Consider the following 121896-nt stretch of genomic DNA (forward strand, 5'->3'; position numbering starts at 1 on the left):
ATTTGCTGGTTTGATTGAGAGAATAAGCAACTGTCACAGTTATCATTCACTCTATGCCTCGAATGTAAATGTTTTCAGAAACAGGTAAATTGATGGGTTTAGTTCCACTTTAAAGCTGAATTCCAGGAAAACTAAAGCTGGTCATAGATGGATTAAATATAGAAGGAAAATTCTAGAAACATTCAAATATTGTTCTAAAGATTTTGTTTGCTTTTATCATTTAATTTCCGAATACAGGCAGTGCCCAAGTTACACTTTATTACCAAAAGTATTGGGACGCCTCTCTATATACACTATATTACCAAAAGTATTGGGACGCCGGCCTTTACACACACATGAACTTTAATGTCATCCCAGTCTTAGTCCGTAGGGTTCAATATTGAGGATTTATTGGGATTTTATTTTACCAAAGACATGTAGTAGAATACATATTATGATGAAATAAGATTTTTGAAATGTTGTTATTAGATATATTTTATAGCGGAAAGTAGAAAAATATTGTTTTGCTTTTTTTTTTAATTTTTGGTCTTTTTTTATTTATATAATAAAAAATAAAAACCCCAGTGGTGATCGAATAGCACCAAAAGAAAACGCTACTTGAGGTAAAAAAAAATGATATAAATTTTGTTTTGGTACAGTGCTACATGACCTCGCAATTACCAGTTAAAGTAACACAGTGCTGAACAGCAAAAAATGGCCTGGTCCTGGTCAGGAAGAGGAGAAAAACCTTCTGGAGCTCAATTGGTTGAAATCAGATGGCAGCAGTTTGAACCGAGCCTAAGGCCCCGCCCACACTTGGGCAAATCGCAGCAAAACGCGTAATGTGCGTCAAGAATAATGCCAATTTTGCTGCAATTTTCATGCAAGAATTGCGACAAAATGCACGTGTAATAATGCGCCTGGCTCAGGACCAAAATTTGGTCCATTAGCTTCTTTTCTATGACAAATGCACATAGGGCAGCCCATTTATGCAGAATTGCATGAAAATCGCTCTGACAAAATCGTGAGCGGGAATGCTCCTTCCTGCCATGCGATATGTAAATGGGGCATAAACGCCAGTTCACATATGTGCAATGACAGACATTGCATGTGATTCGGAGCACACTGCTCTGCAAATCACATGCCATGTCTGTGCCAATTTGCATCACATTTAGACACAGCTCGCACCGGACCCTTTTTTGGGTCAGCACCAGAATCAGATCGCATGGGTGGTTCACACCTATGCGATCCGATTCATGTCCGAACTGACAGTTTGCACTGCGATATGCAAACTGATCTGGGTGTGTCGTTAACTTTGTATTGACACTCCCAGCTGTAACGAATCAACTGGCACCCCGACCGGGCACCTCCGTTGACAGATGCTCCTAGTGCTTCCCGAGGGCTCCAAGCACTCCACCAGACACCATAACCACCTCAGACCCCACGAACTGCCGCAGCTTGGTTGGGGTCTCGCCGTCCCCAACCCACCCTGGACCTACGACAAGGCTCCAGGGTCCGGTGGGTGAACTTCTCTTTCCCCAGAGAAGGCAGCAGGAACAGGTACAAGCTCCTACACGTATCCAAGGGAGTATGAAGGACATAGCAATCCCTTGTAGCAGATTCCCCCAATGAGAGACAGGACTCTAGATTGAGGGTGAAGTATAACTCAAACTTTATTGAACAAGAAACATACTTTTATACAGTTTTCCCCCACAAGGTTACTGCCCAGGTGGCCCTGACATTCACAATCCAATGAAAACACAGTTTTACTCTCCCATACAGTGTACACAAAGATATACACTGTGGGACAACCCCCCCTCCCCCTTAGCAGCCAATCCACATATACATCCCATAATAAGCTTATCTTAAGGCAGACAGAACAATGTGAGGTCATTAACATTTAACAATGGGACAGGCACAATCCACATTCCCTCCCAATACACAAACAATAGGGAAGTCTGTCAATGACAGTCTGTGTGTCTCTCTCACAGACCAGCACATGGAATACACTGTGTAAAGTGGGATTAAATCTTCATATTTCTATATGAAGATATTGCTGACAAATATTGCTGTCCCATCTGAAGCAATTCAAACCATTAAGTATCTGCTCCTCACCTCCAGTGACGGTGAATACCATCACACCAGCGATTCGCATATGGCAGTGTGAACTGCCTGCGAGTTGAATGTGATGTTGGAACCCGCAGTTGATTCGCAGGGTTCCCGCATCGCATATGTGTGAACCGGGACTAAAGGTGGGAATAAAAAATTCAGAAGTGATTTATCTCGGTCTGATTTCTTACATAGTAACCATTTGTGGGCACTCATACACACCAATATACAACAAAGTAACAATGTAACAACAGGAACAATCTGATCAGGAAGTCTATATACTCCGAGAGGAAATCTGGAAGTGCCGGTTCACATTGGTGCGATGCGGGAACCCTGCAAATCCACTGTGGGTTCCGGCATTGCACTCAACTCGCAGACAGTTCACATTGCCATATGCAAATCGCTGGGGGTGTCAATACAAAGTTAACGACACCCCCAGATTGCAGTGCGAACTGTCAGTTCGGACATGAATTGGATCGCATAGATGCTGACCAAAAAAAGGGTCCTGTGCGACTTTGGTACAAATCCAATGCAAATTCAGCCATACAATCTGTACAATCTGTATGGCTGAATTTGCATCGCACAGACATCGCATGCGATTTGCAGAGCAGTGCGCTGCGAATCACATGCAATGTCTGACATCGCTGAAGTGTGAACCGGGAGTAACAGATACAAAATCATTGAATAGTGAATACATATTACAAAAATAGGTGCAAATCAAAGTCACAGTTTAACCCTTTAGATGACAATGGGGGAGATTTACTAAAACTGGAGCACTCAGAATCTGGTGCAGCTCTGCATGGCGGCCAATCAGCTTCTAATGTCAGCTGGTTCAATTAACCACTTCAGCTCCGGTTTACCCCCCTTCATGACCACACCATTTTTTGTGATACAGCATTGTGTTACTTTAACTAATTGCGCGGTCGTGCGACGCTGTAGCCAAATAAATGTGATGTCCTTTTTTCCCATGAATAGAGCTCTCTGCTCTAGACCGACAATTTTGAAAAAAAAAAAAAAAAACACTATTTTTTGCTTTCTGCTTTAAAACAACCAATAAAAAAAATGTAAAAAAAATCAAATTTATTCATTAATTTATTCCAATTTGTATTCTGCTAAAAGTTTTTAGTAAAAAAAAAAAATCCCAATAAGCGTGTATTGATTGGTTTGTGCAAAATTTGTCACGTCTACAAACTAGGGGATATTTTTATGGAATTTTTTTTTTTTTGAGACATTGCGGCGGACAAAGTGGAAACTAACTGACACGTTTTTGGGGACCAGTGACACTAATAGAGTGATTAGTGCTAAAAAACTATACTATCACTATACTAATGACACTGGCTGGGAAGGGAGTTAACAACAGGGGCGACCAAAGGGCTAAATGTGCTCCTAGGGAGTGCTTACTAACTGTGTGGGGGAGGGGCCTAACTGTGGGAAGACAGGTACGTGCTCCTGCTTAGGAGAAACACAGGATCTCCATCTTCCTCTCTGGCAGACCGCCCTTCTGCCTCGCCTGTAAACGTTCTGCAGGTCCTGGTGGACGTCCCGTCCGCCGGACCCGCTGATTGGCTCCCGCTGTGTCCAATCACAGTGGGAGCTGGTTGCCAGCGGCGCGCGCCCCAGACCCTGTGCACAAAATCACGTATAGGTACATGATTTCCCGCAGGAGGGCCGCCCTGCTGCAGTATATCTGCGTGGGACGGTCCATAAGTGGTTAAGCTTTGACAAGAAAAGCTGGAAGCTGATTGGTTTTTATGCAGAGCCGACACCAGATTTTGCACCTGCCAGTTTTAGTAAATCTCCTGCAATGTGTTTAATTCAAAAATCCAGAAAACGCCCTTCTGTCTGAGAGTAGCAGTACAATCTCCCCCTTGCTTTAATAGGGGGCGCCTCATCTATCATCATTAACAATGCCTTCATCTGCTATTCTCCCCAGAAGTAGGGCACCATCTTTGCTCAGCCATCATCCTGGGTCACCATCTTCTCACATGTGCTGCTGGGTACTACTACAACCTCTTGTCACATGATCCTTTTCTGTGCAGTTTGCAGGGTAGGCAAGGCCACAGTGTCACCAAACCTTTCCTAAAAGCTTTTGATACCTTTGGGACGATGTGCAGAAATTGATGGTTGCTGGGAATGAGCCGAATACTGCCCACATTTTAAAGCAATTTCATAGAGCCCGCAGGAAACCTGCAAGTAACAAATCCTATTGACTGGCAATCAGTTTTACAGGATGAAATATCGGTAATCGAGTAAATATACAATTGTGCTGAAATAAAAATACATAAAAAAAGGAAACCCACAGAGCTGTCTGAGAGATCAAATCCCAACACATACCATCCAACTCTTTTCAATGATTGCCCAGGACGTGATCAAGAAAAGTAAATTATTAATTTGATTATTTTTTGATTTACTGGAAAATCAATTTTCCAGTATAGGAACTGGAATGATCTGGAACCTTGCAGTAATATCAAGATAAAATGCTGGACACGGAGCCGGTAGGCCGCTCTCCCCATGGAAGTAGATTGTTCTCCCTGTGGAGTCAGTAGGCCACTCCCACATGTGAAGCCACTAGGCCGATTTTCCCTGGGAAGCTGGTAGGCTGCTCCCCCCCCCCCCATGTGAAGCCAGTAAGCTGCTCTCCCTGTCGAAGGCCGCTCCCCCATGTGAAGCCAGTAGGCCACAATCTCCCTGTGGAGCCGGAGGCCACTTCTGTCTGTGGAGCTGGAAAGCCACTCCACCTGTGGAGCCGGAAGGCTGCTCCCCATATGAAGCCGGTAGGCCACTCCCCCCATGTAAAGCCAATGGGTTGCTCCTGTCTGTGGAGCCCGTAGGCAGCTTCTCCTGTGGTGCTGGTAAGCCGCTCTCCCTGTGGTGATGGTAACCCGCTCTCCCTGTGGAACCGGTAACCCGCTCTCCCTGTGGAACCGGTAGGACGCTCTCCCTGTGGTGCCGGTAAGCCACTCTCCCTGTAGAACCGGTAGGACGCTCTCCCTGTAGAGCCGGTAGGTGGATCCCCTTGTGGAAATGGTAGGCCGCTCTCCCTGTGAAGCCAGTAGTATGCTCTCCCTGTGGTGCCAGTAAGCCGCTTTCCCTGTGGAACCAATAGGACACTCTCCCTGTGGAACCGGTAGGACGCTATCCCTGTGGTCCCGGTAAGCCGCTCTCCCTGTGGAACCGGTAGGATGCTCTGCCTATGGTGTCGGTAAGCCACTCTCCCTGTAGAACCGATAGGACGCTCTCCCTGTGGAGCCAGAAGAATGCTCCCCCTGTGGAACCAGTAGGCCGCTCTCTCTGTGGTGCCGGTAAGCTGCTCTCCCTGTGGAACCGGTAGGACACTCTCCCTGTGGAGCCAGAAGGACGCTCTCCCTGTGGACCCGGTAGGTCGCTCTCTTTGTATCACATGGCTTCTTTTACAATTCGTGATAAGGAACATTCTGAGGGCCAAAAAAATAAAAAAAAACACAAAACCAGAAACAATGTAACAATAGATGAAAAGTAGATATGATGTATCATGAACTTCGTTAGATTTGATGGATCCATCCTGCCACATGTATGTCCATGAAGCCCCGTCACCTGTGTATGGAATCCTCAGATTATTACAGATCAATAATTGGGAAACATTTGGATCTGATGAACATTCAGCACAAAGCAACACCTGAGCCAACAGTGCCACCTGCTGGTCATTGTTAAGCATACCATCCAGATACACTGCTGTGCTACAGCCATTGTAAGCCTCCCTCTTTCTCTGTGAGATCTGTGGACACCACATACTGAAGATGATATGAAAAGCCTGATTGTGAACAGACAGAGGAAATAAAAGTAATTAGCACCTTATCTCTTCACCGACTGTGGAAAATTTTACATTTCTTTGGAAATTAAGATTCCAGAGTCTGGAGGAGGAGCGGAGAGGCACAGAATCCAAGTTGCATGAGGTCCAGTGTGAAGTTTCCACAGTCAGTGGTGATTTGGGGAGTCGTGTCATCTGCTGGTGTTGGTCCGCTGTGTTTTATCAAGTCCGAAGTCAGTGCAGTCCTCTAGAAGGAAATTCCAGAGCACTTCAGGCTTTCCTCTGCTGACCAGCTTTATGGAGATGCTGATTTCATTTTCCAGCAGGACTTGGCAACGCCAAAAATCGCATGCATTCCCACAATGCATAAAAAGTGTGCATTCTCCATTGCACACCAACCCATCTTCCTAATCCATGTGTGTGAAAACATGGACTACACATGACAAAGTGCCGTGCATTTGGTGCAGAGCAGTAAAAAAAAGGGTAACAAACTTTTTTTGTGTCATTTATGTGGGTAAGGCAGCCCATTGAAATGAATGCCCCCTCACCATTACCCCACCACCAACCTGAACCATTACCCCCCCCCCCCCCTCATCCACACCATTACACCACCACCAGCCTGAACCATTACCCCCCCCCCCCTCATCCACACCATTACACCACCACCAGCCTGAACCATTACCCCCCCCTCATCCACACCATTACCCCACCACCAGCCTGAACCATTACCCCCCCCCCTCATCCACACCATTACCCCCCCCCCCCTCCACCAGCCTGAAGCCTGAACCATTACCCCCCCTCATCCACACCATTACTCCTCCCCCTCATCCACAACATTACCCCCCCCCCCATCCACCACCAGCCTGAACCATTACCCCCCCCCCCCCCTCATCCACACCATTACCCCACCACCAGCCTGGACCATTACCCCCCCCCCTTATCCACACCATTACGACCCCCCCCATCCACACCATTACACCACCACCAGCCTGGACCATTACCCCCCCCCTCATCCACACCATTACCCCCCCCCCCCATCCACACCATTACACCACCACCAGCCGGAACCATTACAAGCCCCTCCCCCCTCATCCACACCACCCCCCCCCCTCATCCACACCATTACCCCACCACCAGCCTGGACCATTACCCCCCCCCCCTCATCCACACCATTACCCCCCCCCCCATCCACACCATTACACCACCACCAGCCTGAACCATTACAAGCCCCTCCCCCCTCATCCACACCACCCCCCCCCCTCATCCACACCATTACCCCACCACCAGCCTGAACCATTACCCCTCCCCCTCTCATCCACACCATTACTCCCCCCCCCCTCATCCACACCATTACACCACCACTGGCCTGAACCATTACCCCCCCCCCTCCTCTCCCACACCATTACACCACCACTGGCCTGAACCATTACCCCCCCCCCCACTCTCCCACACCATTACACCACCATCACCAGCCTGAACCATTACTCCCCCCCCCCCACTCTCCCACACCATTACACCACCATCACCAGCCTGAACCATTACTTCCCCCCCCCACTCTCCCACACCATTACACCACCACTGGCCTGAACCATTACCCCCCCCCCACTCTCCCACACCATTACACCACCACCACCAGCCTGAACCATTACCCCCCCCCCCCCCACTCTCCCACACCATTACACCACCACCACCAGCCTGAACCATTACCCCCCCCCCCCCCACTCTCCCACACCATTACACCACCACCACCAGCCTGAACCATTACCCCCCGCCCATCCACACCATTACACGACCACCACCAGCTTGAACCGGTGATATAAGGCAGGATGGATCCATGTGCCAAATTCTGACCCTCCCATCTGAATGTCACAGCTGAAATCCAGACTCATCAGACCAGGTAACGTTTTTCCAATCTTCCATTGTCCAATGTTGGTGATCTGTGCCAATTGTAGCCTCAGTTTCCTCTTCTTAGCTGACAGGAGGGGCCCCCGGTGTGGTCTTCTGCTGCTGTAGCCCATCTGCTTCAAGGTTGGCTGTGATGTACGTTCGGAGATGGTATTCTGCATACCTTGGGTGTAAGGAGAGGTAATTTGAGTTACTGTTGCCTTTCTATCATCTAACCAGTCTGCCCATTCTCCTCTGACCTCAACAAGGCATTTTCCTCCACACAACTGCCGCTCACTGGATATTTTCTCTTTTTCCCACCATTCTCTGTAATCCTGAGAGATCCCAGAAATACTCAGACCAGTCCGTCTGCCACCAACAACCATGCCATGTTCAAGGTCACCGAAATCCCCTTTCTTCCCCATTCTGATGCTCTGTTTGAACTTCAGCAAGTCGTCTTCACCACGTCTAGATGCCTAAATGAATTGAGTTGCTGCCATGTGATTGGCTGATTAGAAATTTGTGTTACCAAGCAATTGGACAGGTGTACCTAATAAAGTGGCCAGAGAATGTAGGTACATAGTTATATATAGTTACATGATTACATAGTTACGTATAGTTACATAGAGTTATATAGTTAGTCTGGTTGACAAAAGACACAAGTTCATCGAGTTCATCCATTTGGCCTTCATGCGTCCACCTTGCCAGGGGGGGTAAGGGTGGGGGGGGGGGGTTGTTGAAGGCCAAAGAGCTATTTAACCCCCATCCATCTCAGCCCTCGTTATCAGCGGCCGACAAACGTTATTTAAGACAAACACAGGCGCTCTGGGGGGGGATTAAGATCTCCCCGATCACACGGCAGATATGAAAAGCCAATTTGAATTGATCGGTTTGGGCACGTGCGCTCTGGCCCTTGACCTCGTCAATACGGCTCGGGAGAGGTGAAAGGTTATTGTCAAGCTGGAGGGCGGGGGCGGGGATGGGGGGGGCGAGGAAGTGTCCCCTTTGTTCCAGGCAGATGTAATGAAGTCTGTTGGAGTTGCATTACTCCTCAATTCTCCTGAACAGAGCGGGGGGGCGGCGGGGGGGAACACAATCTGCAGCCCAAACAGATCCATATACTTTGCATTAGTAGGCCAGAGAGCGCGGTGTTGGGTTTCCTGCCGGCTCGGCCCTGGCTGTTATGGTACCTGTTATGCGGCACCCAGGTGCGGATCTATAGAAATCGCATTTGGAGGTCAGCAGATACCGCGCCCGGGGGAGGCTGCGATGTGGCGCCATTATCACCAGTTTACAAACATTTCTGGAGACGGATCGATGGTGCTGGGCCGCTCGTCCCTTGTCCTCGCGATTTCTTCATTACATTTTCTGTCTGTTCCACGGGTAATTCACACCTCGCCGGGCGCGCTCAGGACTGCTGATTCAGTTAGTGGGGATGAGTCTGTGTGGTGGGGGGGAACCTGAGCCGCATCTTCCTCTCTATCCCCCTACAAACATTTCCTGCATGGTGGGGACGAGCGGACAAAGCGTCCGGTGTGGCGACAGCGAATGTACAGAAGGTGCGAAGTGCGGCCGCGCTGTAGAGCCAAATTAAGTTATCTTCCAATATAATAAATGATCCGACATTAACAATCCATTACACAAAAAAGGGAAAGAAACACAAATACAAATCCATAACCCCAAACACACTATAACACTGAATGTGACATTCACCACATATTCGCTGCAGGTAAATTTTCCTGCTCCCACTAGGGGGCAGACTGGCAAACCAGTAGTTTAATATGGCGGCTCTTGACATCTCATGTACGGGTGTAAGGGGGCGTGGGGTGCTCTGGCCATCTAATCTTACAGATATAACGGGCTCTTTGAGGGCAACCATAATGCTGATGCGGCCCGCGATGAAATTGAGTTTGACACCCCTGCCGTACAGCAATGCTGAGAGCCCCTGGAAGGGCTGAGGTGCTTTGTCTTCACCAGAGCTCCTCAGGGTGGGGATGGGATTTGCTGTGGGCGACTCCCAGTTTATGTCCCCCTGACTCCCATGTTTGCAGCCCTGTGACCCCCAACCTTCTTTTTATGTAGTGGGGTCCAAAGCTGCTACCTTCCCTACGGCCCCATTCTTTTAAAAATATTTTCTGCTCCTGCTGTGCCCATTATGAGGAGTTCCCACCATCCCTATACTGAGTTCCCGGGTCTGTACACCCATTGTGCCCATTATGAGGGGTTCCCATCATCCCTGTGCTGAGTTCCCGGGTCTGTACACCCGCTGTGCCCATTATGAGGGGTTCCCACCATCCCTGTGCTGAGTTCCCAGGTCTGTACACCCGCTGTGCCCATTATGAGGGGTTCCCATCATCCCTGTGCTGAGTTCCCGGGTCTGTACACCCGTTGTGCCCATTATGAGGGGTTCCCATCATCCCTGTGCTGAGTTCCCGGGTCTGTACACCCGCTGTGCCCATTATGAGGGGTTCCCACCATCCCTGTGCTGAGTTCCCAGGTCTGTACACCCGCTGTGCCCATTATGAGGGGTTCCCACCATCCCTGTGCTGAGTTCCCGGGTCTGTACACCCGTTGTGCCCATTATGAGGGGTTCCCACCATCCCTGTGCTGAGTTCCCGGGTCTGTACACCCGCTGTGCCCATTATGAGGGGTTCCCACCATCCCTGTGCTGAATTCCCGGGTCTGTACACTCGTTGTGACCATTATGAGGGATTCCCACCGTCCCTGTGCTGAGTTCCCGGGTCTGTACACCCCCTGTGCCCATTATGAGGGGTTCCTACCATCCCTGTGCTGAGTTCTAGGGACTGTACACTCACTGTGCCCATTATGAGGGGTTCCCACCATCCCTGTGCGGAGTTCCCAGGTCTGTACACCCGCTGTGCCCATTATGAGGGGTTCCCACCATCCCTGTGCTGAGTTCCCGGGTCTGTACACCCGCTGTGCCCATTATGAGGGGTTCCCACCATCCCTGTGCTGAGTTCCCAGGTCTGTACACCCGCTGTGCCCATTATGAGGGGTTCCCACCATCCCTGTGCGGAGTTCCTGGGTCTGTACACCCGCTGTGCCCATTATGAGGGGTTAATTTTGTTTATTGAAAAATCTTACAAACAACAACTTATATACAATAAAACCATAATAAATAAATTAATAAATAACATATTTACAAAATAATTAAATATAACTATACAAAACCAAAAAACAAACAAGAACATAATAAATAAACCAAATTGCGCACAGCATAAACCCTACGAGAGAGCCGGACTAAGGAACATCACCGTCACCATGCATGTAGCCTTTTATCAAAAATATATTTTATCTGAAAATCTAGGGGAGTGAAGCAAGGACAGAAAGAAAAGCCGCACACCCCGAGATCAACAGGCAGCAGCTACAGAGTCCTGATATTCCTCCACGCCTTTATCCAGGCCTCCTGCTGCCACCTGTCTTTCTCAAGACCCCGAATCTTCCCAACCTCACCCAGAATGTTCTGCACCACCACCTCAACAGGGAGGATTTTACTCCGTAAGGATACCTGGCACCGTGCACTCCACGTGAAATAACGGACTACTACACTAACTAAAAAAAGTGTTTCCAAATCATAATCCCGGCGAGTCTGGAATGCCCCATACACCCACTCTGCATAACTCATATGGGGGAGGAAGGGTACACTCAGAGCCCTCCCTACCCTCTTGTACACCTCTATATTAAAAGGGCACTGAAGCAAAAAATGATCCATGGACTCCACCGCACCTCCACACTCTACTCTCGGGCAGCCACGATCACTCACAGAGAGAAACTTCAGGTTGCCCTTCACATATAGTTTTCCATGGAAAGCGAGCCAAGCCTGATCCCTAAACTTCATTGGGATTCTCTCCAAATTAATCAAACGCAAACCCTCCCCCAAAACTAGGCTTGGGCAATCCCTTAAGGCCAGTGGTTCGCAAAAAACAGAGCTCATGATCCGCTTCTCAAGAAGTTTCCTTGGAAGAGATCTGATCTCCCCTGCCGTTACTTGTCCTGGTTGACCTTTGAACCTGATGCTTCCGCATACTGCCTTGTCACTGAGACCACCTCCTGCGCTTCCCCAGTCCCAGAGACAAAAACAGAAACGTCATCAGCATAAGCCACAACCTTCAAAGGAGGCTCACCAGCGATGCCTAAATGTACCCCACACAATGGTCCACTCTCTAGCCTTCTAATGAAGGGGTCGATTGCAAACGCATATAGCAGAGGACTCAAAGGACACCCCTGACGCACACCTGAGCCAACCACAAAGGGCTGCCCAACCCAACCATTAACCAGAGGAAAGCTTTCAGCCCCTTTGTACAAAATCTTGAGCCAATCAATGAAACCCCCCTCCAGGCCATACTTGCCAAGAAGGAGCCATAGGTACTCATGATTAACCCTATCAAAGGCCTTAGCCTGATCCAATGTCAGCAGATATTTACCCCAACCAGCAGCCCTACAACGTTCCAAGGCCTCCCGGACAGCTAACACAGCTGAGAAAGTGCTTCTACCCTGGATTGCGCAGTGCTGGTGATGGGATAACAAATCGCCTGCCACTGATGATAATCGCCAGAAAAAAATCTTTGCCAGTATCTTTCTATCGACATTAAGAAGGCTAATGGGGCGCCAATTCTCAATCATCGAAGGATCTTTGCCCTTTGACAGAAGAACCACTGCAGATTGCCTCATGGAAGGAGGGAGAGAACCCTCATGCAAACAGCCATTAAAAACCTCCGCAAGGTGTGAAGCCAGGATCTTCTTAAAACATTTATAAAATTCGGCTGTCAAACCATCTGGCCCTGGCGTTTTCCTGATGGCTAGTTTATCAATAGCCTGGATCACCTCATCTGCAGTGATTTCATCTGTCAAATTCATCAAAGGAACAATATTTTCCAGACCTGGCGTAGAGTCCAAAAAACTCAACATCCCTGTCCGATCAAGGTTCTTTCCTCCCAGGAGATCAGCATAGTATGACCCGACGACCTCCAGGATCCCTGACCTAGACTTCGTCAGAGAGCCCGTACTGTCCTTCAGGCCATTGACCGTCTTAACTGCTACGCTCTGTTTACAATTCTGGTAAGGGTCAGGCGAATGGTATTTCCCATAGTCCCTTTCCTGAACCAAAGAGGCGTGCCGGTCATATTGATGGGTCCTCAGGAGGAGCTTCACCTCAGAGATCGCCCCAGAATCTCCTCCATTCGATACAAGGCGGTCAAGTTTCCTCCGCAAACGCTGGTAGGTGATATACTTATCTTGCTGTCTCTTTCTCCCTATGGCCTTGAAAAGCCTAACAGTCCGCTGTTTTATAAGCTCCCACCATTCTGACTTACTGTTGCAAAAGTCTAGGATAGTTACCTGTGCCTGAAAAAATTCCTCAAAGGATTGTCTTACTTCCTCGTCATCCAGGAGGGCCGAATTCAATCTCCAGATACCCCTCCCCCTAGGTGGCACGCCTGAGGCATTCAGAGTCAAATATAGAATACAGTGATCAGAAAACTCCACTGCCCGACAAACAGGTGCCGAAAAAGCAGAGTCCTCCTTTAAAAAAAACCTATCTATCCTACTCTGACTATTACCTCGCTGAAAAGTGAACCCCGTGCTGTCTGGGCAGCGCTTAATGTGCACATCTACCAGACCTGCTTCCCTAACCATTGCATTTAGGAAAAGGCTGTCATAGCCCAGCTTATCTCTGAAACCTCTCCTGTCTTTAGGCCTAGTAATGGTGTTGAAGTCACCTCCAAAGATAACCTGCTGAGCCGTAAAAAGAAAAGGCTTAATCTTTGTAAAGAGGCATTTCCTGTCCCATTTTGTCTGGGGACCATAGATGTTAATCAGGCGCAGGTCCTGCCCCCTCACAGAGACATCCAAAATCATGCATCTCCCAATCTCTACCTCAATTACCCGTCGGCATGTTACCATACCGGAAAAAAGGACCGCAACCCCGCTGTAAGGCTCGGCCGCAAGAGACCAAAAGGAGGGACCACGCTTCCACTCCTTCTTTGCCAGATGTATATCAGCCAGATTACTGAGATGGGTCTCTTGCAAAAACAAAATGTCAGCATCAAACTCGCTGAGCAAAAATAAGGCCATATGACGAGCACTCACTGATTTTAAGCTGGCAACATTAATGGTTGCCACTTTTAACGGAGTGGGAACTGCCATTAGGATAATTGAGGCAGCCGTTTCTTAGCCTGACTACTCTCTCTCCCTGGAGAACCAGTGCGCTTCAATGCACCCTGGGACTCATCATCCATAGAAGACGCTGTACTCAACGAGTCCCATTCATCGTCATCATCTGACAGGACCCCAAACTTATTTTTCAAGGGCAAAACCTTAGGACTTTGGGCAACTGAACACCTTTTTTTTTTTCTTTTGCCCTTCTTCCTTTTCTCCTCCAACCATTCCACATCATCCTTGGACAAACTGCAAATTACAGTCTCCCCACTCTTAGCCTCCCCTTCACCCCCACTCTCCCTTACCTTATCTGCCACCAGGCCAGCCTCTTCACCATTTTCCCCACTCCTCTGCATCCCCTGGTCCCCAATAGAAGCCCTGAAATGTCGAGGGGGTGGGACTGGCACTGCACTTGATGCCCCTGCATCAGCACCTCTTGCGGCCTCTGCAATTTTGGAGGACATAGACACAGAAGGATTGGACACATTCTCGGTAACTGATACATGCAAACGCACAGACTGGGGCGCCACAGATTTGGAAGACACTGACACACTGGGAATTGGCACAGACTGGGAAATCACAGACTGGGAAGACACAGGCACACTAGGCAAACGCACAGACTGGGAAGACACAGGCACACTGGGCAAACGCACAGACTGGGAAGACACAGGCACACTGGGCAAACGCACAGACTGGGAAGACACAGGCACACTGGGCAAACGCACAGACTGGGAAGACACAGGCACACTGGGCAAACGCACAGACTGGGAAGACACAGGCACACTAGGCAAACGCACAGACTGGGAAGACACAGGCACACTGGGCATTGGCACAGACTCAGAGGGAATCGCAGGCACCCTAGCTGCTGAGCTCTGAGCATCCTCCATGTCCAGGCGGAAGAACTCTCTCATGAGCTCAGGCTGGTTATGCATTGCCTCGGGACACTGGCTATAAGGATGCCCAACCGAATTGCACAAGTTGCACCTTATAATGTTGCAATCCTTTGCCAAATGCCCTAAATCCTGACACAGAGAGCATTTCATCACTGGACAGGAGGATGCAAAGTGCCCTTTATCCCCACATTTATTACACAGTTTTGGCTGGCCTGGATAAAAGATGGTCAGCCTGTCCCTTCCCAGGAAAGCTGAGGATGGCAGATGCTGGATGACATTATCAATAACCCTCAGTTTTAGCTGCACAGACCATCCCCCCGTCCATATTCCTCGGTCATCCATAATTTTGTGTAAGGGGCTCAGGATGTCTCCATATCTCCTCAGCCATACAGATAAATCCCCTTGTGGTATGGACTCATTGCGCACAAGAATCGTCACCATTTTAATAAGTGGCTGACGTGACACAACTTTGGGGATGAGCCCTCTCCAGTCCGGCAGGCTCCTACACACATGCTCATATTTCTCCCAAAATATGTCCAAAGACTCGGGACGGATAAAGGACAAATCATACTCATAGGAGCCGGTCGGACTGATCAGGGCGAAGATATCTTCGGGTCTAAACCCCATCTGCAGAATCTTATCAACCACAGCTCTCCTATATGGGGGAATACCTTCGCCTTCCCATCTGAGCTGAACCACATTCCTCCTTTTAAATAGTGAGGAAGATAAACCATTTCCATGCTCCCCCCTACCAGATCCTGTAGCAGCACCAGCATAGGTTTTCCTCCCAGACATACCAGTAATTACAGCATTGTCCTTAGACACAGCCACACCTGCTGACAAGGAGCCTGAAACATCCCTTGCAGTCTTTGGAGCAGCAGAGACAAGACCCACCCCCTCCCCCTTCTCTAAGCACTCAGCTGCTTTCCTGGGTTCAATCACAGTTTTTTTTACTGCAGAATCCCCAACAGTTGTAGCACTACTGCTCCCAGCATCTCCTGCACCATTTTCAGGAACAACAGCTTTATTTGGGTCAGGAAAAGCCTTTGCAATGTCCATGGTGCTCCTCTCTGCAGACACTTCAACCAAAAGCTCAAAGTTATTTTCAGTTTTCCCACCAATCGCATTTAAAGTTTTTTTAGCAGGTGCATCAGGTTGCACTGCATGCTGCACATTGTCTATGGGTGTGGGCTGACAGCCCATAGCACTACAACCCTCAGCAAGCACATTGTCATTAAAGTTCACATCACCACCTTGCACACACACTGTACCTGCTTGCTGTGTTGTTACCTCTGCAGTGTCATGGCTGATGGCGGGATCAAACTCCCTCCTGGATGTTGCAGGCTTCATGGTGAATTTTACTCTCTCCACAGGTCTCTCTTTCATAGGGCGAGGAACGGTATCCATCTCCTCATCTGAGGAATCCGCAGAAAAATGTAACTTTCTTCCATCCAGAGGGGTTTCCAGCTCAGCGATGAACTCCAACATGCCAGTACCCCCCTCAACCTCCTGCTCAGATGTTCCACATTGCTGCTGCAGAGGGAGGGAGACAGAGGCCTCCGCCATTGGGGGCTCAGCAGATGTCTGAGGTGTTGAAGAGCTGGGCTCATCCTCCGGGCCCACTTTCTCACTCTCTGCTGACTCTGTCGGTACCTGCATCTCTTCACTGGCTGGGTCACTCTCCATGCTGGAAACGGCTCCTCTCCTCATACGGCTGAAACGTTCCTCATTACTGTATTTCTCCTTAAAAGCTCCGCTACTTTCCTTCAGAGAGCTCACCAACTCTTTCTGCTTCCTCAAAGCTTGCTCCAAGTCCTTTAATTCAGGCCTCAGAGCCGGTCTCTTCTTACTGTACAGTTTGGCACAATACAACTTTTTCTTTTTAAATTCAGTTTTTAAAGCTGCCAATTTCTCCTCCTCTTTCTCAATCCTTGTCAGCTTGTCCACAATCCTCCGTCTAAAGGTAGATAGGGATTCACCCCTCCTTGGGCCGAGCTCCATGTCTTCCATAGGCTGAGGCCTAGTCTCAGGCCTATCCAGGGGGCCCCCGCCGGGGTCCTCCCCAGGATCCAGCATCCCTCCTGGGGCAGAGAAACAACTCTAGCCCCTGGCTTCTGGAAGCACACGAGCTAAGGAACCAGCAACCTCACACCTCGCTGTCAGGGAGTGGAATGGCAGTTTCCCACCATCCCTGTGCTGAGTTCCCAGGTCTGTACACCTGCTGCGCCATTTATGAGGGGTTCCCACCATCCCTTTGCTGAGTTCCCAGGTCTGTACACCTGCTGTGCCCACCATGAGGGGTTTCCACCATCCCTGTGCTGAGTTCCCAGGACTGTACACCCGCTGTGCCCATTAGGAGGGGTTACCACCATCCCTGTACTGAATTCCCAGGTCTGTACACCTGCTGTGCCCATTATGAGGGGTTCCCACCATCCCTGTGCTGAATTCCCGGGTCTGTATACCCACTGTGTCCATTATGAGGGGTTCCCACCCTCCCTGTCCTGAGTTCCCGGGTCTGTACACCCGCTGTACCCATTATGAGGGGTTAATTTTGTTTATTGGAAATTCTTACAATCAATCAACTTATATACAATAAAACCATAATAAATAAATTATAAATAACATATTTACAAAATAATTGAATATAACTATACAAAACAAGAACATAATAAATAAACCAAATTGCACACAGCATAAACCCTACGAGAGAGCCGGACTAAGAAACTTCACCATGCATGGAGCCTTTAATGAAAAATTATATTTTAGGACTGATTTTCAGCTGATAACATTATTGGTTGCCACTTTTAACAGATAATTGAGGCAGCCGTTTCTTAGCCTGACTACTCTCTCCCCCTGGAGAACCAGTGCGCTTCAATGCACCCTGCGACTCATCATCCATGGAAGATTCTGTACTCAACAAGTCCCATTCATCATCTGACAGGACCCCAAACTTATTTGTCAAAGGCAAAACCTCAGGACTGTGGGTAGCTGAACACTTTTTTTTCCTTCTTTTGCCCTTCTTTCTTTTCTCCTCCAACCATTCCGTATCATCCTTGGACAAATTGGAAATAACAGTTTCCCCACTCTCACCCTCCCCTTCACCCCCACTCTCCCTTACCTTATCTACCACCAGGCCAGCCTCTTCACCATTCTCCCCACTCCTCTGCACCCCATGGTCCCTAATGGAAGCCCTGCAATGTCTAGGGGAGGGGACTGGCACTGTACTTGATGCCCCTGCCTCAGCACCTCTTGCCGCCTCTGCAATTTTGGAAGACATAGACACAGAAGGATTGGACACATTCTTAGTAACCGATACCTTACATACAGACTGGGAAGACACTGACCCACTGGGAATCGGCACAGACTGGGGCACCACAGACTGGGAAGACACTGACACACTGGGTATTGGCACAGACTGGGGCACCACAGACTGGGAAGACACTGACACACTGGGTATTGGTACAGTCTCGGAGGGAATCGCAGGCACCCTAGCTGCTGAGCTCTGAGCATCCTCCATGTCCAGACGGAAAAACTCTCTCATGAGCTCAGGCTGGTTGTGTACTGCCTCAGGACACTGGCTATAAGGATGCCCAACTGCATTGCACAAGTTGCACCTTATAATATTGCAATCCTTTGCCAAATGCCCTAAATCCTGACACAGAGAGCACTTCATTACTGGACAGGAGGATGCAAAGTGCCCTTTATCCCCACACTTATTGCACAGCTTTGGCTGGCCTGGATAGAAGATGGTCAGTCTGTCCCTCCCTAGGAAAGCTGAGGATGGCAGATGCTGGATGACATTATCAATAACCCTCAGTTTTAGCTGCACAGACCATCCCCCCGTCCATATTCCTCGATCATCCATAATTTTGTGTAAGGGGCTCAGGATGTCTCCATATCTCCTCAGCCATACAGATAAATCCCCTTGCGGTATGGATTCATTGCGCACAAGAATCGTCACCATTTTAATAAGTGGCTGACGTGACACAACTTTGGGGATGAGCCCTTTCCAGTCCGGCAGGCTCCTATACACATGTTCATATTTCTCCCAAAATATGTCCAAAGACTCCGGACGGACAAAGGACAAATCGTACTCATAGGAGCCGGTCGGACTGATCAGGGCAAAGATATCTGCAGGTTTAAAGCCCATCTGCAGAATCTTATCAACCACAGCTCTCCTATATGGCGGAATACCTTCGCCTTCCCATCTGAGCTGTACCACATTCCTCCTTTTAAATAATGAGGAAGATGAAACATTTCCATGCTCCTTCCCTGCTTGCACCCCCCTCCCAAACCCTTCAGCAGCACCAGCATAGGTTTTCCTCCCAGAAACATCAGCAATTACAGCATTGTCTTTAGACACAACCACACCTGATGACAAGGAGCCTGAATCAACCCTTGCAGTCTTTGGAGCAGCAGAGACAAGACCCACCCCCTCCCCCTTCTCTGAGCACTCAGCTGCTTTCCTGGGTTCAATCACAGCCTTGTCTACTGCAGACTCCAAAAAAGTTATAGTACTACTGCTCCCAGCATCTCCTCCACCATGCTCAGGAACAGCCACTGTATTTGGTCCAGGCAAAGCCTCTGCAATGTCCGTGGTGCTCCTCTCTGCAGACTCTTCAACCAGAAACACACAGTTTTTTCCAATTTTCTCACCACTTGCATTTAAAAGTGGAATTTTTTCAGCAGGTGTATCAGGTTGCACTGCATGCTGCACATTGTCTATGGGTGTGGGCTGACAGCCCATAGCACTACAACCCTCAGCAAGCACATTGTCATTAAAGTTTACATCACCACCTTGCACACACACTGTACCTGCTTTCTGTGTTACCTCTGCAGTGTCATGGTTAATGGCGGGATCAAACTCCCTCCTGGATGTTGCAGGCTTAATGGTGAATTTTCCTCTCTCCACAGGTCTCTCTCTCATAGGGCGAGGAACGGTATCCATCTCCTCATCTGGGGAATCTGCAGAAAAATGGAACTTTCTTCCATCCAGAGGGGATTCCAGCTCAGCGACGAACTCCAACATGCCAGTACCCCCCTCAACCTCCTGCTCAGATGTTCCACATTGCTGCTGCAGAGGGAGGGAGACAGAGGCCTCCGCCATTGGGGGCTCAGCAGATGTTTGAGGTGTTGAAGAGCTGGGCTCATCCTCCGGGCCCACTTTCTCACTCTCTGCTGACTCTGTCGGTACCTGAATCCCCTCACTGACTGGGTCACTCTCCATGCTGGAAACGGCTCCTCTCCTCATACGGCTGAAACGCTCCTCATTCCTGTACTTCTCCTGAAGTGCTTCACAGCTTTCCTTCAGAGAGCTCACCAACTCTTTCTGCTTCCTCAAAGCTTGCTCCAAGTCCTTCAATTCAGGCCTCAGAGCCGGTCTCTTCTTACTGTACAGTTTGGCACAATACAACTTTTTCTTTTTAAATTCTACTTTCAAAGTTGCCAATTTCTCCTCCTCTTTCTCAATCCGCCTCAGCTTTTCAACAGTCCTCCGTCTAAAGGTAGGCAGGGATTCACCCCTCCTTCGGCCGAGCTCCATGTCTTCCATAGTCTCAGGCCTATCCAGGGGGCCCCCGCCAGGGTCCTCCCCAGGATCCAGCATCCTTCCTGGGGCAGAGAAGCAACTCTAGCCCCTGGCTTCTGGAAGCACACGAGCTAAGGAACCAGCAACCTCACACCTCGCTGTCAGGGAGTGGAATGGCAGTTTCCCACCATCCCTGTGCTGAGTTCCCGGATCTGTACACCCGCTGTGCCCATTATGAGGGGTTCCCACCATCCCTGTGCTGAGTTCCCGGGTCTGTACACCTGTGGTGCCCATTATGAGGGGTTCCCACCATCCCTGCTAACTGTTTAATCTGTACTATGGAAGATTGATCAGAAGTAGGAGGAACACCCAAGGATCGGTGGACAGAATCAGAGGTAGGTACTATAGCAGGACATCTCACTGCTGGAGTCCTCTAGAGCTATGAGAATCTCCACCTACATAACAAATAGAATTTATAGGTGGATTGACCCACTAAGGACCACTAAATGTTTGACCCACGAAGACAGTAACAGATATTTCTTTAAAGTATTTGTAGGACCAGGACAATAATAATAGTTGTTAGTGTATAAGATCCTCTCCTCTGGGGTTAGCCCAGCCCAGCTCCACCCCAGAGGAGTCAGTTGGATGAATAGGACCCCTTAGGAAGAAACCTGGAAGGCTCAGTGCAGTTGAATGAACTTTGTTTCCCGTCCGCTGTTATAGTGGTTCTCATACTTGCACTGAATTGCGCTCAATGCTGCGCCTCATTAGCGCTTGCACTCCCCTCCTGCAAATAAGCACTAAAACCCGCTCTGACTGTAAATAATTCGACATTTGCGTGGCGCAGAGGGCGTCCCGGGGCTTTTGAACACATCTAAATCACCACAATGGACGAGAAATATTCAAATTAAAATATCTTCTCTCCCGCCCCCACCCCCGCCAGAAAAAAGAAGAGGATCGCGGCCTGTGATTTATCTGATACATTGGAAACATGCTAATCGCGTGACAGCGAGCGCCTGGGGGGCAATTTATCAAAAAGGACGATGTTGTTGGGGATCTATATCTAATTACCAGTAATGAATGAGGTGCGTCGCATTAAGACAGACTCTCCAGTTTGTTATGGAAATAAGACGATCCCAGCAGGCGAGGCACTTAATTAAACCGCCGCGCGGTGCGGCACTACGGAGAAACACGACCAAAATGAGCTGATTGTTATTATGAGTTTTGATTAAGATTATTTTTTCTTCCTCCTCATCACTCGGATTACAAAGTGGAGGAAAGTCGACGAGAACGCGAGACACTTAATCATCCGGCCGGGCGGTTATCGCCTGCGGATGGCTCGGTGTCACGTCCCGCTAAATCTTCGCGCCCAATCATTGCCCACGGTGCTACTTTGGGTCATTAAAAGGAGGAGAAAAACATTTGCTGTGATCACATGACCACTGTGCCATCTCATAGGATCGTTGAACATGGCGTCCATGGGGGGGCACAGGGAGTTAACATGTATCTAGACCCCCTGCCTTTTTTTTTTTTTTGGATGGAGTGTGGAAAGCTTTGGAACCTCTGTCAGGTTTTTATTACTGTCTGATTCACCTTTCTCTTAGTGTATCTGGTACAGGAAGTTAAATCCAAAATGTTACAGTTGTCCTCAGAACAGAAAATGAGAGGAAGTCGTTCAATGGAGACACTTGTTCTGGTGATAACGGTCTCAGAGGAGCTTTCCTTTAATTTGGGGAGATTTTCTCTCACTTCCTGTTGTGTCTTCAGAGCAGGAAGTGAGAGGAAATCTCTCCAACAGGACACAGACATACACCCTCTTACCTCATTTTGTCTATTTAACTTCATTTGTTTTATACCCAGATAAATAAAGCCATTTATTGTGACCCCTCTCAGTTATATCATGTTTCTTTAACCAATTCATCTGGGAATTACTTGTCACAGTTGTACCTAACCCCAGCCTCTCCTAAACACTCTACGCGTGGTCTCTTGTAAGCCAAGCAGCTGGGCCCAGCTATGTGGACAACTGGAACATCTTAACCACTTTACGACCGCTCACTGTGCCTCTGCTGCGGCACAGTGGCTCGTTATCGTCCAGCGACGTAGACCTACGTCGCTGGACTCCTCCCCCTGTAGGCGGCGCTCGCGCGCCGCCAGAGGCGCGCTCCCGCTGTTTTCATTCACAGCGGGAGTCGGGCCAGGGGAGGAGCGGCGGCGATCGCCGCCGCTCTTCCCCGATCGCCGGGGAATCTAGTTTGGAGATCCGCCCGCTTGTGTAAACAGAGCGGGCGGATCTCCTAAGTGACAGGGAGTGACAGATCGGAGTGTTCAGCATAGCTGAACATCCGATCTGTCCCTAACTCACTCAGTCACCTCCCCCCCCACACGTCAGTAAGCACCAGGCATACGTTAACCCCTCCCTCTCCAATAAAATTAACCCCTTCCCTGCCAGTGTCATTTTTACAGTAACAGTGCATATATATAGCACTGATTACTGCAGTAATGTCACTGGTACCCCCAAAAGTGTCAAAAATGTCAGTCAAGGGTCCGATCTGTCCGCCGCAATGTCTCAGTCCCGCAAAAAAAAATCGCAGATCGCCGCCATTACTAGTTAAAAAAAACCCACCAAAAATGACAGAAATCTTTCCCTTAGTTAGTAAACGCAATAACTTTTGCGCAAACCAATCAAAATACGCTTATTGTGATTTTTTTTACCAAACATAGGTAGCAGAAAACAAATTGGCCAAAAATTTAAAAAAAATTAGATTTTTACATATTTTTGGGGGGGAATTTCATATAAAAAATGTGAAAAACGCTCTTTTTTTGTTTATAGTGCAAAAAGTAAAAATCGCACAGGTGATCAAATACCACCAAAAGAAAGCTCTGTTTGTGGGAAAAAAAGGACGTAAATTTAGTTTGGGTACGGCGTCGCTCGACCGCGCAATTGTCAGTTAAAGTCGCACAGCGCCGAATCGCAAAAAGTGGCCTGGACGTAAGACAGCAAAATCCTGGTAAAGTGGTTAAGAAAGATCATGTTTGCTACTATTAAATACTCTGGTTCCAAACTCTGTCATCCACAGTCCCAATGAAGAAGACCACAACTCCTTTGGTTTCGACCAAAGGAGTCTTGGTCTTCTTCAGGGGGACTGTGTTGTCTCCAACAAATGGGTGACAGAGTTTGGAACCAGAGTATTCAATAGTAGCAAACAAGATCAATCCATCTGGGGATTATTTGTTGCAGGTGTGCCTAACCCTGGCCTCTCCTAAACACGCATGGTCCCTTGTAAGCCAATCAAGCTGTCAGGACCCAAACTTGAACCTGGGACCTCTGCTGTGTCTAGCATTGACTCTACTTGCTGAGCCACCTGGAATGCTGGACAGTTCTCTGGACAAATCCTTGAATGATCCTGCCGTGAATCTTAATTGCCTTGAACCTTGAACCCTTTGCTCCTCATATAAGTTTCCTGATTTAAGCCATGTCTCTGCACTTCCTAGTTGCCAGAATATTGTGCCTTCAGAATGTCTTGCCTGTCTCTCCTGCTGCTGTGCGTATCTTTGTTATCATACGTTATTGACATTTGGCTTGTTCCTCGACTACGCTTCTGCTTAATCCCAACCTGCAACTACTCGTTACCGACCTTTGGCTACTCCTTGTCTACGCTTCTGCTTGATCCCTACCTGCTATATCTGCTATTGGACCCTGGCTTTCTCACCTCCTGGTGGGGCGATACTGAAGACCATGACCTGGTGCTCACACGCAGAAAAATCCATCTCCACCATCAGGAGCTCTGGTGAACACCAGTTAGTACTTAGATTCCGCACCTCAGGTGAGCCTGCATCATCTGCCAGGGTTCCCATGTGAGCCTCCTCTGCTATACCTACTGGTCTCCGAGCCTGACTTCAGACCGTGACACAAGCTGGGCCCAGCCATGTGGACAACTGGAACATCTTAAGAAAGATCTTATTTGCTACTATTGAATACTCTGGTTCCAAACTCTGTCACTCATTTGTTGGAGACAACACAGTCCCCCTGAAGAAGACCATGACTCCTTTGGTCAAAACACGTTTGAGCAGCCTCTAGGGCAGGATTAATACTATAACAAAAATTGTTTGTATGAGCATACCGGCTTATACCATTGTTGTCACGGCTCATGGGCCAAGTAGGAGTGTGTATAACCAGAGCTTGTTTTAAAATCCTACCTTGATTTTAATGTATGTGCAATAAAATTGTATTTCTTATATCAATCATTTTCTGATATCTCGCTGCTAAAATACCCCTGGGGACATCTCAAACTTCATTTGTAACAGTTATTCAGGGTGTGCAGCATTCTTAGTATCCCATGTGTACCCTAACTTTTCTTAATTTGGAGAGATTTCCTCTCATTTCTTGTTGTGTCTTTAGGGCAGAAAGTGAAAAGAAATTTCTCCAACAGGACACAGACAGTAAAACAAATACCTGACAGGAGCTCTAACTAGGGATTGGCCGATTATTGGCAAAGCCGATATATCAAGGGCCGATATGCACTTTTCCCGATTTATCAGAGTCGGCCCCTGAGGTTACCTATATTTCGGGAAAGTGCTTGTGCAGCTAGAGGCATCACCCCGGTACCGGCGTCCATAGCTGTTGGCTGTCTTGTAATGACAAACGATGCGGCTGAGAAGGCACTCAGCTGTCATTACAAGGAGCGGGAGGGGATGTCCCCCCCCTCCCGCCGCCTTCCGTGGCTCACCCGGATCACTCGTCCCACCAGGAGACTCAGGCAACTAGCCTGCATGGCCGCCGAAGAGAAGACCCCAATCAAAGCCGCATTCGGCTCTGATCGGGTCTCCATGTAAAAAACCCGGAAGTGCTGTCATGACCTCACTTCCGGGTACTCTGTGCCAAATTAAAAAAAAGGACAGCATTCAACACAGCCAAACTTGGCGTTTTAAATGCTTTTAAGTGCAGAGGAGGGGTTTGGAGTCTTTTAGACCCCCAGATCCCTCCACAAAAGTACCTGTCAAAAAAAAAAAAAAAATATATATATATATATATATATATATTTTTCAATGTACGAAAATATCAGCCAATATCGGCCGATACCAATATGCGATGACCAAAATATCGGTATCGGCAATAAAAAAAACGATATCGGTCAATCACTAGCTCTAACCATTACCTAATCCATCCCAAACTTTAAATACATTTAGGTCAGTGATCGTCATCCTATGAGGTAGGGAGCCTCAAATGGGGCCCCTGACATCACCAAAGGGCCACTCATACGGTTCAATGTATGTAATGCTAGAAAAGACTGTCAGAGACTGTAGACATAATAGAGGAAATGATGGTCAGAGACTGGGGACATGCTGCACGGTTAGTTAGGGACTGCAGACATGCAGATTGATTGGAGACTGCGGACATACTTTATTTATTAATCCCAAAGGGAAATTGTTGTGACACAAAAACACTCAACAAAGACAACACAAAATCACAACAATGAACAGAACAAGATACAAAGACACAACAAATTTACCAATAGCAGCCATTAGCACCAAATATAACAAATAAAACAACACTAATAAACCATCCAAACCGAAACATAGATTGTCTGACAGACAAGTTTTGTTTCTATTGATTGAAGTTGCTGGTAATGCCTGCCATTGATATATTTATATCACCCACCTGCACTGTGGGACTTCATTTTTTGTCTATTTTGATAGCATTGTTGGTGTAAGTGTTGTATACTCTCCCTTTTTACATACAACCTTAATAAAAACATTGAAGTAGAAAATACAACATAGAATAAATATCACAGTCACAGATTCAAATAACAGAAAATCAAACTGCCAAATGCAAATAATACACCACATTACACCAACATAATACCAACATACTATAAAAACAACATAAAATCCGCATCATAAACCAGAATAAAATCAATAAAATCAGAATTAAATATTACATGGTTGGTTGGAGACTGAGGACATGCTGCAAGGTTGGTTGGAGACTGTGGACATGCTGTATGGTTGGCTGGAGAATGCCGACCTCCTGTAAGGTTGGTTGGAAACTTCAGACATTGTTGGTTGGATAGTATTGACATGCTGCATGGTTTGATGGATACTGTGGACATGCTGCATGGTTGGTTGGAGACTGTGGGTATGCTGCATGGTTGGTTGGAGACTGTGGGTATGCTGCATGGTTGGTTGGAGACTGTGGGTATTGCTGCATGGTTGGTTGGAGACTGAAGACATGCTGCATGGTTTATTGGAGACTGGGGACGTGCTGCATGGTTGATTGGAGACTGGGGAAATGCTGTATGGCTGGTTGGAGATTGGCGACATGCTGCATACTTGGTTCGCGATTGTGGACATGCTGCATGGTTGGTTTGAGACTGTGGACATGCTTCATGGTTGATTGGAGACTAGGGACATGCTGCATGGTTGGTTGGAGACTGTGGACATGCTGCATGGTTGGTTGGAGACTGTGGACATGCTGCATGGTTGGTTGGAGACTGTGGACATGCTTCATGGCTGATTGGAGACTAGGGACATGCTGCATGGTTGGTTGGAGACTGTGGACATGCTGAATGGTTGGTTGGAGACTGTGGACATGCTGCATGGTTGGTTGGAGACTGAGGACATGCTGCATGGCTAGTTGGAGACTGAGGACATACTGCATGGTTGGTTGGAGACTGAGGACATGCTGCATGGTTGGTTGGAGACTGTGGACATGCTGAATGGTTGGTTGGAGACTGAGGACATGCTGCATGGTTAGTTGGAGACTGAGGACATACTGCATGGTTGGTTGGAGACTGAGGACATACTGCATTGTTGGTTGGAGACTGTGGACATGCTGCATGTTTGGTTGGAGACTGAGGACATGCTGCATGGTTGGTTGGAGACTGTGGACATAGTGCATGGTTGGTTGGAGACTGTGGACATGCTGCATGATTGGTTGGAGACTGTGGACATGCTGCATGGTTTGTTGGAGACTGTGGACATGCTGCATGGTTGGTTGGAGACTGTGGACATGTTGCATGGTTGGTTGGAGACTGAGGACATGCTGCATGGTTGGTTGGAGACTGAGGAGATGCTGCATGGTTGGTTGGAGACTGTGGACATGCTGCATGGTTGGTTGGAGACTGGGGACATGCTGCATAGTTGGAGACTGTGGACATGCTGCATGGTTGGTTGGAGACTGAGGACATGCTGCATGGTTGGTTGGAGACTGAGGAGATGCTGCATGGTTGGTTGGAGACTGTGGACATGCTGCATGGTTGGTTGGAGACTGGGGACATGCTACAGAGGGTAGTGAAGGACTGGGAACATATGACATAAGGATAGTGGAGGTCACTGCTGTTACCACCTCACAGATGAATGCTCCTGTAACGCCGAGTGCTCCGGTTCCCGCGGCTTCCCCGGAGCACTCGAGGCGTCCTCTGGGCAGCAGCGCTCCGGTCTTCCTCCCCGACCGTGAGCGCTGCTCCCCGGCATCTCCTCCAACTTACCCGCCGGGTCCCGCCACCTCTTCCTCCCGGCGCACGCCGAGCTCCTTCCTGTTCTCCTCCCGGCGCGCGCGGCCCCACTGCCTAGGGCCACATAAAAACCCACTTCCCCTTCCTGTCCTCGCCGGATCTTGTTGCCATTGTGCCATGAGAAAGCGTTTGGTGTGTTTCCCTGCCTGTGTATTGACCTTCTGCCGTTGCCCCTGACTACGAACCATTGCCGCCTGCCTTGACCTTCTGCTTCGTCTGACCCTGCCTTTGCCTTATCCTTCTGTACCACGCCTGAATCAGCTGTCCGTGAGGTTGAGCCGTTACCGGAGGATACGACCTGGTTGCTACCGCCGCAGCAAGTCCATCCCGCCTTGCGGCGGGCTCTGGTGAAAACCGGTAGTAACTTAGAACCGGTCCTCTGGTACGGTCCACGCCATTCCCTCACTGACACAGAGGATCCACTCCTAGTGTCTTCTTTGACCGCCAGTCCGGACCCTGACAGTAGATCTGGCCATGGATCCCGCTGATGTGCCCCTGCCTAGTCTCGCTGACATCACTACCGTGGTTGCCCAGCAGTCCCAACGGATTGCTCAGCAAGGTCAACAGTTGGCACAGTTGACCGCCATGCTGCAGCAGCTTCTCCCAGCATGGCAGCAGCCGCCTCCTCCGCCTGCCTCTGCTCCTCCTCCGCAGCCGGTGGCCACCGCCACTGCTAGAATCCGTTTTTCTCTTCCGGACAAGTTTGATGGGGATTCTAAGATGTGTCGGGGATTCTTGTCCCAATGTTCCCTGTACTTGGAGATGTTGGCCGACCAATTTCCTACGGAACGGTCTAAGGTGGCCTTCATGGTCAGCTTACTGTCTAGGAAGGCCTTGGCCTGGGCCACGCCGCTCTGGGACCGCAACGATCCTGCCACTGCCTCCGTCCAGTCTTTCGTTTCTGAAGTTTGCAGTGTCTTCGTGGAACCTGCCCGTGCCTCGTCAGCGGAAACAGCCTTACTAAACCTCGTCCAAGGAGACGCTACAGTAGGCGAATATGCTATACAGTTTCGCACTCTGGCCTCCGAACTATCCTGGAACAACGACGCCCTCTGCGCGACCTTTAAAAAAGGTTTATCCAGCCATATCAAGGATTCTCTGGCCGCACGTGAGATACCTGCCTCCCTGACGGAACTCATCCAGTTGGCTGCTCGCATAGATATGCGCTTCATTGAAAGACGTCAGGAACTTCGCCAGGAAAAGAATCCTGTTCGCAACAGGCGATATCCATGCCTGGCACCTCTCTTCCAACAACCTTTGCAGCCGGTTACTGCATCGTGGATCGGGCTCGCCTGACCCAGCAAGAAAGATCTCACCGGAGGAACGAGAATTTATGCTTATACTGTGCGAGCTCCGAACACTTCTTAAAGGACTGTCCAGTTAGTCCTCAGCGTCAGGGAAACGCTCGTACCTAGTGAACGTGGGAGAGGCGTTGCTGGGTGTAAATTCTTCCTCTCCATGCTTGATTGTTCCAGTACGGATTTCTTCTGCCGCTAAAGTCTCCTTCCCTGCGGAGGCCTTCTTGGGCTCTGGTTCTGCAGGAAACTTCATTAAAGCCTCCTTCATCAACCGCTTTAGCATTCCTGTGATCCGTCTCGTTAAACCCTTCTTCATTACTACAGTTAACGGAGAAAATCTGAACTGTACCGTGCGTTATCGCACAGAACCCGTGCTCATGACCATAGGGGTCCTCCACCAAGAGACGATTGAATTTTTTGTTCTACCGAACTGCACTTCTGACGTCCTTCTTGGCTTGCCCTGGCTCCAGCGCCACTCTCCTACCCTCGACTGGTCATCTGGGGACATTAAATCATGGGGGCCTACCTGCCACACTCGTTGCCTCAAGTCGGTACCTACTAGACAAGTCTCCGTCTCCTCTCCATTGCTCAGCCTTCCTAAGGCCTATCAAGATTTTACTGACGTCTTTTGCAAAAAAACAGGTGGAGGTCTTACCACCACATAGACCCTATGATTGTCCCATTGATTTGCTTCCCGGTACCACACCACCTCGTGGCAGGATTTACCCTCTCTCCATTCCTGAAACCAAGGCCATGTCGGAGTACGTTCAGGAGAACCTCAAGAAAGGTTTCATCAGGAAGTCTTCTTCTCCGGCCGGAGCAGGTTTTTTCTTTGTTGCCAAGAAGGATGGGTCACTACGCCCATGTATTGACTACCGCTGTCTTAACAAAATCACGGTAAAGAATCGCTACCCTTTGCCTCTCATCTCGGAGCTCTTTGACCGTCTGCGCGGAGCAAAGGTCTTCACTAAGCTTGACCTCAGGGGCGCTTATAATCTCATCAGAATCCGTGAAGGAGATGAGTGGAAAACCGCCTTTAATACCAGGGTTGGCCACTTTGAATATCTCGTCATGCCCTTTGGGCTGTGCAACGCTCCTGCAGTCTTTCAAGACTTTGTCAACGAGATCTTCCGGGACATGTTGTATACCTGCGTAGTGGTCTATCTTGACGACATTCTAATCTTCTCCTCCACTCTGGAGGAACACCGTCGCCATGTTCGTCAAGTGCTCCAGCGTCTCCGCATTAACCATCTCTACGCCAAAATGGAAAAGTGTCTTTTTGAACGTAGCTGTCTTCCGTTTCTGGGATACCTAGTTTCTGGACAGGGTCTACAAATGGACCCCGACAAACTCTCAGCAGTCTTGGATTGGCCACGCCCCTCGGGACTTCGCTCTATTCAGCGCTTCCTTGGATTCGCCAATTACTACCGCCAGTTTATTCCCCACTTCTCCACTATCGTGGCGCCTATCATGGCACTAACCAAGAAAGAAGCGAATCCGAAATCATGGCCTCCCCAAGCTGAAGAAGCCTTTACTCGCCTTAAGGCCGCCTTCGCCTCCGCTCCAGTCTTGAATAGGCCCGATCCTCTGAAGCCATTCTTCCTGGAGGTAGATGCCTCCTCTGTTGGAGCCGGAGCGGTCCTTCTTCAAAAGTCTGCTAAAGGAAAAAACGTCACCTGCGGCTTCTTCTCAAAAACTTTTTCCCCTCCTGAAAAGAACTATGCCATTGGAGACCGTGAACTACTAGCCATTAAGTTGGCACTAGAAGAATGGAGACATCTCCTGGAAGGATCCCTTCATCCTATCACCATCTACACTGACCACAAAAATCTCTCATACCTTCAGTCTGCCCAGCGCCTTAATCCGCGACAGGCCAGGTGGTCATTATTCTTTGCCCGATTCACTTTCCAAATCCATTTTCGTCCTGCTGATAAGAACATTAGGGCAGATGCCCTATCACGCTCCACCGATGCCTCCGAAGATTAAACCGTTCCTCAACACATCATTCCTCCTGAATGTCTAATTTCAACTGCCCCAGCTTCACTGGCACCAGTTCCTCCAGGGAAAACATTTGTTCCTCCACGTCTTCGCCTCCGGACTCTCAAATGGGGTCACTCCTCTCACCTGGCGGGTCACGCTGGAATTAAAAAGACGACTCAGCTAATTGCCAGACACTATTGGTGGCCTTCCTTTGAGAAAGATGTAACGGAGTTCGTTCGGGCCTGTACTGTCTGCGCACGTGACAAGACTCCCCGCCAGAAGCCTGCTGGTCTTCTCCTCCCTCTGCCAGTGCCCGAACAGCCTTGGTCCCACATAGCAATGGACTTCCTCACTGACCTTCCCGTATCCCATGGCAACACAGTCATATGGGTGGTAGTTGACAGGTTTTCCAAAATGGCACATTTTGTCCCGCTTCCTGGTCTCCCTTCTGCGCCACAGCTGGCGAAGCAATTCTTTTTGCACATTTTTCGTCTCCATGGTCTTCCAACACATCGTCTCCGATAGAGGTGTTCAGTTTATCTCAAAATTTTGGAGAGCACTCTGCACCCAATTAAAAATCAAATTGAACTTTTCTTCCGCCTACCACCCTCAGTCCAATGGACAAGTGGAGAGGGTTAACCAGATCCTTGGTGACTATCTGCGACACTTCGTCTCCTCCCGTCAGGATGATTGGGTCGACCTGTTGCCCTGGGCCGAATTTTCTTATAACTTTAGAGACTCCGAGTCATCCGCCAAATCTCCGTTTTTTGTGGTGTACGGCCGTCACCCGCTGCCCCCCCTCCCCATTCCCACTTCTTCTGGAGTTCCTGCCGTTGATGATCTGACCCTGGACTTCTCCTCCATCTGGAAAGAGACTCAAAAGTCGCTCACCCTGGCCTCTTCTCGCATGAAGAGACATGCGGATAGGAAAAGAAGAACTCCTCCTGTCTTTGGCCCTGGTGACAGAGTGTGGCTCTCTGCCAAATACATCCGGTTTCGGGTCCCCAGTTACAAACTGGGTCCGCGTTATCTCGGGCCTTTTAAAATCAAAAGTCAAATTAATGCTGTCTCTTACAAACTCCATCTTCCTCCCTCTCTCCGTATTCCTAACTCCTTTCATGTATCCCTTCTCAAACCCCTCATTCTTAACCGATTTTCCCCCAAGGTCACCGTTCCTGCTCCTGTCTCTGGGTCCTCTGACATTTTCTCAGTGAAAGAGATCCTCGCTTCCAAGGTCGTCAGAGGTAAAAAAAAAATTCTTGTGGACTGGGAGAATTGTGGTCCTGAAGAGAGGTCATGGGAGCCCGAGTCCAATATTCTCGACAAGGAGCTCATCCACAGGTATTTGGGCTCCAAAAAGAGGGGGAGACCTAAGGGGGGGGGGATACTGTAACGCCGAGTGCTCCGGTTCCCGCGGCTTCCCCGGAGCACTCGAGGCGTCCTCTGGGCAGCAGCGCTCCGGTCTTCCTCCCCGACCGTGAGCGCTGCTCCCCGGCATCTCCTCCAACTTACCCGCCGGGTCCCACCACCTCTTCCTCCCGGCGCACGTCAGGCTCCTTCCTGTTCTCCTCCCGGCGCCTGGCCCCGCTCCCTAGGGCGCGCGCGCGCCGCTGCATTGAAATTTAAAGGGCCAGTGCACTACTAATTGGTGCCTGGTCCAATCAGTCCAAACCACATAAAAACCCACTTCCCCTTCCTGTCCTCACCGGATCTTGTTGCCATTGTGCCTTGAGAAAGCGTTTGGTGTGTTTCCCTGCTTGTGTATTGACCTTCTGCCGTTGCCCCTGACTACGAACCATTGCCGCCTGCCTTGACCTTCTGCTTCGTCTGACCCTGCCTTTGCCTTATCCTTCTGTACCATGCCTGAATCAGCTGTCCGTGAGGTTGAGCCGTTACCGGAGGATACGACCTGGTTGCTACCGCCGCAGCAAGTCCATCCCACCTTGCGGCGGGCTCTGGTGAAAACCGGTAGTAACTTAGAACCGGTCCTCTGGTACGGTTCACGCCATTCCCTCACTGACACAGAGGATCCACTCCTAGTGTCTTCTTTGACCGCCAGTCCGGACCCTGACAGCTCCCACCCTCATTACAGACTGTTGGGGTCTGAGGGCCACATGTGGCCCTTAGGCTGCAGGTAGGACACCAGGGCTTTAGGTCATTTAGCTGATTGGTTGCTCATAGTACCTTATACCACCCTTTGGGGAGAGCCGGCCGGATAATCACTGTGACCTCATGTGTCCTGAAACCATGAAGTCGTCCCCTCGCTGCCCCCTGCTGAGTAATGGTGGAATAATGAGGTGACGCACCCAGTGACTTGTGTGCTGATTGCTGCTCTTTATTGCCGGCGGCATCACAGATCACCAACCAACCAGGCCAACGTGAGATAAAAGTCCCATTATAATGATTGATGGTTATATCACCAATAAATCACTGAGCGCTCTACAAATGTGAGAGATAACAGGAGAGCCGGACCGATATCGACAGAATTCCAACAATATATGTCATGTGATCAACCCCAATCTGTCCATAACAGGGAGCAGATACCGAGAATATCACCTGGCATACAGGACAGGGGAAGTGGTACTGTGCAGAGTCCATATATACAGAATAAGAACAGATACTGAGAATTACACCGGCACACAGGACAAGAGAAGTGGTACTGTGCAGAGTCCATACATACAGAATAAGAACAGATACCGAGAATTACACCCGGCATACAGGACAGGAGAAGTTGTACTGTGCAGAGTCCATACATACAGAATAAGAACAGATACTGAGAATTACACCGGCACACAGGACAGGAGAAGTGGTACTGTGCAGAGTCCATACATACAGAATAAGAACAGATACCGAGAATTACACCTGGCATACAGGACAAGAGAAGTGGTACTGTGCAGAGTCCACACATACAGAATTAGAACAGATACTGAGAATTACACCCAGCATACAGGACAAGAGAAGTGGTACTGTGCAGAGTCCATACATACAGAATAAGAACAGATATTGAGAATTACACCCGGCATACAGGAGAAGAGAAGTAGTACTGTGCAGAGTCCATACATACAGAATTAGAACAGATACTGAGAATTACACCCAGCATACAGGACAAGAGAAGTAGTACTGTGCAGAGTCCATACATACAGAATAAGAACAGATACTGAGAATTACACCCGGCATACAGGAGAAGAGAAGTAGTACTGTGCAGAGTCCATACATACAGAATAAGAACAGATACTGAGAATTACACCTGGCATACAGGACAGGGGAAGTGCTACTGTGCTGAGTCCAGGTAATTGTCTTCCAGGTATTTGGAATCTGCACTCTGTTGTTTGTTCTGTATATGAATAGTATGGATGAAGATGCCAGGATTGGACTGTGGTGCCCTCTGGTGGTCAGATTAGCCAATAACACGCAGAGGATCTCACCATTACTGATAAGGATTGTTCTTATTGCTGACGCTCCACCATGTTCAGTGTTCAGACACTTTGTGGGGTCGGTACATCGATTATTTCCTGTCGGTGTAGATATACGGCATATTTCCTCTCCCAGCATTTACTGAGTCCTGTTTGAAAAACATCTGAATTACAGCAAATGTTACATCCTCCGACTGCGATCTCATATTGAACGATCGCCGGCTGCAGATGGCGAGACGATAAACTCCTCCATGATCATTCCTTTCACATAGAGAATTCCTGGAAACATTCGCAGCACTGCATATGAGAACGTTGGGCAAACATGGTGTGTCCCACTATATATATACGCCCCTCAGTGCTGGGGTGAGCCTGCGTGGTGGCATCCCCCCTTCAGTCTTATATCTTCCCTCCATCCCCCCTTCAGTCTTATATTCTCCCTCCATCCCCCCCTTCAGTCTTATATCCTCCCTCCATCCCCCCTTCAGTCTTATATCCTCCCTCCATCCCCCCTTCAGTCTTATATTCTCCCTCCATCCCCCCTTCAGTCTTATATTCTCCCTCCATCCCCCCCTTCAGTCTTATATCATCCCTCCATCCCCCCCTTCAGTCTTATATCATCCCTCCATCCCCCCCTTCAGTCTTATATTCTCCCTCCATCCCCCCTTCAGTCTTATATCTTGCCTCCATCCCCCCTTCAGTCTTATATTCTCCCTCCATCCCCCCCTTCAGTCTTATATTCTCCCTCCATCCCCCCCTTCAGTCTTATATCTTCCCTCCATCCCCCCTTCAGTCTTATATTCTCCCTCCATCCCCCCCTTCAGTCTTATATTCTCCCTCCATCCCCCCCTTCAGTCTTATATCTTCCCTCCATCCCCCCTTCAGTCTTATATTCTCCCTCCATCCCCCCCTTCAGTCTTATATTCTCCCTCCATCCCCCCTTCAGTCTTATATCTTCCCTCCATCCCCCCTTCAGTCTTATATTCTCCCTCCATCCCCCCCTTCAGTCTTATATTCTCCCTCCACCCCCCCCTTCAGTCTTATATTCTCCCTCCACCCCCCCCTTCAGTCTTATATCATCCCTCCATCCCCCCCTTCAGTCTTATATCCTCCCTCCATCCCCCCCTTCAGTCTTATATTCTCCCTCCATCCCCCCCTTCAGTCTTATATCATCCCTCCATCCCCCCTTCAGTCTTATATCATCCCTCCATCCCCCCCTTCAGTCTTATATTCTCCCTCCATCCCCCCCTTCAGTCTTATATCATCCCTCCATCCCCCCCTTCAGTCTTATATCCTCCCTCCATCCCCCCTTCAGTCTTATATCCTCCCTCTATCCCCCTTCAGTCTTAAATCCTCCCTCCATCCCCCCTTCAGTCTTATATCCTCCCTCTATCCCCCTTCAGTCTTAAATCCTCCCTCCATCCCCCCTTCAGTCTTATATCCTCCCTCCATCCCCCTTCAGTCTCATATGCTCCCCCCTCCCCTTCGGTCTTACACTATCTTGCAAAAGTAAGTACACCCTTCACAGTTCTGTAAATATTTTATTCTATCTTTTCATGTGACAACACTGAAGAAATGACACGTTGCTACAATGTAAAGTAGTGAGTGTACAGCTTGTATAACAGTGTAAATTTGCTGTCCCCTCAAAATAACTCAACACACAGCCATTAATGTCTAAACCGCTGGCAACAAAAGTCAGTACACCCCTAAGTGACAATGTCCAAATTGGGCCCAAAGTGTCAATATTTTGTGTGGCCGCCATTATTTTCCAGCACTGCCTTAACCCTCTTGGGCATGGAGTTCACCAGAGCTTCACAGGTTGCCACTGGAGTCCTCTTCCCCTCCTCCATGGCCAGGGCTGGCCCAAGACATTGTGCTGCCCCCCCCCCAAAAAAAAATTCACACCCTCCAAGAGGCCCCCACATTCTATAGGACTATGAAAACAGTCAGAGGAGTGTGAGTGTGTACGGAGTGACAGCAGGAGCAGGACAGAGCAGTAGACACTGGGCAGATGAGCGCACCAGGCTTTCTACTGTCTATAGTGCCACAGTGCCCTGCAGGGCTGCGGGCATGGTACAGGAGAATGCAGTGCTGCAGGCATGGTACAGGAGAATGCAGTGCTGCGGGCATGGTACAGGAGAATGCAGGGCTGCAGACATGGTACAGGAGAATGCAGTGCTGTGGGCATGGTACAGGAGAATGCAGTGCTGCGGGCATGGTACAGGAGAATGCAGGGCTGCGGGCATAGTACAGGAGAATGCAGTGCTGCGGGCATGGTACAGGAGAATGCAGTGCTGCGGACATGGTACAGGAGAATGCAGGGCTGCAGACATGGTACAGGAGAATGCAGTGCTGCGGGCATGGTACAGGAGAATGCAGAGCTGCGGGCATGGTACAGGAGAATGCAGGGCTGCGGGCATGGTACAGGAGAATGCAGGGCTGCGGACATGGTACAGGAGAATGCAGTGCTGCGGGCATGGTAAAGGAGAATGCAGGGCTGCGGGCATGGTACAGGAGAATGCAGTGCTGCGGACATGGTACAGGAGAATGCAGTGCTGCGGGCATAATACAGACAAATGCAGGGCTGTAGGCATGGTACAGGAGAAAACAGGGCTGTGGGCATGGTACAGGAGAATGCAGGGCTGTGGGCATGGTACAGGAGAATGCAGGGCTGCGGACATGGTATAGGAGAATGCAGGGCTGCGGACATGGTACAGGAGAATGCAGGGATGCGGACATGGTATAGGAGAATGCGGGGCTGCGGACATGGTACAGAAGAATGCGGGGCTGCGGGCATGGTACAGGAGAATACGGGGCTGCGGGCATGGTACAGGAGAATGCGGGGCTGCGGGCATGGTGCATGAGAATACGGGGCTGCAGGCATGGTGCAGGAGAATGCAGGGCTGCGGGCATGGTGCAGGAGAATGCGTGGCTGCGGGCATGGTACAGGAGAATGCAGGGTGCAGGCATGGTACAGGAGAATGCAGTTTATCTTGGTCTCATCAGAGCACAGGAGATGGTTCCAGTAATCCATGTCCTTAGTCTGCTTGTCTTCAGCAAACTGTTTGTGGGCTTTCTTGTCCATCATCTTTAGAAGAGGCTTCCTTCTGGGATGACAGCCATGCAGACCAATTTGATGCAGTGTGCGGCGTATGGTCTGAGCACTGACAGGCTGACCCCCCACCCCTTCAACCTCTGCAGCAATGCTGGCAGCACTCATACGTCTATTTCCCAAAGACAACCTTTGGATATGACGCTGAGCACGTGCACTCAACTTCTTTGGTGGACCATGATGAGGCCTGTTCTGAGTGGAACCTGTCCTGTTATACCGCTGTATGGTCTTGGCCACCATGCTGCAGCTCAGTTTCAGTGTCTTGGCAATCTTCTTATAGCCTAGGCCAACCTCCATTCCCCCCTTCAGTCTTATATCCTCCTTCCATCCCTCCCTTCAGTCTTATATCCTCCCTCCATCCTCCTGTTCAGGCTTATATCTTCCCTTTAGTCTTTTATCCCCCCTCCATCCCCCCTTCAGTCTTATATCCTCCCCCCCATCTCCTCCTTCACTTTTATATCCTCCCTCCATCCACCCCTTCAGTCTTGTATCCTCCCTCCATCCACCCCTTTAGTCTTATATCCTCCTTCCATCCTCCTCTTCAGTCTTCTATCCTCCCTCCATTCTCCCCTTCAGTCTTATATCCTCCCGCCGCCACCCCCTCCCCCTTCAGTCTTATATCCTCCCTCCATCCTCCCCTTCAGTCTTATATCCTCCCACCATCCCCCTTCAGTCTTATATCCTCCCTCCATCTTCCTCTTTTGTCTTCTATCCTCCCCACGCCACCCCCCCCCCCTTCAGTCTTATGTCATCCCTCCATCCTCCCCTTCAGTCTTATATCCTCCCTCCATCCCTCTTCAGTCTTCTACCCTCCCTCCATCCTCCTCTTCAGTCCAATATACTCCCTTCATCCCCCCCTTCAGTCTTATATCCTCCCTCCATCCTCCCCTTCAGTCTTATATCTTCCCTCCATCCCCCCTTCAGTCTTATATTATATCCTCCCTCTATCCTCCCCTTCAGTCTTATATCCTCCCTCCATCCCTCTTCAGTCTTCTACCCTCCCTCCATCCTCCCCTTCAGTCTTATATCCTCCCTCCATCCCTCTTCAGTCTTCTACCCTCCCTCCATCCCCCCCTTCAGTCTTATATCCTCCCTCCATCCCTCTTCAGTCTTCTACCCTCCCTCCATCCTCCCCTTCAGTCTTATATCCTCCCGCCGCCACCCCCCCCCCATCAGTCTTATATCCTCCCTCCATCCTCATCTTCAGTCTTCTATCCTCCCTCCATCCTACCCTTCAAGTGGAGTTCCACCCTAATTTTATACTTACCTCCATCTTCTCGCTCCGGGTCACCTGAAAAATAAATGCATAATCGCATTTTTTTTTTACTTACCTCGTAGCGAAGAAAATATACTTACCTTACTTCCTTCTTCCTCCTTCCTCGGCCCGTCGTCACTTCCTGGCTCTGCAATGATTCCTGGGAGCTGAACGTCATCGCTCCCAGGAATCATTGCGCCTGCACCGGCCCCGACGTCAGTTCCGGGGCGCGCGCGTCATCCCCTTCTAAACAGCTTCTGGGCATGCCCAGAAGCTGTGGAGGGATGACGCACGCGACCCGGAAGTGACGTCGGGGCCGGCGCAGGGCATCGTGGGACCGAAGAAGGCGAAAGAGGACCCCGAAGAGGATCTCGCTGGCTTCAAGCTGCCCACATCTGAGATGGCAGCGCTGGACAAGACGTTTTCGAGGTAAGTATTTGTCCTAACAGGTAAGTGCAACCCGGGACAGATCAGGGGCTAGCCATTGTGGAATGCACTAGCCCTGACTGTCCCGGGGGTATTTAAAAAAAAAAAAAAAAATTCCAGGGTGGAACTCCGCTTTCAGTCTTATATCATCCCTATGTCCTCCCTTCAGTCTTATATCCTCCCTCCACAGCCCCGCGCTCCAGTGAGCAATGGAGGGGAAGAGCAGAGAGCGGGGACTGACAGTCACCACTCGCTGAAGAGTGAAAACTGAGTGCGCATCAGTCATGTGATCAGCGGCCTTTCATCGGTCAATTCTCAGACTTAGAAGATGCGGGAGACAGATGCAGCATCCACTGAAGTGAATACAGATGTTTATTTTTTGTAAAGCCTGCATTTCTCTTCTTTCCCAATTTTTTTCTCCTTGCACCCCAGTTGTGGACGTTGTTTTTAATTATACTTCAAATTTAAATCAGAATTTGCGGAATTTTCACAGTATGCAGTGCAGCACAACACACTCACCTTACTCCATGCTGTGCGGAGGACGGGGATGCAATATTCATAGGGGTGGTGCCAGCTACTAGGCCCCTCCTCCTGTGTCCCCCATCCAATCAGCATGAAGGCACTAGGATAATAGAGTTTGGAGCCAAGGGGTATAAACATGGTATGGACCTTAGTGATATGGACCCCTTAGGGGTATGAACATTGTATGGACCATAGGGATATGGACCCCTTAGGGGTATGAACATTGTATGGACCATAGGGATATGGACCCCTTAGGAGTATGGACATGGTATGAACCTTAAGGATATGGACCCCTTAGTGCTATGAGCATGGTGTAGACCTTAGGGATATGGACCCCTAGGGGTATGGACATGATATAGACCTTAAGGATTTTGACTCCTTAGGGGTATGAACATGGTATGGACCCCTTAGGCGTATAGATATGGAATGGACATTAGGTATAAGGAACCCCTTAGGGATATAGACATGGACTTTAGGGATATGGACTCCTCAGGGGTATAGATATGGACATTAGGGACATGGACCCCTTAGGGGTATAGATATGGAAGAAGGCGGGGGTGGGCTCCATGGTGTGGTGTCAATGCTCTGTGAACACGAATGTGAAATCATCGCACACCAATAACACGAGGGCGCTTTGGCAAATTGCCGATGGGGAAGGGCCTCATTCCCTGAACCCCCTGCCCCCCACCCCCCACCTCCGGCTTCAAGGCTTCTGCCAGGCTCTGGTCTATCTGGTCTCTCTTCAGTCCTTGGAGGACTGGCTTTGGTTGGTCCCTATGGAGTTGGGTCCACCCAGGTTCACCATAAGTAGACCATGGTGTACCTTATCCCTGTCAGGAGCCTAACACCCTGGGAGGAATCCAGGGATAAGGGCCTCCTCTCTGAAATTTTTTGAAGAATGGATACCGATTAGAACCGTCCCAGATTCGTATTTCCTTCTGTGTCCACAATGTAGAGGTTTCTCCCCGCTTCCTCTCTAGGTGACCACACATAATTCTCCTCACTTCCTGTCTAGGTGACCCCACAGAATTATCCCCACTTCCTGTATAGGTGACCACACAGAATTATCCCCACTTACTGTCTTGGTGACCACACAGAATTATCCCCACTTACTGTCTTGGTGACCACACAGAATTATCCTCACTTACTGTCTTGGTGACCACACAGAATTCTCCTCACTTCCTGTCTAGGTGACCGCACAGATTTCTCCCCACTTCCTTGTGTAGGTGACCACACAGAATTCTCCCTGCTTCCTGTCTAGGTGACTATACAGAATTCTCCCCACTTACTATCTAGGTGACCACACAGAATTCTCCCCACTTCCTGTCTAGGTGACCACACAGAATTTTCCTCACTTCCTGTCTAGGTGACCACACAGAATTCTCCTCACTTATGGTCCATACCTACCTTCCTTAGTTTGTACAGTAAGCGTTTGTGGGGAACGGTGTCAAAGGCCTTTGCAAAGTCCAGATACACCACATCCACAGGCTTTCCCTTATCTAGGTGGCAGCTCACTTCATCGTAGAAGGTTAATAGATTGGTTTGGCAAGAACGATTTTTCATGAATCCATGCCGATTACTACTAATAATACCATTTTCATTACTAAAGTCTTGTATGTGGTCCCTTAACATCCCCTCCATAATCTTGCAGACTACTGATGTTAGGCTGACCGGCCTATAGTTACCCAGGATATATCTCGGCCCTTTTTTAAATATTGGTACCACGTTGGCTTTTTTCCAATCAGCTGGCACCATACCCGTCTGTAGACTAACCCTAAAGATCAAGAATAATGGTCTGGCAATCACCTGGCTGAGCTCTTTAAGAAACCTCGGGTGCAAGCCATCCGGTCCCGGTGATTTATTTATGTTAAGGTTCTCTAGTTTAGTTCTAAATCTATCTTCTGTTAGCCATGGCGGTATTTCCTGAGGTGTTATTTAGTTTGGCCTTACAAGCTGGGTTAGTGTAGCCCCCCGATTCTTTTGTGAAGACTGAAGAGAAGAAATTTTTTAACACTTCCGCCTTTTCTCTATCCTCAGTGGCCAAATTTCCTTTGTCATCTTTTATGGGGCCAATGTGTTCTGGCCTCGCTTTCTTACTGTTTATATACTTAACCGCTTGCCGACCGCCGCACGACTATTTACTGCGGTGGTCAGCCCCTCACAGGCAGAGCGACGTAGTACTACGTCGCTAGCCTGTGAGGGTCTCAGGAGCGAGTGCGAGCCGCCGGAGGCGCGCTCCCGTGCGGTCACGGACCCCCCCGCGCGTGTGACCGGCGGACCCGATCGTCCGCCGGTCACTCATAATCGTCGGTGGAGAGGGAGAAAGGCAGGCGGCTAATGTAAACAAGCCGCCTGTCATTCTCCCCTGTGTATGAATGGTGATCATACGGTTCTACTATGTAGAACCGTTGATCACTGTTCATACAGCTCAAGCCACAGCCAATCACAGTTAGAAGCACGCCCCTAGGGACACACATAACCCCTCCCTCTAAAAAAAAGTTAACCCCTTCACTGCCAGTGTAATTTTACAGTAACAGTGCATATGTATAGCACTGATTACTGTAGAAATGTCACTGGTAACCCCAAAAGTGTCAAAAATGTCAGTCAAGGGTCCGATCTGTCCGCCGCAATGTCGCAGTACCGCAAAAAAAAAAAATTGCAGATTGCCGCCATTACGCGTTAAAAAAAAAAAAAACAACAAAAATGACAAAAATCTTTCCCTTTGTTAGTAAACGTGATAACTTTTGCGCAAACCAATCAAAATACGCTTTTTGTGATTTTTTTTACCAAACATATGTAGCATAAAACATATTGGCTGAAAATGTTAAAAAATTTTGATTTTTACATTTTTTTGGGGGGGAATTTCATATAAAAAAAAATGTGAAAAATATTGTTATTTTTGCAAAATTAAGGCTCTTTTTTTGTTTATAGTGCAAAAAGTAAAAATCGCACAGGTGATCAAATACCACCAAAAGTAAGCTCTGTTTGTGGGAAAAAAAGGACGTCAAATTTGTTTAGGTACAGCGTCGCACGACCGCGCAATTGTCCGTTAAAGTCACGCAGTGCCGAATCGCAAATAAACCCCCTGGTCAGGAAGGGGGTAAAATCTTCCGGGGCTTAAGTGGTTAAAGAATTTTTTGGCGTTCTTTTTACTCTCTTCCGCTTTATGCCTCTCATGTTCTATTTTAGCCGCCTTGATTTCGCCTTTACATTTCTTATTACACTCTTTGTAATGTTTGAATGCTGCTAATGACCCCTCAGCCTTGTATTTTTTGAAGGCCTTTTCTTTAGCATTAATATGCATTTTTATGTTGGAGTTTACCCACCCAGGGTTTAGTTTTGCTCTTTTAAATGTATTTCCCTTTGGAATGCACTGGCCAATCCCTTTGTTTAGTATGCTCTTGAAGCACTCCCATTTTTCCTCCGTATTCTTTGTTCCCAGGGTTCTATCCCATTTGATATTTTCTAGCAGCGAGCGCAGTTTTGGGAAATTGGCTCTTTTGAAATTCAGTGTCCTTATATTACCCTTGTGTTTCCTATTACTATGATTAATACTGAAACTAATTGACCTATGGTCACTGTTTCCTAAGTTGCCCCGTATTTCTATATCCGTAAGCAGGTCTGTATTGTTGGTGATCAGTAGGTCAAGTACCCAGAGGCGTAACTAGAACCTTCAGGGCCCTGATGCAAGAAACCATGAAGGGCCCCCCAGACCCCTGGCCGGGGCCCTTACCTTCAAGCCCAGGGCTCTTCCCACTAATCCTGGGGCTCTTTACACTCGTTGCATGGCCTTTTATTACGGTCCCACAGCAGGATTCTTTCACAAGTTCTGCAGTGGGCCCCCTTCCTGCAATCTTGGGGCCTCCCCACAGTGGTGCAATGCCAGGGTCTGGTTGCAAGTGTGACCTTTGCGATCCTGGAAGTTCACCCACTGGTTTGCTACCGGGCCCCCTGGAGCATGGGGCCCGGTAGCGATTGCAACCCCTGCAACCCCTGTAGTTACGCCCCTGCAAGTACCGCATTGTTTCTTGTCGGTGCTTTCACCATCTGACCCATGAAATTGTCCTGCAAAACATTTAGGAACTGCCGAGCCTTGGCTGAATGCGCGGTTCCTTCTGCCCAATCTATATCTATATAATTAAAGTCTCCCATTATAATGACATTTCCCATCCTTGCTGCCAATCCTATTTGTAACATGAGGTCCGCCTCACCCTCCTCCCTCTGGTTGGGGGGCCTATAGCATACGCCCAATATTACCTTCCCCATAGTGCCTTCCCTTTTAACCACTTAAGCCCCGGAAGATTTTACCCCCATTCCGACCAGGGGGTATTTTGCGATTCGGCACTGCGTGACTTTAACGGAGAATTGCGCGGTCGTGCGACGCTGTACCTAAACGAATTTGGCGTCCTTTTTTTCCCACAAACAGAGCTTTCTTTTGGCGGTATTTGATCACCTGTGCGATTTTTTGATCACGCGCTATAAACAAAAAAAGAGCGTCCATTTTGCAAAAATAGCAATATTTTTCCCTTTTTTTTATATGAAATTCCCCCCAAAAAAAATGTAAAAATCAAAATTTTTTAAAATTTTCGGCCAATTTGTTTTATGCTACCTATGTTTGGTAAAAAAAATCGCAAAAAGCGTATTTTGATTGGTTTGCGCAAAAGTTATTGCGTTTACTAACTAAGGGAAAGATTTTTGTCATTTTTGTTGTTTTTTTTTTTAACGCGTAATGGCGGCGATCTGCGATTTTTTTTGCGGTACTGCGACATTGCGGCGGACAGATCGGACCCTTGACTGACATTTTTGACACTTTTGGGGTTACCAGTGACATTTCTACAGTAATCAGTGCTATACATATGCACTGTTACTGTAAAAATACACTGGTAGTGAAGGGGTTAACTTTATTTGAGAGGGAGGGGCTGTGTGTGTCCCTAGGGGCGTGATTCTAACTGTGATTGGCTGGGGCTTCAGCTGTATGCAGAGTGATCAACGGATCTACATAGTAGATCCATGTGATCAGCTCTCATACAGCGAGGAGAATGACAGGCAGCTTGTTTACACAAGCTGCCTGACTTTCTCCCTCTCCCCCGCCGATCGCAGAGTGGCCGGCGGACATCGGGTCCGCCGGTCACACGCGCGGGGGGGTCCGTGACCACTCGGGAGCGGGAGCGCGCCTCCGGGGCGCGCGCTCGCTCCCTAGACCCTCACAAGCTAGTGACGTAGCCCTACGTCACTTTGCCTGTGAGGGGCTGACCACCGACGTAGATAGTCGTGCGGCGGTCGGCAAGTGGTTAAGTTCTACCCATAGGGATTCTGCTTCGTCCATAGCTCCATTATTAATATCATCCCTCATATTTACCTGTATACTGTTCTTAATATACAGACATACCCCTCCCCCTTTTGTACCTTCTCTATCTCTGCGATAAAGGGACTACCCCTGAATGGTCACCATCCAATCATGAGAGCTGTCGAACCAAGTCTCAGTTATCCCCACAAAATCTAAGTCCTCCTCAAACATCAGCAGCTCCAGCTCTCCCATCTTGTTGGCCAGGCTTCTGGCATTGGTATGCAAACCTCGTAATTTTGACCGGTTGGATATATCCTCGTTTGATGTTTTTAGGCTGCTCTCCTGATTTTTCCCCATACCCACCTTGGATTTAGGAGCTCTGAACACCCTACCGCTAATGTCCCCATTCTGTACCCTCATAACATATTACCAATCATTAGATGTGGCGTCTGCATTAATTTTCCGTTATTAGTCTTCTTTTCCCTCCGTTTTCACCTGGTGATCTGGCCAGTAACAAATTTCCTGTATTAGAGTGCCCCCACTCTGGATGAAGGAGCACAGGGGGCACCTTTAGACTGCAGCATTGTCAGTTTGGGGGAAGGGGAGTGTTAGATGGACTAGCAGATTTAAATACACTGACAAATTGAAGCCAATCTCCAGATCACACTTCATAATCAGTTACAGTAGCAGTTTTGTTTAATTTGGGATAAAGGTTTTACATCAATAAATAAAAGCTGGTCATTGTAAGCACCCCTGTCAGTGGTAAATGGTTTGTCTCATACATGTAAACTGATACATTCTGCTAAGGGGGTGGTGCTATGAAAAACAACTTGTGACAGACCACCAGTATGCTGCTTGCTAACCTCCATCCCCCCTGTCAACACCTCATTAGTCTCTTGCCTACTGACTATGGGCCCTTGGAATAATGTTACTTTGAATTCAAGTCCATGTCTCCCCAGGACACACAGACTCTGAGACTCTGGGCCCCATGGCCATGTTGGAGGCCTGGATGGCACGTTGTCAATAAGGACTACTTTACACAGTCAGACTCATGGCAGATGCTAATGTCATCAGCTCAACCACCTGTCTCCCACACATTGGTAATTGTGCTGATTAACTCACCTATTGTCTACTGTGGGGGTGGGTTTACACTCATAATAATGTGTATTGTAGTTCATGAGCTTGATGCCGGCAGTCTGCCCTGGAGTGGGATCCTGATTAGCCTCTTGTCTACTGACTATGAGGCCTTGGAGTAATGTTACTTTGAATTCAAGTTCATGTCTACCCAGGAAACACAGACTCTGGGACTCTGGGCCCGGTGGCCATGTTGGAGGCCTGGATGGCACGTTGTCAATAAGGACTGCTCCACACAATCAGACTCATGCCAGATGCTAACGTCATCAGCCCAACCACCTGTCTCCCACACATTGGTAATTGTTCTAATTTACTCACCTATTGTCTACTGTAGTGATGTGTTTACACTCATAATAATGTGTATTGTACTTCATGAGCTTGATGCCAGCAGTCTGCCCTAGAGTGGGATCCTGATTGGTCAGTGCATTGTCTGGGTGTGGATTCCCATTACCTATTGTTTCTGTCTGGTGGCTAATTTGATTAACTCTTGGAGGATCCTTTACGATGGGATTAGCCATGAGTCAGCTGTACCTCGTTATCTAACCATTGTGTGATGTTTTGGGTAAATATTTGGGTCATTGTTCATGTAGTGACTGAAATACTTCTCAAATGTAAAACGCCGGTATTCTTGTCCAATGAAGAGTTCACCCCCAGCATTCAGTCTGTGGGGGAAAGCTATACCTGCTATATCACTACTATACCTGCTTTGGATTATCGCTATTGGGAAAGTCTACTTGTTATTGCTACTGAGACCAGAGTTACTACATCATAACTCGCAAATAGGGGGGAAAAGCACATCTCTGGCAGCGAGACCCGTGTTCCTACCCGGATGGCCGCCACATCTGGTTGGCAGCGGTGGGATGTTTTTTTTCCCTAAAGAAGATGCTGAAGCTGGAGATAATAGCAGAGTAATGGATGGAGAATCGATACGAACAGCTGAGAAGATCTACATTGAAAGATTTACTGGAGAGCCATGGCCGAACGGCCCAAATAGGAATTAATTGCTGAACTTACAGAGATGGACCGAACCACCACTATGCCCGAAACGGTTGTCACGAATGTGGAGGAAGACGAACAGATGCAAACCGCTTGGTTACGACTAGCACTGTTCGGGCCAAATCCCCCAGCCGACATTGTAATGCGAGTGCTGGCCACCGCCGATGCTGAAGCCCGGGACAAGTGGGAGTACCAATTATGCATGGCGGAGATCCAGTGCTCCGGGAGTCCAGCAGCTGAGAGTCCAGCGGCCCAACCGAAGCGGAAAAAGGTATCATTCGCAGCATTTAAAAACTTTCAAGAGGCAGAGGGTGAAATAGATGGATACCTTGATGACTTTGAGAGGCAGTGTGCTTTACATAAGGTACCAGCAGACGAATGGGTACCGATTTTGGCAGGAAGGTTTTGGGGTAGAGCTGCAGAGGCATTTAGAGCTATACCCAATGATGAGATTCATCATTACCACACCCTTTAAAGAAGCCTGGCTCGCCCGGTACGCAGTCACCCCAGAGGCATACCGCTGACGGTTCAGAGAGTCCAGGAAACAAGGAAAAGACTCCTAGACAGAATGGGCCTGCCGCCTCCACAGAATGGCATCCCACTGGGTAACCAAGCCAAGCCGTGTCGGGAGGGAATGTATTACAATTGTTTCTCCTGGAGCATTTCTTTAATTCACTCAATCCTGACCTTCGGGAATTGATCCGTGACCGGAGACCCCTTACCTTGGCTGACGCTGCTCGTCTGGCTGATAAGTAAACTGATTCCAGAAAAACTGAGCAACCCCAGTTAAGACCCCCCCTCTACGCCCAGAATTTTCCGGCTCCGGTGCCCCCTAACCCAACTTCCTACCGGGGACCACACATGCATCAGCTCGCTCCGCCTAAGACATGGCCCTGATGCTTCAGATGATAACTGATAGGGCGTGTTCAAAGCAATTGTTCACAGCAATTGTTCCCTAGTGTCATGTACCTGGGTGTCCTTGAACCGGGAGCTTCCCTGTTCCATAGCTTGCAGATCTGTTGTGCCACAAAGAAGCTCTGGAGTTTGTGCAGTGATTTTCCAGCCTGATGCTTTACTTTTGGACTCACTAGCTCCACCTGCTGCCAGCTGCAAACAATGTACAATTTAACCAGCTGTGATCAATGTACAATTTACTCCGCTTTCAAAAAGCAGCACTTCCTGTTCCTCAATGCCCGTTTGTTTGGAATATCTTCCTGTGTGTGCTGCTTGCTCTTTGATAGACTTTCGTGTATGAACTTTTGCCTGTATTCTTGACACCTCTTCAGCCTGCCGAATCTGTACTTCACCGCCAGCTTGTGTATGACTTCTGCCTGACCATTCTTTGGATTATGTTTGGATACCGATTTGCCCGATCTGTTGCCGGCCTGATAGCTGACTACGTTTTAGCCTGAATCCTCAGCACTCAAACTCCAATTCGGACTTTACCTAACAGGTACCTAACATAATAAACGGGCCATAATGTCAGTGGACCCTGCTGAGATTGTTAAGGCGCTTACGCATCAGGGACAATTGATTAGAGCTCATGAACAGCATATTTCTTCTTTGGACGCTAAGATAGATCAACTTTGTGCTATGCTAAAATCCTGTTTGCCTGGCTCCTCTGTATCTGTCCAGACTCCTGCTCCAATCCAACCCACCTCTTCTGTGCCCCTCAAACTTCCCTTACCTGAAAAGTTTGGTGGTGACACCGAGGACTGCAGAGGTTTTTTAAACGTTTGTCGTTTGCACTTCCGCAACAACCCTGGGGCTTTCAGTACTTCTGCCAAAGTGACTTTTGTAATTTCATTGTTAAAAGGGAAAGCCCTGGCATGGGTCTCTCCTTACCTGGAACGCAATGATCCTGTGCTGCAAGATACTGATAGATTTCTGGCTTCTCTTCAGACTGTATGTTTTCAGTATGAAATTATTTCCAGGGCTGGTTTTTATTCCCAGTCCGGCCCTGCACACTACCCAGAAGCAGTCGTCCTCACGAATATCCATGCAGAGACAGTTGCAGATGCCCTGATTCGGATATTCGCCAGGGTAGGTTTTCCCAAGGAAATCCTCTGGGACCAGGGAATCCAATTCACGGCTGAGCTAACCCATCAGCTGTGCAAAGTATGTGGCATCAAACCCATACTAAGCTCCCCCTATCACCCCCAGACTAATGGTCTATGAGATCGGTTTAAGGTACCCTCAAGCAGATGTTAAGAACCTTTACCGCCGCTTGCAGAGACTGGGAGCAATTCCTGCCCCATCTTTTGTTTGCGTATCGAGAAGTGCCGCAGTAATCTACTGGGTTTTCCCCTTTCGAGTTACTCTATGGGGAAAGGGTACGAGGTCCCCTTGATCTCATTAGGGAACACTGGGAAGGGGAAACGGAGCATGAGGGAACCCCCATCGTGCCGTATGTGCTGGAACTCCGAGACCGCAAGCAGCAGTTGGCCAGAATAGTGAAGGAAAACCTCCAGGCGGCCCAGGGGCAGCAGAAGTTCTGGTACGATAGGGGTGCCCGTGAATGTACGTTCTTGGGTAGGACAAAAGGTCCTTGTATTAAAACCTGTCAGACAGGACAAGTTGCAGGCAGCATGGCAAGTCCCTTACAAGGTGGTAAAGCAACACTATGACACCCCCTATGTAGTCGCCAGCTGTGCTGATGAGAGGATACAGAGGTCCTTTCATGTTAATATGTTGAAGGGGTACAAGGAAAGGCAGAAAGATATAGCTGCATTTTGTGCACCAGCTGCGGATGATCTAGACAACCTTCCTCTACCCGATCTATTGGGGAGGGGTCCCCAAACCAATCTCGAGGGTCAGGTGAAACCAGGAAACGGGTTAATGACTGTAAGGATGGACCAAGCCCATCAGTTGTTGGAAGATAAACAACTGATGTTTTCACAAGAACCAGGGTACACCACTTAAATGATCCATAGAGACCCCAGGTCAAGCCCCACTCAGAAAGCCCCCCTACCGTATACCTGAAGCAGTCCGAGAGGGAATGAGAGATGTTGAGCCTAGGGATTATTTAGCCATCTGACAGCCAGTGGCTTCACCTGTAGTCCTCGTACCAAAAAGGATGGAACTACCCGATTTTAGACTACAGGCAACTGAACGACTGGACCATTACCAATGCTTACCCGATGCCCAGGGTAGATGAACTTTTAGATTGCATAGTCAGGGGACGTTATTGACCACCATAGACCTGTGCAGAGGCTGTTGGCAGATTCCACTGGCCGGGAAGGCTATCCCCAAGTCGGCCTTCGTTACCCCATTTGGCTTGTACCAGTTTAGGGTCATGCCATTCGGGATGAAGAACGCTCCGGCCACCTTCCAGCGCTTGGTGGATTGACTTCTTGATGGCTTCCAGGATTTCGCCTGTGCGTACCTATATGACATTGCGATCTACTGTGAGTCCTGGGAGGAACACTTGGTTCATGTAGGGACAGTGCTGGATAAGATTCGGGCCACGGGCCTGACCCTAAAACCAGAAAAGTGCCATCTTGGCATGGCAGAGGTCCAATACTTAGGACACCGGGTGGGGTGTGGAAAGCAGTGATTAGAACTTGCTTAGATTGAGGCAGCCGCTAACTGGCCAACACCATGTACCAAGACTCAGGTACTGGCCTTTCTAGGGACAGCTGAGTACTACAGGCGCTTTGTACTAGACTATAGTACTGTCGCCAAGCCTCTGACTGACCTGACGAAGAAAAGCTTACCTAGGCAGGTCCTGTGGTCTCCAACATGTGAAGCCGCTTTTCAGTCCCTAAAACAAGCATTAATTAATTAATGCCCCTGTCTTGGCTGCCCCAGTCCCCAATAAATGTTTTATTGTACACACAGATGCTTCCATGTTTGGACTGGGGGTAGTTTTAAGTCAAGTCGGGGAAGATGGAGAAGAGCACCCTGTCGCGTATCTCAGCAGGGAATTGTTACCCCGGGAGGTGAGCTACACGGCAGTAGAAAAGGAATGCTTGGGGTTGGTGTGGGCATTGAAGAAGCTGACTCCTTACTGGTACGGACAAGAATTTATTTTGATTACTGACCACAACCCGTTGGTATGGCTCAACCGGGTCGCGGGAGACAATGGCCGATTGCTGCGGTGGAGTTTGGCACTACAGCCCTACAACTTTACCATCCACTACCGGCCCGGTAAGCAGAATGGCAACGCGGAAGGGTTGTCCCAACAAACAGAGCTCACCAGCTAAGCTAAATCTGGACATCCCCAAGTTGTCCTCAAAAAGGTCAAGCCAGGTCTGCCGGAGTGTCCCACAAGGGGGGAGCAATGTGACAGACCACCCGTATGCTGCTTGTTAACCTCCATCACCCCTGTCAACACCTCATTAGCCTCTTGCCTACTGACTATGGGCCCTTGGAGTAATGTTACTTTGAACTCAAGTCCATGTCTCCCCAGGACACACAGACTCTGGGCCCGGTGGCCATGTTGGAGGCCTGGATGGCACATTGTCAATAAGGACTGCTCTACACAGACTCATGGCAGATGCTAATGTCATCAGCCCAACCACCTGTCTTCCACACACTGGTAATTGTGCTGATTAACTCACCTATTGTCTACTGTGGGGATGTGTTTACACTCATAATAACGTGTATTGTACTTCATGAGCTTGATGCCGGCAGTCTGCCCTGGAGTGAGATCCTGATTGGTCAGGGCATTGTCTGGGTGTGGATTCCCATTCACCTATTGTTTCTGTCTGGTGGCTAATTTGATTGACTCTTGGAGGATCCTTTATGATGGGATTTGCCTTGTGTCAGCTGTACCTCGTTATCTAACCATTGGGTGATGTTTTGGGTAAATATTTGGGTCATTGTTCATGTAGTGACTGAAATACTTCTCAAATGTATAAATCGCCGGTGTTCTTGTCCCATAAAGAGTTCACCCCCAGCATTCAGTCTCGACTAATGTTTGTGGGGGAAAGCTATACCTGCTATATCACTACTATACCTGCTTTGGATTATCGCTATTGGGAAAGTCTATTTGTTATTGCTACCGAGACCAGAGTTACTACAGCATAACTCGCAAATAGGGGGAAAAGCACATCTCTGGCAGCGAGACCCGTGTTCCTACCCGGGTGGCCACCACACAATAGACTTGCTGGCCGGACCACCAGGAAAGAATGCCTAAAAAAGAAAATGAATGCAGCGGTCGCATCTAAGAATTGGTAATCTGCAATATAATTGAATGTTTGCTTTTGCCCCCCCCCCCCCAATCCCCTCCCAGGCTGGGGGTCTAAATCAAGATCTAAAAAGTAGCTTAATTTTGGCTTCTGGCCACACCCCCAGGGCCCCCGCACTCTGGTCAGAATTCTTTAGCATTTTTCTACTTCAGTTTCTGTAGATTTACAATCGGTTGAAGGTTTATCTAAATCCATAAAGAATTAAATGATGAGAGGCCCTGGTGGGTCGTTCTGCTGTGTCCCCTCTGGGGAGATTTCTTCTCATTTCCTGTCCTGTAGACACCAAAAGGAAGTGGTGGGCAATCTCCCTACAGTGAGACAATCCTCCTCTTAGACAGTCGGTCACCCCCAGAGGCACATGGCCATGTCACTCTTTTTCTGCACCGCGCCTCTGTGGCCTCAGGCCCAGCCTGTGCAGCGGGACTTATTTATTCAATGTATTTTTTTTCTCTCACATTTCGTCTCTTTGCACTTTTTTCCTGTTTCTTGTTTCTTTTGCGTGTGTGATTGAAAAGAAAACATCTTTGGATTTCTCGTCACTTCCTGTCTCGGTGACACCAGGACAAAGAGAATGTGTAAATCTCCCCAGTGGGGACACAGACAGACAGGGGTTCTAACCCTTCCATCATCCATCCAAAAACAGTCATTGCAGAACAAAAAACAAATACAAACTTTCACTCAAACAGTTTTTAATAAAATAAAACATCTGAACAGTGCAAACTTCTCAATCCCGTCTGATGGACACGCCCTCTCAGAGATCTCTATATACACTTCCCGTATACCATGAAGAGACCCTGTCACTGACCATTTAGTATTTTTAACCCCCCCCCCCAAATCCGCTTATATCCACCTTCCCCGCACTACCCCGCCACTTTGACAGGTACCCGGCCCAGAGGGAGTAAATATCCTTCTCCTAGGAGCGGCCAATCACCAGCCCTGAACGCTGTCACATGACTGGGAAAAACCAACCAATAGGGTTTGACTCCTGGCTTTGGAGCAGTGGGTGAGTATAGGTGAACTGTCAGCAAGAGAACCTGTCACTTTACCCTGAATAAGCACGCCAGGGTTCAGAACGCTGGCACTGGGACCGCATACAGCCAATGGCTGATCCTTAGAATGAGGCCCCACGCTTCATAACAAGAAAAGGGCTCCACCAACCAAATTCCATCTTTGTTTGTTCTAGAGAAAAAATATATATATTTATATAAAATTACAAACAGCCTTGTATACAACAATCCTACTGGATACAATTCTAGATATTATACAGCTACATGTAGATTGGAGATATTTGTTACACATAGGAAACCATCAGTGCAGAAAATAGACTGAGCAACCAATAGAGGGCGCTTGTGTACCACTGGGAATATTGCAGGGACCTGTAATACCAACTTGCAACCAATAGAAGGTGCCCCTATAGCACTGGAAATACTGCAGGAACCTGTAATACCAACATGCAACCAATAGAGGGCGCTTGTGTAGTACTGGAAATAATGCAGGGACCTGTAAAACCAACATGCAACCAATAGAGGGCGCTTGTGTAGTACTGGAAATAATGCAGGGACCTGTAATACCAACGTGCAACCAATAGAGGGCGCTTGTGTAGTACTGGAAATAATGCAGGGACCTCTAATACTAACTTGCAACCAATAGAGGGCGCTCATTTAGTACTGGAAATAATGCAAAGACCTGCAATACTAACTTGCAACTGGTAGAGTGCGCTCCGTAGCACTGGAAATACTGCAGGGACCTGTAATACCAACTTGCAACCAATAGAGGGTGGTCATGTAGTACTGGAAATAATGCAGGAACCTGGAAAATAATTTGCAACCAAAAGAGGGTGCTCACGTAGTACTGGAAATAATGCAGGGACCTGCAATACTAATTTGCAACCGATAGAGGGCACTTGTGTAGTACTGGAAATAATGCAGGGACCTGTAATACCAACTTGCAACCAATAGAGGGTGCTCATGTAGTACTGGAAATAATGCAAAGACCTGCAATACTAACTTGCAACTGATAGAGTGCACTCCGTAACACTGGAAATACTGCAGAGACCTGAAATAGCATCTTGAAACCGATAGAGGGCGCTTGTGTAGCACTGGAAATACGGCAGGGACCTGTAATATTAATTTTCAACCAATAGAGGGCGCTCCTGTAGCACTGAGAACACTGTAAGAAGCTGCATTAGAGACTTAAAACCAATAGATGGCGCCCACATGACATTAAAGAAAAATGCTGACTTGCACAGACACAACCAATAGATGGCACTCGTACATCACTGCTTATTATGGCTTCAACCAATAGAGGGAGCCCATGAGTCACTGATTATGACACCTACAGCCAACAGATGGCGCTGTGCACATAGCTCTACTATGGAATGAATAAGAAGGCTGTGAACAACATGAAAACTCCTGCAGAAGTACTACAAGTATCAGCATTCTTTCCTAGCTGCAGATACCCCCCCACAGGTACATGTCAGAATCCCAGCTTCCTGCTACTCATTGTACAGGGTGCAAAGGGACCGGGGGAGGATCCCAGCCAGGAGGGACCCCATACACACTCCATGCAGACATCACACAGACACTAACCCTGAACACACCTATTTGTTATCAGTTTCTATTACAGATCATAAATTATAACCAATGAGCTTCTTGCGCTGCAGACTCCCTCCAGCTACCCCGCAGTCTCACTCCTTCTGATGCATCCTGTGTGTCTGCAGCCTCCATGCAGATCTACACTCCACCCCTAAGAAAAGAACAAGCTCCACACACAATTCCCTCCCTGGAAACCTGGTGGGGGCATTTTTTATTTCCTAGGGGGGGGGGGGGAGGGGGTGACACTGTGGAAGGTGGGTGTAGATTTGCCCCCCCCAGGCTCTGACCTATAGAAGTGGCTGTTTTAATCGGCAATGTTGGGATCGTTCAATAAAGGAATATCGATCCTTTTATTGTATTATTTTTTTTTTTTTTATATATGAAAAACATTTTGGATATTTATCTGCAGGTTGGGGGTGCGGATCTTTACCCTATATTCAGTAAACCCCTCCCCCGCGGGGTAAATGTACAATAAGGCACTTCATATTGTAAACTAAACCCAAATCTGTAATGAAGGATAATAAATCTGATCTATAACCGAAATAACACACGGGGGGGGAGGGGTCTATGTATGGATAAAACATTCACCCTGTCTTATGTCTCAGTAAATGTATCGCCCCCCCCCCCCCCCCCCCCGGGAACATTTTGGGGTCCATTTATAAAACATTCACCCTTCAGGTCATTACTGATCACTGTATTCTCTGTAATATGATAATTATCATCAGTGCCATCTAGTGGCCACAATGGGGATTTATTTTTATTTATTGCTTGACAGTTTTCTGGCCAGTAGATGGAGCCGGCGGTCACAGGAGAATACCGCCATCATTTGTGAATCCTGAAGATGGCCACACAGCACATTTTCATACATAGACCCCAAAAAGCCCCCTGGGGCCCCCCGGTACATACAATGAGATACAATATGAATGAAGATAACAATCCTCACAGTCCCCATACCTGGGACTCCGCCTCCACATGGGTAATGAGACAGTCAGAGATCGATGATACACGTCTCTTCCCGCCTCATATATATATATATATATATATATATATACACACACTGTATCTGACAGAAGTAAGTACACCCCTCACATTTCTGTAAATATTTTATTCTATCTTTTCATGTGACAACACTGAAGAAATGAGACTTTGCTACAATGTAAAGTAGTGAGTGTACAGCTTGTATAACAGTGTAAATTTGCTGTCCCCTCAAAATAACTCAACACACAGCCATTAATGTCTAAACCGCTGGCAACAAAAGTCAGTACACCCCTAAGTGACAATGTCCAATTTGGGATTAATCAGCCATTTTCCCTCCCCCGGTGTCATGTGACTCGTTAGTGTTACAAGGTCTCAGGTGTGAATGGGGGGCAGGTGTGGTAAATTTGGTGTTATCGCTCTCACTCTCTCATACTGGTCACTGGAAGTTCAACATGGCACCTCATGGCAAAGAACTCTCTGAGGATCTGAAAAATAGAATTGTTGCTCTGCATAAAGATGGCCTAGACTATAAGAAGATTGCCAAGACCCTGAAACTGATCTGCAGCACGGTGGCCAAGACCATACAGCGGTTTAACAGGACAGGTTCCACTCAGAACAGGTCTCACCATGGTCCACCAAAGAAGTTGAGTGCTGTGCTCAGCGTCATATCCAGAGGTTGTCTTTGGGAAATAGAGGTATGAGTGCTGCCAGCATTGCTGCAGAGGTTGAAGGGGTGGGGGGGGGGGTCAGCCTGTCAGTGCTCAGACCATACGCCGCACACTGCATCAAATTGGTCTGCATGGCTGTCGTCCCAGAAGGAAGCCTCTTCTAAAGATGATGGACAAGAAAGCCTGCAAACAGTTTGCTGAAGACAAGCAGACTAAGGACATGGATTACTGGAACCATCTCCTGTGCTCTGATGAGACCAAGATAAACTTATTTGGTGTCAGATGGTGTCAGGCGTGTGTGGGGGCAACCAGGTGAGGAGTACAAAGACAAGTGTGTCTTCCCTACAGTCAGGCATGGTGGTGGGAGTGTCATGGTCTGGGGCTGCATGAGTGCTGCCGGCACTGAGGAGCTACAGATCATTGAGGGAACCATGAATGCCAACATGTACTGTGACATACTGAAGCAGAGCATGATCCCCTCCCTTCAGAGACTGGGGGGCAGGGCAGTATTCCAACATAACGACCCCAAACACCTCCAAGATGACCACTGCCTTGCTAAAGAAGCTGAGGGTAAAGGTGATGGACTGGCCAAGCGTCTCCAGACCTAAACCCTATTGAGCGTCTGTGGGGATCCTCAAACAGAAGGTGGAGGATCGCAAGATCTCTAACATCCACCAGCTCTGTGATGTCATCATGGAGGAGGGGAAGAGGACTTCAGTGACAACCTGTGAAGCTCTGGTGAACTCCATGCCCAAGAGGGTTAAGGCAGTGCTGGAAAATAATGGCGGCCACACAAAATATTCACACTTTGGGCCCAATTTGGACATTGTCACTTAGGGGTGTACTGACTTTTGTTGCCAGCGGTTTAGACATTAATGGCTGTGTGTTGAGTTATTTTGAGGGGACAGTAAATTTACACTGTTATACAAGCTGTACACTCACTACTTTACATTGTAGCAAAGTCTCATTTCTTCAGTGTTGTCACATGAAAAGATAGAATGGGAGGGGTGTACTTACTTTTGTCAGATCCTGTATATATATATGTATATAGAATATCGGTATACGGGGGCAGCAGGCCTGATAATGGTAATGGCCTGATCTCGTGTCCCCCGCCGTGTATGACACACATTGTATATACTGCATTGTGTCCCCTATATACACACGATGGAAGACCCCAGATCCGATTATTACTGACAATTCAGCCTGCCATTGGCTTTCTCTGCCAACATTCATTTTAATTTTTTTGAGCATTACATGAAAGAACACATCCTCGGCATCCCTTTACCTGTGCATGCTGCCCCCCGCTGGTCACTGCAGGCTTTAGCTGTGCAATCTGCTGATCACTCTATTCCATTGTAATCAAGCAAATGATCCTCAGATTGCACAGAAAAAGTCTGCAGCACCCCCAGTGGCCAGTAGAGGGGACGCATGCCTGTCTAAAGGGATGTCGGGGATGTGTTCTTTTAAATAACATGTGAGGCAAGGTGCTGTGATATCTATAGGAGTCTGCTGGCCCCTCCCACCAAAGAGCAGCAGATGACATCACTGGGACTTTTATGTGCTATTCCAGTTATTGGTCGACAAAGTTATGTAATATTTCTCACATCCCATAATGGGGGAGGAGGAAGGGGAGGGAGGGGCGGAGTTCTTTGGCATAGAAATAAACTAAAAAACATGGAGCGGAATCAAACTAAGGAACCGGGGTGAGCTGAGAAAGAGAACCGGCCCTGTGCATAGAACAGAGGACCCGCCTGTTGGGTACGGAGACAAGAAGTGACACGCCTCTGCAGGATCTTCCTCCAGCCAATGAGGGGAGCCCTTTCTTAGAAGGAGGGGAGCTCACTCATGAAGGCGGACTTGGTCGCCCGGTTGACGCAGTCTGTCAGGAAGTGGACGCAGGCTCTGGAATATTTCTCCGGGTATCGGCGGTAATGGCTGACGTGTTCGGACTTCTGGAAGTCCACGCTCTCGGTGGGCAGATGGCGCTGGCGGCGCGCGCTCACCACGTTCTCCACGTCTCGGAAGGCGATGATGCGGTCGGCGCGGGAGTAGAGGTAGAGCTGCGGCCAGAGGGAGGGGTCTCTCTTCATGGCGTCGTAGTGATTCTCGTGCACGAAGCGCGTCATTGGGTACAGGACGATGCGGAGGATGAAGATCATGATGGCGAAGGCCGCCAGGAGGAGGTACCGGAGGGGCCAGGCAGTGCGGGGGCGGAGGATTGTGTTGAGCGCCTGCACTGAGCCGTAGATGTTGCGGTTTCCCGGCGCGCTGTCGAAGATGGATCCCACCACATGCAGCTCCCTCATCCGGGGGTCGCAGTGCAGCAGCTCGATGATGTAGCGGTACAGCATGAAGCCGCCATTGCTGAAGACGTGAAATAAGATGGGGTTCACCTCCACCTCATAATCATAGAGGAGACTGAGGAGCTTCTTCGCTTCCTCCTGCAGGTGGCGCAGGCCGAACGACTCTGCGAAGAAGATCGTCCTCCATGCCGCCGTGTGACTGAGGACGATGCAGCCCTGCAAGGAGAGAAGGCGGAGTCACAATAGCGCCATCTGCAGGCTAACAGTATATACACACTTCATATATAACAGCGCCATCTGCAGGCTGACAGTGTATACACACTCCATTCACAACAGCACCATCTGCAGGCTGACAGTGTATACAGACTTCATATATAACAGCACCATCTGCAGGCTGACAGTGTATACACACTCCATTCACAACAGCACCATCTGCAGGCTGACAGCGTATACACACTCCATTCACAACAGCGCCATCTGCAGGCTGACAGTGTATACAGACTTCATATATAACAGCGCCATCTGCAGGCTGACAGTGTATACACACTGCATTCACAACAGCACCATCTGCAGGCTGACAGCGTATACACACTCCATTCACAACAGCGCCATCTGCAGGCTGACAGTGTATACAGACTTCATATATAACAGCGCCATCTGCAGGCTGACAGTGTATACACACTGCATTCACAACAGCACCATCTGCAGGCTGACAGCGTATACACACTCCATTCACAACAGCACCATCTGCAGGCTGACAGTGTATACAGACTTCATATATAACAGCGCCATCTGCAGGCTGACAGTGTATACACACTCCATTCACAACAGCGCCATCTGCATAAGCTGTGCTCATGAAGGAGTAATGGGTCAGTGTACCTTTAAAGTACATGTATTGTAGACTCCCAAAGTACAGGGTATTGACCCCCCCCCCCCCTCCATCTGGGACCCTACCATAGTGTATTTTTCGTACAGGTTCCCCGCTTTTTTCTGCTAAATGGGATCAAGGCAGCTGCCTCTTCTACCTACCCCCACCCCCTCCTCCACCCTGGCTCGCCCAGCTTATGGTAGAAGGCTTACCTGCTTATGGTAGAAGGAGCTGTATTTAGCCAGGTGCTGTTCCTTGCAGCCCGCCCAGCCGAGTAGAATTACCACCGGCTCCCTCTGCTGGTCCCACCGAGAATCTGCAGAGACAGAGGAAGGACAATATAGATAAAACGGAATGAAAAGACCCAATTTCTGCACTATGGTGGCGCTACAATGCGGGGACAAGCGGTGCGCTGAGCTCTGCTGAAAAACTCAGTACTCCACCAGCACATCACTGCTGCATTGTGGTGTGAATGGGTCATATAGCTGTGATCTGTGTTATGTGTGGAAATAAGCCGGTCACCACACTTAGGGTTCTATTAATAAAGCCTTTGTTTGACAAATGTCATAAGCATCCATTCATAGTCCATACACAGAATATCCCCATATTTTCTGTAATGGATTAATTCCTAGGATGAACAGCTCCATCTAGTGGCCAAAATGCAGTATATTTCCTAATTGAGGTATTTTAGAAAACTATACTCCATTGTGGCCCCTAGATGGAGCTGATCATCCTAGGACTTAAAGGAGTTGCAAAGGCAGAGAGCACATTCTATGCATTAAGATAAAAAGCCTTCTGTGTGCAGCCCCCCCCCCCTCACCCCCCTAATACTTACCTGAGCCCCATCTCTATCCAGCAAATTTTCACAAGAGCCACGAAGTTCGGGGAATCCCCCCTCTGATTGGCTCCCGCTGCTGTCAATTGAAGTCAGTGAGCCAATTAGGAGAGGGAGGGGGCGGGGCCCCCCATAGCAAGCTGTGCTAATAGAGAAGTGAAAGAAAAAGACAGGAGTCCATCGAGTCCCCGCCCATTTTTTTAAACATTTTTTTGGCTTTTTTTTTTCTTTTTTTGTTTAATAAATTTTTATTTGATTTTAATTAATTAAATAATTTTTTTTTTCTATTTGTCTGACAGATCTGTTTGTTCCTTGGCATGTTTGAAGCCACTTAGGCTCCATTTCATACCTCGGCGATTTGAATCGTGGGTCCCGTTTGCGATTCCTTTACTTCCTAATGGCACCCCAATCGTGGTGTGAATTTGCTATGATTGTCGCGGCAAAATCGCAACACGCCACATTGTCACCCAAAAGAAGCTCATGCTCCTTTTTGAGCGACAAGCTTCACGCGTTGCGATTTTGTCTGTCCTTTTTGCGACAATTGCGGCAAAATTGCATCGTGATTGTGATGCCATTAAGAAGTAATGGCATCGGAAATGCGTCCTGTTTTGGAATCGCAGGCAGAATCGCAGCACTTCTGCCCACGATTCAAATTGCCTAGGTGTGAATTGAGCCTGACGGTTGTCACTGGGTTCATACTGGTGCGTGGAAAACACCGCATTCCTGTGCACATCACATGCGATGCCCGTGAGGTGCGATTTGAGCCCATTCATTTTGTATGGCTCAATTTCCATCGTATCCGCACCAACCATGGTGCAGGACCCTTTTTTTTCCCCACATCTGAAAGGCATTGCATGGGTGTGCGATTCTGGCAATCACACTTTGTTTTGCAATCTGTTTCGGGGAGTCATTACCCACTTAAGGACCCCGCCTATTTCTGACATTTGTTGTTTACATGTAAAAATCTGTATTTTTTACTAGAAAATTATTTAGAACCCCTAAACATTATATATATATATATATATTTATATTTATTTTTTTAACAGAGACCCCAGAGAATAAAATGAAGATTGTTGCAATATTTTATGTCACACTGTATGCGTGGCGGTCTTACAAATGCAATCTATCAGGAAAAAATACACCTTTTTAAATTTAAAAATAAAAAAAAAAACAGTAAAGTTAGTCCAATTTTTTTGGTATAATGTGAAAGATGATGTTACGCTAAATTGATACCCAACATGTCACGCTTCAAATTTCCGCACACTCGTTGAATGACGACAAACATTGGTACTTAAAAATCTCCATAGGCGTTGCTTTAAAAAATTGTACAGGTTACCAGTTTAGAGTTACAGAGGAGGTCGGGGGATGGAATTATTGCTCTCACTCTGACCATCACGGCGATACCTCACATGTGTGGTTTGACCACCGTTTACATATGTGGGCGTGGCTTGCGTATGCGTTCATTTCTGTGCGCGAGCTCGGAGGGGGATGGTGTGCTTTACATTTTATTTGTATTATTTAATTTTACTTTTTATTTTTACACTGTCCCTTTTAATATTTTTTTTAATCACTTTTATTCCTATTACACGGAATGTAAACATCCCTTGTAATAGAAATAGGCAGGACAGGTCCTCTTTATTGTGAGATCTGGGGGTCAAAAAGACCTCACACCTCACAACTACACTAAAAAGCAAAAAAAAAAAAAAAAAGATGTAATTTGTCAAAATCGCAAAAAAAAATTGCACTTTAAGGCGGAAATTACATCAGATGATGCTCCGGTCCTCCAAAGGCATAGAGTTGAGTGTGGGCCAGCTTGCCCTCCCTCAACTTCCTGCCCATCACTCCACCGGATTGGATAGTTTCTGACACTACCGCCGGCTCCGGAAAGTTCGGGAGCCACTTGGAAGCAGCGGGAGGGGGGTGGGCACCTCTATTGCTGCCCATAAAAGTGATCCTATAGCGAATCCGCCGCTGGGTCTCCTTTTAAAGGATCCCGGATCACCTTCTGTGTAAAAAAATACCGGGGTTATGGCAGCAACCCCATAGTTGCCAACATTTGAAAAAAATTTCCATGGACACTTTGCAGCACAGCTATCAATTACTTACCACACCCACTTCCCTGAAGCTCCGCCCACTCCACATAATTAATCTCCGCCTACTTATCATCAGATTATGGGGTCTACTCAATAAAGAGAGAATTACAGGAAATTGAAAAGGGAATTTCAAACTTAAGGCCAAAGTAGCAGAGTCAGACAGGGACAGGGTCCTATTTGCTGGGACTGTCCCGGCAAAAACGGGACAGTTGGCAGCTATGCAACCCCGGTATTTAATGACAAAGTAGAGACGGAAATACGCGATGGGCGGTCCGGGTGGTAATCTAACATTGACACCTGCAGCATATTGCATGGACGCCGTGCGATTCCCGCATCCCATCACCAGCGCTCACCGTCTCTCTACGCCCCAGGAGGACTACAAACTTGAGATGCACCGATTGTGGCGGCTGAAACATGTCGGTTGAAAATGGTGTTATCCACATTTTGCTGATAGGAGAAAAAGGTGATAATAATGGCGCTGAAAATGCCCGCGATTTTACTACGATTATGGCGTGTTTTTCATAGGTCATGTGACTCAAAAACCGCATCAAAAACATAACACGGGTGCGTTATTGATGCGTTCTCAATGTGGAGGGGTTTTTGGTGCGTTTTTTTTTTTTTTTAATACCACAATAGAAGAGCAATGGATCAGTGTGAAGACATCCATACATGCCTCAAAAGTATTCATACCCCTGGGAGGAATTCCCCTCACTTCCTGCTTAACCACTTCTGGACCGGAAGATTTTCCCCTTAATGACCAGGGCCTATTTTGCGATTTGGCACGGACAATTGCACGGTCGTGTGACGCTGTACCCAAATTAAATTGATGTCCTTTTCTCCCCCACAATTAGAGATTTCTTTTGGTGGTATTTGATCACCTCTGCGATTTTTATTTTTTGCGCTATAAACAAAAAAAGAGCGACAATTCTGAAAAAATAACAATATTTTCAAATTTTTTTATATGAAATTCTCAAAAAAAAAGTCAAAATCAAAATGTTTTAACATTTTTGGCCAATTTGTTTTCTGCTACATATTTTTGGTAAAAAAAAAAAAAAAAATCGCAATAAGCGGATTTTGATTGGTTTGCGCAAAAGTTATTGTGTTTACTAACTACGGGAAAGATTTATGTTATTTTTTATTGTTTTTTTTTTTTTTTTTTACTAGTAATGGCGGCGATCTGCGATTTTTTTTTTGCAGTACTGCGACATTGCGGCGGACAGATCGGACCCCTGACTGACATTTTTGACACTTTTGGGGGTACCAGTGACATAACTACAGTAATCACTGCTAAAAAATATGCACTGTCACTGTACTAATGACACTGGCAGGGAAGGGGTTAACTTTATTGATCAAGGGGTTAAGTGTGTCCCTAGGGGTGTGATTCTAACCATTAGGGGGCGTGGCTAGTGAAGTAACCATATAGCAGGATCGCATAGCCTCTGTGCTTACATCAGGGAGAATGACAGTTGGTTGTGTTTACATCAGCCGTCCGTCCTTCTCCCTCTCCTGCGGGAGCCGCCGGTCACACGCGCTGGCTCCCCAGGGAACAGGCGGGGGCGGGAGCGTGCCGGCGGCGGCGTGCGCTCGCCCCCTACAGGCTCGTGGGCGAGCGACGTAAGTGGCTGAGTGCCGCAGTAAATAGACGTTAGGCGGTCGGCAAGTGGTTAATGACCAGGCCATATTTTGCGATTCAGCACTGCGTTACTTTAACTGACAATTGTCCGGTCGTGCGACGCTGTACACAAATAAAATTGACGTCCTTTTTTTCCCACAAATAGAGATTTCTTTTGGTGGTATTTGATCACCTCTGCGATTTTTTGATTTTTATGTTTTGCGCTATAAACAAAAAAAGAAAGACAATTTTGAAAAAATAATCTTTTTCACATTTTTTTTATATGAAATTCTCAAAAAAAATTTAAAAAATCTAAATGTTTTAACATTTTAGGCCAATTTGTTTTTTGCTACATATTTTTGGAAAAAAAAAAAAAAAAAAAAAAAAAATCGCAATAAGCGCATTTTGATTGGTTTGCGCAAAAGTTATCACATCTACAACCTACGGGAAAGATTTATGTTGTTGTTTTTTTTTTTTTTTACTAGTACACTGTGATTTTTAGCGGGACTGCGACATTGCGGCGGACAGATCGGACCCCTAACTGACATTTTTGACACTTTTGGAGGACCAGTGACATCACTACAGAAATCAGTGCTATAAATATGCACTGTCACTGTAATAATGACACTGGCAGGGAAGGGGTTAACACTGTGGGTGATCAAGGGGTTAAATGTGTACCTAGGGGAGTGATTCTTACTGTGGCGGGGGCGTGGCTTGTGAAATGACCATAGAGACCTGTGTTCCTATATAGAAGGATCACAGGCGCTCACTTCAGCTATCACTTTATTTATGGATTGTCTTCAGATTTGGTAGTTATTTCTTTTGCATTTGCGCGCTATTCTTTTTTAATATACTTCTGGGGGAGTGTCCACCATTGGCTGGCTGCTATCTCATTCCAGGGAGAAGAACGGTCAGCTGTGTTTATAACATCCGACCATCCTTCTCTCTCAGCGGGGAGCAATCACGGGTGTCAGGGGGCAATCTGAGCCACTTGCCCACTGCATCGGAGTCCCCCCTGCCGAGTGGGGGCGGGAGCACGCTGCCGGCGGTGTGCACTCACACCCTAGCTGCAGACGCGCGACCAACGAAGGTTCTCCTTGGGTTTGCGCAGGAGGGCCGCACTACCGCAGTAAATGGGCGGCGGGCGGTCGGGAAGCGGTTAATTGACACAAAAGGGGAGGGGAAGTTGACAGAACAGAAGATTTCCTTTCATTTCCTGTATTGGTGACACAACAGGAAGTGGGAGTTGATCCCTCCACAGGAAGACAAAGTCACCAGAACAGGTGTCCCCATGGGAAGAATTCCCTTCACTTCCTGTGTTCTGGTGACAACTACAGTTTGGATTTCCATCACTTCCTGTCTGTGACACCAGGACAAGTATCGGGGTTACAGAATATAAATCTGACAGCGTCTCCCCCCTCCAACCAAAACACCGGGGAGCAGACAAAGACCTGTATGGGGGTCCCTCTCTGTGATGTCACTTCTAGGGGAGTGTCCACCATTGGCTGGCTGCTATTTGTAATGGAGGAGCACTGGATGGAGATTTTGGAACAGAAAATGACAATTTTTTAAAAAACTGTAAATATTTGTATTATATTTGACTTTAGTTAATATCATGAATATGAATGAGTGTGAATTTATTGTCGGCCGTTATCGGCATCTTTAGCGCAAGAAAAATGTTTTCCTTTTAAATTCTACAGCGCCTTCAAAAAGTATTCATACCCCTTGAAATTTCCCACATTTTCTCATGTTACACCCAGAAACATAAATGTATTTTATTTGGATTTTCTGTGATAGACCGACACAAAGTGGCCATAATTGTGAAGTGGAAGGAAAATGATAAATGATACAAATAAATCTGTGAAAAGTGTGGCTGCATTTGTATTCACCCCCCTTTACTCTGATACCCCTAACTAAAATCTAATGGAACCAATTTCCTTCAGAAATCACCTAATTAGAAAATAGAGTCCACCTGTGTGTAATGTAATCTCAGTATAAATAAAGCTGTTCTGTGAGGCCCTCAGAGGTTTGTTAGAGAACCTTAGAGTAAAAATGCCCCCCCCCCCCACTTTTCACAGATTTATTTGTATCATTTATCATTTTCCTTCCACTTCACAATTATGGCCACTTTGTGTCGGTCTATCACAGAAAATCCCAATAAAATACATTTACATTTCTGAGTGTAACATGAGAAAATGTGGGAAATTCCAAGGGGTGTGAATACTTTTTCCAGGGGCTGTACATCATTGGCTTCCAGTGGTTGTAGCGGGATGATCTGCAGCTGCTGGCCTCACCCCGGTGCCGTCTTTAGAGCAGTCAATCAGCTTTCTAGGCGGCATTTAACATGCAGCAGGAGGGGAAATCCCCCCCCATCTGCCACCCCCCCCCTCGCTGCTCACCCCGGGCTCTCCCATCCCACAGGGAGGCCCCAGCATGCAGCAGGAGGAGAAATCCCCCCCCCCCCCCCATCTGCCACCCCCCCCCCCTCGCTGCTCACCCCGGGCTCTCCCATCCCACAGGGAGGCCCCAGCATGCAGCAGGAGGGGAAACCCCCCCCCCCCCATCTGCCACCCCCCCCCCTAGCTGCTCACCCCGGGCTCTCCCATCCCACAGGGAGGCCCCAGCATGCAGCAGGAGGAGAAATCCCCCCCCCCCATCTGCCACCCCCCCCCCTCGCTGCTCACCCCGGGCTCTCCCATCCCACAGGGAGGCCCCAGCATGCAGCAGGAGGGGAAACCCCCCCCCCCCCCATCTGCCACCCCCCCCCCCCTCGCTGCTCACCCCGGGCTCTCCCAACGCACAGGGAGGCCCCAGCATGCAGATGGCACGTCTGGAGTCAGCTTTGATCAGATCACAATATTACTTCCGGGTTATCGGAGTCTTGAAAGGCACCAGATTTAAAAATCCACAATATTTAAAAACGCCGATATGATGTTTTCAATGCATTGAAGTGCAGAGGAGGGATTTGCGATATTTTACCCCCCCCCCCCCCGATCCCGCCATAAAGAGGACCTGTCACTGTCCATTACTGTCACATTTCTTACAGCAATAAAAATAAATAAATAAATAAAATGAAAAGAGACGTAAAAATAAAAAAATAATAAGTAAAATAAAGAATTAACCACTTTGGTGCCAGTTTTACGTTGCTACTTTGACATTAAATACCGGGGTTATGGCAGCAGATAGCAGATAACATAGAGCTGCCATAACCCCGGTATTTTTTTTACAGGGCGTGCGGTCCCCTTTAACGTAAGGGGGGGTCCCAGCATTGGATTCGCCACAGGATCACCTTTATCACTTTTATGGGCAGCGGTGGAGGCGCTCTGTAGCACTGGAAATACTGCAGAGACCTGAAATAGCATCTTGAAACTGATGGAGGACGCTGGTGTAGCACTGGAAATACGGCAGAGACCTGTAATATTAATTTTCAACCAATAGAGGGCGCTCCTGTAGCCCTGAGAACACTGTAAGAAACTGCATTAGAGACTTAAAACCAATAGATGGCGCTCACATGACATGAGTCGTTTTCCCCACTTACTGGAGCTGTCAGTAGAGGGGAAAGCGATCCGATACTTTCCCCTCCTAGACAGGAAGTGGAGTGAGGGCAAGCTGGCCCCCCACTCCACTCTATGGCCTTGGAGGACCGGAGCGAAGTCATACATCACTTCCTCCCAACGGCCTTAAAGGACCCATTTTTCTCATCATTTTTTTATGCTTTTTAGTGTAGATGTGAGGTCTTTTTGTTCTGCTTATTTCTATTACAGGGGAAGTTTTCATTCCTTGTAATAGAAATAAAAGTGATCAAAATGTTTTCTTTTAACCACTTGCTGACCGCTCACGTTGACTGTAATACGGCAAAATGTCTCGTTTGCCGTCCAGCGACGTAGACCTACGTCGCTGGACTCCTCCCCTTGTGGGCGGCGCGCGCACGCCGCCGGAGGCTCGCTCCTGCTGTATTCAGTCACAGCGGGAGTCGGGCCAGGGGAGGAGAGGCGGTGATCACCGCCGCTCTTCCCCGATCGTCGGGGAATTGAGTGTGGAGATCCGCCCGCTTGTGCAGGGTTAGATTGCAGGGTTCAGTGTAGCTCCTCCCCTGGCCCGAGCTCCCCTCCCCCCACACACGTCAGTAAGCACATTAACCCCTCCCTCTCCAATAAAAATTAACCCCTTCCCTGCCAGTGTCATTTTTACAGTAACAGTGCATATTTATAGCACTGATTACTGTAGTAATGTCACTGGTACCCCCAAAAGTGTCAAAAATGTCAGTCAAGGGTCCGATCTGTCTGCCGCAATGTCGCAGTACCGCAAAAAAAAACGCAGATCACCGCCATTACTAGTTAAAAAAAAAAAAACACCAAAAATGACAAAAATCTTTCCCGTAGTTAGTAAATGCGATAACTTTTGTGCAAACCATCAAAATACACTTATTGTGATTTTTTTTTACCAAACATATGTAGCAGAAAACAAATTGGCCTAAAATGATAAAAAAATTTGGATTTTTACATTTTTTTGGGGGGGGGATTTCATATAAAAAATGTGAAAAATATTGTTGTTTTTTTCAGAATTGTTGCTCTTTTTTTGTTAATAGCGCAAAAAGTAAAAATCACACAGGTGATCAAATACCCCCAAAAGAAAGCTCTGTTTGTGGGGAAAAAAAGACGTAAATTTCGTTTGGGTACGGCAATTGTCAGTTAAAGTCGCACAGCGCCGAATCGCAAAAATTGGAGGGGAGGTGTCAGTGGAGGTGTCAGTGGAGGTGTCAGCGGAGGTGTCAGCGGAGGTGTCAGCGGAGGTGTCAGCGGGTGTCAGTGGAGGTGTCAGCGGGTGTCAGTGGAGGTGTCAGTGGGTGTCAGCGGAGGTGTCAGTGGAGGTGTCAGCGGGTGTCAGTGGAGGTGTCAGTGGAGGTGTCAGCGGGTGTCAGTGGAGGTGTCAGCGGAGGTGTCAGCGGAGGTGTCAGCGGAGGTGTCAGCGGAGGTGTCAGCGGAGGTGTCAGTGGAGGTGTCAGCGGGTGTCAGTGGAGGTGTCAGCGGGTGTCAGTGGAGGTGTCAGTGGGTGTCAGCGGAGGTGTCAGTGGAGGTGTCAGCGGGTGTCAGTGGAGGTGTCAGTGGAGGTGTCAGCGGGTGTCAGTGGAGGTGTCAGTGGAGGTGTCAGTGGGTGTCAGCGGAGGTGTCAGCGGAGGTGTCAGCGGAGGTGTCAGCGGAGGTGTCAGTGGAGGTGTCAGCGGGTGTCAGTGGAGGTGTCAGTGGAGGTGTCAGCGGAGGTGTCAGTGGAGGTGTCAGCGGGTGTCAGTGGAGGTGTCAGTGGAGGTGTCAGTGGGTGTCAGTGGAGGTGTCAGTGGGTGTCAGCGGAGGTGTCAGTGGAGGTGTCAGCGGAGGTGTCAGCGGAGGTGTCAGTGGAGGTGTCAGTGGAGGTGTCAGCGGGTGTCAGTGGAGGTGTCAGTGGGTGTCAGCGGAGGTGTCAGTGGAGGTGTCAGCGGAGGTGTCAGCGGAGGTGTCAGCGGAGGTGTCAGTGGAGGTGTCAGCGGGTGTCAGTGGAGGTGTCAGTGGAGGTGTCAGCGGAGGTGTCAGTGGAGGTGTCAGCGGAGGTGTCAGCGGAGGTGTCAGCGGAGGTGTCAGTGGAGGTGTCAGCGGGTGTCAGTGGAGGTGTCAGTGGAGGTGTCAGCGGAGGTGTCAGTGGAGGTGTCAGCGGGTGTCAGTGGAGGTGTCAGCGGGTGTCAGTGGAGGTGTCAGTGGGTGTCAGCGGAGGTGTCAGTGGAGGTGTCAGCGGGTGTCAGTGGAGGTGTCAGTGGAGGTGTCAGCGGGTGTCAGTGGAGGTGTCATTGGGTGTCAGTGGGTGTCAGCGGAGGTGTCAGTGGAGGTGTCAGTGGGTGTCAGCGGAGGTGTCAGTGGAGGTGTCAGCGGAGGTGTCAGCGGAGGTGTCAGTGGAGGTGTCAGTGGAGGTGTCAGTGGAGGTGTCAGCGGGTGTCAGTGGAGGTGTCAGCGGGTGTCAGTGGAGGTGTCAGTGGGTGTCAGCGGAGGTGTCAGTGGAGGTGTCAGCGGGTGTCAGTGGAGGTGTCAGCGGGTGTCAGTGGAGGTGTCAGTGGAGGTGTCAGTGGGTGTCAGTGGAGGTGTCAGTGGAGGTGTCAGTGGAGGTGTCAGTGGAGGTGTCAGCGGAGGTGTCAGTGGAGGTGTCAGTGGAGGTGTCAGTGGAGGTGTCAGTGGAGGTGTCAGTGGAGGTGTCAGTGGAGTGGAGGTGTCAGTGGAGGTGTCAGCGGGTGTCAGTGGAGGTGTCAGCGGGTGTCAGTGGAGGTGTCAGTGGAGGTGTCAGTGGGTGTCAGTGGAGGTGTCAGTGGAGGTGTCAGTGGAGGTGTCAGTGGAGGTGTCAGTGGAGGTGTCAGTGGAGGTGTCAGTGGAGGTGTCAGTGGAGGTGTCAGTGGAGGTGTCAGTGGAGGTGTCAGTGGAGGTGTCAGTGGAGGTGTCAGTGGAGGTGTCACCGCTGACATCCGCTGCTCCATAGGGTTGAATGGGGCATCCAATCAGATCCGCCTAATAAACTGACAAGAACCGGATCTGATCGGATCACTCGTGTGAAAGAGACTTTTATCTTGTAAAGCAACAAATGTCAGGAAAGGGGCGGGGCTTCAAGGGATACATTTTTCTTGCGCTAAAGATGCCGATAACGGCCGACAATTCATAATCAATAAAATTGATGATAATTAAAATGTTGAATATAGAAGAATTTTTTATATTTTTTTAAAAACTGTCATTTTCGGTTCCAAAGTTTCCATTTGGCGCCTCCACTACAAATACCAGCCAGCCAATGGTGGACACTCTGGCAGCTGGAAATACAAGCCGGGATGGAGCGTTACTATAGCAACCCCCAACACCAGAAGTGACATCAAAGAGGGGGAGGGACCCCCGTACAGTTCTTTATCTGCTCCCTGTGTACAGCGTTTTGGATGGGGGGGGGGGGACGCTGTCAGATTTATACTGCAGTCTGTAACCCTGATATTTGTCCCGGGGTCACTGGGACAGGAAGTGATGGAAATCTAAACTGTGAGTTGTCACCAGAACACAGGAAGTGAGGGGAATTCTTCCCATGGGGACACCCCGTGCTGTAGAGGGATCAATTTCCCTTCCTGTTGTGTCACCAGAGCAGGAAGTGAGGGGAAATCTTCTGTTCTAGTGACTTCCCCTCTCTATGAATGTCACTTCCTGTTGTGTCTCCTGGACAGGAAGTGAGTAGTGACCCTCTCATGGGGACAGCAGATCCAGGAACTTCCCTTCACTATGGAGGATCTCCTCTGACTTCCTGTCATGTCACTGGAATAGGAAGTTTTCACCAGAACAGGAAGTGAGTAGTGACCCCCCCCCCCCCTGTGGGGACACCAGTTCCATGGACTTCACTTCACTATGGAGGGATCTCCTCTGGCTTCCTGTCGTGTCACCGGAACAGGAAGTGCGTAGTGACTCTCCAATGGGGACACCAGTTCCAGAGACTTCCTCTTACTATGGAGAGATCTCCTCTGACTTCCTGTCGTGTCACCGGAACAGGAAGTTGTCACCAAAACAGGAAGTGAGTAGTGACCCTCCGATGGGGACACCAGTTCCAGAGACTTCCCTTCACTATGGAGGAATCTCCTTTGACTTTCGGTCGTGTCACCAGAACAGGAAGTGAGTAGTGACCCCCCCCCCCCCCATGGGGACACCAGTTCCAAGGATTTCCCCTCACTAGGGAGGAATCTCCTCCGACTTCCTGTCGTGTCACCAGAACAGGAAGTGAGTAGTGACCCCCCCATGGGGACACCAGTTCCAGGGAATTCCCTTCACTATGGAGGCATCTCCTCTGACTTTCTGTTGTGTCACAAGAACAGGAAGTTGTGTCACAAGAACAGGAAGTTGTGTCACAAGAACAGGAAGTGAGTAGTGACCCTCCCAAGGAGACACCAGTTCCAGAGAATTCCTCTTACTATGGAGAGATGTCCTCTGACTTCCTGTCGTGTCACCAGCACAGGAAGTGAGTAGAGACCCTCCCACGGGGACACCAGTTCCAGGAACTTCCCCCTCACTATGGAGGGATCTCCTCTGACTTCCTGTCATGTCTCTTGGACAGGAAGTGAGGTGAAATCTCCCCCCGGGGACACTCTCGGTGGTCTCAGCTCCGCACAGTCCTTGTAATCTGATCTCCCCTACTAACGGTGTACCGGGGAGAAGTGACGTCACACACACACCCCGGGGGGGTCTCACCTGCCAGGCCGGGCTCCGGGAGGAGGAAACTGTATTCCAGGTCGGTGTCCCCCATGGCACCCTCGACTCTGACCCGGGGACCGACCGCCGACTTCCCCTCCGCCTCTCCACCAATCAACGGCCCGGGATCTGATCACCTGATCCGCACAGCCCTCCGAGTCCCTGGATACCGTCTCCTAGCAACGTGACCGCCGCTTCACCTCAGAAGCATGATGTCCCGCCCCCACCGGCGCGCCTCATTGGATGGATGGTTTAAGTTCGGGGATTTCATTGGTTGGCGGCTCCCAGACCAGAGATCTTATTGGCTGACCGTATTTTAGGCGATAGAAAGTGACCCAGGGTGCGGGTGAGTATTTTGGGGTGACGGGGAGGCATGCTGAGACATGTGGTACCTCAAATCAGTCTTTTTCGGGGGTAGCTGAACCCATCTGAACCATTTGGTTGAGAGGAGAGAGTCTGAGGTGAGCATGTTATCAACATGTATCCAGTAACTGGCAGCTGACCTCTGACCCCCAGATTCCAGGTGACCCCCAGATTCCAGCTGACCTCTGACCCCCAGATTCCAGGTGACCCCCAGATTCCAGGTGACCTCTGACCCCCAGATTCCAGGTAACCTCTCAGATTCCAGGTGAATTCTGACCGTCAGATACTAGGTAACCACTAACCCTATGATTCCAGATAACCTCTCAATTTACAGATGACCTCAGATTCCAGGTGACCCCCAGATTCCAGGTCACCTTTGACCCCCAAATTGCAGTTGACCTCTGACCTCCTAGAAGACCTCTGTCACCCCCCTGAACACACACAGGTTCCAGGTGACCTCTGACCTCTTATATTATTATTGTAAAATGTATTAAGCTCATGTAATCTCCACCATTACTGAACCCGGAGTGATGGCGGATGGACAGATCCCTGTTATGGATGTTTGGCTCCTTGGGTCTGTCCCGGCCTCCAGCAGTTATGGCCGGCGCTGTACACACAATGAGGGAAAAGATCTTCATCAATGAACCTGCAATTCACCGATCCGATCTGTCCTGGAGTGTGCGTGGGAATTCTATGGTTTAGTTTGTGTCATGTGATGATGTCATTGGTTTGTGTGTGTCATGTAAAGATGTCATTGGTTTGTGTGTGTCATGTGATGATGTCATTGGTTTGTGTGTCATGTGATGATGTCATTGGTTTGTGTGTGTCATGTGATGATGTCATTGGTTTGTGTGTCATGTGATGATGTCATTGGTTTGTGTGTCATGTGATGATGTCATTGGTTTGTGTGTGTCATGTGATGACGTCATTGGTTTCTGTGTGTCATGTGATGACGTCATTGGTTTCTGTGTGTCATGTGATGATGTCATTGGTTTGTATGTGTCATGTGATGATGTCATTGGTTTGTGTGTCATGTGATGATGTCATTGGTTTGTGTGTGTCATGTGATGACGTCATTGGTTTCTGTGTGTCATGTGATGACGTCATTGGTTTCTGTGTGTCATGTGATGATGTCATTGGTTTGTGTGTGTGTCATGTGATGATGTCATTGGTTTGTGTGTCATGTGATGATGTCATTGGTTTGTGTGTGTCATGTGATGACGTCATTGGTTTCTGTGTGTCATGTGATGAGGTCATTGGTTTGTGTGTGTCATGTGATGATGTCAATAGTTTGTGTGTGTCATGTGATGATGTCATTGGTTTGTGTGTCATGTGATGACGTCATTGGTTTGTGTGTGTCATGTGATGATGTCATTGGTTTGTGTGTCATGTGATGACGTCATTGGTTTGTGTGTGTCATGTGATGACGTCATTGGTTTGTGTGTGTCATGTGATGACGTCATTGGTTCATGTGTCTCCTCCAGATCACTCAGAGCCGCCATTATGATCTCTGTGAAGGAGCAGGAGGCCATCAGCCGGCTCATGGAGTTCTTCAAGGATTGGGACGATGGCAATAAGGTCACCCGCTGCCGAATTCTCAACAACTTCATTTCCTCCAATCAGGGGAGGACCGCGCCCGAATTGGAGGAGGAATTCTCCCAGGGGGGCAGCCTGTTCCTGGCCCGGATCACCACATGGCTGAGACTCTCGTATCCCAGACTCTGCACAGTACCACTTCTCCTATCCTGTATGCTGGGTGTAATTCTCGGTATCTGTTCTTATTCTGTATGTATGGACTCTGCTCAGTACCACTTCTCCTGTCCTGTATGCTGGGTGTAATTCTCGGTATCTGTTCTTATTCTGTATGTATGGACTCTGCTCAGTACCACTTCTCCTGTCCTGTATGCCGGGTGTAATTCTCAGTATCTGTTCTTATTCTGTATGTATGGACTCGGCACAGTACCACTTCTCCTGTCCTGTATGTCGGGTGTAATTCTCGGTATCTGTTCTTATTCTGTATGTATGGACTCTGCACAGTACTACTTCTCCTGTCCTGTATGTCGGGTGTAATTCTCGGTATCTGTTCTTATTCTGTATGTATGGACTCTGCACAGTACCACTTCTCCTGTCCTGTATGTCGGGTGTAATTCTCGGTATCTGTTCTTATTCTGTATGTATGGACTCTGCACAGTACTACTTCTCCTGTCCTGTATGTCGGGTGTAATTCTCGGTATCTGTTCTTATTCTGTATGTATGGACTCTGCACAGTACCACTTCTCCTGTCCTGTATGCCGGGGGTAATTCTCGGTATCTGGTGATTCTCCTCAGCCTATACTCAGATATATGTTCGGGACGTGTCTGAAGGAAATTTTGCGGTCTATCTCCATTTTCCTCTCCTCCGTTGGCAGGTAAGAAGTGTTCCTGTGCTGTGTATGTTACGTTGTATCCAATGTGCTGAGTTCAGTAATTGTATCACATATACCTGGAGAGACACAATGTAGCGCAGAGGGCGGAGCATTACTCGCGTCTCTCATATTCTGGGTAAAGTTTAAAGTACGACATTTCAGGACCACTAAGGACCCCTTCATCCTTTAATTGGGAGAATTATGTGAAACCGACACACACTATAAATTGGCGTTGTGTCTGATTCACACAATTGTCCTGGAATCTTCAATTGTCACTACGAGGCCACTTCAAGCTTTATCTTTGCCATCCTTCTTATATCTCATTTATTGACTGCCTGGTCCTCCTTTCTCTGAGGGACAAATCTTGGCCATCCTGCCTGTATCCCATTTCCCCTGAGGGCCATATATTGGCCATGCTGCCTAGCCCTCATACCTCTGAGGGTCATATCATATCTTGGCCGCCATACTTATATAATATTTCCTCTTAGGGTTGTATCATGGCCATCCTTGATGTATATCATTTCTGCTGAGGGACATTTCTTGGCCTTCCTGCTTTTATCTCATTTGCTCTGAGGGTGTCTCTTAGCCATCTTGCCTGTGTTTTATTTCCTCTGAGGGACAAATCTTTGCTGTCCTTCCTGCTTATATCTCATTTTATCTCATTTCCTCTAAGGGACATGTCTTTGCCATCCTGGCTGTATCTTATTTTATCTGCGGGCCATCTGATGGCCGTCCTGCCTTGTCCTCCTTTTCACTTAGGGACATGTCTTGGCTGCCCTGCTTATATCTTCCTTTCTCTGAGGGACATACAGTACCTTGACCACCCTGCCTGTATCCCATTAACCGTGAGGGCCATATATTGGCCATGCTGCCTAGCCCTCATACCTCTGAGGGTCATATCTTGGCCGCCATACTTCTATAATATTTCCTCTTAGGGTTGTATCATGGCCATCCTTGATGTATCTCATTTCCTGTAAGGGACATATCTTTGCCATCCTGCCAGTATCTTATTTCCTCCAAGGGCCATTTATTGGCCAAACTGCTTGGTCCTCATTTCCTCTGAGGAACATATGGTGGCTGCTCTGCCTTTTGTCTTCCTACCTCTGAGGGACATATCTTGGCCATCCTGCCTGGTCATCCATTTCCTCTTAGGGACATATCTTGGCCATCCTGCCTAGTCCTCATTTCTTCTTAGGGACATATCTTATTTCCCCTCAGGGCTGTATGTTGGCCATCCATTATGTATCTTATTTCCTCTGAGGGACATATTTTGGCCATCCTGTTTATATCTTATTTCGTAGTTTGGCCAACCCGCCTGTACCCCATTTCCTCTGAATGACATTTCTTGGCCTTCCTTCTTATATCTCATTTCCTCTAAGGGAAATATCCTATTTACTCATATTGCCCATCCTATATGTATTTTATTTCCTCTGAGGGACATACTGTATATATCATGGCCATCCTGTTATATCTCATTACTTCTGAGAGCCATTTATTGATCGTCCTGCCTGGTCTTCATTTCCTTTGATGGACATATCTTGGCTGCCCGGCTTATATTTGCCTTCCTTAGGGCTGTATCTTGGTCATCCTCTCTGTATCTTATTTAATTTGATGGCCATTTATTGGCCATCCTGCCTGGTTGTTCATTTCCTCTGAGGGCTGAGGGACGTAGCTTGGCTGTCCTGCCTAGCCCTCATTTCCTCTTGGAATCCCCTCATATCTTGGATACTCCTTCTTATATCTTATTTCTTCTTATGGCTGTATCCTGACCATTCTTTATGTATCTCATTTCCTCCAAGGGCCATATCTTGGCCATCTTGCCTGTATCTCATTTCCTCTGAATGACATATCTTGGCCATCCTGCTTATATCTCAGTTCTTCTGAGGGCCGTATCCAAGCCATCCTGCCTGTATCTCGTTTCCTCCGAGGACTTTAGGCAATCCTGCCTGGTCTTCATTTCCTCTGAGGGACGTATCTTGGTTGTCCTGCTTATATCTCTGTTCCCCATAGGTTTTTATCTTAGCCATCCTATATGTATTTCACTTCCTCTGAGGAGGTAACTTGGCCAACCTACCTGTATCTCATTTGTCTCTTATTTTCTGTGCTGAGCAGCGGTCGTTATAAGGTGGAGTTTGTGGAGGTTGGAGGCATCCTGACACTGCTGGAGATTTTGGGATTGAATCAGATAAATGATCAAAACAAGATGGAGGCTCTACAAATACTGCAGATCCTGGGCCAATCTGGACGGACATACAAAGAGCTGATCTGTGAGAGCTACGGTGAGTACCGGGGAGGGACACAGTGTATATGAAGATGATGATCTGAGCTCCTGTGCTTAATGCCGGCCACACTCATTACAACCTGATTGCACAATCTCCTTCAGATTTACCTGCAAGGGATGCCGATAGGGGGGTACAGGCAGTACTCCCATACCAGAGCCCCAACGAGGCAACAAAGTGGCTTGGGCCAAGTATTCTTCTGCTTTCACCTCCCTCCATTAACAATGGAGGAGAGGGAGGAGTAACGGAACCGTGACCCACACTTTATTTATGGGCTTCCGTCAGTATACGGCTTCCTTCAGTCTTGAACATAGATATCAAATATTCCAGCTGCCCCATACAAAGCTAGCCGACAACTTAGCTGTACAAGTTGTGGAATCTTCTCCTTTATTGAACATTCTCACACAGTTTATATATAGCATGGACATCCCCCTCCTGATCAGATTACTACACACAGGTCAGGGGTTGCCTGATTACATTATCATGTGCAGATGAAATTGTATACAGAAATAGAATTAACCTGAACTAATTGTCTAGCCATCTGGACAGAAACAATATGTGAGTTCATTACCATTTAACAATGGGACAAACAGGCTTAACAGAATATACATCACACCTCAATACACAGACAATAGGGAGAGCCTGTCTCTGACATTGAAGTTCAATACACATTATAATAAGTGTAAACACAGAACCCATTCGAAGCAATCCAAACCATATTCTCAGTGTCCATTAAGTATCTGTCTTTCACTCCCAGTGACGGTTAGTACCGTCACATATCTTCCCCCCAAAGGTAGACTAACCAGGTAACAGACCTCCAATCGGTCTGTGCCTGAGTTTGTCCGGGAACAAGTCCCAAAGAGTCAATCCATCATGGCAGCTTCCTTGGCAAAGTTCCACATAGTTTGTACGTTTGTCCCGGCAGGGCGCATGAAGCTCTCATAGCCGATCAGTCTGTGGAATTCTGGTTTGGGCAGGCCAGACTGGGCTTCTTGGTCACCCTGTGTCCCTAATAGACACAGGGTGACTTATTAAGAGGGGCCTAGGGGGCTGAGAGAGGGATTTCCCAACCTCTCTAAGGTAAGCTGTTCCACGGGCCCCCCAACCAAAGTGACTCCCGTCACAGGAGGTATGTGCTGTGTAGGTAGGTAGGTTGTACAGGGCCTCATGATTTGTGATGCAGCCCCTGTATGACTGGGATGGACCTCCAGCAGGACCTCAGGTTACATAGTTTTGGTAAATATAAAGGAGATTGTCTAAAGGCATTACAATTACAAGGGTAGCACAAATCACCAATACAAGGCAGAACCACCAAAACCAGATATTGTTTTGTTTATCCAGCCAATTAGGAGCTGAGGTCACTGAGCTCTGTGTAATGTTTGCACTCATAGCCTGCTTCGCCCATACAGGAGTGCGTTCGATCGCTGAATGTCTGGCCAAGTCTAAGTTAGAAGAGACTCAGGAACAGGCCCGGGTGCTGCTGGAGCTCCTGGCTCACGGGAACCCCAAATACCAAACACAAGTGTATAAAGGGCTGATCGCCCTCCTTGCCTGCGACTCCCCCAAAGCCCAACACCTGACCCTGCAAACACTGCGCACTGTGCAGGTAAGTGACATCACAGGGCTTCCGCCATCTCTCCAAAAAAAACAAAATGAGGTCTGTGTTGTCCAAAGTTGTCACAAGTCCAGGGTGTGTCCTCACTATTAAGTAGTAATTTGTGTCCCACCCCCCTTACCCCGCAAAATTTAGATTTTCCTGCAGTAGTTTGTGTCTCTGCCCCTCCCACAATGGGGAGGTTTCCTGCAATAGTTTGTGTCTCTGCCCCTCCCACAATGGGGAAATATCCCTGCAGTAGTTTGTGTCTTGGCCCCTCCCACAATGGGGAAATATCCCTGCAGTAGTTTGTGTCTCTGCCCCTCCCACAATGGGGAAATATCCCTGCAGTAGTTTGTGTCTCTGCCCCTCCCACAATGGGGAAATATCCCTGCAGTAGTTTGTGTCTTGGCCCCTCCCACAATGGGGAAATATCCCTGCAGTAGTTTGTGTCTCTGCCCCTCCCACAATGGGGAAATATCCCTGCAGTAGTTTGTGTCTCTGCCCCTCCCACAATGGGGAGATTTCCTGCAATAGTTTGTGTCTCTGCCCCTCCCACAATGGGGAAATATCCCTGCAGTAGTTTGTGTCTTGGCCCCTCCCACAATGGGGAAATATCCCTGCAGTAGTTTGTGTCTCTGCCCCTCCCACAATGGGGAAATATCCCTGCAGTAGTTTGTGTCTCTGCCCCTCCCACAATGGGGAAATATCCCTGCAGTGGTTTGAGTCTCTGCCCCTCCCACAATGGGGAAATATCCCTGCAGTAGTTTGTGTCTCTGCCCCTCCCACAATGGGGAGATTTCATTGCAGTAGTTTGTGTCTCTGCCCCTCCCACAATGGGGAGATTTCCTGCAGTAGTTTGTGTCTCTGCCCCTCCCACAATGGGGGAATTTCCCTGCAGTAGTTTGTCTCTCTGTCCCTCCCACAATGGGAGATTTCCTCCCAGTAGTTTGTGTGTCTGCCCCTCCCACAATGGGGAGATTTCCTCCCAGTAGTTTGTGTCTCTGCCCCTCCCACAATGGGGAAATATCCCTGCAGTGGTTTGTGTCTCTGCCCCTCCCACAATGGGGAGATTTCCTGCAGTAGTTTGTGTCTCTGCCCCTCCCACAATGGGGAAATATCCCTGCAGTAGTTTGTGTCTCTGCCCCTCCCACAATGGGGGAATTTCCCTGCAGTAGTTTGTCTCTCTGTCCCTCCCACAATGGGAGATTTCCTCCCAGTAGTTTGTGTCTCTGTCCCTCCCACAATGGGGAGATTTCCTCCCAGTAGTTTGTGTCTCTGCCCCTCCCACAATGGGGAGATTTCCTCCCAGTAGTTTGTGTCTCTGCCCCTCCCACAATAGGAAGATTAGTCTCTGTCCCTCCCACAATCACGGATATAAATTCTAAAAGCCACACCCACCAATCTAATCTCCATTCTTCCCCTGCAGATTATCAATGATATACAAAAACTTTAAAGGGCAATATGAATGTACACAGAGTTTCTAATGAACACTGTGATCAGGTAATGATTTATTTTTTATTGGCTGTTTAAAGTGGAGAAGGTAGAGAAGGTGGAGAAGGTAGAGAAGGTGGAGAAGGTAGAGAAGGTGGAGAAGGTGGAGAAGGTAGAGAAGGTGGAGAAGGTAGAGAAGGTAGAGAAGGTAGAGAAGGTGGAGAAGGTGGAGAAGGTAGAGAAGGTGGAGAAGGTGGAGAAGGTGGAGAAGGTAGAGAAGGTAGAGAAGGTGGAGAAGGTGGAGAAGGTGGAGAAGGTGGAGAAGGTGGAGAAGGTGGAGAAGGTAGAGAAGGTAGAGAAGGTGGAGAAGGTAGAGAAGGTGGAGAAGGTAGAGAAGGTGGAGAAGGTAGAGAAGGTAGAGAAGGTAGAGAAGGTGGAGAAGGTGGAGAAGGTAGAGAAGGTGGAGAAGGTAGAGAAGGTGGAGAAGGTAGAGCAGGTAGAGAAGGTAGAGAAGGTAGAGAAGGTAGAGAAGGTGGAGCAGGTAGAGAAGGTAGAGAAGGTGGAGAAGGTGGAGAAGGTAGAGAAGGTGGAGAAGGTGGAGCAGGTAGAGAAGGTAGAGAAGGTAGAGAAGGTAGAGAAGGTGGAGAAGGTAGAGAAGGTGGAGAAGGTAGAGAAGGTAGAGAAGGTGGAGAAGGTGGAGAAGGTGGAGAAGGTAGAGAAGGTAGAGAAGGTAGAGAAGGTGGAGAAGGTAGAGAAGGTGGAGAAGGTGGAGAAGGTGGAGAAGGTAGAGAAGGTGGAGAAGGTAGAGAAGGTGGAGAAGGTGGAGAAGGTAGAGAAGGTGGAGAAGGTAGAGAAGGTGGAGAAGGTAGAGAAGGTGGAGAAGGTAGAGAAGGTGGAGAAGGTGGAGAAGGTGGAGAAGGTGGAGAAGGTGGAGAAGGTAGAGAAGGTGGAGAAGGTAGAGAAGGTGGAGCAGGTAGAGAAGGTGGAGAAGGTGGAGAAGGTAGAGAAGGTAGAGAAGGTGGAGAAGGTGGAGAAGGTAGAGAAGGTAGAGAAGGTAGAGAAGGTGGAGAAGGTGGAGAAGGTGGAGAAGGTGGAGAAGGTAGAGAAGGTGGAGAAGGTAGAGAAGGTGGAGAAGGTAGAGAAGGTGGAGAAGGTGGAGAAGGTAGAGAAGGTGGAGAAGGTAGAGAAGGTGGAGAAGGTGGAGAAGGTAGAGAAGGTAGAGAAGGTAGAGAAGGTGGAGAAGGTAGAGAAGGTGGAGAAGGTGGAGAAGGTGGAGAAGGTAGAGAAGGTGGAGAAGGTAGAGAAGGTGGAGAAGGTAGAGAAGGTGGAGAAGGTGGAGAAGGTAGAGAAGGTGGAGAAGGTAGAGAAGGTGGAGAAGGTAGAGAAGGTGGAGAAGGTAGAGAAGGTGGAGAAGGTGGAGAAGGTGGAGAAGGTAGAGAAGGTAGAGAAGGTGGAGAAGGTGGAGAAGGTGGAGAAGGTAGAGAAGGTGGAGAAGGTAGAGAAGGTGGAGCAGGTAGAGAAGGTGGAGAAGGTGGAGAAGGTAGAGAAGGTGGAGAAGGTAGAGAAGGTGGAGAAGGTAGAGAAGGTGGAGAAGGTAGAGAAGGTGGAGAAGGTGGAGAAGGTGGAGAAGGTAGAGAAGGTGGAGAAGGTAGAGAAGGTGGAGAAGGTAGAGAAGGTGGAGAAGGTGGAGAAGGTGGAGAAGGTGGAGAAGGTAGAGAAGGTAGAGAAGGTGGAGAAGGTGGAGAAGGTAGAGAAGGTAGAGAAGGTAGAGAAGGTGGAGAAGGTGGAGAAGGTGGAGAAGGTGGAGAAGGTAGAGAAGGTGGAGAAGGTAGAGAAGGTGGAGAAGGTAGAGAAGGTGGAGAAGGTGGAGAAGGTAGAGAAGGTGGAGAAGGTAGAGAAGGTGGAGAAGGTGGAGAAGGTAGAGAAGGTAGAGAAGGTAGAGAAGGTGGAGAAGGTAGAGAAGGTGGAGAAGGTGGAGAAGGTGGAGAAGGTAGAGAAGGTGGAGAAGGTAGAGAAGGTGGAGAAGGTAGAGAAGGTGGAGAAGGTGGAGAAGGTAGAGAAGGTGGAGAAGGTAGAGAAGGTGGAGAAGGTAGAGAAGGTGGAGAAGGTAGAGAAGGTGGAGAAGGTGGAGAAGGTGGAGAAGGTAGAGAAGGTAGAGAAGGTGGAGAAGGTGGAGAAGGTGGAGAAGGTGGAGAAGGTAGAGAAGGTGGAGAAGGTAGAGAAGGTGGAGCAGGTAGAGAAGGTGGAGAAGGTGGAGAAGGTAGAGAAGGTGGAGAAGGTAGAGAAGGTGGAGAAGGTAGAGAAGGTGGAGAAGGTAGAGAAGGTGGAGAAGGTGGAGAAGGTGGAGAAGGTAGAGAAGGTGGAGAAGGTAGAGAAGGTGGAGAAGGTAGAGAAGGTGGAGAAGGTGGAGAAGGTGGAGAAGGTGGAGAAGGTAGAGAAGGTGGAGAAGGTAGAGAAGGTGGAGCAGGTAGAGAAGGTGGAGAAGGTGGAGAAGGTAGAGAAGGTAGGTGGTTGTGTTTTGTGCATCGACAGTGAAATCCGATGTCCTACCCTGCTGGGAGGGAAGAATAAATGTGATTGGAATTTCTGTGTTCTCCTGCAGGGAATTGTGCAGACAGCTCACCCGTCTATAACCGAGCCGCTGCTGGCAGTGCTGCAGTCCATGCACTTGGAGGTACAGTATGAAGGTAGGTGCAATATGGAAGTATTGGGGGGGGTGTGGTATGGGGGTAGGTGTTGTATGGAGAGGGGTGCGGTATGGAGGAGAGTGCAGTGTGGTATGGAGGAGAGTGCAGTGTGGGGGGGGGGGGGGTGGTGGTATGGGGGTAGGTGTTGTATGGGGGTAGGTGTTGTATGGAGAGGGGTTCGGTATGGAGGGCAGTGTGGTATGGAGAAGAGTGTAGTGTGGAGGGGGGGTGTAGTATGGAGGAGAGTGCAGTGTGGGGGGGGGGGTTGTTGTATGGGGGTAGGTGTTGTATGGAGAGGGGTGTGGTATGGAGGAGAGTGCAGTGTGGCAGGGGGTGTGGTATAGGGGAGAGTGCAGTGTGGGGGGGGGGGGTGGTATGGGGGTAGGTATTGTATGGGGGTAGATGTTGTATGGAGAGGGGTGCGGTATGGAGGGCGGTGCGGTATGGAGAAGAGTGTAGTGTGGAGGGGGGGTGTGGTATGGAGGAGAGTGCAGTGTGGGGGGGGGGGTTGTTGTATGGGGGTAGGTGTTGTATGGAGAGGGGTGCGGTATGGAGGAGAGTGCAGTGTGGCAGGGGGTGTGGTATGGATGTAGGTATGGTATAGAGGTAGGTGCAGTATGGATGGGGTAATGTATGGAGAGAGGTATGGTATGGAGGTAGGTGTAGTACGGAGGTAGGTACGGCATGGAGGGCGGTGCGGCCTGGAGGTAGGTGCAGTAAGGAAGGGGTAAAGTATGGAGGTAGGTATGGTATGGAGGGGAGTGTGGGAGGGTGGGTGCAGTACAGAGGTAGGTACAGTATGGAGGGGGATGCGGTATGTAGGGAGGAGTGGTAAGAATGTAGCTGCAGTGTGGAGGTGGGTGCGGTACAGGAGGGGTACTGTATGGAGGTAGGTGTGGTATGGAGGTGGGTACAGTGTGCAGGTAGGTATGGAGGTAGGTGTGGTGTGGAGGTAGGTGTGATATTGAGGTGGGTACAGTGTACAGGTAGGTGTGGAGATAGGTGTGGTATGGAGGGGGGTGTGGTCTGGAGGTAGGTATTATATGGAGGTAGGTGTGGTATGAAGGAGGGGAACAGTATGGAGGTAGGTACTGCACAGAGGGAGTACAGAATTGGGGGTAAGTATGGTATACAGGTAGGTGTGGTACGGAGGTTTGTATAGTACGGAAGTAGGTGTGATATGGAAGTGGGTACAGTATGGAGGTATGTACGGAGGTGGGTAAAGTATGCAGGTAGGTACAGTACGAAGGTATGTACAGTACGGAGGTAGTTGTGGTACGGAGGTGGGTACAGTATGGAGGTAGGTGTGGTATGGAGGTGGGTACAGTATGGAGGTAGGTGTGGTATGGAGAGGGTGCAGGTAGGTATGGAGGTAGGTGTGGTATGGAGGTGGGTACAGTATGGAGGTAGGTGTGGTATGGAGAGGGTGCAGGTAGGTATGGAGGTGGGTACAGTATGGAGGTAGGTGTAGTATGGAGAGGGTGCAGGTAGGTATGGAGGGGGGTACAGTATGGAGGTAGGTGTGGTATGGAGGTGGGTACAGTATGGAGGTAGGTGTGGTATGGAGAGGGTGCAGGTAGGTATGGAGGGGGGTACAATATGGAGGTAGGTGTGGTATGGAGGGGGGTACAGTATGGAGGTAGGTGTGATATGGAGGGGGGTACAGTATGGAGGTAGGTGTGATATGGAGGGGGTACAGTATGGAGGTAGGTGTGATATGGAGGGGGTACAGTATGGAGGTAGTTGTGATATGGAGGGGGTACAGTATGGAGGAAGGTGTGGTATGGAGGGGGTACATTACGGAGGTAGGTGTGGTATGGAGGTGGGTACAGTATGGAGGAAGGTGTGGTATGGAGGGGGGTACAGTATGGAGGTGGGTGTGGTACGGAGGGGGTACAGTATGGAGGTGGGTGTGGTATGGAGGGGGGTACAGTATGGAGGTAGGTGTGGTATGGAGGGGGGTACAGTATGGAGGTAGGTGTGGTATGGAGGGGGGTACAGTAAGGAGGGGGGTACAGTATGGAGGTAGGTGTGGTATGGAGGGGGGTACAGTATGGAGGGGGGTACAGTATGGAGGTAGGTGTGGTATGGAGGGGGGTACAGTATGAAGGTAGGTGTGGTATGGAGGGGGGTACAGTATGGAGGGGGGTACAGCATGGAGGTAGGTGTGGTATGGAGGGGGGGTACAGTATGGAGGTGGGTGTGGTATGGAGGGGGGTACAGTATGGAGGTAGGTGTGGTATGGAGGGGGGTACAGTATGGAGGTAGGTGTGGTATGGAGGGGGGTACAGTATGGAGGTAGGTGTGGTACGGAGTGGGGTACAGTATGGAGGTAGGTGTGGTATGGAGGGGGGTACAGTATGGAGGTAGGTGTGGTACGGAGGGGGGTACAGTATGGAGGTAGGTGTGGTATGGAGGGGGGTACAGTATGGAGGGGGGTACAGTATGGAGGTAGGTGTGGTATGGAGGGGGGTACAGTATGGAGGGGGGTACAGTATGGAGGTAGGTGTGGTATGGAGGGGGGTACAGTATGGAGGGGGGTACAGTATGGAGGTAGGTGTGGTATGGAGGGGGGTACAGTATGAAGGTAGGTGTGGTATGGAGGGGGGTACAGTATGGAGGGGGGTACAGCATGGAGGTAGGTGTTGTATGGAGGGGGGGTACAGTATGGAGGTGGGCGTGATATGGAGGGGGTTAGGTAGGTACAGAGGGGGAGGGGGGTCAGGTAGGTACGGAGGGGGAGGGGGGTCAGGTAGGTACAGAGGGGGAGGGGATCAGGTAGGTGCAGTACGGAGGGGGAGGGGTCAGGTAGGTACGGAGGGGGAGGGGATCAGGTAGGTACAGTACGGAGGGGGAGGGGATGAGGTAGGTACGGAGGGGGAGGGGATGAGGTAGGTACACTCTGTATCATACAATATTGCTCAGTATTCGGGGGATTGAAGTGTGAGATGATCGGTGAGGCTCTGGGATTGCTGACACTTGTAGTTCACAATCTGGGATCACACATTGCTGTGCTGGGTCATCTCAGGATCTGATTGGTCAGTTGTAAATGGGGTGTGTGCAGCTTTATATGAATCGAACCCCCATAGTGGTCTCCCCTCCCCCTCCATGTACAGAGCTATGAATAGAGCAGAGGGGGCGGAGCGCAGGTTGTTCTTATTTACATACCCATGATGCACTGCCGCCTGAGCTGTGCGTTGTGTTCTGTTGGTATAATAAGTTATTCTGTTACATTGGATGAAGTTGATATCAGTATTAGGAGGAGAGGATCGATAGAGCGCCGCTGGGAGGACAAAGACTGCAATGAGATTTGATGGAGGAATGAGATCCCTATGAGTAGAATAGGGATCGGGTGGAGGCGGGGAGGAGCCGATGAGATCTCTCGATATACTCTGGTTTCTCTTCAGATCGAATAAATCTTTCGCCTTTTACTAAAGATTTCCGTGGAGAGGAACAATTATGAGTTTTCAATAATTTTTTGAGGCCTGGTCTCTGACCCGGCTACTGAGAATGGTGAATGATAGAAAATTAAGGAGCTCAGAGCTTTCATAGTGACTGAGGAGGCAAATCATTGCTGAGATGGAATTTCAGACTGAAATACAAAGTAACAACTCTTTACCAGTGAGAGGAAATGTTACAATGTTTTCTGTGTGTTGTGGAAGCCATAGAATACATTCATGTGAGGGTTCAGATTAACCATTTCACCGCTGGAAGATTTATTTACCCCTAATAACCAGGATATTTTTATGCAATTCGGCACAGCGTTACTTTGATAATTGGGCGGTCGTGCGACGCTGTACCCAAATGAAATTGACGTCCTTTTTTCCCCACAAATAGAAGCTTTCTTTTGCTGGTATTTGATCACCTGTGCGATTTTTATTTTTTGCGCTAGAAACAGAAAAAGAGCGACAATTCTGAAAAAAAATATATATTTTTTTTACTTTCTGCTATAAAACATTCCCAATAAAAAAATTTAAAAATCAAAATATTTCATCATTTTAGGCCAATTTGTATTCTGCTACATATTTTTGGTAAAAATGAAATCCCAATGGGCTTATTTTGATTGGTTTGCGCAATAGTTATCGTGTTTACAAACTAGGGGAAAGATTTATGTCATTTTTATTTATTTATTTATTACTAGTAATGGCGGCGATCTGCGATTTTTAGCGGGACTGCGACATTGCGGCGGACAGATTGGACCCCTGACTGACATTTCTGACACTTTTGGGGGGATCAGTGACATTACTGCAGTAATCAGCGCTATAAATATGCACTGTCAGGCCTCATGTACACTGCAATGGACGTTTAGGGGCAGTTGGGCGTTTTTTTCAGAAGCCCCTGAACCCTCCTCTGTTATCTTATCTGTCCATGTACACCGATCTGTCCATGTACACCGATCTGTCCATGTACACTGATCTGTCCATGTACACCGATCTGTCCATGTACACCGATCTGTCCATGTACACCGATCTGTCCATGTACACCGGGTCGTTTAGAGTCATTAATGGCCCGTACACACAATCCGTAAATCGGACGAAAAATAACGCTTGTGAAAGGATCGGGCGATAATCTGATCGTTAGTACACAGCTTACGAGAGGCGATCACGACAGTTCACCCGATATTATCCGGTCGTGCAAGCATAAAAATTTTGATCGTATTATAACACATCGTACGATAATCGTATTATCAGTATGTTGTTCGTCCGAAAAAAATGGTGAGCAGTAGACAGCGCATGAGCAGTAGACATCATTTTCCCCTCACACGCTACAGCGTGGTTACGCATTCCGGAAGCTTTTGAATCATCGTCCGAGAAAATTCGTATCGTAAGTAACCTCTCCCAATTGCGAATATAATTGAGAGTTCCTAGCAACCAAACAAAAACGGATGGAGCGTCGTCCGATTTTCGGATCGTGTGTACTGGGCATTAGAGGCAGTTGAGTTCAGTGTCGTTTTTTGGAAAGCAGTTATTTGTGTTCAGGATGTTCAGAACGTGTGTTTACCGGCGTTATAAACGCAAGACGTGACCGAACGCGATCACCCACATTTAGCGCTTGCGTTTTTCCATTTTAAAGGGGAATGATTTTTTGACTTCTAAAAACGGATCTGAGCTCAAACGCCCGCTAAACGCGGCTGCAAACGCGACACAACGGACATTTTAAACGTCCTTTACATAGCTGTAAAATTTCAGCATTTTTTTAAAACGTTCCGTGTACATGTAGCCTCACTGTACTAATGACACTGGCAGGAAAGGGGTTAACACCAGGGCCGATCAAAGGGTTAAATGTGTCCATAGGGGGTGCTTTCTAACTGTATGGGGGATGGGCTTGCTGAATGAACACAGAGACCTGTGATCCTAAATAGGAGGAGCTCTGTGTTCATACCTGACTGAACAGCGGTCTGCAGTGTTTACAATGGCAGACCGCCGTTCTGTCTCCACAGGGAGCGATCATGGATGCCCAGTGGCAAGCACGGCCACTAGACCTGCTGATTTGCTCCTCCTGTAGCCAATCGGCGTGCACACACACCCACTAGCGGTCCCGCGAAACGACGTACAGGTTTTTTTCCTTTTATATAATGAAAAAAAAATCCAGTGGTGATCAAATACCACCAAAACAAAAGCTTTATTTGTAAAAAAGAAAAGTTACATTAATGTCATTTGGGTGCAGTGTTACATGACCGCGCGATTGTTAGTTAAAGTAGCGCAGTGCCGGATAGCAAAAAAAAAGCGGCCTGGTCATGAAGGGGGGAAAAACCTTTCGGGAACTTACAGTGTAAGTTCACCTTTACAGAAAATCCCCGGATTGGTGAAGTGGTGTCCACGGTGCCTGACAGCGGGGGATCACGAGACACTGGTACAGCGGGGGATCGCGGGACACTGGTACAGTGGGGGATCACGGGACACTGGTACAGCGGGGGATCACGAGACACTGGTACAGCGGGGGATCACGAGACACTGGTACAGCGGGGGATCGCGGGATACTGGTACAGCGGGGGGAACGCGGGACACTGGTACAGTGGGGGATCGCAGAACACTGGTACAGCGGGGATCGCGGGACACTGGTACAGTGGGGATCGCGGGACACTGGTACAGTGGGGGATCGCGGGACACTGGTACAGTGGGGGATCGCGGAACACTGGTACAATGGGGGATCGCGGGACACTGGTACAGCAGGGATCGCAGGACACTGGTACAGTGGGGGATCGCGGGACACTGGTACAGCAGGGATCGCGGGACACTGGTACAGCAGGGATCACGGGACACTGGTACAGTGGGGGATCGCGGGACACTGGTACAGCGGGGATCGCGGGACACTGGTACAGTGGGGGATCGTGGGACACTGGTACAGCGGGGAGATCGCGGGACACTGGTACAGCGGGGATCACGGGACACTGGTACAGCGGGGAGATCGCGGGACACTGGTACAGCGGGGATCACGGGACACTGGTACAGCGGGGAGATCGCGGGACACTGGTACAGCGGGGGATTTACGGGACACTGGTACAGTGGGGGATCTGGGGACACTGGTACAGTGGGGGATTACGGGACACTGGTACAGTGGGGGGGAACGCAGGACACTGGTACAGCGAGGGGATCAGGTAGGTACGGAGGTGGGTATAGTATGGAGGTAGGTGTGGTACGGAGGTGGGTACAGTATGGAGGGGGAGCAGGTAGGTACGGAGGGGGGTACAGTATGGAGGTAGGTGTGGTATGGAGGGGGTACAGTATAGGAGGTAGGTGTGGTATGGAGGGGGGTACAGTATGGAGGTAGGTGTGATATGGAGGGGGGTACAGTATGGAGGTGGGTGTGGTATGGAGAGGGAGCAGGTAGGTACGGAGGTGGGTACAGTATGGAGGTAGGTGTGGTACGGAGGGGGGGTACAGTTTGGAGGTGGGTGTGGTATGGAGGGGGTAACAGTATAGAGGTAGGTGTGGTACGGAGGTGGGTACAGTATGGAGGTAGGTGTGATATGGAGGGGGGTACAGTATGGAGGTAGGTGTGGTACGGAGGGGGGTACAGTATGGAGGTAGGTGTGGTATGGAGGTGGGTGTGGTATGGAGGTAGGTGTGGTACGAAGGGGGGTACAGTATGGAGGTAGGTGTGGTACTGAGATGGGTACAGTATGGAGGTAGGTGTGGTATGGAGGGGGGTACAGTATGGAGGTGGGTGTGGTATGGAGGAGGGTACAGTATGGAGGTAGGTGTGGTATGGAGGGGGGTACAGTATGGAGGTAGGTGTGGTACGGAGGGGGGTACAGTATGGAGGTAGGTGTGGTATGGAGGGGGGTACAGTATGGAGGTAGGTGTGGTACAGAGGGGGGTACAGTATGGAGGTAGGTGTGGTATGGAGGGGGGTACAGTATGGAGGTAGGTGTGGTATGGAGGGGGGGCAGTACGGAGGGGGGGTGGTATGGAGGGGGGTGTGGTATGGAGGAGAGTACAGTATGGAGGGGGAGCAGGTAGGTACAGAGGGGGAGGGGATCAGGTAGGTACAGAGGGGGAGGGGGTCAGGTAGGTGTGGTACGGAGGGGGAGGGGGGAAGGTAGGTACAGTATGGAGGGGGAGGGGGGCAGGTAGGTATGGAGGTAGGTGTGGTACGGAGGGGGGTACAGTATGGAGGTAGGTGTGGTACGGAGGTAGGTGTGGTATGGAGGGGGAGGGGATCAGGTAGGTGTGGTACGGAGGGGATCAGGTATGTACAGTATGGAGGGGGAGGGGGTCAGGTAGGTATGTACGGAGGGGGAGGGGGTCAGGTAGGTAGGTACGGAGGGGGAGGGGGTCAGGTAGGTAGGTACGGAGGGGGAGGGGGGCAGGTAGGTAGGTACGGAGGGGGAGGGGGTCAGGTAGGTAGGTACAAAGGGGGAGGGGGTCAGGTAGGTACAGTATGGAGGGGGTCAGGTAGGTGTGATATGAAGGGGGAGGGGGATCAGGTAGGTGCAGTACGGAGGGGGAGGGGAACAGGTAGGTACAGAGGGGGAGGGGGTCAGGTAGGTACGGAGGGGGAGGGGATGAGGTAGGTACACTCTGTATCATACAATGTTGCTCAGTATTCGGGGGATTGAAGTGTGAGATGATCGGTGAGGCTCTGGGATTGCTGACACTTCTAGTTCACAATCTGGGATCACACATTGCTGTGCTGGGTCATCTCAGGATCTGATTGGTCAGTTGTAAATGGGGTGTGTGCAGCTTTATATGAATCGAACCCCCATCCCCCATAGTGGTCTCCCCTCCCCCTCCATGTACAGAGCTAAGAATAGAGCAGAGGGGGCGGAGCGCAGGTTGTTCTTATTTACATACCCATGATGCACTGCCGCCTGACCTGTGCGTTGTGTTGGTATAATAAGTTATTCTGTTACATTGGATGAAGTTGATATCAGTATTAGGAGGAGAGGATCGATAGAGCGCCGCTGGGAGGACAAAGTCTGCATTGAGATTTGATGGAAGAATGAGATCCCTATGAGTAGAATAGGGATCGGGTGGAGGCGGGGAGGAGCCGAGGAGATCTCTCTGTATACTCTGGTTTCTCTTCAGATCGAATAAATCTTTCGCCTTTTACTAAAGATTTCCGTGGAGAGGAACAATTATGAGTTTTCAATAATTTTTTGAGGCCTGGTCTCTGACCCGGCTACTGTGAATGGTGAATGATAGAAAATATGGAGCTCAGCAGCTCTTAGTGAATGAGAAGACAAAGTCTTTGCTGAGAAGAATTCTCGGACGGAAATACAAAGTAACAGATCTGTAGATGTGAGAGGAAATGTAACGATGATTCTGTGTATTGTGGCAGGCAAAAGAATACATTAATGTGAGGGTTCAGATTCACCTCTGGAAGATTTACTCCTAATAACCAGGATATTTTTATGTGATTCGGGACGGTGTTACTTTAACCACTTAAGCCCCGGAAGATTTTACCCCCATTCCGACCAGGGGCTATTTTGCGATTCGGCACTGCGTGACTTTAACGGACAATTGTGCGGTCGTGCGACGCTGTACCTAAATGAATTTGGCGTCCTTTTTTTTCCCACAAACAGAGCTTTCTTTTGGTGGTATTTGATCACCTGTGCGATTTTTTGATCATGCGCTATAAGCAAAAAAAGAGCGTCAATTTTGCAAAAATAGCAATATTTTTCACATTTTTTTATATGAAATTCCCCCCAAAAAAAATGTAAAAATCAAAATTTTTTTAACATTTTCGGCCAATTTGTTTTATGCTACCTATGTTTGGTAAAAAGAATCGCAAAAAGCGTATTTTGATTGGTTTGCGCAAAAGTTATCGCGTTTACTAACAAAGGGAAAGATTTTTGTCATTTTTGTTGTTTTTTTTTAACACGTAATGGCGGCGATCTGCGATTGTTTTTGCGGTGCTGCGACATTGCGGCGGACAGATCGGACCCTTGACTGACATTTTTGACACTTTTGGGGTTACCAGTGACATTTCTACAGTAATCAGTGCTATATATATGCACTGTTACTGTAAAAATACACTGGTAGTGAAGGGGTTAACTTTATTTGGGAGGGAGGGGCTGTGTGTGTCCCTAGGGGCGTGCTTTCTACTGTGATTGGCTGTGGCTTGAGCTGTAAGGACACTGATCAACGGATCTACATACTAGATCCGAGTGATCAGTGTCTTTACAGCGAGGAGAATGACAGGTGGCTTGTTTACACAAGCTGCCTGACATTCTCCCTCTCCCCCGCCGATCGCCGAGTGGCCGGCGGACATCGGGTCCGCTGGTCACACGCGCGGGGGGGTCCGTGACCATGCGGGAGCGGGAGCGCGCCTCCGGCGGCGCGCGCTCGCTCCCTAGACCCTCACAAGCAAGCAACGTAGCCCTACGTTAGTTTGCCTGTGAGGGGCTGACTGCCGACGTAGATAGTCGTGCGGCGGTCGGCAAGTGGTTAAGAGCCCATTCACACTAGCGCGACTTGTGTTGTCCCAGGTAGCTTGACATAACAAAAGCAATGTTAATCAATCAGTGCCGTCTTAATTGGCACTACTGAAGTCGCTCCGACTTCAGAAAAGGGTCCTGTACTACTTTGAGGCGACCTGTGATCCGACTGTCCCATAGACTTCAATGGGAGTCGCCTCCTTATCTTAATTGACACGACTTGTTATCAGACTTTCCAGGAAGAAGAAAGAGATTAGCCAGGCATTCCCCACAGACAAAGTCGCCTGTCTCTTCAAAGTAGTGCACAAGTCTCTTCAAGTCACGGGGCGACTTTCTGGTAGTGGTAGTGTGAACCAGCACTGACAATTGCGCGGTCGTGCAGCGCTGTACCCAAATAAAATTGATGTCCTATTTTCCCCACAAACAGAGCTTTCTTTTGGTGGTATTTGATCACCTCTGCGATTTTTATTTTTTGCGCTAGAAACAAAAAAAGAGCGACAATTCTGAAAAAAAAATATATATATTTTACTTTCTGCTAAATAACATTCCCAATAAAAAAAAAATTTAAAAATCTAATTTTTTCCTAATTTTAGGCCAATTTCTATTCTGCTACATATTTTTGGTAAAAACAAAATCCCAATAAGTATATTTTGATTGGTTTGCGCAATAGTTATCGTGTCTACAAACTAGGGGAAAGATTTATGTTATTTTTATTTATTTTTTTTTTACTAGCAATGGCGGCGATCTGCGATTTTTAGCAGGACTGTGACATTGCGGCGGACAGATTGGACCCCTAACTGATATTTTTGACACTTTTGGGGGACCAGTGACATTACTACAGTAATCAGTGCTATAAATATGCACTGTCACTGTACTAATGACACTGGCAGGAAAGGAGTTAACACCAGGGGCGATCAAAGGGTTAAATGTTTCCCTAGGGGGTGCATTCTAACTGTGTGGGGGATGGGATTGCTGAATGAACACAGAGATCTGTGTTCCTAAATAAGAGGATCCCTGACAGAACAGCGCTCTGCCGTGTTTACAACACACCTCCGTTCTCTCTCCACCCACTGATTGGTTCCTCCTGTGATGAATAAATAAGAGGATCCCTGTGTTCATAACTGACAGAACAGTGGTCTGCAGTGTTTAGAATGGCAGACCGCCGTTGTGTCTCCACAGGGAGCGATCATGGATGCCCAGCAGCAATTTCATTCACCAGACCTGCTGATTTGCTCCTCCTGTAGCCAATCGGCGTGCACACACACTCACTAGCGGTCCCACGAAACGACGTAAAGGTTTTTTCCTTTTATATAATGAAAAAAAAAAAAAATCCAGTGGTGATCAAATACCACCAAAACAAAAGCTTTATTTGTAAAAATGAAAAGTTACATTAATGTCATTTGGGTGCAGTGTTACATGACCGCGCGATTGTTAGTTAAAGTAGCGCAGTGCCGGATAGCAAAAAAAAAGCGGCCTGGTCATGAAGGGCAAAAAACCTTCCAGAACTTAAAGTGTAAGTTCACCTTTACAGAAAATCCCCGGATTGGTGAAGAGGTCCCCGGGGCCTGACAGCAGGGGGATCACGAGAGACACTGGTACAATGGGGGATCGCGGGACACTGGTACAATGGGGGATCGCAGGACACTGGTACAACGGGGGATCGCAGGACACTGGTACAATGGGGGATCGCGGGACACTGGTACAATGGGGGATCGCAGGACACTGGTACAATGGGGGATCGCAGGACACTGGTACAATGGGGGATCGTGGGACACTGGTACAGTGGGGGATCGCGGGAAAACTGGTACAGTGGGGGATCGCGGGACACTGGTACAGCGGGGGAATCACTGGACACTGATACAGCGGGGGAATCACAGGACACTGATACAGCGGGGGTTCGCGGGAAAACTGGTACATCGGGGGATCGTGGGAAAACTGGTACAGCGGGGTATCTCGGGAAAACTGGTACAGCGGGGGATCGCAGGAAAACTGGTACAGCGGGGGATCTTTGGACACTGGTACAGCGGGGGATCACTGGACACTGGTACAGCGTGGGATCTTGGGACACTGGTACAGCGGGGGATCGCAGGACACTGGTACAGCGGGGGATCGGGGGAAAACTGGTACAGCGGGGGATCGCAGGACATTGGTACAGCGGCGGATCGCAGGACACTGGTACAGTGGAGGATCGCGGGACACTGGTACAGTGGAGGATTGCGGGACACTGGTACAGCGGGGGATCGCAGGACACTGGTACAGCGGGGGATCTTGGGACACTGGTACAGCGGGGGGATCGCGGGACACTGGTACAGCGGGGGGATCTCGGGACACTGGTACAACGGGGGGATCTGGGGACACTGGTACAGCGGAGGATCGCGGGCCACTGGTACAGCGGGGGATCTCGGGGACACTGGTACAGCGGAGGATCGCGGGACACTGGTGCAGCGGGGGATCTCGGGACACTGGTACAGCGGAGGATCGCGGGACACTGGTAAAGCGGGGGATCTCGGGACACTGGTACAGCGGAGGATTGCGGGACACTGGTACAGCGGAGGATTGCGGGACACTGGTACAGCGGGGGATCGCAGGACACTGGTACAGCGGGGGATCTTGGGACACTGGTACAGCGGGGGGATCTGGGGACACTGGTACAGCGGGGGATCGCGGGACACTGGTACATTGGGGGATCGCAGGACACTGGTACAACGGGGGATCGCAGGACACTGGTACAACGGGGGATCGTGGGACACTGGTACAACGGGGGATCGTGGGACACTGGTACAATGGGGGATCGCAGGACACTGGTACAATGGGGGATCGCAGGACACTGGTACAACGGGGGATCGTGGGACACTGGTACAGTGGGGGATCGCGGGACACTGGTACAGCGGGGGAATCACTGGACACTGATACAGCGGGGGAATCACAGGACACTGATACAGCGGGGGTTCGCGGGAAAACTGGTACATCGGGGGATCGTGGGAAAACTGGTACAGCGGGGGATCTCGGGAAAACTGGTACAGCGGGGGATCGCAGGAAAACTGGTACAGCGGGGGATCTTTGGACACTGGTACAGCGGGGGATCACTGGACACTGGTACAGCGTGGGATCTTGGGACACTGGTACAGCGGGGGATCGCAGGACACTGGTACAGCGGGGGATCGGGGGAAAACTGGTACAGCGGGGGATCGCAGGACATTGGTACAGCGGCGGATCGCAGGACACTGGTACAGTGGAGGATCGCGGGACACTGGTACAGTGGAGGATTGCGGGACACTGGTACAGCGGGGGATCGCAGGACACTGGTACAGCGGGGGATCTTGGGACACTGGTACAGCGGGGGGATCGCGGGACACTGGTACAGCGGGGGGATCTCGGGACACTGGTACAACGGGGGGATCTGGGGACACTGGTACAGCGGAGGATCGCGGGACACTGGTACAGCGGGGGATCTCGGGGACACTGGTACAGCGGAGGATCGCGGGACACTGGTGCAGCGGGGGATCTCGGGACACTGGTACAGCGGAGGATCGCGGGACACTGGTAAAGCGGGGGATCTCGGGACACTGGTACAGCGGAGGATTGCGGGACACTGGTACAGCGGAGGATTGCGGGACACTGGTACAGCGGGGGATCGCAGGACACTGGTACAGCGGGGGATCTTGGGACACTGGTACAGCGGGGGGATCTGGGGACACTGGTACAGCGGGGGATCGCGGGACACTGGTACAATGGGGGATCGCAGGACACTGGTACAACGGGGGATCGCAGGACACTGGTACAACGGGGGATCGTGGGACACTGGTACAACGGGGGATCGTGGGACACTGGTACAATGGGGGATCGCAGGACACTGGTACAATGGGGGATCGCGGGACACTGGTACAACGGGGGATCGTGGGACACTGGTACAGTGGGGGATCGCGGGACACTGGTACAGCGGGGGAATCACTGGACACTGATACAGCGGGGGAATCACAGGACACTGATACAGCGGGGGTTCGCGGGAAAACTGGTACATCGGGGGATCGTGGGAAAACTGGTACAGCGGGGGATCTCGGGAAAACTGGTACAGCGGGGGATCGCAGGAAAACTGGTACAGCGGGGGATCTTTGGACACTGGTACAGCGGGGGATCACTGGACACTGGTACAGCGTGGGATCTTGGGACACTGGTACAGCGGGGGATCACAGGACACTGGTACAGCGGGGGATCGGGGGAAAACTGGTACAGCGGGGGATCGCAGGACATTGGTACAGCGGCGGATCGCAGGACACTGGTACAGTGGAGGATCGCGGGACACTGGTACAGTGGAGGATTGCGGGACACTGGTACAGCGGGGGATCGCAGGACACTGGTACAGCGGGGGATCTTGGGACACTGGTACAGCGGGGGGATCGCGGGACACTGGTACAGCGGGGGGATCTCGGGACACTGGTACAACGGGGGGATCTGGGGACACTGGTACAGCGGAGGATCGCGGGACACTGGTACAGCGGGGGATCTCGGGGACACTGGTACAGCGGAGGATCGCGGGACACTGGTGCAGCGGGGGATCTCGGGACACTGGTACAGCGGAGGATTGCGGGACACTGGTACAGCGGAGGATTGCGGGACACTGGTACAGCGGGGGATCGCAGGACACTGGTACAGCGGGGGATCTTGGGACACTGGTACAGCGGGGGGATCGCGGGACACTGGTACAGCGGGGGATCTTGGGACACTGGTACAGCGGAGGATCGCGGGACACTGGTACAGCGGAGGATTGCGGGACACTGGTACAGCGGGGATCTTGGGACACTGGTACAGCGGGGGATCTTGGGACACTGGTACAGCGGGGGATCTTGGGACACTGGTACAGCGGGGGATCTCGGGACACTGGTACAGCGGGGGGATCTTGGGACACTGGTACAGCGGGGGATCTTGGGACACTGGTACAGCAGGGGATCTTGGGACACTGGTACAGCGGAGGATCGCGGGACACTGGTACAGCGGAGGATTGCGGGACACTGGTACAGCGGGGATCTTGGGACACTGGTACAGCGGGGGATCTTGGGACACTGGTACAGCGGGGGATCTTGGGACACTGGTACAGCGGGGGATCTCGGGACACTGGTACAGCGGGGGGATCTTGGGACACTGGTACAGCGGGGGATCTTGGGACACTGGTACAGCAGGGGATCTTGGGACACTGGTACAGCGGGGGGATCTCGGGACACTGGTACAGCGGGGGATCGCGGGACACTGGTACAGCGGGGGATCGCGGGACACTGGTACAGCGGGGGATCGCGGGACACTGGTACAGCGGGGGGATGGCGATGAACTTGAACTTTGGGTACTCCCCCCCCCCCCCCCCCATAGAGCAGAGCAGGGTCTGTCCATGTGCACTCTGCAGAAGAATCTGAGCAGACACGGATCTGTCATCTGACTGATTAGCAGGAATCCGCTCACAGATCCCCCGCTGATTAGAACTGAATCCGCCCCGTGTGAAAGGGAATAATACTTCCCTCTACAAAAGTCCCTTGCCATCTTCTCCTGTGTTGCGGCTGTCTGCATTGGCCGGCGAGGGATAATGTCACTCCTGCGCATGCATAGGAAGCCGTCATTCTGGCACAAAGCTGTAAACTGAGCTGCGCATGTGCAGGTAGGGGCAGTTTATTGCAGAAGAGATGTTGCATGTCTACATGATACAATGCATTGCATATTACAATAAAATGCCTGCCTGCTGCCGGTTTGTTACAGCAGGGGCAATGTTTTATTCTTTGCGTGTTAAAATCAGCGTTTTCTTTGCTAGAAAACGACTTTCCCAAATAATGATAAATCTTCTGAAAGCAGAGGCCCTGGAGAATAAAATGGTGGTGTTTGCAATTTCTGATTACTGTAGTAGTGTGTGCTAGGAAGGGGGATTGGGGGGTTTGTGCTAGAAGAGGTGATATGGTGATGGGACCGGGGGTGATTTGTGCTAATTGGGGGGGGGGATTTGCGCTAGGAGGGTGGATTGAGGGGGGATTTGTGCTAGGAGAGGAATAGAGGATGTGTACTTGGAGGGGGAAATTTTAGGGGTAGAATATTTGGCCTAGTAGGGGTGATTATTTTTATTAGTGGGGGGGGCATTTGTGCTGTGGGGGATGGGGGACAAAGATTTGTTTGGGAGGGGGGGATTTCAGGAGGGGGCAAAACGATTTGTACTGGGAGGGGGAAGGGAATTATGCAGTATAGTGCTCAGTATTTTTAGGGGGGATTTTTGCTGCCATATAATGCTCATGCATATTGTGGGGGGGGGGGGGGCGCAGTTTGGCATGTTCGCCCTGGACTCTAGATGACCTTGTCCTGGCACTGCTTGTAGTGCAGCTTCACAAGTGCTGGAAGGTTTTGCTCACTGTTGCATTTTGATTGGTTGCAGCTCTGCAGCTGATTTGGGAGCTGATGGTCACCGATGTACGTCCGGCGCTGCTAAAAGGACTTGTATCCCTCCTGAAACCGTCACAGAGAGAGAGGACAAAGAGCCGCCCGCTGATCCTGGACGGTATGTATGGGAGGACGGCAATAAACCTCTGCGCCACCCAAGTGAATAAATGGAACAAAACATAAGTTGGTGTAAGGAAATGAACTCATGGCTGTGTAGGCAATTTATAACGAGCGTCTGCATCCACCCATTGCGTTCCCACAAATATGAACAGTGGAAAGTGGAAAGGTTGGGGTTGCGCAGGCTCTACCGTGTGTGGGTGTATCCCCAACCTAACCTATAATATATACCATTGAATATATACAGTGCCTTGAAAAAGTTTTCCCACATTTTGTCACGTTAAAACCAAAAACGTAAATGTATTTTATTGGGATTTTATGTGATAGACCGACACAAAGTGGCACATACCGTATATACTCGAGTATAAGCCGAGTTTTTCAGCCCCCATCGGCTTATACTCGAGTCACTGGCTCACTGTCTTTTAAAAAATGGCACCGCCCGGCGCCGACGTGTCACAGCGCATGCGCCGCATGCCCGGGAATAGCCGAACGTGTATCGAAGGCGCCTCACCGACAGGTAAGTGAGACTCCTCCGCAGCACCTGCATTTCCTCATGCAGTGCTGCAGGCATGGTACAGGACATTCTCCTGTACCATGCCCACAGCACGGCATCTCCTGTGCCATGCCTGTTCCTACCATCACCTGTGCCATGCCTATACCATCTCCTGTACCATGCCTATACCATCACCTGTACCATGACCTGTGCCATGCCTATACCATCACCTGTACCATTCCTATACCATCTCCTGTACCATGACCTGTGCCATGCCTATACCATCACCTGTACCATTCCTATACCATCTCCTGTACCATGACCTGTGCCATGCCTATACCATCACCTGTACCATTCCTATACCATCTCCTGTACCATGACCTGTGCCATGCCTATACCATCACCTGTACCATTCCTATACCATCTCCTGTACCATGACCTGTGCCATGACCTGTGCCATCTCCTGTACCGTGCCTGAACCATCTCCTGTACCATGCCCACAGCACGGCATCTCCTGTGCCATGCCTGTTCCTACCATCACCTGTGCCATGCCTATACCATCTCCTGTACCATGACCTGTGCCATGCCTATACCATCACCTGTACCATTCCTATACCATCTCCTGTACCATGACCTGTGCCATGCCTATACCATCACCTGTACCATTCCTATACCATCTCCTGTACCATGACCTGTGCCATGCCTATACCATCACCTGTACCATTCCTATACCATCTCCTGTACCATGACCTGTGCCATGCCTATACCATCACCTGTACCATTCCTATACCATCTCCTGTACCATGACCTGTGCCATGACCTGTGCCATCTCCTGTACCGTGCCTGAACCATCTCCTGTACCATGCCCGCAGCCCCTGTTTTGTGTCTCATGGTGGTTCAGTTGGGTCCAGTAGCTGCTGCATTTCCTACCCCAGGCTTATACTCGAGTCAATACGTTTTCCCACTTTTTTGTGGTAAAATTAGGGGCCTCCGCTTATATTCGGGTCGGCTTATACTCGAGTATATTTGGTAATTGTGAAGTTGAAGGAAAATGATAAATGATACAAATAAATCTGTGAAAAGTGTGGCTGCATTTGTATTCACCCCCCGGAGTCAATACTTTGTAGAACCGCCTTTCCCTGCAATTACAGCTGGGAGTCTTTTTGGGGATGTCTCTACCAGCTTTGCACATCTAGAGAGGACATTTCTGTCCATTCTTCTTTGCAGAATATCTCATCTCTGTCAGATTGGATGGAGAGCGTCTGTGAACAGCAATTTTCAAGTCTGAGCCACAGATTCTCAAAGTGATTTAGGTCTGGACTGTGGCTGGGCCAATCTAAAGCTGGATACGCACTATACAACTTTTGTGGTTAGATTTCCTTCAGATTTACCTTTTCTATGTAGTGGAAGGGCCGGCCAGATTGCATACAAATTGAAAGTGTTTAGGTTTCACCTCATATTATCTGGTTTTGGTAAGTCTAAAGGAAAAAGTCTCCAGAAAATCTTATAGTGTGTATGGCCCTTTACACATGAATATGCTTTGATGTAAATCATTCCATTGTATCTCTGGCTGGATGTTTCGGGTCGTTGTCCTGCTGGAAGGTGAACCTCCGCCCCAGTCTCAAGTCTTTTGCAGACTCTAACAGGTTTTCTTCTAAGATTGTCCTGTATTTGGTTCCATCCATCTTCCCATCAACTCTGACCAGCTTCCCTGTCCCTGCTGAAGAAAAGCATCCCCACAACTTGATGCTGCCACCACCATGATTCACAGTGGGGATGGTGTGTTCAGGGTGATGTGCAGTGTTAGTTTTCCCCCACACATAGCGTTTTGCTTTTAAGCCAAAAAGATGAATTTTGGTCTCATCTGAGCAGAGCTCCTTCTTCCACATGTTTGCTGTGTCCCCCACATGGCTTCTCCCAAACTGCAAACTGGACTTCTTATGGCTTTCTTCCACCAATGGCTTTCTTCTTCTCACTCTTCCATAAAGGGCAGATTTGTGGAGCGCACGACTAATAGTTGTCCTGTGGACAGATTCTCCCACCTGAGCTGTGGATCTCTGCAGCTCCTCCAGAGTTCCCATGGGCCTCTTGGCTGCTTCTCTCATGAATGCTCTCCTTGCCCGGCCGGTCAGTTTAGGTGGACGGCCATGTCTTGGTAGGGTTGCAGTTGTGCCATACTCTTTCCATTTTCCCAGGATGAGTGCTGTCAGTATCTGTTGTTTGCATCCATTCAGCATTTAATCCTATACCACTGACCAGCAGCAGAGTCAAGCTGAGATTATAACTTTGCATTCTTTTTGCATATACACTCCTAAGTGGGGGTTTACAGTATATAGCACCTGGAACTTAGCTTTTGATATTTTTTTATAACCTAACCCTGCTTTAACCTTCTCCACAACCTTTATCCCTGACCTGTCTGGTGTGTTCCTTGGCCTTTATAATGCTGTTTGTTCACTAAAATCCTCTAACAAACCTCTGAGGGCTTCACAGAACAGCTGTATTTATACTGAGATTAAATGGACTCTATTTACTAATTAGGTGACCTCTGAAGATGATTGGTTCTACTAGATTTTAGTTAGGGGTATCTGAGTAAAGGGGGGTGAATACAAATGCAGCCACACTTTTCACAGATTTATTTGTATTATTTATCATTTTCCTTCCACTTCACAATTATCACTTTGTGTCGGTCTATCACATAAAATCCCCAAATAATGTTTACGTTTTTGGTTGTAACATAACAAAATGTTGAACATTTCAAGGGGTATGAATACTTTTTCAAGGCACTGTATATATAGTATATATATTGACATAAACATAGTGCAGTCCATTGCAGGGGTGTAAAATTTAATTTAATTATAGAACCGTTCTTTCTCCATCGGTGATGTGCCAAATACAATCACTATTTCACAAATAAGGTGCTGCTTTGGTGTATATAGAAAACTGAATCGTTGTGTTTTCACCTCCTAGTGACACCTCCATGCTCCCAGAACTCTCACCTTCAAAGCCAATCAAATAAGCCTTATGGTTGTAGTATTTGGGGTGATGTTACAACAATCCTAGCTTTGTTCAAAGTATTCCAGAAGTATCCAGGTAATCCCTATTGGTTGTCCCTTTAAGACTCCATCTCCCACGCTTACTCCATATATTAGGGTAAAATAAAGTAACCCCCCCCCCCCAATAGTGTACTATTTAAAAGCAGTAATTTATTAAAAATAGTATCTCTTACATTTGTGTCTTAGTACAACGACTTGCCAGTCTCTTGCATCACTTCCGGCCCAGAATGCCCTACGCGTTACGTCACGGCACGTGACTTCATCAGGGGTCCAGTGTACACTATGGCATCCTGACCTGTCATGTGACTACATGGAGCCAATTGCACCTGTGTACTCTCAGGTTCTGAAATAGAAACAACCCAAACAGAAAATCCAGACATCTTATTTTATTTATACAAGGTGGGAAAGTGATGACATTTGTGTTGGGTTTTTAATGCTGTCATTATAAAATGCAATAAAAGTGCCTAAAAGTGATTGCAGGGCTGTGAAGATGCCACCTCTGGACCAAACTGACGGCACTGCTGTTGGGGATGCCAGGAAGTCAGCAGTACATATAACGAAGTCCAATGTTAGCGGGGAGTGGTTTGTCCTCACTATAAGGAGATTTCCTCTCACTTCCTGCTGTGTTCCTGGGACAGGAAGTAAGAGAATACAAAATACAATGTTAGCGGAAAGTGCGCCCTACTCCACCATTTATCTGTCTTCGGTCTCCTTCTCCCACAATGCAGCAGGCTGCTCCGGCTATGTTCTAATACAAATTTTGTCTGCATTCTGTTTAGACCCAACAGCGCCCCAAATTTCTGAACCTTTGCCGACGTTTATTCAACAAGCCGCCTCTGCTAAAGCCATTGGGTATGTATGGGAGATGGGGCTGGAATGGGTGAACCCAATAAGCTTATTCATTAACAGAGTCCAAAGAGCTAAGCGCACCCTCCAGCTTCAATACCATTTCTGTCTTTTACTTGCCCTGACCCCCGGGCCATCACCCCTCCTGATATACTTCCCTTTTTGTCCTCTTTATGACGCCCCCCCCATCCTCCTCTCCCCCTGCTGTCTTTTCCCCCATTGTCCTCCTTCCTTCTATCCTCCTGCTAATGTTCTCTACCTGTTGTCATCTCCCCTGCTGCCCCCTCACTATCCTACCCCTGTTTTCCTTCTGCTACCACCCCCCCATGTTATCCTATCCCCTCTGTCCTCCCTCCTGTTGGTTTTCCCTGCACCATGGTGTCCTGGTGTCCTCTCTTCTGTTGTTCTCCACCCTCCCCTCCCCACTGTCCTTCTCTTTGCTGTCCCCCTCTCCATTTCCTGCTGTCCACCTAAGCCCCCCCCTCAGTTGTCCTCTTGTTGTCCTCCCCCCTTCTGCTGTCACCCCCCCCCCCGCTATCCTACCCCTCTTGATCCTTTTACTTTCCTCCTCTCATTTTGTCCTTCCCCTCCTGTACTCCCTTCTGTCCCTCCTCTGCTGTGCTATACCTGCTATCCCTCCCCTGCTGTGCTATATCTGCTGTCTCTCCCCTGCTGTGCTATATCTGCTGTCTCTCCCCTGCTGTGCTATATATGCTGTCTCTCCCCTGCTGTGCTATACCTGCTGTCCCTCCCCTGCTGTGCTATACCTGCTGTCCCTCCCCTCCTGTCCCTCTCCTGCTGTGCTATATATGCTGTCCTTCCCCTGCTGTGCTATATATGCTGTCCCTCCCCTGCTGTGCTATATATGCTGTCCTTCCCCTGCTGTGCTATACCTGTTGTCCCTCCCCTGCTGTGCTATATATGCTGTCCCTCCCCTGCTGTGCTATACCTGCTGTCCCTCCCCTGCTGTGCTATATATGCTGTCCCTCCCCTCCTTTCCCTCCCCTGCTGTGCTATATATGCTGTCCTTCCCCTGCTGTGCTATATATGCTGTCCTTCCCCTGCTGTGCTATATCTGCTGTCCCTCCCCTGCTGTGCTATATCTGCTGTCCCTCCCCTGCTGTGCTATACCTGCTGTCCCTCCCCTGCTGACACAGGTGAAGATAATCCTAATTGAATGGTTGCAGGATGTTGGCTCAGGAGTCCCCCCAGCTGTGTGAGGATCTGATCCAGCTGAGAGTCATCCATCACCTGCTGTACGCCATGGGGAACACAGAGCACACAGACAGCCAGAGACAGGCCAGCCTGACCTTGGAGGTGAGGGGTCATTTAACTCACAGTATCGGCTGTAACATGTCTTTTTGCAATAATGTTTTCTTCAGTTTTCAATGGAATGTGGAGGGGTTGGGACCCCAGTCAGGTTTTTATTCTTGTCTGACCCTGCTGGGAAGACTCATCCTATGCCTGTCACCTTCTCTATCTGTCCTGGCGACCATTGTCACTGGGAGGGTACGAGGTGGAGTGGTTCTGGGGGCGGTACCTGCGTGAGGGGGCGGTCTAGAGACCAGTCCTATAGTGCCTAGATAGAAAACTGGTCTCTGAGTGAGGACTTCTGATGGTTATTGGTCATATATGTATATCGGTTATAGATGGTTATTGGTCATATATGTATATCAGTTATAGATGGTTATTGGTCATATATGTATATCGGTTATAGATGGTTATTGGTCATCTATGTATATTGGTTATAGATGGATATTGGTCATATATGTATATCGGTTATAGATGGATATTGGTCATATATGTATATCAGTTATAGATGGGTATTGGTCATATATGTATATCGGTTATAGATGGATATTGGTCATATATGTATATCAGTTATAGATGGATATTGGTCATATATGTATATCGGTTATAGATGGTTATTGGTCATATATGTATATCGGTTATAGATGTATATTGGTCATATATGTATATCGGTTATAGATGTATATTGGTCATATATGTATATCAGTTATAGATGGGTATTGGTCATATATGTATATTGGTTATAGATGGGTATTGGTCATATATGTATATCGGTTATAGATGGATATTGGTCATATATGTATATCGGTTATAGATGGTTATTGGTCATATATGTATATCAGTTATAGATGGGTATTGGTCATATATGTATATTGGTTATAGATGGGTATTGGTCATATATGTATATCAGTTATAGATGGGTATTGGTCATATATGTATATCGGTTATAGATGGTTATTGGTCATATATGTATATCAGTTATAAATGGTTATTGGTCATATATGTATATCGGTTATAGATGGTTATTGGTCATCTATGTATATTGGTTATAGATGGATATTGGTCATATATGTATATCAGTTATAAATGGATATTGGTCATATATGTATATCGGTTATAGATGGATATTGGTCATATATGTATATCGGTTATAGATGGATATTGGTCATATATGTATATCGGTTATAGATGGATATTGGTCATATATGTATATCAGTTATAGATGGATATTGGTCATATATGTATATCGGTTATAGATGGTTATTGGTCATATATGTATATCGGTTATAGATGTATATTGGTCATATATGTATATCGGTTATAGATGGGTATTGGTCATATATGTATATTGGTTATAGATGGGTATTGGTCATATATGTATATCAGTTATAGATGGGTATTGGTCATATATGTATATCGGTTATAGATGGTTATTGGTCATATATGTATATCAGTTATAAATGGTTATTGGTCATATATGTATATCGGTTATAGATGGTTATTGGTCATCTATGTATATTGGTTATAGATGGTTATTGGTCATATATGTATATCGGTTATAGATGGATATTGGTCATATATGTATATCGGTTATAGATGGATATTGGTCATATATGTATATCAGTTATAGATGGATATTGGTCATATATGTATATCGGTTATAGATGGTTATTGGTCATATATGTATATCGGTTATAGATGTATATTGGTCATATATGTATATCGGTTATAGATGTATATTGGTCATATATGTATATCGGTTATAGATGGATATTGGTCATATATGTATATCGGTTATAGATGGTTATTGGTCATATATGTATATCAGTTATAGATGGGTATTGGTCATATATGTATATTGGTTATAGATGGGTATTGGTCATATATGTATATCAGTTATAGATGGGTATTGGTCATATATGTATATCGGTTATAGATGGATATTGGTCATATATGTATATCAGTTATAGATGGGTATTGGTCATATATGTATATTGGTTATAGATGGATATTGGTCATATATGTATATCAGTTATAGATGGGTATTGGTCATATATGTATATCGGTTATAGATGGGTATTGGTTATATATGTATATCGGTTATAGATGTATATTGGTCATATACGTATATTGGTTATAGATGTATATTGGTCATATATGTATATCGGTTATAGATGTATATTGGTCATATACGTATATTGGTTATAGATGTATATTGGTCATATACAGCGGGGAAAATTAATAATTTGATCCCCTGAAGATTGTGTAAGTTTGCCCACTTAAAGAAATAGCGGGTGTATAATTTTTTTATCATAGGTGTATTTTATATGATAGAGACAGAATATCAACCAAAAATCCAGAGAAAACACATGATACAAATGTTATAAATGGAGTTGCAGTTCAGGGAGTAAAATAAGTATTTGATCCCCTTAGTAGTTGGTGGAGAAACCCTTGTTGGAAGCACAGAGGTCAGACATTTCTTGTAGTTGGTGACCAGGTTTGCACACATCTCAGGAGGGATTTTGGTCCACTCTTCTTTACAGAAGTTTTCTTGACTCTATGACCTTCATGTGCTTCTTCTTTTTTTTTTTTCTTTTTTTTTTAAACATTTTATTGAAATAAGGCATATTACATAAAACAAGAACATAGCAGGTTTATAAAAGAAAGCCTTGAAACACTTTAAACCGAAGGCATGGCATACAATTAGGATAGCAGCAAGAAGAATACAATATCAAAAAAAAAAAAAAATAACCTAACTGTATCCATGAGTGCAAGAAAGAAGACAAGGAATGACATGGGAGGTTTATGAGGAAACAAAGTGTTGAGGGTGCGACCCTTCCAAGTGTCCGTGCAGTCGGCGAGAGCCGGGGTAGTAAAGCTAAGTCAGTGCGTCAGTGTGGCTACCCGAACCCCAACACCCCCAACGGGGAACTTGCTGTGCCAGGGAATAGGGAGCCCCCACCAAAAGCGCGTAAGTCCCGGCGGAGGTATTTCATGTTGCGGACACCGGAATATGCTGTCAGTGGGGAGGGAATGACTACCAGCCGGCAGTCGAGATTTCTGGACAAGGGAGCACTGATACGGGGAGGGGAGGGAGGGGAGGGAGGGTATAGGGGGCGAGGAGAGGGATGGTTGAAAGGGAAAACAACATGAGGGCAGTGGGGGAAGGAGGGGAAAGGGGCATGTGGGAGAGAGGAGGAGGAAGGAGGTGAAAGAAAGTATGGGGAAGTGAGGCATTGGGGCCCGAAGGTTCCTGTTGGAATACGCAAGTGGCATTGAGTAGCCACCGTATGGAGGGCACACGGAGGAAGGGTGGGCAACGGCGATTAAGAGCTCAGATTCTGGAAATCGGGCAACGTCCTGAAATGTATCCAGGGTGCCCAAGTTGTATAGTATTTGTGGTGGGAGTCCCTGTCTTGTGCGACAATATCTTCCATTTCAGCCACTCCTTGGAACATGTGCTTCTTCTTAAGCCACTACTTTGTTGCCTTGGCGGAATGTTTTGGGTCATTGTCATGCTGGAAGACCCTTCCATGAGCCATCTTCAGTGTTTTGGCTGAGGGAAGAAGGTTCTCATCCAAGATTTTACAATACATGGCCCCGTCCATTGGCCTCTCAATGCAGCCTGTACCTTTAACAGAGAAACGGCCCCAAAGCATAAAGTTTCCACCTCCGTGCTGGACAGTAGGGATGGTGTTCTTAGGGTCATAGTCAGCATTTTTTCTTCCTCCAAACACAGTGAGTCGACTTAAAGCGGAGTTCCGGGCAGAGAAACGATTTTTTGCTGAACATACCTCCGGGACAGTCAGGGCTAGCACATTCCACAATGGCTAGCCTCTGATCTGTCCCGGTTCGCATTTACCTTTTAGAAGAAATACTTACTTAGAAATTTTCTTCCACAGCGTTTCCATCTCGGTTGTGGGCAGCTGAAGCCGGCGCGGTCCTCTTCTCTGTCTTCTTCCGCGTCTTCGTGTCCCAGAATGCACTGCACCGGCCCCTCTCGTCACTTCCGGTGCGGCGCTGCATTCCTAAACAGCTTCTGGGCATGCCCAGAAGCTGTTTAGCAGGGGAATGCGGCGTCGCCCGGAAATGACGAGCGGAGCCGGTGCGGCGCATTGATTCCTGGGAGCTATGACGTTCAGCTCCCAGGAATCATCGCGAGGCAGGAAGTGACGGGGTGAGCCTCGGCGCTGGAGGAGGAAGCTGTCAGAGGTGAGTATTTACGATCTTCAATAAAAAGGTGAGTAAACAAAAAAAAAAAATAACTATCCAATTCCTTTTCAGGTGAGGCATACCTAGCGGAGGGGCACAAAAAAAAAAAATCTTTTTTGTGCCCGGAACTCCGTTTTAATGCCAAAGAGCTCAATTTTGGTCTCATCTGACCACAGCACTTCCTTCCAATCCTTCTCTGAATCATTTAGATTTTCATTGGCGAACTTCAGACAGGCTGTACACAGCTCCCCTGTGTAGTTCTGAGCGGATCCCTCACTTTTCTCATGATCATCCTTACCCCATGAGGAGAAATCTTGCATGGAGCTTCACATCTAAGACCATTGATGGTTATTTTGTATTTTTTCCATTTGTGAATAATCATTTCAACTGTTGTCTCCTTCTCACCAAGCTTTTGCTGATGGTCTTGTAGCCATTCCAGCCTTGTGTAGGTCTCCAATTTTCTCCCTGACCTCCTCTGACCACTCTTTGGTATTCCCATGATGGTGAGCTGTGATTGGAGGAAAGAGATTCTGTGGACGGGTGTCTTCTATACACATAACAAGTTTTCGTTAGTTTTCGCACCTGGCTCTTGGGACAGGCTTTTTTACTCGGACCAGAGGAACTTTTTATTCCTGGCGGGAAGGCCTGCCATGGTATCTCACTATGGCACTATGCACTTCTCCACTTCCCTTTCCCCACCTTTTTGTTTGTGTGTTGTTTTTCTTTGTTGTTGTGTCACTTCACTTTTACCTCTTTTTTTTGAGTAGGGTGTGGGTCCTCGGGCCTACCTTGAAAGTCTTGGGAGGGGGTGGATATGGCCTTCTGGCTTAGTTCGCCCTCTCTCATGGGGTCTCCCTTTGGGGGAGCCCCACTTAGTACTTGGGGTGGGCTGTTTCGGCAGTCCTCCCAGAGAACGGGGTCTGCCTGGTTTCGGCCGGGCAGACCATGGAAGTACCTCAGTCCCTGTCAGGAGTCTTGCGCCCCGGGGGATCAAGGTCAGGGTCCATCCTCTTCGGAGGAAGGATCATTTCGCACACCCTGTGCACTTTTTGTGTTCTTCACGTTTGTGTGTGTGCACTTTTTTATGCACCAGGTGTTAGTCTAAGTGTGTTCACACACCACGGACTCTAAAAAGAAGAAACAAGTTGTCATTAGGAGCTCCTTCTTACATTGTCAGGACTAATCTGTGTCCCACATGGGCCCCTACTGTAGCCAGTCTGTGGGGGCCAGAATTATTGTTGGTTGGTAGGGGATCAAATACTTATTTTACTCACTGAACTGCAACTCCATTTATAACATTTGTATCATGTGTTTTTGGTTGATATTCTGTCTCTATCATATAAAATACATCTATGATAAAATTTTACATCCGCCATTTCTTTGTAAGTGGGCAAATATACACAGTCTGCACGGTTCAAATCATTATTTTCCCGCTGTATGTATATTGGATATAGGCAACTTCAATTGGTTATTCCAAATTGGCGATTCCACCTGTGCACTGATTGGATGGGGTGTGTATGTGAGCTGACAGATGTCTCCACCTCTTGTTGCAGTATTTTGTGTCATCGTTTCCTGCGGTGGAGGAAGATGTGCGGACAGCGATGGGGGAGAAGTTATTCCGCATGCTAATGGTAGGATTATTGGTCATTGGGATTTCCCTGGGAAGTTTTCTCCATCAGCTCCAATCACACAGAATGTGTTTTTTTTTTACAATTTATTTTTAGTAACAGAAATTATTTAACCACTTAAGCCCCGGAAGATTTTACCCCCTTCCTGACCAGGGCCTATTTTGCGATTCGGCACTGCGTGACTTTAACAGACAATTGCGCGGTCGTGCGATGCTGTACCTAAACAAATTTGACGTCCTTTTTTTCCCACAAACAGAGCTTTCTTTTGGTGGTATTTGATCACCTGTGCGATTTTTTGATCATGCGCTATAAACAAAAAAAGAGCGTAAATTTTGCAAAAATAACAATATTTTTCACATTTTTTTATATCAAATTCCCCAAAAACAAAATGTAAAAATCAAAATTTTTTAACATTTTCGGCCAATTTGTTTTATGCTACCTATGTTTGGTAAAAAAAATCGCAAAAAGCGTATTTTGATTGGTTTGCGCAAAAGTTATTGCGTTTACTAACAAAGGGAAAGATTTTTGTCATTTTTGTTGTTTTTTTTTTTAACGCGTAATGGCGGCCATCTGCGATTTTTTTTGCGGGACTGCGACATTGCGGTGGACAGATCGGACCCTTGACTGACATTTTTGACACTTTTGGGGGTACCAGTGACATTACTGCAGTAATCAGTGCTATACATATGCACTGTTACTGTAAAATGACACTGGCAGGGAAGGGGTTAACTTTATTTGAGAGGGAGGGGCTGTGTGTGTCCCTAGGGGCGTGATTCTAACTGTGATTGGCTGTGGCTTGAGGTGTAGGAACAGTGATCAACGGTCCTACATAGTAGAACCGTATGATCAGTGTTCCTACACAGAGGAGAATGACAGGCGGCTTGTTTACATCAGCCGCCTGCCTTCCCGCTGTCAGGGACGATCGCGAGTGAGCGGCAGACATCGGGTCCGCCGGTCACACGCACGGGGTGGTTCCGTGACTGCGCGCTCACTCCCCAGAGCCTCACAGGCTAGTGACGTACCGGTACATCACTTTGCCTGTGAGGGGCTGACCGCCGCAGTATATCTACTTGCGGCGGTCGGCAAGTGGTTAAGTACTGTTGCCATGGTTGCAAGAAATTGAAATTTGGTTTTTATTTGGCAGAAATCATACCCGGCAGCAGATATAATAGATATATAAAGTCATTAGTAATAACATTATAAAATGAAAAGGAAATAAATCTTCGCTATTTTGTGGCTGCCGCTCTTCATTACTAAGTGAAAAAATGAGAAGCTAAGTTTTTAAACCACAGCGCAAACCAGTTGCAGCCCGTCCATTGGGGGCGCAGGGGCGCCGCCCCCCCATCTATGCGTCCGGCCCCCTAATCTACATGCAGGGCGCCGGATGCATGGATTCCAATGGGGGTTTTTCTTTTTTAAGCACCCAATTAGAGCCAGAGGCTCTAATAGGCTTCAAAAAAGGGTGGGCTCGGGGTTCGGGGTTGGGAAGAGCAGTGATTGGATGCCAGGAGAGTTTGGCAGCCATCTGAAGAGCATGTAAAGGGGTGGGGGTGGGGAGGAGCTGTGACTCTGGAGGGGGTTAGAGATGAAGGATAGAGGTGTCCCTAATTTATCCTTTGAATGTCTCCTCACTGCCCCTGCTGGGTTTTTTCATTAAATTATGAAGAACAACAAGGAGAGGACCTGGAACACCCCCTGTTGTAGCCACAGTCAGATTTTATTGTGAACCTCGAGGGACATCTGTGGGTCACTCAACCCGTAAACTTCTACCTGTAACCCAATTATCAGATTCTTATGGATTATTTAATCATTTCTGATTGAAGTACCGATGATCATTCGAAGTCTTGGACTCTTCTCTGGATTAGCTAAGCGCTCTTTGTTTTGGGGTCACTAAGCTGTGATTAGGAGTGTCGGGGTATCTGATGTCAGTCTCATCTCCCCCCCCCCCCCCGTGTTTCTGTCATATTACCTGATCACGTCTGTTCTTTGCAGGAGAATGCTGAGCTATTGTACATGAAGTTGGACAGAGTTCACATTGACATCCTAATCTCCAACCAAGTGAACCCCCCCAGAGGTAAGTCCCGGCCCCCCATATCTCCCCCCCCCATAGCTCCGGTGGTCAGTACTGGGACAAGGTCCCCTAGAACCCAGGGTGAACATGCCAACCTGCACCCCCCAACAGGTATGACCATTATGTGTCAGCTACCCCCCCCCCCAAAAAAAAAAAATTGAGCACTAATCTTCATACTTATCCTCTCTCCAAATCTCCCTACTCCCAGAAACAATCTGCTTCCCCTGCCAGCACAAAATCCCCCCCCCCCCCAAAAAAAAATAAATCACCCCTTCTAGCACAAATCATCTACCCTTCAAATCCCTCAAATTCTCCCCCTTTCTAAAACCCCCCTCCCAGCACAAATTACCCCTTCCTCCCCACCATCTCCCTCCTAGCTCAAATCCTCCCCATTCATCCCCACTAGCACAAATCCCCCCCCCCATCTCCCTCTTAGCTCAACCCCCCCATTTATCCCCACTAGCACAAATCCCGCCCCATCTCCCTCTTAGCTCAAGTCCCTCCCCTTAAAAAAGCCCCCCCCCAAATAAAATGTACCCCATTCATCCCCACTAGCACAAATCCTCCCCATTCATCCCCACTAGCATAAATCCCCCCCCATCTCCCTCTTAGCTCAAATCCCCCCCCCCCATTTATCCCCACTAGCACAAATCCCACCCATCTCCCTCTTAGCTCAAATCCCTCCCCCCAAAAAAATGCCCCCCCCCAAAAAAAAATGTCCCCCATTCATCCCCACTAGCACAAATCCACTCATCTCCTTTTTAGCACAAATCCCCCCCCCCCTCATTCATCCCCACTAGTGCAAATCCCCCCCCCCCCAAAAAAAAAGTCCCCTCCTAGCATACATCCCCCCATTTATCCCCACTAGCACAAATCCCCCCCATCTCCCTCTTAGCACAAATCCCCCCATTTATCTCCACTAGCACAAATCTCCCCCCTCCCCAAAAAATGTCCCCCTCCTAGCACAATTTGCCTCCCCCTCCCCCCTCTACCTCTTCTAGCACAAAAGCCTCCTAACCCCAATCCCCCTAAATGACTACTCCTAGCACCACCACCCCACCCCCCCCCACCAAATGTCCCCTTCTAGAACACTTCTTATCCCCTCCCCCCATCTCCTCCTGGTGCCCCCCACACACACACACACACATGATACCACAGTGCCCAGGGCAGCCCTCCCTCCTGCCCACCCCTTGTTCCAGCTCTACCATTGATGCATGTTGTGTTCATGTACAATTATATTTCCTTCTGTAGTAAAGGAAGAGACCCGGTCCTGAACATGGACCATCCCAGGGACAGATGTCGGATGATTGACACCTGGACAGCACAAATTTTGCACATCGAAGGCCGGACCGTCCTTTGTACCCGAGAATCAGTGAAAGTCATCGGCCTTATCAGTTGATTTGTTTGTTTGTTGTTTTTTTAATAAAATATAAAAAGATTTCAAACTGTTCTGTCCAGCGCTGATCATTTCACATGCTGCCGGTGAGGGACCTGCTAGGCTAGGAGGACATGTGATGGTTTATGAGAACATGTGTCAGGGATTGAGGACATCAGCTGGGGTACAAGGACATTTATCAGGGTGAACCCCTAACCTAGTACTCTGTGATTGGCTTCAGCCAGCCACTAGGTGAGGGGTCCACCAGGGCTTCTGGATACTCAACCTTTGGCCCTCTAGCTGTTGCGGAACTACAAGTCCCACGAGGCATTGCAAGACCAACAGTTACAAGCATGGATCTCAAAAGCTGAGGCATCATGGGACTTGTAGTTCCACAACAGCTGGAAGACCACAGGTTGATCACCCATGCGCACTAGGCAGCTTATTAGTACAAAATGCGCTGCGCTCCAGTTCCACAAATAAACATAAAATATGAAATGTCTCAAAGGTGCAAAACTCTTGTAACAAAATGGTGAAAAAAGGAGGAATAAATCTTCAATGTCCTCCTCAACCACCCGAGAGAGACTTAACCACTTTACCACCGGAGGATTTTCCTGCTTTACGTCCAGGCCACTTTTTGCAACTTGACACTGTGCAATTTTAACTGACAATTGCGCGGTCATGCAACGCTGTACCCAAACTAAATTTTTTGTCCTTTTTTTCCCACAAACAGAGCTTTCTTTTGGTGGTATTTGATCACCTGTGCGCTTTTCATTTTTTGCGATATTAATAAAAAAATTGCAACAATTTTGAAAAAATAATATTTTTCTACTTTGACAGTTAAAAAAATCCAATATATTCAATTTTTGTCATATATTTAGGCCAAAATGTATTTCGCTACATGTCTTTGACAAAAAAAATTCTCAATGAGCGTATTTTTAACCGCTTTAAGACCGGAAGATTTTACCCCATTCCTGACCAGGCCATTTTTTGCGATTTGGCACTGCATTAATTTAACTGACAATTGCGCGGTCGCAGGCTGACATCGCTTCTCGGCCTTTTGGCTAAGATCAAGTGTAGTATCTGTTCTTATCAGTTGGTATGGACCCTGAGGGTTAGTATCGGCAGGGGCTGAAATGAACCGGGGCGCTCCAGACGTCACTGGGGGACCGGGAAGTAGGCACTGTCAGAGAAAGCCGGATGGGTCCGTTACCTTCTGATTTGAATGGGTCCGCCCCTACCAGTTTGAAGGGAGCAAGAGGGCTGGTTCGTCGTGGAGGCCGGTCTGTATTGCTCCTGGATGTAATTGGTGAGGAATCAGGATGGCGGTGGGAGGGCCTTTCCTCCTGGGTTGAATCTGGCCTTGCAAAAGGCTTGTCCCCAGTTGAAGGCAGGCTCACCCCAAGCTGTCCACGTTCCAAACCTCCTGGTAGGTAAGGGCTACACTGGGTCTGGCTATTGGGCCGGGGTAGAAAAAGGCCCGTAGTGTATGTGCCCCTGGGGTGGCAGCCCAGGGGTGCCTTAATTCTCACTGGTGAGGGGCAGCTCGCCTTGAGTTTTTCGGCACCATGGTCACTGCACCTACACACTTTTTTTAAGCACCTGCCTCTTGGGCAAGGCCTTTTGGCTTCGACCAGAGGAATTTTTATTCCGGCCGGAAGGCCTGCCTTTGTTTTTCACTTAGGCACTAATTCACTCCTCCACCTCCCCTTCCCCACCTTTTTGTTTGTGTGTATTTTTCTTTGTGGTGTGTCACTTCACTATCACTCTTCTCTTCCTGCACGACGAGTACGGTGTGGGTCTCTGGGCCTACCTTGAAAGTCTTGGGAGGGGGTGGACATGGCCTTTTGGCTTAGTTCGCCCTCTCTCATGGGGGTCTCCCTTCGGGGGAGCCCCACCCAGTACTTGGGGTGGGCTGTTTCGGCAGTCCCCCTGGAGAACGGGGTTTGCCAGGTCTCGGCCAGGCAAACCATAGGAAGTACCTCAGTCCCTGTCAGGAGTCTTGCGCCCCGGGGGATCAAGGTATAGGTCCAACCTCTTCGGAGGCCAGACCATTTTCGCACACCCTGTGCAGTTTTTGTGTGTTCACGTTTGCGTGTGTGCACTTTTTTATGCACCGGGTGCTAAGTCTTTTTTGAGTGTGATTTCACACGCTTCGGGCTTTAAAAAAAAAAAAAAAAAAAAAAAAAAAAAGACAATTGCGCGGTCGTGCGACGCTGTACCCAAATTAAATTGACGTCCTTTTTTTCCCACAAACAGAGCTTTCTTTTGGTGGTATTTGATCACCTGTGCGATTTTTACTTTTTGCGCTATAAACAAAAAAAGAGCGACAATTTTGAAAAAATAACAATATTTTTCACATTTTTTTATATGAAATCCCCCCCCCCCCCCAAAAAAAAATGTAAAAATCAAAATTTTTTAACATTGTAGGCCAATTTGTTTTCTGCTACATATATTTGGTAAAAAAAATCACTATAAGCGTATTTTGATTGGTTTGCACAAAAGTTATCGCAGCTACTAACTACGGGAAATTTATGTCATTTTTATTGTTTTTTTTTTAACGAGTAATGGCGACGATCTGCGATTTTTTTTTGCTGAACTGCGACATTGCGGCGGACAGATTGGACCCCTGACTGACATTTTTGACACTTTTGGGGGTACCAGTGACATTACTACAGTAATCAGTGCTAAAAATATGCACTGTTACTGTAATAATGACACTGGCAGGGAAGGGGTTAACTTTTATTGGTGATCAAGGGGATAACTGTATGCCTGGTGCTTACTGACGTGTGTGGGGGGAGGGGATTGAGTGACACAGGCACAGATCGCAGGTTGAGCTATGCTGAACCCTGCAATCTGTCCCTGCCTGTCACAGAGGAGATCCGCCCGCTTTGTTTACACAAGTGGGCGGATTTCCTCATTTGATCCCCGACGATCGGGGAAGAGCAGCGGGGATCACCGCCTCTCCTCCCCTGGCCCGACTCCCGCTGTGTCTGAATACAGCGGGAGCGAGCCTCCGGCGACGCGCACGCAACGCCCACAAGGGGGGGAGTCCAGCGACGCAGGTCTACGCCGCTGGACGATAACGAGTCACTTTGCCACAGTACGCTCAATGTGAGCGGTCGGCAAGTGGTTAAATCTGCTTCTCAAATGGATATGACCTCATATTATAAAGAAGCACATCACCCTTTATAAAAATTCCTTATTTTTTTTTTTAAAGCCCGTGGTGAGTGAAACGCACTCAAAAGCTACACTTGGTGCATAAAAAAGTGCAAACACGCAAAAGTGGGAAACACAAAAAGTGCACAAGGCGTACACATAGCCCTCCCCCGAAGAGGAAGGGCCCTAACCCTGATCCCCCGGGGCGCAAGGCTCCTGACAGGGACTGAGGTACTCACTTGGTCCTGCCTGGCTGAAACCAGGCAGACCCCGTTCTCTGGGAGGACTGCCGAAACAGACCACCCCAAGTACTAGGTGGGGCTCCCCCGAAAGGAGACCCCATTAGAGAGGGTGAACTAAGCCAGAAGGCCATATCCATCCCCAAGACTTTCAGGGCAGGCCCAAGGACCTACGCCATACTAGTCGTGCTGTGAAAGTATACACCGCCACATAAAAAAAGGACAAACTGTGAACACACACAACACAAAAAAGAGTGGGGAATTGGAAGTGGAGAAGTGCGGGTAGTGTCAAAGTGCAAGACCTTGACAGGCCCCCCGGCCAGGAATAAAAAATTCCTCTGGTGCCAGCCAAAAGGCCCGTCCCAAGAGGCAGGTGCGGGCAACTTCATCGGTCTTCAAGCACAACTCTCTGTAGAAAATGATTCTACTCCACTGGGAAATACCACCAACTCCCACCAGCTCAAAGGTCAGTGTGTGCAGGCAAGTACCCAGAAAAAGAGAATCACATGCTCTACATAGTGTGAAATCCACAAGATTTTTAATATAAAAGTGGTTTAAATTACGCTCACAATGAATTAAAAGTAATCAGAGCTGTTAAAAATGCCAAACTCCATCAGACATCGCAATTTTTGCCTTACTTACAGTAAATCTCTTCCCTGCGCGTTTCGTCCCAACTGACGTCTTCCAGGGCACGGGCCTTATGGCTAGGCAGACATAGGCAGAGGCAGAGTACATAGACTTTATCAGGAGCCTCACTTCCCAGGGTGTCAGTGAAGGTCCTTCTACTTTGGGAGGGGACCAGTGACACACCTTTTAGGCTTACTTAGCATTTTTTGTGCACCTCACCACAGGCTTGGAAAACCAGATTTCTGATGGAGTTAGGCCTTCTCGCTAAAATATCCTAATTAGAGGTATCTCAGTAGACTCCAGGGCTATTCAACCATGTGCAGGTCTTAATGCTATTGGGTGGAGCAATGTCAAAAAGAAGTTTACTTGAAAAACAGTTGTCATAATGCCTTTCGCTGACTTCCTGTCTGGAGAACCAAAAGTAAAAGGACACTATCTGAGTTGAGGAGGAGGAGCAACATCGCCAGAAGAATTTCATTGCTGATGAGATCTTGTTTGTAATTTTCTGCCCCAAAGCCAAGAACACCAAAGAGTTCTATACTGTCACCTTATCCTCCTCAGCCAGCTGCTTGAACACCTAGGCAGCCTTGCTACAGCAGTGGTGCAAAAACCTAGAACGAAAAAACCAGTGAGTGTACAAAAAACGTGCATGTGAACACAGTATGGAGTGCACTTAAGGGTGTGCTTTAAGTCCACCCCTGAAGGGGTAGGACCTCTACCCTGATCCCCTGGGACGTGTGGCTCCCCACAGGGACAAAGGGTTTCCAATGGTCTGCCTAGCCAGAAGGCCTGGCAGCAGCCAACAAGGCCCAGGCCTAGGGCGGCACTTTGCAGGGGGGGCAGCAAAAAAATGTCATTATTTGTAAAATGACTATGGGCTTCCTATTTATTATACAAATAAGTGAAATAATCCTATAATTACAATTAGTGGCAGCAAACACAAGTCCAAATATCTTATAAGAGTAATCTTACTAATCCCGTGACATAAGGCTGTACTAATGGGCACTTATAAGGCTGCACTGGTGGCCACTGATGGGGCTGCACTGGTGACCACTGATGAGGCCACTCTGATATGCTGAACTTATGGCCGGCGGGAAGAAGGTGAGCAGCCTTGTGTGTGACTGAATAGGAGAGGGGATGGAACAGCTGCATACAGAGGAATCCATCCCTCCGCACTCCTCCCGCTGCCACCGAACGGCTGATTCTCCTCTCCCTCCTGCAGTCACCCAGCGGCAGCAGGAGGAACACGGAAGAACAAACCCATCCACACACAGCCGTCCCATCCCCCTTCCATACAACTTGCTGGCCCCCTAGTGCTTTCCAGCCCCCCCTGCTCTTAACACCCCCCCTGTGCTCTTAACACCCCCCCCTGTGCTCCTAACACCCCCCCAGTGCACCTAACACCCCCAGTGCTCCTAACACCCCCCCCCAGTGCTCCTAACACCCCCCTGTGCTCCTAACCCCCCCCCCCAGTGCTCCTAACACCCCCCCTGTGTTTTTAACACCCCCAGTGCTCTTAACACCCCCCCTGCTCTTAACACCCCCCCCTGTGCTCTTAACAGCCCCCTGTGCTCTTAACACCCCCCAGTGCTCTTAACATCCCCCCCGCTCTAAACACCCCCCCCCCAGTGCTCTTGTCCCCCCCCAGTGCTCTTGTCCCCCCCCCAGTGCTCTTGTCCCCCCCCAGTGCACTTTAGCCCCCCTGGTGCTATTTAGCACCCCGGTGTTCTTCAGCTTCCCCCCTATGATCTCTGGCTCCCCCAGTGCTCTCCACTTCCCTTTTCTCCCTGGCTCCCCCCTCAGTGATTTCCAGTTCCCCCCCTTCCCTCCGTGCTCTCCACCCCCCTGGTTTTCCCTGTCCCCCCTGTGCTCTCCACCCTAATCGGAGCCGCCTTACCCGCGCATCGGTTTCCCCCGCTGCCAAGTGGGGGCAGGAGCACGCCGCCAGCAGCGCAAGCTTGCCCCCTTGCTTCCTGCGCGGGACCGATGTACATCTACCAATAAATATCACCTTACCTTATCGATAATTTGCATTTTTATTCTCGTGAGCGATTGTGTAGGCGGGGGCCCCAGTGCACTGCATTGCCCAGGGGCCTATAATGCTCTTAAGATGGCACTGGCAGGGGAGGAAGGTACCTGAGGGCCAAACATACTCCCCCGAGACATCAAGGCAAGCCTGAGGACTCACACCCTTCAGCTGTGAGAAAAACACACACAAAAGTGAAAGAGTGACAAAAAGTAGGAGAAAATACATAAAAAAAAGTGGCCATGCCAAATGTTCAGTGGCCTAGGCCCTGAGGCCTGGTAGAAAAAAATTGCCCCTGGACTTAGCCAATAGGCCAGGCCCTAAATGGCGCAGTGCAGAAAGAAAAGCTTTTGGTGACTGTGACCATGTGCCTTTACACACTGTGGGGTCCCACACCCAAGTGTTACTAAGGGCGCCCCTAGGGCGACTACTCCCAGGGGGCACAGACACTGCGGACCTTCTGCCTTCGCGGCCCATGGCCAGACAAGGTAGGCTAATCAAACCAGGAGGTAATGGGCTCTTCCAGCTGTCCTGGGGGAATTACTCCCGTGTCCCAACTGGCGGTGGGTACCCCAGGTTCTGTTCCAGCCAGTACTAACCTTCCAAGCCCCCATCACAGGTATGCATAACCACCAACCAACCTTGGTCAGGTCAGATGATAGCACAGCGCCCCCACTGGATCACTGATAAGAACAGATACTACAGTTTGTCTTAACCAAAAGGCCGAGAAGCGATGCTTGCTACAGCAGTACCAATCAGACTAAACCACCAAGAAACCACATGGGCTCAAGTTTGTGCTGTTTTATGGAGAAGACAATTTCCCTTTGGTCGCCCACGTGGACACCACCAACATTATCACCTTCCTGCAGAGGTACTGCAAAGAGGTCTGGTTCTCCCATTTTGTAGGTTGTGTTGCCCGTATGCACAGGTCTAGAGGAAGGTATGTTCAATATTGAAGATCTGTCCTGTAGAGTACATCCGTGCAGGAGACCATGCATGGATCAGAACTCTGTCTGCATCTTGGTCATCGC

At 48.7% G+C, this 121896-nt stretch overlaps 2 protein-coding genes across 2 annotated transcripts; one reads left to right on the forward strand and one right to left on the reverse strand.

The window, feature by feature from the left end:
- Positions 1 to 58356: 58356 nt before the first annotated feature.
- On the reverse strand, positions 58357 to 72823 carry TMEM53 (transmembrane protein 53). The gene is made up of 3 exons (XM_082266064.1): positions 72656 to 72823; positions 60103 to 60206; positions 58357 to 59238 (listed from the first exon to the last, which is right to left on the reverse strand). The coding sequence occupies exons 1-3, from the start codon at positions 72708 to 72710 to the stop codon at positions 58543 to 58545; spliced, it is 855 nt and encodes a 284-aa protein (XP_082122190.1). The 5' UTR covers positions 72711 to 72823; the 3' UTR covers positions 58357 to 58542.
- A 1682-nt stretch (positions 72824 to 74505) lies between these two features.
- Positions 74506 to 114713, forward strand: ARMH1 (armadillo like helical domain containing 1; the record flags this gene model as incomplete). Its single annotated transcript, XM_082266383.1, has 11 exons — positions 74506 to 74727; positions 75358 to 75426; positions 77536 to 77702; positions 79112 to 79308; positions 83333 to 83417; positions 99704 to 99826; positions 104151 to 104223; positions 105405 to 105534; positions 111294 to 111371; positions 113361 to 113442; positions 114691 to 114713. Exons 1-11 carry the CDS (start codon positions 74522 to 74524, stop codon positions 114711 to 114713), a joined length of 1233 nt encoding a protein of 410 aa, XP_082122509.1. The 5' UTR covers positions 74506 to 74521.
- Between the last annotated feature and the right edge of the window lie 7183 nt (positions 114714 to 121896).

This window comes from Pelophylax lessonae (genome assembly GCF_965119305.1).
Source record: "Pelophylax lessonae genome assembly, chromosome: 8".
In the NCBI taxonomy this organism is placed as follows: domain Eukaryota; kingdom Metazoa; phylum Chordata; class Amphibia; order Anura; family Ranidae; genus Pelophylax; species Pelophylax lessonae.

Coding starts and splice junctions, on each gene's coding strand:
- TMEM53 (XM_082266064.1), bottom strand. CDS start 72,710: ATGGGGGACACCGACCTGGAATACAGTTTCCTCCTCCCGGAGCCCGGC. Junction 60,207..72,655: donor CCCGGAGCCCGGCCTGGCAG/GTGAGACCCCCC, acceptor CTGTCTCTGCAG/ATTCTCGGTGGGACCAGCAG. Junction 59,239..60,102: donor GCTCCTTCTACCATAAGCAG/GTAAGCCTTCTA, acceptor CTCTCCTTGCAG/GGCTGCATCGTCCTCAGTCA.